Genomic DNA, 109218 nt, shown 5'->3' with positions numbered 1-109218 from the left:
TATGGCATTGAGAGGCCCCACCAGCGACTACTGCATGGTCCAGAATCCATTCACCAAATGGCAATACAGCAGCCCCAGTACTTTGCACCTGCTGATAGGACAGCCTCCTTAGTGGTTAATCCAAGGTTCGGGTCCCTGACTATTAAGCAGATAACGTCAGCCCAGACAAAACGTTTACCTCCAGCACCCTTACTAGTGACATGGCCACAAGGATAGACATAGAGACAGAAAAATTTCCGACATCTCAGACTACTGTTCACCAAGTACTACAGACCTTTAATGTTTACAATTATATTTTTTCTTAAAGATTTTTCTCTACAATGCTGAATAAGAAAGTTGTTTGTAAAAAGATAAGATAATCTTTTCTATAGTGGAGCATTGTCATCACTGCTATAGAAAATGGTGTAGTTCTCATAATGATAATTTATGTGACACTCAAAAAGATTTGAAGCAGAAGTTAATTTCATTTCATCTACAACACGTTCAATTCTCAACAGCATCTTAAGAAACTCAGGTCCAAATTTTGATAGAAAATCTTTTCTCAATAGTTAATTAACATTTTTATGAGTTTTAGTCTTTTCTGTTAAATCTTAGCAATTTTAAAATGTTTTTTACAAAAAGAAAGGAAGATATTCTCATTAGCTTACAAAAAAACTTTTCTTTATTTCTGACAATGTACATTTTCTGTTTGACAGGTGTATGAATGGTATTTGAGAGATACCAAATATTATCACTTGTACCATTAAGAGTTCTTTATTTGGTTCCTGGTTGTTGCTCATTTCCACTCCCATTACCATCAGATGTTTTTAATAAGCGAAATAAAGCAGCAGCCTCACGAATGCGACTGAAATTTATGCAGAATGCTTGAACTTCAATTAAAATATCCTGAAAATAAAAATAAATTCATAGAAATTTTAGAATCTGAAAAATAATTTTGCTTCATATTTTTGTTTAATTATGATTCACAGTCAATTTCAAAATGAAGATTATCATTATTTCTTACTCATTAGCATCAAAAAGTGATCCTTCATTGGCAAAAACAGGAGTTTGAGTGACAACAAGTCTCTTCTTTCATCATTCCAACTAACTTTGCATTTTTGGAACAACTGCTTACCATTGAATTCTCACTTATAATGGCCATTAGGTTTACCTGGAATTTGAGTGACAATAAGCCTCTTCAGAATTCCATTACTCTCTATGCCTTCCCAGTGAAGGTCTGAGTGGTGATCTTTTATTGTTTGAGACACTTCACAACCATTTTCTATGGCACAAAATTAATGCTGGTGTCACCATTTATTATTATTATTATTAGTAGTAGTAGTAGTAGTAGTAGTATCATTAGTAGTAGTAGTAGCAGCAGTAGTATAATCCAAAGACATTATAAATGTCTATTATGCATGAAATATCTGAATTTATTGTGTTTTTGGATTATTTTCACTAGTTTATCTGATCGTCTAATGTCTCTGAAAAAAAAGAGACATGTACAAAATATAGAAGATATGAAAACATAGTCTAATAATGAGATAAGATGGAAATCTTACAAAAAGTAAGCCTTTTACCTTCACATCAATGATTTTATTCCGTATCAGGGATTGTAAAAATACACAGACCAAACGTACTAAACGATTTTGCATGTATCGATCTGTTATATTCTCACAAGTTGTTATGCAATTTGAAATGTAAAGATGGATGAATTCAGATGGAAGTTCGACAGCCTGTGGTAAAAAACAAAAAAAGTCAATATTTGGGAAATAAAAATTTATCATGTTTACAAAAGTAATAAATTCATATTTTAAATATTTATTTTGATGAGTCTTCATTTCATTTGATACCAGATTAATCAAAAAAATATCAAGATTTAATGAGTAAAAGTTTGTTTTTTAAATGGTGGTTCAGCTGCTTTTTAATATTCAATTCTGGATTATTTGAACTGCTTAATGTCTTACTTCATAAGGAAATGTAAATCATTCCAATTATAGCTGCTCTGACAATAATTTATAATGTGATCTGCAAGGCTTTTTTTAATGGTTTTCTTATTGATAAAACTGTACAATACCTCAATACAATTTAATGTTACAGAAAAGTTTAGTGTTTTGATTATTTTTATTATAAAAATATAAATTAAATTAAACTGTTTATGTAGGTTCTTGTAATTGATAGAATTTGTATAGCTTGAAAAATGAATGAATGAAAGAATAATTTGTGTAGCTTAAAAAATTTAAAAAATTACACAATAATTTGTATAGCCTGAAAAATGAAAGAATCAAATAATACTTACAGTTGTTAATCTGTTAACAACTTCCATGCTATGTAATGACATTTCCATATTCACAAGAACAGAAAAATACCTAGAGTATAAAATAAATATTAGCTTATTTTTGAAAAAAGTACAATTACAAAGGTACATTGGAAATATAAGAAATATTTAATTAAAACGTTTGAGTTGTTTTGGTCATCAAATAACATTAGGAATCATATTTTTGTCATGTATACGATGAATGAACATATAGTATACAACCTCTCCTCCAAAAAAGGAGGTAGTACCTGGGAGGATTGTATCATTATGAATAAACATATACTACCTCCCTTCAAAGGAGGAGGTAATATCTGTGAAGATGGTCTCATGACAACAGAGCAGATGCTATACTATCCTTCACCAAAAATAAAGGAGGAGGATATGCCTGGGAAGATGGTATCATCACAACATAACATATAGTACACTCCTTTAAAAAAAGAAAGCAATCCCTGAGCGGAAGATATCATGATTACAAAAAATAGGAACATGATATAGCAGAACAAATACTACACTACACCTCGATTGGAATTAAGCATTAAAAGATAGTACATTAGTCTGAAATAGTATAATTGTGCATTATAGTATACTATGCTAGCAGGGAACGCCCGGTGTTGCACGATTGTAAAATATGCTTAAATATGATATTTTCATTTATGCAGATTTTGTATACATTATTAATGGAAGGGGGGGGAGGGGATAGAAAACTTATAGATGTGCAGCTTTAATGTTCTTGCTTCCATGCAACGCTTCTTCATGTTTTTCCTCTGATGTAGTTTGTCTGGCCTGCTCATGTGTATTAGTCTCCACATTAAAGGGTTTTCCTTAATATTTCAGCTGTTTTCATTATTGTTATTCGTTGTATTTTTCCAGTCATTCCTTTGATTCCAATTTCTCCCATTCTATTTCAAAGCTTTACGGAATTATTCCTAGTGTTCTTACTATTATAGGTACTATATTGATTTTCTTCATCATCCATATTCCTTTCAGCTCTCGGGTTAACTCTGTGTATTTGGTCCGTTTTTCCTTTTCTTTGATATTCACCCTGTGGTCAGCTAGAACAGCAAAGTCTACGATTTGACAGGACTTTTCTGTCTTGTTAATTATTACGACATCCAGTCTTCTTGCTGTTTGTATGTCCATGTCCAATAGGATTTTGTGATTCTTGTTTTCAAGTACTGTTGCCGGCTTATGTTTGTACTATTTGTCTGTGCATTCGAGATAAAGTTGTTTGCATAATTTCCAGTGTATTGCCCTCCCCACTTAGTCGTGCCTGTTTCTATATTCCTCTGGGTCAGTTTGTTGCATTCGCTTACTATATGGTTTATTGTTTTGTCTCTTTGTCCACAGAGTTTGCATTTGCTGTTTTTTTGTGTTTTGTTGATCTTTTCTTTGATGTGGTTGGTTTTTATTGAGTTATCTTGTGCTGCAGTTATTAGTGATTCAGTTTCTCGGTCGACATGTCTTTTTTGCATCCATGTCCAAGTGTTTTCGTTATTCTTATCTTTTGTAATTCTTATGAATCTTCGGTGTAGTTGTTTCTCTTCCCATTTTTTTTTTCTCATCTTCTCCTATGTCTCTGTTTTGTTGACTTTTTCAGTGTCTCTTGCTGGCATGATTATCCTTTCAGTGTTTTGCATTATGTATTTTTCTAATTCTTTTTTTTGTATCATTCATAGTCTTCTATACAAACCAGTCCTCTCCTGCCACCTTTCCTTTTCACGTAGAGTCAGTCAACATCATCCTTTGGATGTAGCGCATTGTGCATAGTCATGAGTTTCCCGATCTTCTAATTGAGCTGTTTCAGTTCTTCTTTAGTCCATCCTATAAACGGTCCAGAGTATCATACTAATGATACTGCCCATGTATTCATACCTTTTATTAGTTTTCTGCTATATAATTTAGTTTCCAGGGTTTTCTTGCTCTCCTGAGTTATTCCTTTTCAATTTTCTCTTTCTGTTACTTTGATGGTGTCTGCTTCCAGAACTCCCAAGTATTTGTAGGTGTCTTGCTCCCCTATCACTCTCATCATGCCTTCTGTCGTCTCCAGTTTTCCCTTTCTTATAATTAGTAGTGTGCACTTTTCCATACCAAACTCCATTTGGATATCCTGATTGAAGAGCTTGGTAGTGTTCAATAGTGTCTCAAGTTCTAATTTTTTTAGACTAAAAATGACTATAAATTAAACTACCCCACCTATAAGAAAATTATCTACAAGAAATTAAATAAATCTTACAAATATGTCCAAACTAATACATTAGATGAAATTAACATGGAAGCAAAAAAACTTACTTAAATTAATGACTCGATAATTTCACAGAAATTATAACACCAGGCACTCCAAAATTTTCCTTGGAATATCATAAACCTAACTTCCAAGACAACCCTTCTATTACACTAATTTATCCCTCCAGTTCAGATATAGGATCAGCAAAAAAAATTATCTTAGACAGAATCATTCCCTCTTGCTCTGACTCTGTTCTAAAATAGTTCCTATTGAAAGAACTCACTAGTGAATTAAAAAATACAGAGATGACGCATTATTCATTACAACTGCTAGATCTAGACAGTACAATAATACCATTAAGATACTACACAAATTTTTCCAAAATTATGGCCTATCCATTAAGTTGACCTAAAAAAGAAAACATCTAATTTCTTAGATTAGCATTACAAGCGTATGCTGTATTTTCATGGATATTGGCAATATTACATACTTAATGTGCTTCAACAAGTCATATCTTTTTATTTGTTGATCAATTTTTAAAAGAATTATAGTGATGAAAAGAGAATAAAATAAGCTTTCCAATGATGTTAATTTTTTTTTTTCTTTTATGCGTTCAATAGTTTTATGCTCCAAGTTAAAAATGAAAAAATGGTAAAAAAATAACAACAGCAAAAAGGGAAACTGTTTTTTCAATGTTTACATTTTGGATATACATGCACAGGGTTAAATTTGATTGGATATGGCTGAAATTTTACAGGCTATATAAACATAGAAGTCCATCTCTACTGAACTTTGATTTATATTTTTACGACCACAGGAAGCAAAGTTATGACCGAGCAAAGTTGACGAAGAATATTTCAAAATTGATAAGATAAATTGGTATATATCATCCATTTTCATATAGATAATGGTTTCAGAATTATTTTCATGTAAATATTTGATAATTAATAATTGTGTGGAAATTTCTTTAAAATGTTATCTTTTATAGAAATTCAAATTCTGGCCAGCGCTCAGCTGACTAAAGTCAGCGCATTAATGAGTTTCGTTTGTATTCTTAAAAATAAAAAAACTAAAAGCAGAAAAATCAGTTTTTTATTTTTATTCTGAGTTTGCCAATTTAAAAAAATTATTTTCAAGTTTTTCAAATTTGATTTCCAAACAATACTATTCTGTTATTTTTAATGCTTTTAATATAATGTACTAAAAGCGTTAAAAAACAACAAAATGTACTAAGTACATGCGTTTCTGTTATCATGCTATTTATAACTTCTTATTTGTACTTAAGGTAGAATTGTTTTTTAGTGGTCCAAAAAAAAAAAATATATATATATATATAACAAATAAAAGGTACTTGTGCACTTATGCTACCATGCTAAAATAATAATATTATTTAGAAACCCATTCTTAACATGGGGAAGGAAGGGTGTTTTGTTAACTATTCCGTACTTTCACCTAACAATTAAATGAAAAAGATATTGTGAAACTTGAATTTATTTTTAACTCATTGTCAAGATCGTTTTTTCAAATCTGTAAAACAAACACATTTTTTTTTAACTGAGGATATCTAAATAATAACAATAATAATAATAATAATAATAATTAGGCGGTGTGATAAAGAATTTTATTGTGATGCATTTTGTAAATTTTTATTTTGTTTCCATCTTAACATTTTTCTTTAAAATGACTACCTTTTAAGGTTGTGGGTATGCTGAAAATGAATATCACATTTAAACTTTAGGCAAATAAGTAGCTTTCTGGATATTAAGCAATGTCATTTCTTACATTATCGCTGGTGGCCATTTTGGTACGCACATTTGCACATAGTTTCTTGAGGTTGCGTTTGCGTGCTTGCACATACCAAAATGGCCACCAGCGATAACATAAGAAATGACATTGCTTAATATCCGGTAAATTACTTATTTGCAGAAAATTTAAATGCAATATTTGTTTTCAGCATACCCTAAAACCTTTAAAAGTAATAATTTTAAATGTTAAGGTGGAAACAAGGTAAAAAAATTACCGTTTTATTTCTTTGTTTACATAGTTGAATTTTCAGTAAAACAACAGAATAGAAATGACAAAAATTACCATTAACTAGTGATTATATAGTTGTTGCTTATCAGAATACCTGGTATCCTGATACTGTGAAAGTTACATTGAGGATTCATATAGAGTACGATTTATGGTTTCATCTCAGAAAATAGGGGTATATTTTGGGCCAGATAGAGAGGATTTACAATACTAAAAATTAGACTGGTCCCAAAATGCATAAGTTCTGGTCGACTATAGGAATTTCCATCTTTTACAGAAATCCAAAATCTCTATGAAAAATTTTCTTCGATTTATTTCTGAGATTAATTCATATCTACTCAATTTTTTTTCTTTGAGGGGAGTAGTAAATACCGGCCATGAATGCTCTTTAGGCATTCAATGGCTACACCCAAGATTAAACTCTCCTTTGGTGAGGAGGCAGGAAAATGCCTATTCTTAATAAAGCTATATTTAAATACCACTATAATAATTAGTTTTGTTCAAAAAACTGTATGATACTATGCACCACTTGAAATGTTGAGGTCCGTAATTTAACCCACTTTTTCTAAAGAAAAATGTCTACGGAAAAGCATAAACTTTGGCACTTATAATTCTCATAACTTTTGAACTACTGATGGTATTTGCATAATTCAAACGGTTATAAGCATCTTTTACATAGCTCTTTTCATATGAGTTGATAAAATAACAATTATCTAAAAAAAAAAAATCAACTTTTAATGCTACCTAGATATTTCCCTAAATTTAGCTTCCGAATCTTACTCCCCTTATCATAAACCCACTTTGAATTTATTTTATGTACATACACAATCAAATCACCCAAAGTCTATTTTTAATTCAATAGTATCATCTATCTCAAAAAGGATCTCAAATCTATCAACTGACAAAAATCGTTTGATCAATTTTCAACTTTTTATAACAACACCTTAAGAAATTCGGGATATGTGGATAATATACAAAAAAAAACCCTAAATCAGTAATTACTCATAATATGACTCAAAAGACTAATAATTTAATGCAATCTATTCCAAACCAAAATAAACCCCTTCCAAAACAGGGTAATACTAATATTAATCCCAACCACAAACAAAAAAAGAAAAATAGCCGATTAAGACAAAAGAGATCCATATGATTTAATCCACCATTTAGCTCAAATGTAAAAACTAATATACTTAAGGAGTTTTTCAAAATAGTCGAAAACTCCTTTAAATATCCACATAAGTACAGTACAATATTAAACAAAAACTCTATAAAGATATCATACTCAACTATGTTTAATTTAGCACAAACAATCACATCATCTAACAATAGGAAAATAAAAAAGCTCAAACCCTTCCCTCACATATGCTTCTTATAAATAACTGTTACTGCCAAATTAAAGAGATTGTCCTGTAAATAATGATTGCATACATAAGGATGTTGTATATCCTTTCATGCTGACACAACTCCTGATACATGCAACCTACTCAAACAATATAATAACCAATGATTCTAATCAAAATAATCCAACCTTAGAAAACTATACAGCAACCCACAAAACAATCCCAATAATAATGTTCCCAGAATTAACTCACAACCCACCGACCAGTATATATCTGACTTTATTCCTGAAAATTATTCACTTCAAAACCACCTCATCTTAAATACTAACCCTGATTTTAACCTAAATGGACATTTCAATAATAGAACTAAAATGAAATCTGAAAGTAAAACCCACATATATAGGCGCAACTTCAAATTCAATAAAACTGAGAATCTTCATACATTCTTTCAAAAATGAGAATGCACATAATAAAAAATTACTTTCCTAACTACTTTAATTAAAACTTAACCATTAAGAAGATTCCTTATTCAATTAAACAGGATATACTGAAAAAGTCCAAATATTACACACCAAGGTCTAAAATTTGTAATCTTTGCATTTCCGAGGCTGTTAAAATAATTACTTTCCCTAGAATTACAATCAATACTAAAAATGAAATGGTTTCACAATGCAAACATAAGAGAAAATTTGAATACAGCCAGTTTGAAATAACACAGATAACGTCACATAAGACCATAAAAATAAACTCCCCAATAATAAGATATATGCATATTATTGACATTCAACATACGCTTGACTTTCTTTTTTATATATAATCTATTATGTTCATTTAGAATCCTTTGATTTGTTGAATTGGTAATTTTTCTATAGTAAACAATGTTCCTCCTCATCTCACCAACTACATGTTTTCATACTATGTCAACCTTCAGCTCCCTAGTTTATTTTTAGAGTCTATAAATTATAATTAGTAGGTTTTGAATTTTCAGTAAAACAACAAAAGAGATCCATTTCTTTGGTTCTATGGGATGAAACTACATGAAAATTTGCAGGCTTTTTTACTATTCTATGGTTAAAATTTAATGACAATTGGTAAAAAAGAATCTATATTTTCAAATCATTAAAATATGCTCAAATTTGCCTACATTTGTATATATAGTGTCATGGCAAACAAGTTTCAGTTTTTCTGCTTTGGGACGATATATATATATATATATATTTCCAAAACCTCTGGCCTTGATGGAAGGGAGACTAAAACTTGCTTTTATTGTTTCAAATGATCCGAAATAACAGTAAAGGGAGACTTGATTCCAAATATTTCTCATATGTTATATCTCCCCTCTTTTGGAAATATGGTATGATTATGAATATCTCCAGTATCAAAAAATCATTATACACTGTGAAATTTACTTTATGTATGAAAACCAAAGAGGGAAGATATAACATATGAGAAATATTTGAAATTGAGTCTCATCTTGCTGTTATTTCAGATCATTTGAAACCCTAGCAGCAAGTTTTAGTCTCCCCTCCATCAAGACAAGAGGTTTTGGGGAAATATCAGATATTTTGTAATTCATATGCAAAACTAGGAAAATAAATGACTATGATCGAAACATTTTATGACTGTAAAAAAAGTGCCAACAATAGGCTCTAGATGATGGATAATCCTCTTAATATGCAACTACACAATTCAGGTCATTACCTTTCCAACAAGCCTTCATTTGTTAAATTCTGATTAATACTCGCTGAGATTTGGAACTTATAAAATTGCCAAATAAAGTGGTATATATATGGATACTCATAGCCAAATTGGATATTGAAATGCTCATTTCTTTGGTTCCATCAGATGAAACTACATGAAAATTTGCAGGCTTTTTGAAGATTATAATCAGGGTGGTGGAGTTGGATGGTAAAAGTCCGACTCTGACTCCTAGAATTCCTAGAATGCTGACTCCGACTCCTTTGATATTTTTGACTCCGACTCCAAACTCCTTGACCCCTATTTGGAAATCTATTCTGCATATCCATATACCAGCCTCCCACACCTATTCAGCATTTTATAATTACTTTTCATGTATATTATTTTTGACGTTTAACATTCACTTGTATGATAAATATACTTACACATATTGTAAAATGTTTTTGACTTCTGATGGGGGTATGAGACGAATGGATTCGCCAATCATTTTTATAACCAATGGCTGTGCTAAACAACCAATGAAAACGTCCCAAAATTATTATAAAAATCGTCAAATTTTGGATTCAATCAGTTCGCCGTTTGCTACGTCACGGACCACATTTAATTCTTCGCCGCCATCTTGGTTACTGATCTGAACTACGCCGCCATCTTTGTTTAACATAATGTCTAAAAACTTAACACATATACTCAACCAGCTTTATTTATTTATTTATTTTACTCACGTTAACCCCTAAGAAGGCATATCACCACTTGGACGTAAAAGGCTACCATTTGGGACCATGTCAAGGAAAGATTAACAAGATGTCGGTTTATGTTACATTTAAACTTCTGCATATCAGTACGACCAGGAAAGCAGGTAGCAGGAAGGGAATTCCAAAGTCTAGCTGTTTGAGCGAAGAGACTATCAGAATAGAAAGCTTTCTGACATCTAGGGACCTCAACAATGAAGGGGTGAGATTTTATTGCTAAGCGGGTTTGTCAGGGATGTGTACGGCAAGGGGGTACAAGTGCAACGAGTTCATCAGAACACATGCCATTAAAATATTTGTAAAACAGGCACAAAGATGCAACATTGCGGCGATGAGACAATAGGGCAGGTCGATTTTGGAACCCCGGTGAGGCAATGGTGATGATAGTTGGGGTTTGACATAGAAAAGACCTACACAAAATATTTTTCTCAAAATCGTTATCTTTGCTTGAGGAAATGACTTTAAAAGTTGAAAAATTGAAGTGATTAAAAGTTTTTCGGTGAATTGTCAAGAACGTCCCGTCATCAAAACAATCCGTACTGTTAAGAAAATAGAATCATTATTTAGAATATGTTTTAAATAACATTTTTAAATAAAATGAGTGATGATAATGAATTGATAAAATAAATATTAAGTGTAAAAGCAAAATTATGTTTTTTTAAATAATAACGAACAAAGTTTGCTTTTTCATTTCAGGAACTTTTTTTTGGTGGAAACATTTTAGATTTCACCGTCACAAAACACGCTCGTTATTGATATTGAAAATTAATGTTTGTTTATTATTTAATTTGAAAACATTACGATTTAGGATTAATTATCTTGAAAGGAAAAACGAAAAAGACTTGTTTAAAATATATATTATTATATTTCAAGTGTCTGCAATGAATTTAAACATATTTGTTTTATCTTTTTTAATTTGTTTTTCTATTAGGTTGATACAAAAACAATGTCATTTTTTGACGTTCAAATGAATGTCAAAAGCATTATTTTTGCACCAACCTAATATTTGTCTGTCCTTCCTTGAGGCTTGCATGTACAAATATCCGAGGTCTTAGAACTAATTTAGATGATGTAGAATCATCTCCCACTACCAAACTCGCCAGATATCTTAGCACTAAGTGAAACTAACTTACACTCCTCCATCCCATCTAACCATTTTAACATGTCTGATTCTCTTCCACTTTGTCGTAAGGACTCTGACAGGCACATGCACGGACTTGGAGTCTTTATTCGTAACACCCTCCTCATGTCTAGGGAATCTAAACTACAATCAGGTGACCAGCTTTAAACTAACTTTACAACATAGCGTTAGCTACCTGTATTTTCTTTATCGCTCTCCATCAACCCAGGACTGTACTATAATCAATCATGTCTCTGACAGCATAGATGTAGCACTCTCCCTTGACACTAGTGCCCAAATACATGTATTTGGTGACTTTAATGCCCACCACAGAAATTGGCTTGGCTTCTTTAACTACACTGACACAGCTGGTAGCATCATCCATAACTTTGCTATATCTCATTCCTTGACACAGACAGTAACATTCCTGACCCGTCTCACAGATTGTCAGGACCAGCAAGCCTCACTTCTGGATTTATTTCTGACAACAGTTCCTGGGGATTGTGTAACAAATGATCACTGCCCACTCGGGAATGCTGATCATGCTGTGATAATGATAGACATTACTCTAAACTCTCAACCCCAATTCTATAACAAGCCCTACTCTCCCCAATAGTTTACTTCTACTTGCGCAGCTGCCATTGCTCAGAGGCAACATACATACTGTAGATTTATCCAGCATAAGTCCTGTACAAACAAAGTATGTAGAAGCTAGAAGTAATTGTAAGAAAGAAGTAGCAACAGCTAAGAGTGAATGTACTGAAACCAGCAGGAAACGTATTGAAACGAAGAAATTAGGAACTCATGATTTCTGGAAAATCTACAATAAAGTAGTAAATAATGGGCAATCAAAATTCCCCCACTTTCCAACAATCATGAAGTTGTTTGCACAGCAACTGAGAAATCTAACATGCTTGCCTGTCATTTCCCCTCAAACTCTACCTTGGACCCAGCAAACCATTCCCTCCCTGATTTACCTCTGCGAACAGAAACCACACTAGATGATCTGAATGGATGGATGGGTTATTTAATCAGCATATCAACCTTTGTGGGTCATTTAATGCTGTTTTTTTTTTCTATCAACCCCTTCTGGGCCATTCAATGCTGAATCTAGTCATTTTGGGGATATTATTTGGTGTTGTATCCAGTTATTTTATAGGAGACTTTTATTCTTGAAGCTCTTTGTATTTTCAATCGTTAGTTTGTAGCTTTTGGTTTGGTTGTTTTATAGTGGATTTTATCATTTTTGTTCTCTGTCTTGCAGGATGCTTTTGCAGAATATAAGGGTTTTGCGGGTTATATTTTTTGGAAGAGTCCTATTTCTTTAATGTAAGATAAGATTTTTCTGGTGTTGTTCTCTTTGAAGATTATTTGAAGATCTATTACTTTATAGTGGTTTTTCCTAATTTGTGAAAGATCTGTGCATTCAGTTAGTAAATGTTTTACAGTAAGTGGTACTTGACAGGGAATGCATTGGGGTTGAGTTTCTCCTTTTAGGAGGTAGGAATGGGTTAAGTGTGTGTGACCTATTCTAAGTCTTGTTAAAATGACATTTTGTTTTCTGTTTGTTTTTTGATAATCCTGCCTCCTCTCTCCAAGTGTGGGTTTTATATTGTATAATTTGTTATTTGTATTTTTATTCCATTGACTTTGCCATTTCCCAAGTATATGGCTGTTGATCAGGGGTCTAATATCCGTGTATGGGATCCTGTACCCATCAAGGTTCAACTTCATTGCCTCCTTAGCCATAGCATCGGCTCTTTCATTGCCCCTGATTCCCATGTGGCTAGGGATCCAGGTGAATATTATTTTCTTTTGGTCGGTAATGAGATTTATTTTGTTTAGGAGTTTGATAATTGTGGGGTTCTCTTGTTTTCTATTTTTTATAGCTGTTAAAACGGATAAGGAGTCAGAGAATATAATGAATTTTTCTGAGTTTTCTTCAGCAATGATATCCAGTGCTAAATCTATGGCTCTGGTTTCAGCACTAAATATAGAAGCTTCATTCGGAAGTCGTTTGCTAATTTTTGTATTGTTGTAGGTAGCTGTACATCCAACTCTATCGTTATCCTTCAAGCCATCTGTGTATATGTATGTATAGTCAGAGTAGCATAGCTTGATATTTTTAAGTTCTTCTTGAAATATGGCAGGATTTGTTTTTGATTTTTTATTTTCATTTAAGCTCAGCATTACGTCTGGTTGTCTCATAGTCCATGGTGGGTTTTCGGATATTACAGAATGGTGGATATTTGTTATTGTAATTTGAGATTCTTCTATACTGGTTTCCATTCGACATCCAAAGGTTTTTATGGCTTTTTCTTTTCTGTTAAATAGGTTTCTGTATTTGGGGTCAAAGGTACATTGATAAGCGGGGTTTGTTGGGCAAGACTTTAGTTTCAGGTAGTATTGTAAGCCAAGTTTTTCCCGTCTGAGCTTTAGGGGTGCTTCGTGGGCTTCTGCATATAGGCTTTCTTTGGGGGATGTTCTATATGCTCCCAAGATTAGTCTTAGTCCTTCATGGTGAATGGATATTTATGTAGGAAGGCCTTGCTGACCCATAAATGAAAGAGCCATAGTCTAGTTTCGAACGAATTAGAGCCCTGTATAGTTTTAGGAGCGTTTGTTGGTCTGCTCCCCAGTCTGTGTTAGCGACAACTCTTAATAATTGTAGTGCTTTGTGGCATTTCTGCTTTAAATATCCCAGATGGGGAATAAAATTCAATTTTTTGTCAAAAATGATCCCTAGGTATTTATATTGATCAGTAATATCAATTTTTTTGCCATCGAGTTTGAGGGTTGGATCGTTGTGCATTTTTTTAATATTACAGAAGTGCATGCACTTTGTTTTAGACTTGGAAAATTTAAGACCATCTTCTGTGGCCCACCAGTTTATTTTGTTTAGGTTCAGCTGCAACTGTCGCTCTATTGTTTGGACATTTTTTGATCTATAACAGATCAAGAAGTCATCGACATATAGGGAGCAGTTGGTTCCAGGACTTAGGCATTTGGTAATATTGTTAATCTTTATATTAAATAAAGTGACTGATAGTATGCTTCCTTGTGGAACCCCTTCCTCCTGGTTTTCGAGGTCAGAAAGGGTGGATCCCACACGAACCCTAAAGTCCCTGTCAGATAAAAAATCTTTTATTAATTTGGGTAGTCTTCCCTTTAGACTTAGATTGTGCAGGTCTTTCATAATGCCATATCTCCATGTTGTCTCGTAGGCTTTTTCCAAATCAAAGAAGATGGTCGTTATGTGTTCTTTTTTTATGTATCCCTCTCTAATGAAAGTTTCCAGGCGTACCAGGTTGTCAATGGTGCTTCTTTTATTTCTAAATCCACTTTGGAGGTCTGTTATCAGGCCATTTGCTTCGAGGTACCAGGTTAATCTTTTGTTTAGCATTCTTTCGAATGTTTTGCATATGCAACTTGTCAATGCTATGGGTCGGTAGCTTGTGGGATCAGACTTAACTTTATCAGGTTTGGGGATGGGGATCACTGTTGCTTGTTTCCATATGTCAGGAAGTTTATCCCTGATCCAAATGTCATTGAAGATGTTTTGGAGGTAGATTAAGGATTTTTGAGGTAGTTGTTTCAAGAACTCGTAGTGGATTTTATCTGGCCCTGCTGCAGTGTTGTGTGAACTGTTTATGGCGTCGGTTAATTCAGATAGGGTGAAAGGTTTGTTGTAGTCTTCTACATTGTCTGAGTTGAAGTTTAGTTTGTTTCTTTCAGCATCTAGTTTGATTTTTTTGAATTGTGGTTTATAATTTTTGCTAGAGGAGTTTTTTGAGAAGGTTTTTGCGAGTACATTTGCTATATTTTTTTTGCCGGTTATTTTTGTATTATCTTTTGACAGGTGTTTTAGCGGTGTTGGTTGATTTTTACCAGCTATCTTTCTAACCATATTCCAGATTTGTTTTGTTTTGGTGTTAGAGTTCAGTTTGCTGATATAGACTCTCCATGACATTCTTTTAGCCTCCTTAATTGTTCTACGGGCTTTTGCTCGGTTTTGTTTGAACTGGTTTAGATTGTGGGTAGTGGGACAACTTTTAACTTTTCGCAGTGCAGCTTTACGTAATCTTACCGCCTTTTGGCAATCTTCATTAAACAAAGGTCTTTTATATTTTTTGGATTTGGAGTCTTTGGGTATACATTCCCCAGCTATTGACATCAACGTATCAGTGAAGTGTTCCATAGAGTTCTCCGGTTCATCTTTGTCTATTAGTTTTGCATTGCATTGGGATTTATATTCCTCCCAATTTGCTTTGTTTAGCTTCCATCTGGGGAGGTTATCTTCAATCTGGATTGAGTTTTCAAGTATGATGGGAAAGTGATCGCTACCACATGAGTCATCATACACTTGCCAGCTGTAGTCCATTAATGTAGCTGGGTCGCATAGCGACAAATCAATGGCTGAGTATGTACCTGAGGCAGGGTGGAGATATGTATTGGAGTTTTGGTTCATGAGGGACAGATTGTTATTGTTGATGATATTTTCTAGTTTTTTGCCTTTTATGTCTGTTTTATTGCTTCCCCATATGATGTTGTGGCTGTTGAAGTCTCCTAGTAGGATGTATGGTTTAGAAAGTTGTTCTATTATTTTGTTGACTTCGGCTTCATTTATGGGTCATGTGGTGGGATATACATGGAGCAAATGTTGATGGTTTTATGTAAAGTGGTTTTCACAGCAATTGCTTGTAATGTGGTGTCTAGAGTTATTTCGCTCTGAGGGATGTCGTTTCTAACTAGAATCGATACACCTCCGGAGGCCCTCTGTCCAGTATTGTGTATAAAGTTGTATTGGGTGTAGTTTTTTATAGTGATGTTATCGTGTGTCTTTAGGAATGTTTCCTGGAGGCAGATGATAGCAGGTCGTAGTTTAGATATTAACAGTAGCAAGTCGTTTATGTTTGCCTTAAGTCCTCGGCAGTTCCATTGAATGATAGTTTGAGTTTTTTTATTGTGGTCTGTCATTTTATTTGTCTAGGGATGTTTTGCCTTCTACTTCCATCTCCTCCAGTGTTCCTATTTTGTTTCCTCCTCTTCAGGTTGATTGGGATCTAGATCTTGGTTTGTTTGTTTTTTTCTTTAGTTTTCGTTGTATTGGGTGATGGTGTTGTTTAATTTGGTTGGTTTATAAGGGTTGTTTTCATTTGGTGAGTTTTTTCTTTTTCTTTGTATGATTTATTTTGAGTTTTTTGGTTTGTTGGTTCTGTTTTTTGTTGTACTCTCTTTTGTAGACTGATTATTTCCAGAGTTCAGGATTAGTGTTTTAATTTCTTTCATTAGGTCTTTCATCTCTTTTATCAATTGAGATATTTCTTCAGTTTTTATTTCTGGAGAATTTTTTGTATAACTTTGACAACTTTGATTTGTGTGTATTTTAGTATTCTTGGTTAATTTTGAGTATCTTGCGTTCATAATTTTCCTGGCTTCCGGGAAGGTTATATTTTTTGTATACTTTATTGTTATTTCTTTTTCTTTTAGCCATGTTTTGCATCCTTTGAAGTCAGCTGAATGGTTTTCACTACAGTTTGAGCATTTGGGGTCTTTTTTGCAGTCACTATGTTTTGAGTTTTCACCACATCTTATACATATTGGTGATTTGGTGCATTTGGATTGGTGATGTCCAAATTGTTGACAATTCTAGCACCTCAAAGGGTTTGGGATGTATTTTTCAACGTTCACTTTTAGGTATCCAATTTTAATCTCACTTGGGGGGTTTGTGGAGTCAAAGGAGAGTATATATGTATTTGTCAATATAGTTTCTGCATTTCGTTTTATTCTTATTCTTTTTACATCTGTAACACTTTGGGATGCTAGATTATATAAAATTTCCTTAGTCGAGCAATTTGATAGTTTACTGCATCTAATGACTCCTTTTGAGGAGTTTAGGTATGGGTGGAGATAAGTTTTAATTTTGATATTGTTAAAGGTTTGCCATTTGAGAATTTCTTTAGCTTGTGTTTTTTGTTTCAATTCGATAAGTATGGTGTTTTTTTGCAGTTGTTTTATCATTTTGGGTTTTATTTTTTGAGAGAAAATTTTGTCCATTGTAAAAGGTGAAATTTTATTTATTTCATTTTTTTAAGTGTTTCCATTACTAAAAATATTGTGTTTTCATTGATTAAGTAATTCTGTTCGTCCTCCGAACTTGAGATGTCGGAAACATTAGAGAAGTTTCTTTTTTTGGGGGTTTTGGGGGTAAAAAAAGCCATAATCAAAAAGGTTGTTTTTTTTCATCATCTTTGCTCCCCACCCACCTCGGAGCCCTATATGGGAAGTGCCTGGGGGGGGGTGACCCATTCGCCCAGGCTCAACAAGGATACAAAGGTGATATACTCGATTGATGTGATATCATTTATAAGCACCTGTTTTCCTTTGATATTACTTTGGGATACAAAGTAATTTAAAGGGTTTGCAGCCATGTCATAGATATTTCACTTCGTCGATTGACACTCAGCCACCGCTTTCCACCATATATTAGGGAGTAGATGTTATTTGTGGGGAAGGGATAGGCATATTGTGTTGATGATAGGTTTATGGGGTAGGCGATATATGGTGGGGCTTGACGTGACCAGCCGATTGGTCGGATCGGGCCCCTCCGACCGCCCGTCTAGCCCAGTAAGGGCCAAAGTGGTGTGTTGGGAAGTGGGGGTACTAAATCCTGACCTCCAAATCTCTCAACCACCAGGATCCTGTCCTAAGGGTATTACGGGTCGCTACCTACGGCCAACAGGTAGCCCCATTGAGGGAATTCTACTCTCTGCAGGGGGGTAGTCGGCATATTCTGATGCCCTGCTGACAGGGTCCAGTGGAATCTGATCAAATTTTGAAGAATAATTTTTTAATAGAATGTATTTATTATTATTTATTTATTTAATTTTTTTTTATTTTTAGTTTGTTTTTTATTTAACCCATAGTTGGGACCCTAACAGGTACTACCACTCCGGGTCAGAGTGGACCTGGGAGCAATGGCAATTAAAAGGTGGCTCCATGCTCCCCAAAGCCCGCAAACTGGGGCCTCACCATCAGATATTGTTTAAGGTCATATCTAGGACCGGGAAGTAGGGAAGGAAAAAGAAAGGAGAGGAGAAAGGAGAGGGGCTGTTGATTTTGTTTTTATTTTTGTAGAACATAATTAAGTTTTACAAAAGAGAATAGAAAACAAAAACAGAAATCGATGTAGGTGCATTTCGTCTCAGCCTGATCTGGTAGCACCAGCTAGATGATCTGAAAATCACCCCTTCTCAAGTACATGATATCATAAAAGCCTAGACACCTCAAAAGAATGTAGAGCTGATCTCATCCCAGCTGTGCTATTAAAAAAATGCTCCGCTGAGATTGCTCCAGTTCTCTCTAAACTCTTTAACAAATGTCTTAGCAAATCTTGCTGTCCTAACAGCTAGAAAACTGCTTCTGTGGTACTAGTTTACAAAATCTCTGGCAAAAAAACTGACCCATTCCTCCCACTTTTCGCCAAAATATTTGAGTCTTTAATTAACCAAGCTCTAGTCCACCAGCTGCTAAACTTCTGTTTTACCATCAATATAGATTTAGGCAAACCCATTCTACTGCAGATATTCTAACTGTAATCTCTGAACATATATACCAAGCAATGGATAAGGCAGAGGAGGGGAGGGCAGTAGCCCTATATAGCTAAGGCTTTAGACAGAGTATAGCACAATGGTCTTCTCATGAAAATAGAATCCTATGGTATTGCTGGATGAATACTAAACACAATTAAATCCTTCTTAAATGGGAGAAGAATCCAGGTTGTCCTCGATGGGTGTACGTCCAAACAATATGATATAAATGCGGGTGTACCTCAAGGACTGATCCTTGGTCCTTTATTATTTCTAATATTCATAAATGACTTATCTGATAAAATTGTCTCTGACATAGGTATATTTTCCGACGACACTACGCTCTGTAGCAAGCATGTGGAGAAAACTAATAAGCACATATCTATGGCAATGGCAGAAACCCTAGAAGACCTTCAGTCTGTAGAGGAATGGGGTCAAAAATGGATGGTAACGTTCAAAGCTGCCGAGACAAAGCTCATTTCCTTTAATAATTACATGAACCCTTATCAACCACCAATAGCTATGACTAAAGATACATTACCTGAAAGTACTTCATTCAAACTCCTTGGCTTAACGTTCACAGAGAACATGAGTTGGAATAGATACATCAAGATCATTGCCAAGGCTGCTGCAAAGAAAGTGGGCTCTCTTTACCGTGCTATAAAGTTACTTATGTCTGAAAGTATCCTGTACCTCCACAAAGCAACCATTCACCCATGTATGGAATATTACTGTCAAATTTAGACTGGTGCATCTGCTACTAGTCTCTCGCTCCTGGACAGGATTCAAAAGAGTCGCCAAACTGATAGGTCCTGAACTGTCATCTAAGCTTCAGTCCCTCGTCCCATTGATGAAATGTTGCATCCCTCTGCTTGTTTTACAAGTATTTTAATGGTGGATGACCTGACGAACTACAAGCTCTTGTACCCTTTCAATGAAAATACCCCTGACAAACTCGACAAGCAGCAAAGTCCCACCCCTACACAGTAGAGATCCCAAGATGTAAGAAAACCTTCTACTCTAATAGCTCCTGCCCCAGAACTGCTAGACTTTGGAATTCTCTTCCGGGTTCCTGCTTCTCCAACTGTACCGGCATGCAGAAGTTCAAGTGTAATGTGAACAGACATCTTGCTACTAAACTCCCTACATAGTACCCCTGCAACTTAGGTCTCTGATAGTAGCCCCCTACATCAAAGTGGCAATGTGTCTTGTTTAGGGTGAAAATGTAATTAAAAAAAACTGGTAAAACCAAACAGGAAAACCATGTAAAAAAAATAAATTTATTGGACTTTCGGAGTCGGATGAAAAATTCTGACTCCAACTCCTAATACTCTTAGAAATCCAACACCGACTCCAGTTTAAACCTCCGACTCCTTCCAACTCTGATTATAATACTATTCTATGATCATTAGTAAAAAAGAACCTATATTTTCAAACTAATAAAATATGCCCAAATTTGTCTACATTTGTATATATACTGTCCTGATAGGCCAGCTTTAGTTTTGCTGCTTTGAGATGAATTTTGTTTAGTTTTTTTTTTTTTTGCTTGGTTTTCTCTGCTGTGGCCTTGCCAGACCACTAATATATATGGCACAATCATGTTGACACACCGGTTTTCGCCAGATCACTGAAGTTAAGCAATGATGAGCCTGGCCAGTACCAGATGCATGACCACTTGGGAAGGCTAGGCACTGTATGTACCACGCCGAGTCATAGAAATTTCTAGGTTGATATCTGGAGGCGCATTAATTCACTGGGAGAGATACACCCTCAGTCTTCGTTAAGACTTGCATCTAGCAGAAAATAAATTCTGATGTAAAACCAGTGATCTACTGCATACTCTGTCTTATGGCAGTCATCTTTACCGACAAAGATTAGCAGTAATAACAAAAAGTGTGGTTGGTTCTACACAAAGCCTTCACCACTATAAACAAATCATCTGTGTGGATTTCTGAACAACTTAGTTGTTGTGGCAGAACTTCATAAGTCAAAATCGACGGGAGAGTCCTTTTTTATATATATATAGCAAGTATATTGTGGAACCAAAAAGACTGGGTTAATGTGTTATACTATTATTCAAATCTGAAACAAATCAAGGTTCATAGTGGATAAAAATAATGATGCTGGGAGAAAAATTTTGTTTTAATTAATTACTTTTAGATTTTAAAATATTGTTTAGATTACTGAAAAGGTATTTTTTATATAACAATTTAAGAAGGTTTCTTCCTTTTTTATTGAATAACTTATATCCCTATCTTTAAATCTTGTAAGATATAATTTTTCAGCAAGACATTAAGGGAAGAACATGTGCTATATATATATATATATATATATATATATATATATATATATATAGTAGAAATGGTAATTAATAAAAACCTGAAGAAAGTGCTCAATACTGTTGTAGAGCAAATATGCGTTTTATTTTTTATTACAGTATTTTTCTGTTAAGTTACATTATTGTTTCAGCTACAGGGCCGTTTTTTGGCCGTCATGTAGCTTCCTCAGACTTTTACAGAAATGTTCGTTTATGGTGGTATGAAATTTTTATTTGTTGTTAAGTGCTTGGAGAGAGTTAGCTTGCAGCCGTACGTGCGAGCACACACATATACTTAAAGAGACGTTCACATGTACACTTGCATCTTCGCCTTGGCATGTAAACACATGCACATATGCGTGCATGCATGCATATACACCCGCGTTGCTCCCGCTGACCCCAAATTTTCCTTAAGGTGTTAAATTGAGTACGTGCGCATAAGCACTTAACAACAAATAAAAATCAAATAGATAAACCGAATCATAGCCCCCCCCCGCCTCCCAACCTAAGTGAACACCCAACAGGTCAAGAGATACTTATCAAGAAATCATCCCACCAACGAGACGCCAACAAACTAAACATTAGACTCGAATTTTAAAGTAAACCCCCCCTCCTTCTACCCCCACATCCCCCCTCCTTGTATCCCTATGCCCTCAGCTACACCAGAGATGAACTTCCCAGACCCCCCCCCCACAACCACCTATTGTCCTTAAACTCCAAAACTAAAACATTAGCGACATACCAAGCACCCCCCTCCCACCTTTCCCCCTTGTTCCCTTCTTTTTTTTCTGCTTTCCTCGCACCCCTCCCTTGACATCATTCACTCTTTCATATCACCATAAACGAACATTTCTGTAAAAGTCTGAGGAAGCTACATGACGGCCAAAAAACGGCCGTGTAGCCGAAACAATAATGTAACTTAGCTGCCTCTTGGCCTTGAATAATGTGGTGAGGCTTGTGTAAAAAAATAAATAAATAATTTCTGTATTGGATACATTATTAAAATCTTATTTTAATCAACTAACTTACACTTGAATGCCTTTTTTTCTGATCTTTTTGTTTGGCATATTCTACTATTTATTTTTTTCAAATAAAATTAGCATTCTATATTATTTTCCCTAAAGCAGATATCACTAACTATTTAGAATATAAAAAATTACATTGAAAAATGTACATGAAACATATTTTTGATTTTAACTTTTTTTTTTTAATAGAAACATTTTAAAAGAATTCAAGTATTTGCTGCTCATTTTACCTAAAATAATACAATAAATTTATGTCATCAGAATAGATGGTGAAGATGTTTGTTTTAAGATACCACACAGAAGAAAAATCTCGATGAGTTGTGTATTAAAATGAAATATTTAGAGAAATATTTTTCACAAACATTTCAACAATTTCCAATATTAATTTTAAAACAACTGCTTAAGCGTTGTCTTAAGGAGAAGTGCTTCCCAACACCCTGGAAAATCTCATCGGTAAGCCCTATATGTAAGAATTCAGATGATCGATCATCTCCCTCTCAGTACAGACCTATAAGTCTCCTGTGTGTCATGAGTAAGTTAGTTGAATCTGTGTTAAATAGAGAAGTAGTCAACCACCTCAATAAAAATAACCTCCTTAGTGACATGCAATATGGTTTCCGCTCCACCAGATCTACAATGGATGTGCTTACGGTTATTTCTCATAGGATTAGCGAAACTCTTGTCAGAAGCTTCCTTTCTAGGGCAATTGCTCTTGACATATCTACTTCACAAGATCTCCAGCTATGGTATAGCTGGAAATGTCTTTTCAATTATTAAATCATTTCTCTCTGATAGGTTCAAAAGCTCATAGTATTAATGCTGGAGTCCCTCAGGGGTTCATCCTCTCTTCCTGATCTATATTAATGATCTTCCAAATCACATCCTTAGATCATTCGAAAAATGATGGAATCCTTCTATCGATCCAGTAGATATCTACCTGCTGATGCAATACTCTACCTATATAAGAGCCAGGTACGTCCAAGGATGGAGTATTGCCATCACATCTGGGTAGGAGCTGCTAGGAAGACATTATCCTGCCTTGACAGAGTTCAGAATAGACTTCGTAGCCTAGTGGGAGATGTCCTTTTCTCTTCCTTACAACCTCTTTCTCACAGAAGAGGCGTTGCAAGCCTGTCTTTGTTTTATCATTATTTTCATGGCAAGTGTTCATCTATGCCCCCCCCCCGCCAAACATTCACAAGAAACACTTGTTTGGTTGTAAACACTATCAATAATTTCCCCCACTCTTTATCAGTGTCTAAACCTAAACATAGATTCCATGAACAAAGCTTTTCTCTTAGAACTGCACATCTGTAGAACTCTCTTCTGTTTACCTGCTTTCCAGCTGACTACAATATGGCCGTCCTCAAGTCCAATGTAAACAAGTTCTTGATGAGTCGTTCCCCTTAAGTAATCCAATTTACCAAATTTACACTTCTAACGATTACTGATATTGTCCTTTTAACCACTGAAGACTCTTTAACCCTTATCCTCCAGTGGCCTCTGGGCCTTGATAAGTGGTGATTCCTTTGTAAAAAAACAAAAAAAAAAACTCACTCAGTTATTTGATTGGATTCCATTAATTTAAGGAGAACTTCAATAGCAACAATAGGATTGTTTTCCACCAGGTCTGGAAGCTAAAGTAGAAAATGAAAGAACATAATAACATTAAACTAAAATAATTACTATTTAGATGTATTTAACATTTCAATCCTCTATCTGAAAGCATTTTTATGTAAAAATTATAGAATATTATATGTACACCAAACTTTGTATATTTGCCACATTAATAAAGTATGTTATTTGAAATTTTATATTTACATTCAAGCCAAACTCAAATAGAATAATAAATAAAAGCAGAGGGGAGGATTTAAAAAATACACAAACCTTAGCAGGAGTCAACCCTATATGATAAACTAGTTTGGGATCTCTTTCCAATCCATCCATAAGTTGTTGTTGTTGTTGTAACGTCAATGAACCTTTAAGAGCTAAAGTCATAAGTCGCCTAACTTCAGTTCCTGCAGTACTACTAGAACACATTGTTGTATCCCAAGCTGGTATATAATCTGCTTCAAATGGATTCATCCACACCAACTAAAAAGCAATTGTAGATAAAAATCTTCTTTAAGTCACATTGATTCTGTAAATGAAAAGTTTACATTACTGAAACTATGAAAATGACACAGGGAATAACAATTCAAATGAATCTCTTTTTAAATATTATTTTGTAAAATAAAAACAATATCAAATTATTTGATGATTGAAAGGAGAAAGCTGCTTACTATGTCATAGTTCTGCTCTCTCTCTTTCCCTATTTATATATATATATCAAATGGAACTAAAGAATAAAGATTATTTATGTAGAGACTTATTAAGATATAACCTCTTCTTATATAATGGTAACTCCTTACCAGTCTTTTCGTTTCTCTCCTTACTTCATATACTTATCCATTTTCATTTAATGTTCTTATTCTTCCTTCTGTTTTTATTATTTTTACCCTTATTTTTATTTTTTCTATTTTTATATTTTTTTATGCTTATTGTCATATTTATTTTAATGTTTTATTTTACATTTCCTTCCTAATATACCCTAAGCTAGATGTCAGATTTTCCTATATCTGTAATCTAGCTCCCGTCTCCTCTTCTGATGAGAAGCATGAAACTTTGAAATGTTTAAGTATAAAAAGCATCTATAACCCTTCTCCACGTTGATGTCTTTTTTATTATTGAACTGACAAATAATTTATATACATCTATATTTATTTTAATTTGTCTAGAATTTTATTCACACACATAAATTTTTATTTATACAAACATTTTTGGGCTACATATGTGCATACATGTTTCAGCTTCAACTTTTTTTTCAAATTCAAGCTTTCTCAGTTCTCTAAGAGAGAAATTTCTGAAATAATGAATTGAGTTTTAGTTAGCAGGGATTTTTGGTAGGAAGGGAGAGGGTATAGAATATAAGGGAATAAAAAAGAAACTCAATCTCAACTTACATCTATACATATTATATATATCCACATACATAGTTGACATGAAAGCTGATAAAACTAGAAAATTTTATGAACTCAGAAAAAAGAAATACACAAACTTAATTAATCAGTACCTAACAAAGAACTACAAAGAACATATAACACAAACCTAACTGAAATAATAAACACAGACATTAAAAAGATTACAGAAAAACCTGCAAATCAAGAATAGTTACAAATTAAAATAATGGATTAATACCATGGATAAAATAAAATGGTTCACGACAATTACCAAGAAAGTTCAACATTTTGGAGTATTACTCTCTCCATCACAAAAGAACTATTTGAATGAATAAAGAAGTTGACACAAGCATTCTTATTAGCAACAGCAAGTCCCTCTTGGCCTAAAGGCCAAGATCAAATTCTGATTTTTTCCTTACCTGGCGAATGTGCTGCTCCTCTTCACCAAAGAAGATGAAAGCATCGCTCCCTGATGTCTGTGCTGCAATGACCATGAAATTAAAATGACCGAGCATGCTTTTTTCTATTGCAGCCAACTTCAGGGACGCATGGAGTATGTCAAAGGCTTGCATAAATGTCGAGTGTCCACTTTTCCTTGATGCAACATACGTTATAGACAACATAGATCTGCCAGGAAGAAAAGAGTGTTTTTTCTGGCCATCCTAGCAGTAGCGAGAATGGTGACTTGGATCACCCGTCTCAAAAAGGTCTATGAAGAGACATCTGTTCCAGACTGGGATCTAATTGTTTACTATAAACATTTGCTTAAAGTGAAAATCAGATGCGATTGGAGGAGGTTGCCTCAAGCAGACTTCAATAAGAGGTGGGTGTATAGAAATAGTTTATGCATCCGTTGAGGAACCAGGTTTGAATTCGTGCTCCCTCCGTAAAGTTCTTCGCAACCCATCCTGTTAGAATAGCTTAGCTCTTAAAAAGACTCTTGACTGGTAGTACAAATGTGATTCCGTTCCTGTTTTGTTTTGCTAGAGAACCTCTGAGTTTGCCCAACCCATGCATTCTTTTCTATTGCCCCCGGTCTTCTCCCACTCAGAGATCACCTTCCACCCCCTAATTTTTTCTCTCCACATCCTCTAGTAAATCATCCCACTCCCAACTAGAGATGGAAAACAGTTGGCGATCTAATAAATTAGGGTTGGGAGGAACCATACTAACACACCCCAATAGGTATTTTATTTGGTTCAAGTTTTTCTTTTTGGGTGTTTCTTAGCTCTTCCCCACTCTCCACCCCAAAATTTTTACAATATCTAACATATTACATGATCAAATTCAAAGACTTTTCCAATGATTTTTTTTTCTGTTTTTGTTTAAAAAAAAAAATTGTATATACACACACATGCATGTACATAATTTTTATAAAAAACGCTTAGGGAATTTATTAAGTAGGTTTAAGTCCACGGTGTGAATGTGGTATTATGGTGAATGGTGCTAGCCAAGAGTATTCGTCAAAGTTTTATAGACCCCTCCCCTCCCAAAAAAAATTTTTTTTATGGGCTTCATACCTAAGTTTCTTGTATGTTATTTTCATTTTTTGTTATAACCTAATTTGTAAATTTCATGCAATAAACTATATAAACAAGACCACAGTGTAATATCTGTTTTGATGCTACACTTCACCTTTTCTGTCTTCAGGTCAGTGGAGGAGAAATCCTTTATGACTGAGACAATTTTAATTTTTGTTCCTATCCAGAGTGACCCTTTTTGGGGAGCTGAATTTTCCCCAAATTAAAAATCGACCTTGTGTCTAATTCTGCCCTTGTGAGAAGGCAAGTAAATAGGAACAACAAGCAATGGACTAAGAATAGGCAACATGGAGCTTTTGATATTTCTATGGGATGGCTGAACTTTTCTAGGGCAAAACGTAAAGGATATAGAGACAATGGTATACTGATAAACTCCACTAATACTAAATGCGACTTAGCTAGAAATACAATAAATAAGGAAATAAAGAAAATAAGATTTAAAATGGAAATTACTAGTAAAAATATATTAACCTAAGCTATATCTGTAGCAGTAACTTGCAAAGAATTTTTTGAAAAAAATTACAACAAAATACTAACAAATAATGACAAACATTAATATAGGTAATAATAGGACCATAATTGCAATTGCCAAAGTCTAATCGAGTTTCAGCAGATTTATCACACATTGGAATGGTTTCAGACTAACAGGAAATATAGGATATGAGTAGCCCTGGCTGACTGGTCAAGGTCTAACTAGGTCAATGTTGATATGGTTAAGTCATGTGATGGAAGTACTGAAAATTCTGAAAGGTGCTTGTCTGTACACTTTAAATTTTTGGCAGAGTAAACAGGAACAGGTCCAGGCAGTGATTTCACATCTCTTATTCAACCAAAAGAATCTAGCTCAAATAAGTCTCATTGTGGCAGAAATTCTGAAGTGAACCAAATCATGCAAAGAAGAAAAAACAGGAATTGAGGGTGAGATGAAATGAAAGAAGTCTTGCACAAGATGTTTATCTGATGTATAGACAGAAATATACTGAAATTTGCAAGTTCAAATTTTGAATCTGATAGATTGAACCTATATTCAAAGAAGATTGATCAAAAGTTATTTGATAATATTTGATTACTCCGATGAAGAAATACCACTGATAAAACAACAGTACATATTATGTGTTGTATGTCACTGAAGAACTGAGAAATTAAATCCAAATGTCTAGTTTCCAGTCAAGAATATTTATTTGGCTAAGCACAAAACATGGCTGTCAGTGGATGATGGTCTGTATAAATAACCAATGTGTGTCGAAAATGCTTAAATATTAAGTAAATAGTCAAAAGTTCACATCCAAGACTACTATATTAAGTTTCTGTAGGTGTTAATTGATGAGAGAAGTAGGAAAATAGTTAAATTTGTTACTGGTTTCGTTGTAAAACTTTATCGACTACAGTACTAAATGCATCAATGATGAGAGAATTGAGCATTGGGTTAGGATTTGTGACGGTGAAGATAAATTTGCAAGCTTTTTCTTAACCTTGTGAAAAGCTTTCAGTTTGCAGTCAGTAAATGAAGTAGCTTCACCTTTCTATTTTTCAAAAGGTTGGTTAAAGAAGTAAGGATACCTATGTAGTGCAGAGGTTCCAGAAAATGTTGCACTTTAACTGGGTTTGACATGGTAATGCTGCAATTATTCAGAAAGAAGATGTATCAAATGTTCCTTCATCAAGGAGCTAGCTACTAAAATATTGCCAATAAAATTGTATATGAAATCTAAGTCATGTACTACTTCATTCATAAAACACTGAAAATCTGCATTATGCAAGTCGAACAGTGTGGATAAAATTTTAGATACTCTGAAAGGAGTCGTTACAGAAATCTTTGAGATATTAACTGGAATTTGATGGTAAACAATCAGAACAGTAATTGTGTTTAGATGATGGAAATCCCCGGAATGTTTTGGAACCATATGCAAAGGAGATGGCCAAGTATTAGATGAGGGAAAATAATCTCTAGTGGGAGAATGTGATTAAATTCAACTTTCAACACTTTAAACTCCTTGGGAAAGAGATGATATCGGCATGAAAAACAATAGCAGCAATGATTTTTCTCAAAATTCAAATTATGTTTTTATAATCAGAAATAATAATTAATTCAGTAATTAATGAGTAATAATTAATAAGGGTCTTTAGTAGAAGCTATAGAAAATACAGGATGAAAAAAGCTTTCTAAAAGTTTTCATGCCAGATAATGATAGTTAAGTATTTGAACCTATTAGATTGCAGCTGTGTATATTCACCAAAGTTAAAATGGTGAAGCAAATCACCTAAGGTAATGTATGGTCTATCTGCACAATGAAAATTATTCTTAGTTTCAAGTCTAATGACTGAGAAACTTACCAAAAATACAAAAAACAGAAAATTTTGTAAAATGTTCAAAAATAGAAGCTGTTGATTTAAAATGAGCAAGAGAAGAAACTGAAACACTCCTCAAGCAAATAAAAATGCACAGAAATCAATGAGAATTACCACAATTTCTGTTACTGTGACGTCACTTGCTATTTGAACAAAACCATGTGAAACTGAACAGATTAGATAAACTTCATAAAGAATTTGAGTTTTTTTTCTAAATTAGTTCACGCTTTAATTATTGAAAACAAGGAAGATAATGAGACTGAAATGAATGATGTTGATGTTCAATTATATTTATGACAAAAGTTGATTAAAGATTTCCTGAATTTGGCTTCATTACTCTTAAAATGAGATTACAAGATAACCTTGTCTATGTAAATGATATTCCAATGTCTTCTCTCGTAGATAAAAAAAAAGGAATCATAGACCACAACTCCAAGTGAAGCAGACTCATCAGAAAATGATACCGACTTTCCACCACAACTGCAAACAAGTAATAAACACTCAGTTTCAAATCCTCTAACTTGTACGTAATTGCTATGAATCTGAGAAGGACTATTAGACACATTATTAGAAGAAACATTAAATTTGTAAAAGACTGAGAATACTCCACTAATACTCAGTAAAAGACTGAGAATACTCCACATACTTTCTTGCATGGATAATTGGTGCAAATAAAAGCGTTAGATAAAAAAATAGATAGTAGACATATCTGCAACTGTCCACTGAAAGTTATTCTCCATGGATGTGCTGAAGAGTCTGGTGATCCCCTGGTGCAATCAAGTGGCTGCTGGCAAACCCTGAGTGTGGCAGCAGGACTTGGTGCCGGCCCGCAAATTCAGAGAGACCCAGGCTTGGCTTCAGAAGGAGTGCGATGACTTTGCACCCTTCTTTCACTGATCCTCCCCCGACTTAAAATTGATCATACGTCAAGAACATCACCAACATAACTTCCCACAACACCAAAGCCAGCCTGATTGCCACCATCCGCCGAGTATTCGCCGAGCTCCTGCCGGCGCTTGTGGAAAAGGCATGCTCCCAGTCCCAGACCTGTATCGAGGCGGTGATTGAGGCTGAAGGTGGCTACATTGAATAGATGTCAGCTCTATTACATAATCAAGTTAGCTGAATTGATTTTTCAATAAAAGTTTTAAAATTAAGCTGTAGTGTTGCTTTCTTAAGGGCAATAAATTTATCGTTCCACCCTGTATATGCAGTGAAATTACTGGAAACCATGTTGTAAAAGATAATGATAATGAGAATAATGGTTGGTTGGTTGTTTTTGCTTTACGGCATATCAACCCTTTTCAGGTTATTTAATGCCGAATCCAAAGATTTTGAAGAAAATTTTTTTTAATAGAATATATTTGTTGTTTTCACGTTGGTTTCTATTTAACCCATAGTTGAGACCCTAACAGGTACTACCACTCCGGGTCAGAGTGGACCTGGGAGCAATGGTAATTAAAGGGTGGCTCTACACTCCCCAAAACCCACAAGCTGAGGCCTCACCACTGGATATAGTTTAAGGTCATATCCAGGACCCCCATTAAGGGACTTTTACCCACTGTAGGGGGGCAGTCGGCGTATTCTAATGCCCCACCGACAGGGCCGAGAATAATGATTTAGTGTTATAACTAGTAATAAGTTTTAAATAAGACAATATATGATCTTGTTTATTTACTAAACTTTTTGATTTACAATAAACTGCCATAAATGATCATTTCATTTTGGTTATAACTTGTGTTCTTATTTATATATAGATTAAAGAATATAGAACTCAAAGAAATATGAACTGCATTTCTTTTGAATAAAAGTTGACAATTATTGTAAATTTGAGTGAAAGAATCAACTTGGAAATTACATAAAATTAAAAATATATTCCAGATTAAAATGATGTCTCTACACACCACAAATGGACCTTACTTCTTCATATTGTATGAAGTATTCCTAAAGTCAAGTTTTCAGAATGTTAACTCAAAATCTATTTATCTAACCAAGCTGAAATTTTGCATGGTGGTTGCTATTATTGAGCAACAGATCTATGCATTAAATTAGAAAAAATTGGAAGTTAAAAAAATTTTAAACCTTGATTGAACTTTTCAAAGTCATTTCAACTATATTGACTATATTGATTTCAATTTAGGCGAAATAGTTAGTCTCTACAATGAGTTTTAAGTTAGACCATGACTGATATTTTGATCAAGTTTATTGATGATTGATCAAGTGATGTGGACACTATGATCTTATTTACTAAAATTTTATCTAGGCTGTACACAAATAAACAAACATAGTTACAAACTTGACCGAAAATATAACCTCTTTGGCAGAGGTAAGAACATAACACTAATTTTGTGCAATTAATAATATTGGAAAAATATAACTGCTTCCATATGAGAAATATCAAAATTTATCAAAAAATCTCTTAAGTTATGCATATAAAATATTGAAGCAGTATGAAAGAAAATGTCTTGAAAAAAACTTTTTCTGTAAATATTCTTGACTCTGAAACATACAATAGACATTAACTTGAGTATCTATATATTAAATGATAAAACTTGTACTAAACTATGTGTGTATATTTATAAGTTTCATGCTCTATTTGAATAATTATTGGTCATCTTTAAATATAGCTGTTATTCTCACTAATACATTTACGCTTGTGAAAAAAATATCATGTTCAAGAGTCTATTAACATTCATCTACCAATATTTTTCTTTCACTCCCAACCAATGTCACAGAATCAAAAATTGAGAGTGATTTTGACCTTTGGGTCAATAAGCTAAAAAGTGAGTTTTGTTGCTTCATCTTGCCTAGCCCAAGTAGTGGTTATAGTGGCTAATGGCGAGACAGGCAACTTGACATTTAAAAATTGACTGTTGATAAAAAATAGGAAAAGGTTTGGTGAATGTGCCTCCTACACCAAAGTGTTTGGATCAGACAACATATCAAACACTCTGCAACTGAGAATGTGCTAGAAAATAGATTGTAATTATGTAACTGCTACTAACCTCTAAAAATCATGAATTTTGGAGACTAAACGAACTTACGGATTATTGTATAGTTATAAATAAGAAATTCTTTATAAGTAAATCATTTTACCTCATCTTCAGCAATATGAAGGGGTGGAGCTAATCTGATGAATTCTGGTCGTATACAGTTCTCAACGGGCGCATTTGGTCCAGTTAAGAGAGCTTCCATTGTTTGTCTTTGAACATCTTCATTGACGAGGCCAGCTTTTCCAAATTGTTCAAAGCTAAACAAAAAATCAGATTAGAATAAATAGAATTTAGTTATCTATAAATGACACATTTTAGAATAGCATTTATGAACATTGATGAATGTCATTGCTTCTTTAATATTTGAATCGATTTCAAAATAGAATTAGAAATTCAGATCAAAAAAACAATATTTGTTTTTAACACAACATTTTTAAAATCTACTATCTTCTTATTTTCAATATTTTAGCTAAATCAAATTTTTTCTCATTTTTAGTCTTGCATTATATTTACAAATAGAATTTTTAAAACATTTTATTACTAAAAAATAAATTCATCCAGATTAATAAAAAAAATTGAACAAATAGGCTTACATTTCAAAAGAAGAATGAAATGTTTCTATGCAATAAATAATGAAAATATTACATTGATACAAATAATTATCAAATTTTATCAGGAATTGAATACAAAATCATATCTAAGAAATTCCAACCAAGACCAAACAGCCAGTTTCTGCGAGTGTCATTGTCATTGCTCATTGAGTCATTTTGCATGCTTTGAATGATTCTCTTGATCAAGACAAAGAATAAAACAAAACTCAATCCCTTTGATTTCTGAAATTTTGACACATCAATCTGAGATCGATCCCATTCGTTAGAAAAGTCGTGTTGAGTAACTGATTGAGATTGTCGGGTTGAAAGTGAGCGAGAATCAATTTAGTCTGTTCAGAGTTACTGACAGTCATTTTGGATAGCAGTTAAGGCAAACAGAAGTAGATGCAGTGGAGATCAAATCTGTTGTTTATGCCAACAAATATAAAACCAGTCCCATCACTTCCTCCTCCACATAAAAGTGTTAAGGGAAATAACAAGTCATCAATATTTTTAATCCACTCTTTCTTTTGTTTCTATGCAAGTTGTGACTCCATGATATCTAACAGAACACAGTTGTAACAATGATGGCACAATTAGAGAGTTATAAATCACATGTAATTTCAATAATCATATGTGGAATGAATGTGAACTGGTTCAGTTGAACATACATGTTCAACTGAGTAAAAGAAAGCAATGCACTTACCTTGTTGGTTTATTATCCCGATCAGAAAATATAGAAGGCATTGAAGATTTGCTGATAGCTGGAAATTCAGATTGTTTCTCCATTAATGTTAATTCCAGTGGTTTCATATCAACAGTCTGAAATCATAAAAGTTATGAATAAAAACATTTAAATTGTATTTCTGATTATAAAAACATCAATCGAATGATGTAAAAGTTTGTTTTACCTGTGCATTGCTGACATCCATTTGGATAACTTGTAAAGGTGTTTTTTTGAACATCTGTAAAAGCAAAAAAAAAAAAAATATTTAAGTCATAAAAATAAAACTGTTGGTGAAATGAGATTCAAATTCTATCTTTTCATTTAATCAAATAATATGTACATAAATTAGTTTGTTTTAGTTTTTATGCTATTTAATGCTGACTTTGTTTATTTGGGTAAAATGATTTCATGTTTAAGGTTCTTAATATTTCCGAGCATTTATCAGATTCAATCATGTATATTTGCAGATTAAATTCTTTTATATGTGTATATTTTGTGAGTATACAGTTTGTAATTGATTTATTCCATTTAGTCCATAAAACAGTTTGATTTGGTCTATTGGACTTAGAAATATTAAATTTTGAAGTATAAAACAACCATTTTCAAAAAGACACTATACGTTCCATGCTGAGTCCTTCGTAATAACTTAATTGTGGTATCTTGGTTGCATGGGAGCAAAATCAACATGTTCTAACTAAAATGTCTCACCGTGTATAACAAATCACACACAATATTAGCTTTGTTTGCTCAAGTAGGCCCTGTCTGCAGGAGTCACAAATGCCCTCCCCCCGCCAAAAAAAAAAAAAAAACTGGGCTGCGGGTAGCGACCCTCATTTATACCCCCCCCCCCATACCAAATCATAAAAGTCACAGAGCAAGGCCAGAAATGTCTTCCCACCCACCAAAAAAACTGGGCAGTGGGTGGCAACCCATGATGATGTAGGATAGGATCCTGGTGGCTAGCTATTCAGCCATTTCAGGCCCTTACTTTGGCTAGATGAGAGATCAGAGAGGCCTGATCGATCAATCAGTTGGTCATGTCATGTTCTAGTATTTATAAGTTTATTCACAACTGTGTTTTATTCAATCTGATTCTTCAAAATGCAAGACCTTATTTTTTTCCCCTAAATAGATACTAGAAAGCGTTGACAACAAAGATTACCAATCAAAGAAGTAATGTTTTTTTCTGGAAGTAATGTCTTTCTTGGAATGGTGTTTTCAGAGAGCAATGCTTCCTTCTTTCAGTAACATTCCCTTCAAGAAGAAATGTTTCCACTTTCACTGTGAAATTTCTTTCTAAGAGTAATATATTCTATGAATATAAATAGTTACCTATGAAATTATTTGACAACTTTATTCCAAACAACACGAAACTTTAGGTTTATGGTTTGAGGGATTGTCAGAATCTTTTCTCAGCTTATATGTGAATGTTTTCAAGGAGTAATTTTTAAAAGAGTAATGTATTCTAAGAGCAATGTATTCTATGAATATAATTATCCTACCTCTCAAATTATATTTAACAACTTTATTTGGCATTAAAAAAACTTATAAATGGTTCATACAACGTAATACAAACCTGCTCAAGCAGGAATGAATGCGTGGCTTTTGTCAATATGGAATCAGGAGAGCACAGCCTGCTCCCTTCATGACTATTTTCATTCTCCTAAATCAGAAATTTGAATAGATGTTTAATAAAGACTAAAAAATGTGTATTCTTTTTACAAAAATAAAAATGATACTTAACCTCTTTAACAGGATTAGTAAAGAGCTGACATAAGAAATAGCGTTCAGATGTTGAAATTGGGTGAATTGCCCAATGAAGATCTTGTTGAACAGTTTCTTGATTTTCTGTAGGTGGTTTCTGAAAAGAAAAAACAAAAACATATCAGCATTGTTCACTCCAAAATGTCAACAGCATAAATGCATATATAAACATTAGTTCACTTATGCAATTCTATATAAAAAGAAAATTATATATATATATAGATAGATATATATATAATTTTCTTTTTATATAGAATTAGTTCACTTATGCAATTTTATATAAAATTATAGATTAATTCACTTATGCAATTCTATATAAAAATAAAATTATATATATATATATCTATATATATATATATATCGGGTTTTTTTTATATTCAAAAGTAATGGACTAATGAATTCAACGAGGTTGTTAAATAGTGCTCAATAAAAAGAGCTGATAATACTTGTTTATTGTTATATAAACATGCTCACATCCCACTGCTACAAATAGCCACTTGTTTCAATCAAACAACAGGTATCATCAGGCAGCGACTTGACTATTCAAAAGTTCAATGAATAATGGATTTTTATTTTAGGTAGGAACTCTTTAAAAGTTGGAGTAAAAAAACTTAAAACACAGAACTTTAATTATAAGATGTAAAGATGGAGGGGCAATTTAAATAAAGTTAAAAGATTATAATGGAGAGAGAGTGATTAAGAAGAGAAAAAAAAGAAATAGAGAAAGAAAATAAATAGAGAGAAAAAAATATTAATCGCATAGAATTGTCTTTATCTTGAGCATTGAGTATTTATAAGAAAGCCTCCTGAGCATTACTAAATCCAAGATCCCTCCTCTAGAAGAGAAATTCTTTTATTTTTTTCACTTTTGGATTACTAGTATTGAACACTTTTGAATATGTCTCCCGGGCAACACCAACAACCAACAGAGAAGTTCTTTATCCTGAGAAACAGTGTGTTTAAATACACATGCTTACTTCTTGCTAACAGTAAATGATCCAAGAATGAATCTTTTTCAAATTTGCACTAATTCAAAAATTGTAGCCTTCATATAATCCCCACTCTCCTTAATGGTTTACTTCTACTTGTATAGTTGCCATTCCTCAAAGGCAGCATACATACCGCAGATTTAACCAAAATAAGTCCAGTACAAACAAACAAAAGTTTATAGAGGCTGGAAGTAATTGTAAGAAAGAAATAGCTACAGCTAAGAGAGAATATACCGAAACCACCTGAAAAAGAATCGAAGCACAGAAATTAGGACCCTGTTTCTGGAAAATCTATAACAGTGTAATAAATAATGGGCAATCAACAATTCCCCCACTATCCAACAATCATGAGGTTGTTTGCATGGTAACCGAGAAGGCTAACAAACTCCACACTGGACCCAGCAAACCATTCCCTCCCTGACTTTCCTTTGCACACAGACACCACACTAGATGATCTGAAAATCACCCCTTCTCAGGTATCATAAAAACCTAGATACCTCAAAAGCATGTGGACGTAATCGCATCCCGTCTGTATTATTAAAAAATGCTCCGCTGAGGTTGCTTACGTCCTTTCTAAACTTTAAAACAAATGCCTAAATGAATCATGCTTTCCTGACTGCTGGAAAACTGCTTCTATTGTACCAGTTTACAAGAATTCTGGCAAACGAACTGACCCATTAAATAATTGCCCCATTAGCCTCCTCCCTCTTTTCACCAAGATATTTGAGTCCATAATTAATCAACCTTACAGTTGTTAAACTTCTGCTCGACCATCAATATTAAGGCAAGTCCGTTCTACTGCAGATATCCTAACTGTAATCTCTGAACATATATACCATGCACTGGATAAGGAAGGGGAGGGGAGGATAGTAGCCCTAGATATATCTAAGACTTTTGACAGGGTATGGCACGATGGTCTTCTCAGTAAAATCAGATCATACGGTATCACTTGATAAATACTTAACATAATTAAATCCTTCTTAAATAAGGGAAGAATCCAGGTTGTCATCGATGGTTGTACATCTAAAGGATATGATATAAATGCGGGTGTACCTCAGGGGTCTATCCTTGGACATTTATTATTCCTAATATTCATAAAGACCTCCCTGATAAAATTGTCTCCGAGATATTTGCTGATGACACCATGTTCTATAACAGGCAGGAGGGAAATGTAAATGAACACATATGGTGGATGCTCAGACTAACTACAAGCCCTAGTACACTCTCGACGTAAATACCCCAGACAAACTGAACAAGCAGCAAAATCTCACCCTCACACAGTAGAGATCCCTTGAGATAAGAAAGCCTCCTACTCTTATAGTTTCTAGCAGAACTGTTAGACTTTGGAACTCTCTTCTGGGTTCCTGCTTTCCCAACTGTACTGACATGCAGAAGTTCAAGTGTAATGAGAACAGACATCTTGCTGCTCAACTCCCTACATAATATATCTGCAACTTATGTCCCCAATAGTAACCCCCTACAACAAAGTAGCACAGTGCCTTGTTTGGGGTGAAAATGGAATTAAAAAAAAAAATTTTCAATAGATTATTTAAGCATGGCCGGTAAATTGTAACAGCTTTGTTTTTATTTGTTTAATATCAACTTAGCAAGTGTTTATTTCAATATAGTCCGTAAACTGCAAAAGTTATTTGTGTAACAATGACAACCGTTTTTATGTTTTCAAATTTGTTGCTGATTACTCTTGTAGTTTGAAGAATGAATAAAAAAAATATTAAAATGTAAAGGATGTTGAGAGCTGAGATTGAAACTTCAGTCGATTATCCAACCAACTGAGCTAAGCGCAACAATCACACTTAAAAACATTGGAAATTAATATATTTATTAGAAAAATGTTATGTAAAAAAATGTATTCATGCACAGACAAAACATATGATGAAGATAGGATTAAATTTGCCCCACCCCCAGCAGATTCTGCAGCATTTCTACCTCAAGGAATAAATCATTTTTTCTAAATTTTAAATATTATTCATCCAAAGCAATGGAGATGAACAAAATATAAACTTTATGGGTCTTTGGTTACTATTTTTTTTATTTTAAGCTGAACAACATATGCACATACAAACCGGCAGGAAAAAAGAAAAAAGTAAAAGAGTGAACCATTTACTCTTTATGGATTATCTCAAACTCTATGCAAAGACAGAAAAACAGCTTGTCTCCCTGATAGAAACTGTAAAACCTTTCACAGAGGATGTCTGCATGGTGTTTGGATTTGATAAATGTGCCAAATGCACAATAATAAAAGAAAAAAAGATGACATCTGAACATTTTTGGTTCAATGACAGCTTTATTGAAGATCTACAAGAGGATGCCACATATAAGTACATAGAGGTATAGAGGAAAACGTAACTGTGGAGCATGAAAAAATAAAACATAGAACAAGAATACACAACACGCCTTAAAAAGATACTCAAATCCGAATGAAGCTCCAAAAACAAAATAACTGCCATAAATCAGCTTGCAATCCCTGTCATGGTTTTGGTATTACTGACTGGCCTCAATACAATATCAATAGGCTAGATACAAAGAGCTGAACGGGAGAAGATAACAAAATATTAGGACCTAAAAATGATCTAAAAACAACATGGTCTCTGAAAGAAATAAACATTATACTGGGTGTGAAAGAAGCAACTTAACTAATAAAAAAAAGAATCTTCATAAATACTTAGAAGCAATTCCTGGAAGACCAAGATGTAACAAAATACAGATAGCAGCCATAAAAAGAACAGCATCTACTCTTACAAGAGCCCTCGAATATAAATTTAAATCATAATAGAATCAAGTCTTAACTCCAGGAAGAAGCACCTTGATCTCTTAAAACTTAAGAAAAATAAAAAAAGAAGGGAACTTTTGCCTCTTAGATGATGACATTTTATTAAAACCTTAATCTATTATCTAAACCCAAATGTAAATTTACCAAAAACTCTATGCAAAGACAGAAAAACAAGTTTATCTAAACCCAAATGTAAATTAACAAAAATTAAGCAGACTTCACAAACTGATAAAAGTTCATTATTGGATTTTAATTATAAGGTGAAGCTCGAATGATTCAAACTTGAGATAGATAACGCCAAAACATCCCCACATGAATATGGGAGGGGAGATTATCTTCAAACAGCGTCCTGAATTGATAATTGAGCACTGGACTTATACTAAGTAGATATTAATAAGTCCCTCGTACCTATTCCTCCCCCCTTTTTTTTAAAATGGAGAGTAGATAATGCAGTGGATGTGTTATCGGCAGCTCCAGTAACTCTCGCTTCTCCTTTTTTGTCCCTCAGTCCTCAGTACAATGAGTTATTTTTCTGACAAAGGGTGAAGAAAAAGCTGCTTCTCAGGTCAGTAGTACTTAGTGAACAGTAGTCTGAGATGTCGGAAATTTTTCTGTCTCTATGTCTATCCTTGTGGCCATGTCACTAGTAAGGGTGTTGGAAGTGAAGGTTTCGTCTGGGCTGACGTTATCCGGCTGATAGTCAGGGACCCGAACCTTAGATTAACCACTAAGGAGGCTGTCCTATCAGCAGGTGCAAAGTATTGGGGCTGCTGTATTGCCATTTGGTGAATGGATTCTGGACCATGCAGTAGTCTCTGGTAGGGCCTCTCAATGCCATACTAGTGGGTAATTGTTATGGCTTTACCTTATCATGTGCTACATAAAAAAAAAAAATTTTCCTGTCCTTTTCTCTCTTACTTTCCCTCTCTATCCTGCTCTAACCAAGTATGCCGACTTGTTCCACAAATCCCAAAACCTCAACATGAAATATCTCCAGAAAAAAACTCGAATAAACCTAGAACCCCATCTTCCAACATAGACCCCTACTACCATGTCTCCTTCTCCAACGTCAGGTGTCCACGTTCCAACCTTCCAAAGGTTGAAACCCAATTACAGGAGACGAAACAGGACATATTCTTTTTAAGCAAAACTGGAATAGGGCCAATCACTTCCCTAGATGAGTTCATAATTAACCGATACTCTAACTTAACATCTAAATCTGACCCCCAAGACCGCCATGGGTATGGAATATGTGCCTACATTAAAGATGGCTTCCCATGTAGCAGGGATATCTCTAGAGAAGATCCTAATTTACCTTATGTGTGCTTCCGGGTTGCACTTGCTTACACCACTGCATTTATATTTGCCCTCTATTGGCCTCATAACAGCGGAGTTACAATCTTTAAGAGTATATCTGAGAAAATAGACCACATTCTGTCTGCACATCCCTCGGCTAACATTCACATCTGTGGTGGCTTCAACATCCATGACGTGGAATGGCTGACTCACTCAAATAAAACAGATGATGAGGGGAGGTTCTGTCATGATTTTGCCATTGCTTATGACCTCACTCAGATTGTTCGCAAGCCCACCCATGTGTCCGATACTACAGGTCAGTATGCAAGCCTTCTAGACCTTTTTCTCTCAACTTCCCCTGAGCTATGTTCATGTTCCGTTCTTTCTCCTCTAGGATCCTCCGACCACTCCGTCGTATCAGTTAAGATAAAAATGAAATGTAATAAGTCCCCAGACATACCCCTCCACCGTACTATATACTCCATGGCTGACTGGGATAGCTTCCGTACATTCATATCTGATCTACCTCTGCATTCCATGTTTAAAAATGATGTGTCCTCTATAGTATCAGACCTGATCGAATAGCTAATTGTAGGCATAGACTGATTCATACGATCGAAAAAATTCCAACAAAAACCTAACAGCCAGCCATGGTTCTCCCCAGAATGTGCTGCTGTCATCATCCACAGAAATCACTTTTTCCATAACTACCAACGTAATAGATGCACTGAGACTAAAGCTGCTTTCAGGAACGCCAGAAACCACTGTAAAAGAGTAATAAAAAATGCAAGAGTGCTATATGCTCAGTCCATTAAATCCAAAGTAGCTGATCAGTGGCTTGGTTTCCAACAGTTCTGGCAAATAGCAAACAGGATCTTGAACAGAAGTGTGCGTTCTATCCCAACTATCATCAATGGACCTGAGGTCATCTCGTCAGCATCAGACAAACTATTTGCCAAGAACTTTGCAGCTAATTCTACCCTATGTGACGAAGGCCATCAACTCCCCATATTTCCTCCTATAACACAGAACATGTAGCATACAAATATCTGTGCATAAGGTCGCCAAGCTAATCAAGAACCTTGATTCCAGTAAAGCAACTGGCCCTGACGGCATCCCAATTATAGTGTTAAAAAAGCTTCAACCAGAACTTGCTCCCATACTTACAAAACTGTTTAAGCGTTGCCTTAAGGAGAAGTGCTTTCCAACACCCTGGAAAATCTTATCAGTATGCCCTGTATTTAAGAATTCAGGTGATAAGTCATCTCCCTCTCAGTACAGACCAATAAGTCTCCTGTGTGTCATGAGTAAGTTGCTGGAATTCATATTAAATAGAGAAGTAGTCAACCACCTCAGCAGAAATAACCTTCTTAGTTACACGCAATATGGTTTCCGTTCTGCAAGATCTACCGCAGATGTGCTAACAGCTATATCTCATAGGATTAGTGAATCTCTTGACAAAGGCTTCCTTTCTAGGGCAATTGCTCTTGACATATCAAAGGCCTTCAATAGGGTATGGCATAAAGGCCTACTTCACAAGATTTCCAGCTACGGTATAACTGGAAATGTTTTCTCTATCATTAAATCATTTCTCTCTGATAGGCTCATAAGAGTAGTGGTCGATGGACAAAAATCAGAAGCCTGCAGTATTAATGCTGGAGTTTCTCAGGGGTCCATCCTGGGCCCAACTCTTTTCCTGATCTACATCAATGATCTCCCTAATCACATACTTAAATCATTCGTTGACACCTATGCTGATGACATAACCATCTACGGTAACACATCAAAGGCTGTAAATGACAAAGTTCTCTCTGATTCTCTCTCCTCTGATCTCGAGCGCGTGGTTCAGTGGGGGAAGACGTGACTGGTTACCTTTAATGCATCTAAAACCAAGCTCCTATCTTTACATCATCAACGCTCTGATCCCCATCTGGCATCAATTGAAATGGATGGCTCGTGTAGGAGAAGCCCCATGTTTTGACAAGCTTCTGGGTTTGTCCTTTACTCCTGATCTGAAATGGAACATGTACATCAAGTCTGTTGCCAAGGTCGCTGGAAAGATGGTGGGATCCTTCTACTGCTCCAGAAGATATCCCACTAATGATGCAATTCTCTATCTATATAAAAGCCAAGTACGTCCAAGGATGGAGTACTGCTGCCACATCTTAACAGGAGCTGCTAAAAACAGCCAATCCTGCCTTGACAGAGTACAAAATGAACTTTGTGGCTTAGTGGGGATGCCCTTTTCTCTTCCCTGCAACCTCTCTCCCACAGAAGAGACATTGCGAGCCTATCTTTGTTTTATCGTTATTTCCATGGCAGGTGCTCGTCTGAGCTCCAATCTCTAGTCCCCCCCTCGCCAATCTTTTACGAAAAACATCTGTCTAGCTGAAACCACTGTCAAATATTTTCCCCACTCTTTATCTGTGCCTAAATCAAAACGTAGATTCCATGAACAAATCTTCTTTCTTAGAACTGCATGCCTGTGGAACTCTGTTCCGTCTGCCTGCTTCCCACCTGACTACAACCTGGATGTCTTCAAATCCAACGTAAACAAATTCCTGATAAACCGTCCCCTTAAGTAGACACTTATTAAATCCTCACACTAACGTACTGTACATGCAATAACCCATATCCCTGAGTGCCTTCAGGGCCTTGATAAGTGGTGATCACCTTGTAAAAAAAAGAAAAAAAAAAAATGACATGGTAAGTATTTTTTAATAGGATTTGCATTTAAAACTTCATTCTTATTCATATTTATTGTAGTTTATAACAAAAATATAGTTACTAAAATGTCTAGCAGCCCGGCTTTGCTCGGGCTCTATTTACTGTACATAACTTTATGTGCACATATATATATATATATATATATATATATATATATATATATATATATAAATAAAAATTACAATAAGTTTACCAAGGTAATCAAAATTGGTAAACTTAAAATATATTATAAATATTAAAGAGTTAATATTTACAAGTAAAGTAATCTCAACCAGATGTAAAAGCTCAATAAAACCGAAAAGGAAATAGAGCTTATAATATGAACAAATGATTAATAAAACATGTTAAAAGACATCTTGAAAAAGAGTTAAAAACATATTTAATTTTAAATAGGAAGCACAAGATAAGTGGATAGTCCTTAATCTGCGGAGTTTCGAAAAAATACTCTCCTTCTCATCAGAGGGCAGGAATTAGCAAAATGCGGGATCGGATTTTGCATGTAAAAGTATTTAGTGAAACTACAAGTAAGTCACAGATCTTACTTGGTTAAAAAAAGAGTGAGGAAGGGGAGTAGGAGGTAAAAGAAAAATGATAAAAAGATTTCACATGAATGGATAGTCCGGTGAAGGGTAAAAAATCCAAGAATGGTAAAATCCAAACACGGTAGAATTAAAAATTTCCAATCCAACAGGTAAGTTCCAAATGGTCCAAAATGCAGAATTCCTTGGAAAAAATCACAAATGGAATGAGTTCCAAATCATTAAAAGAAAAGTTCAAATGTGCACAGAAAAAGCACTGGAGAGAATATTTAAAACACGTCTGCCAAGGCTGGAGGAATCAAGTAAATTAAGGTTAAAAAAAAAAAACAAAAAAAAAACAGAAAGACGGTGAAAGTTTTAATTTGAAAAGCAAGGTCAAACTGACTCAGACAAAAAGCACGAAAGCTAGCTTTAATAATTAGGTCAACTTAAATATGCACGTGAAAGTCCCAGAGAAACAACTAAATGGCTAAGTTTATGAAATGGAGCGTCTATTATATATAAAAAAAAAAAAAAAAATGAAAATAAATAAATTAAAAATTAAAAATTAAAAAGTTAAAATTTTTTTTAAAAACCTATATATACATATATACACACACACACACACACACACACACACATATATATATATTTCTTGAAAAAGGATTTCGGCCTCAACAGAAAGATGTTCAACAAAATGTTTAACCATAAAATTTACCAAAAACTATTAATATTAAACTATAAAAAGAAAGATACTAGAATTTAAGCAAAAAATATTTTATTTCAACTCAATCAGATGTGCCTTATGCACTAATAAAAATGCAATTGGCATTTTGTTGAACTTTTTAAGATTTTAAATATTTATAAATTTTCTCATTATAAAAAACGATTATTATATTGATTATAATTTTTTGACAGAAGAAATAAAATGAATATAAAACATTAGAAGAACAATGCAAAATTATCCAATTATATCAATAAATATTAGTAAATTGTGTAAATAAATCTTGAAAAAAAAATGATTATTTAGTAAATTGATTTTAATTTATTGTTCATTTAAAAAAATATTCAAATATTTTAAATCACTTAATTGTCAGCACATTTTTTCATTATCAAAAAAGATTATTGGATTATTTTTAATTTGCAAAATAAAAACCGGCAATGAAAAAATCGTAAATCAGCAAAAATTAATAAATTGTTTCATTATAAAAAAATATTTATATACTACAGATATAATCTATGTTTAATTAATTTTAATCAAGTAAAACAAATATTTTCTTATCAATAGCATTGAAATAAAACAATCGTTTTTGTTATGATAGAATTTAATGAATTCGCTGATTCTGGATGTTTTAACTGTACTTCTATCTTTCCAAATTAAAATTAATCTAATAAATGTATTATTATGACAAACTTTATTGATAATCTAGTGACTTTAGATTTATCTTATGATTTAAAAATTTGTCTTCTAATGTTTTTTATGCAATTCATTTTATTTCTTCTGTCAAAAAATTATAATCAATATAATAATCGTTTTTTATAATGAGAAAATTTATAAATATTTAAAATCTTAAAAAGTTCAACAAAATGCCAATTGCATTTTTATTAGTGCATAAGGCACATCTGATTGAGTTGAAATAAAATATTTTTTGCTTAAATTCTAGTACCTTTCTTTTTATAGTTTAATATTAATAGTTTTTGGTAAATTTTATGGTTAAACATTTTGTTGAACATCTTTCTGTTGAGGCCGAAATCCTTTTTCAAGAAAATACCTAACTTTTTAAAATTCTATTCATCAACAACGTAAGCAACAATAAAAACAATAGAATTATATTTATTAATTAATAGAACATGCTAATGATCACAGGAAAAGTATTACATAAAAAATTTTTACAGAAATTTGTTTTAAATTCTGAATTTAAGTGATTCATAAAAGTGCTATCGTTCGCCTGCAGGGATACAGTTATAGCCCCATACCACGCTGATTGGGAGGTTAGCACTCAAGTTTTTGCTATTTCGATTGGATATATGGTCTGATTTTTCTCAATTATTTGTTTCTTTTATATTTTTCAAAAGAAATGCCAATATTGATGGACGACATTTTGGAATGAAAATTAAAATTATATGAAATATTGGTGTCACTGATAATATTTCACTTGTTATTATTCTAAATAATGCAAGTAAAATGCCCAAATCGACTTTCATAAAAGTGAAGAATATCTGGTTTTACAATGAAATTTCTGCAAAAAAAATTTATTGAAATATATAATTTCGGAATTAATTCATTGAGGATCGTAATTTTAAAATAAAAATCTATTTGTTTGAACACACACATATTCCATTGCAGTAGAAAAATTCTATTTCTAGTGGCTTTTTGCAAATGCTCAGTATTTTGTTGACAATATTTGCGAATTGAAGAGTCAGTTTTGAGATAAATTTTGAATTGCTTGAGTGTAAATAAAATTGTTGTTTTTTTTAACTCTAGTATCTTCCTTTTTAGAGTGTAATACTGATCAATAGTTTTCAGTAAAATAATTTTCCGGTTAAAATTTTATATTACATTTATCTCTTGAAGCAAAAATCGTGTCTCCAGTTTAGTTATGATTCATAACAGTGCTATTGTTCGCCTGCAGAGTAACAGTTACAGCCCCATGCCATGCCTAGGTGATGGTTGAATTTTAAAAGCGAAAACCACCACTATTTATTTCTATTGAATATATGACCTTGTTTTTATCAAATGTTTGCTTCCTTTATATTTTTTCAAAAAAAATGCCAACAATATTGGACATTTTGGAAGGAAAATTGACATTATTAGAAAAGTTAGTGTCACTGACAATATTCCACTTAATATTATTTCTAACAATGCAAGTATAATGCCCAAAATCGACTCTATTCAAAGTGTGCAGAATAGCTGTTTTTACTTTGAAATTTGTTCCAAAAATATTTTGTTTTTTTGTACTGAAATTCATAATTTCAGCATTAATTTGCCGAGGATTATAATTTTCAAACATAAATCTATTTATTTGAACACACAAATATTTCATTGCAGTAGGAAACGTTCTAGTGACATTTTCCAAGTGCTCAGTATTTTGCTGACATTTTATACAATGTTTGAGCACTGAAGCATCAGTTTTGAGCAAACTTTTAAATTGCTGTCGACCATCAGTAGGATGAAGTTGAATAACTAATCTCTGTGGTATTCCAGCAATCTGCAAGGTTTGGAACCCACAGCCAACTTTAAAGGTGCAATTACATTCACTATCTTGTAGTCTTTGGCAGTTTTGTTTGTGTATTCTAAGACATTTCATCACTTTACTTTCTTCAAAAGTGAATAATTGTTTGGCACTGTCAGGGCACTTGTTTATCAAAAATTCCCAAAATGCAATAGCACATTCTTGTTGGCCACTATTAAAAACGCCTCCGATTGATTCTCTAAGATCAGCAACACTGTGAGTGCCAGGGACAAGCAATCTTTTTAATTGCTGAATTGGCAAATCAATGTTTGGAATGCTTTTAATGATGTTAGACAACAAAGGAAGGTGGTAAATTGTCTGAACAATACTGTTAGCAAAACAAGCATTTCTTTCATTGATCAATTTGAGGTCCAAATTATTTTGAGAAATTGAATTGTCTATTTTCAGCCATTTTCTATTTGGACTATTATGTTTTTGCTTCAAATCATGATCTATAACGATTGTTTTTTTTCGTTTATAAGTCTGTTTGTACAATGACAAACTTTGAGGCATAACAGAACAAGTAGGAAGCGGTGGCAAATCAACCCTGTCTCTTTTGGCCCTCAATCTATTATATTCAGTCCATGCACTTTTGTTACACGTGGTCAATTTATGAGGGTCAAGTTCAATCTAATAGACATTGCACAGCTTTCTAGCACGTGACAAAGCTACATAGGCCATTCCATCTGAAAAGACATCAGATCCCAAGTCAACAATGATACCATCGACTGAAATACCTTGGGTTTTGTGGACAGTTAAAGCATAGCTGAGTGACAAAGGTATTTGAGATCTAGTCACAAAGAGTCCAGGAGAAAGTTCATAGTCAGCTTGCACAAATTCAACATTGACTGCATATGATCAAATTTTACAGTCACAGCAACAACTTTGCCATCTTTCATTTGTATTTCAGTGACTGTACCCATTGTACCATTGCAAAGTCCTTTTTCAATATCAATATTTCGACGCAACATGCATCTAGCACCAATTCCAATTTTAAGCACAGTTTCAAGTCCAGCTGTGTCAGAAATCTTTTTAAGTTTAGAAGTTTTTGGTGTCTGTTTTGATTTTTTTTTTTGTTACGGTTTTTTGTCTTAAGTTGGAATCAGTTGCTGAAATTTCAATGATATGAATATTATTTTTTTTCAACATTTTATAATTCACTTCCTCAGCAGATTCATTTGTGGGTACAATGCAAATAATATGCATTTTCTTTTGCAAATTTTGCAAAAGATCAGTAACTTGATCAATATTTGCTTTTTGTTTAGGATTGATTCGATGCCTTTTCAAGATCTCAATATCCTAATCAGTTGGTGACCCAAGTCTTATTCTGTTAAGAATATTAACAAAGTTTTCATTGTCATGTTTTTGTCGCACATTTATGGTCAATTCATCATAATCGAAATATGACCACAAATTTATACCAGCAATTCCCAAATTTGATTTTCTAGCATCTTGAATAGATATTTTGGAAAATACAGGTTTTTCATTAACAGGTGGAAGCTGAAATAAATCACCAAATGCAACAATTGACATGTTTGCAAATGGATACACTTGTTTCCTAATATCACCAAAAACATCTTGCAAACGTTGGTGAATAAATGCTAATTGCAAGTGACTAACCATGCTTATTTCATCAATAATGAATAATCTCGCATATCCAAGCATGGTTCTCAAACTTTTTATTTTATCCTTTGATAATGGTTCATATTTAGGTGTAGAACCATGCTGCACATTTAGTTGAAAGACTCTATGGCATGTAGATCCTTTCAAAATGTAAGCACTGACACCAGTAGGAGCACAAATAACTACACTGGGTCCATTGATGGCAGGATATGTGAGAGTAATTTTATCTGCCAGTGCATTGATCAGAAAAGATTTGCCCACATCCACAAAACCATTAATAAATTTGAGAATTTGTGGACAATCGTCACAATTGCACCTGTGAATAGGGTTTTCCTCATTCCAATGAAGATTTTGTTGCTCAAGTTTGGAAATAATTTCATTATAAATTTCTTTTTGAATGAAATTCAATTTTTGCTCATTTTCTAAAACTTGAACTTCAGTGACATGTCTGATTTGAGGCATATTCAAATCAGCTTCATTTTTATCTGCCTCTTTAGCCATATTAGGATCGCAATCAATTTGATCATCATCAGCGTTATTTTCATTTTCATAATTTTTAGATTTTTGCTCTATTTTTTTGCTTATTTCAATAGCATCTTTAATTTTTTTCTTAATACTTTCATAATTTGTCATTTCAGACAAATATGGAGCATTTTGATGTAATGATTGCTCATATGATTTACAGATTACAAATTGGCATATTTTGTTGTAACATAAACCTCAGTGTGAAATTCATTTTCATTTGAAAAGGATTCATTGTAAAGGTCAGAAATAGTAGCATCCCTGCTAACCTGGTAAATTAACTCACTATATATTGACCAGTCCCCTTCAAGTATTGCGATGTCATATTTGTTAAGCCATGTTCCAATCGACAATAATCAATATATTTTTCTGATCACTGTTCTCAGATGTTGCGAGTGTGGTGACAAGAGTTTCAGCAGGGCCAGCTTGTCCGTGCAATCACTTTGGCCACAGCAATAAATTCTATCAGAATGCATACCTTTGCAACTTTGGAAACTATCCAATTTCTTCCTCATTTGAGCAATTGTCAAATTCGGACTCAAATCAGACAAATTGTTATGCAATCTTTTAGCATATTCCAATTTCTGAGCCGAGTCTGGACAGCCATCTTCGATTCTACACAGACGAGTCATTGATATTCTGTAGTCACTGTTATTAATTTGATTTTCATTGTGTCGATGAAAATTAGCATCTTTGCTTGACATTTCGAATTTGCAAGTAAATTTAGATGCTTTTTTTCTATGTTTATTTTTATATTTGTTATAATATGCTTTTGTACAAATTTTTTCTCTATTTTTTTTTATAATACTGGGCCATTTTCGCATGCATTTTTTCTCTATTTTTATTGAAATATTTTTTATTTGACTCTTTTTGCTTTTTTTTATAAGTATCATTATTTACCGCTTTGAGTTTTTTTTTTTATAATTCTGAACTCTTTGTTTTATTTTATCTTTATTTTTTCAATAATATTCAGCTTTTCTAGCTTTTTCAGCAATTTTATCATATACTTTTTTATTGCCATCATTCATAATATATTCTTGACAGGCCACAAAATCACCGCAATACCACATTTACTCCAGGGGGGGGGGTACTACGTAAGTCCCAGGAGTCCTACGTAAGTCCCTTATAGTAAAAATGTTGGTGCTCATGCACTAATTGTAACACGCTATTATTTTCTTAATAATATAAAAGAAAGTAAGAATTTTATTGACACAGTATTTGTAAACAAACAACAACAAAAAAAATAGTACGCTTACGTGTTGAAAATAATGCAAGAAAATGTTACATGTAATATTTTACACAAATACTGAACAGTAGCCCTCCCCTCTCTGTCTGTCTGTCTGTCTCCCTCCCTCTCTCTCTGTGTTGCTGTTATTATGGTAGTACGAATAGTGGTTTGTTTACGTTGTAGTGGAAAATATATCTTGCATTATTTACAAAAAGTTGTAAATAATGCAAGAAAATGTTACAGCCAGTTACAAAATTAAAAATGATAATAATATATTCATAATATATTCTTGACAGGCCACAAAATCACCGCAATACCACATTCACTCCAGGGGGGGGGTCCTACGTAAGTCCCTTATAGTAAAAATGTTGGTGCGCATGCACTAATTGTAACACGCTATTATTTTCTTAATAATATAAAAGAAAGTAAGAATTTTATTGACACAGTATTTGTAAACAAACAACAACAAAAAAAATAGTACGCTTACGTGTTGAAAATAATGCAAGAAAATGTTACATGTAATATTTTACACAAATACTGAACAGTAGCCCTCACCTCTCTGTCTGTCTGTCTGTCTGTCTCTCTCCCTGTGTTGCTGTTATTATGGTAGTACGAATAGTGGTTTGTTTACGTTGTAGTGGAAAATATATCTTGCATTATTTACAAAAAGTTGTAAATAATGCAAGAAAATGTTACAGCCAGTTACAAAATTAAAAATGATAATAATATATTCATAATATATTCTTGACAGGCCACAAAATCACCAGTAGTAATGTAACGGATAATCAAAAATAGGGGAAAAATCAGTTATGTAATATTTTACACAAATACTGAACAGTAGCCCCCCTCTCTGTCTGTCTGTCTGTCTCTCTCTCTCTCTCCCTCCCTCTCTCTCTGTGTTGCTGTTATTATGGTAGTACGAATAGTGGTTTGTTTACGTTGTCGTGGAAAACTCTGATGAAACTAAAATCCGGCAATTTTTATTTTTTTAATAACGGTATTAGTATCAAAATATCTGAAAATGATATCTTAAACTAAACAGAAGAATGTCAAGGTAATTATTGTACTATTTCAGAAAATGTTCAATAAGTATGTCTCAAGTAAATTAATTTTTTATTTTTTCTACCGGTACCCTACGCTGGATTACACAATAGTAGTCTCTAAGTAACATTTTGTTTGTCTCGCAGTTACTTGCGAGACTAATATATAGAGAGAGAGAGAAAATAAAAAAGAAACAAACCGTATTATGTGTTCACCAAACTCGTGTTTCATTCTGGGACTTTCACGTGCATATTTAAGTTGACCTAATTATTAAAGCTAACTTTCGCACTTTTTGTCTGGGTCAGTTTGACCTTGCTTTTCAAATTTAAACTTTCACCGTCTTTCTGTTTTTTTTTTTTTTTGTTGTTTTTAAACCTTAATTTACTTGATTCCTCCAGCCTTGGCAGATGTGTTTTAAATATTCTCTCCAGTGCTTTTTCTGTGCACATTTGAACTTTTCTTTTAATGATTTGGAACTCATTCCATTTGTGATTTTTTCCAAGGAATTCTACCTTTTGGATCATTTTGGACCATTTGGGACTTACCTGTTGGATTGGAAATTTTTAATTCTACCGTGTTTGGATTTTACCATTCTTGGATTTTCTACCCTTCACCGGACTATCCATTCATGTGAAATCTTTTTATCATTTTTCTTTTACCTCCTACTCCCCTTACCTCACTCTTTTTTTTTAACCAAGTAAGATCTGTGACTTACTTGTAGTTTCACTAAATACTTTTACATGCAAAATCCGATCCCGCATTTTGCTAATTCCTGCCCTCTGATGAGAAGGAGAGTATTTCTTCGAAACTCTGCCGATTAAGGACTATCCACTTGCTTCCTTTTTAAAATTAAATATGTTTTTAACTCTTTTTAAAGACGTCTTTTAACATGCTTTATTAATCATTTGTTCATATATATATATATATATATATGAAATAAAATGGAGGTGGAAGGACCTGGATACTCAACGTTTCGCCCGATTTATGCGGGCTTCTTCAAGAGGGATGGTCATTGACAAGCCCGCATAAATCGGGCGAAACGTTGAGTATCCAGGTCCTTCCACCTCCATTTTATTTCATATCGTCGGATTTAATCCAGCTCAACAATCATATATATATATATATATATATACATATTAAAAAGTTTGACTCATGTCCAGGTAATCTACATCTAAAATTTCAAGTGTTTAGACCCAAAATTGGCAGAGAAGTTTGGTAGAATCTGCAAAGGTCAACTCTATCAGCTTTGACCTCTTGGCAGTCGAAGTTTCACCCCAAAACTGATTAAAAAGTTTGCTGCATGTCTGAATACCCTTTATGTAAAATTTCAAATATTTAGATCCAAAATTTGCTGAATAGTTTGCTAGAGACTGCAAAAATAAAATCTTTGGAACTTTGACTCCTTGGCAGTCAAATTTTCAGCTAAGAACCGATTAAAAAACTTGCCCTATGTCTGAATACACTTTATGTAAAATTTTAAATGTTTAGACCAAAAATTGACTGAGTGATTAGTAGAGACCGCAGAGGTCAATTTTTTCAAAACTTTGACCCCAATTTTGACGCCTTAACATTTATTGTTTTAGGCACAAATCAAATTAAAAAGTTTGATCCATGTTCAAGTAACCTACATCTAAAATTTCAAGTGTTTAGACCCAAAATTGGCAGACGAGTTTGGTAGAGTTTCCAAAGGTCAAATTGTTGAACTTTGACCCCTTCACAGCCAAATTTCTGGCCGCAAAAAACCATTAAAAAGATTTCTCCAAATCTCAATACCCCTTATGTCAAATCTCGAGTCTGTAGACTGAAAATTGACAGAGTAGTTTGGTAAGGAAATGTACATGCACACAGACAATTTCACTTTTATAGATATACTAGCAGTTCAGCCCGGCTTTGCTCGGGCCCTATGTACTGTTCATAACTTTATGTGCATATGTACGTACATATTAAAAATTTTGACTCATGTCCAGGTAAATTATATCTAAAATTTCAAGTGTTTAGACCCAAAATTGGCAGAGGAGTTTGGTAGAGTCTGCAAAGGTCAACTCTTTCAACTTTGACCTCTTGGCTGTCAGATTTTCGCCCAAAAACTGATTAAAAAGTTTGCTGCATGTTATACCCTTTATGTAAAATTTCAAATGCTTAGATCCAAAATTTGCTGAATAGTTTGCTAGAGACTGCAAAAGTAAAATCTTTGGAACTTTGACTCCTTGGCAGTCAAATTTTCAGCTAAAAACCGATTAAAAAACTTGCCCTATGTCTGAATACACTTTATGTAAAATTTTAAATGTTTAGACCAAAAATTGATTGAGTAATTAGTAGTGACCGCAGAGGTCAATTTTTTTTTTTTAACTTTGACCCCAATTTTGATCCCTTAACATTTATTGTTTTAGGCACAAATCAAATTAAAAAGCTTGATCCATGTTCAAGTAACCTACATCTAAAATTTCAAGTGTTTAGACCTAAAATTGGCAGAGGAGTTTGGTAGAGTTTTTAAAGGTCAAATCGTTGAACTTTGACCCTTTCACAGCCAAATTTTTGGCTGAAAACTGATTAAAAAGATTTTCTCAAATCTCAATATCCCTTATGTCAAATCTCAAGTCTGTAGACTGAAAATTGGTAGAGTAGTTTGGTAAAGAAATGTGCACACACAAACAGATAATTTCACTTTTAAAGATATATTGATAGTCGTAAGTAATTTATTTTAAAAATGTACTTAACAATTTTTTAATTTTAAATTCCTTTATTTATGTTAAGGCTTTTCACTCATGAAACATTACGTTTTAATTGTTTAGTTTCTTTCACGGCATTGTTTACATAAAAAAGTTTGTTTTAACTTTTTCTAAACTGTTTCATTTTTACGACATGCCTCAGTTTATTATAAACACCCTAACCTTCCCATGTTAAAAAAAAACACGTCCTTCCATAAACCTCAAAAGCCGTTCTTAATATAGGGAGGCTGGGGGTGTTCATTCCGAAAGCCGTTTTAATATGGGGAAGTTAATGTGTTTATAATATGCTGGGGCGAGTCGTAAAATTAACGAAGTTGCTATCTATTATTTATTGCAAAGATTGCTTGAAATTTATTTATTTGACAAAAAAAAATTACATTTTGGTACTCTTTGGGCGTTGAGTTCCATAGCGACCAGCAGAAAAAAAAATAATAGTCGCTCCCTTAGTCCCCCACCCCACCCCGCACGTAACATCTTTTATTTACTGACGTTGCCGTAACTAAACGATTATTTGTCACATTTACAAACATTTATTTATTTTGAAAAAAAGTTTTACTTTTTATGAATATTAAAAGAAAAATGGGTACTCATGCAGAGAGTGATCCATGCTGAAATAATAATGTTATTATTTAAAAAGCCATTCTTAACATGGGGAGGGGAGGGTGTTTTGTACCTATTCTGTACTTTAACCTTGCAATTGAATAAAAAAACATATCATAAAACTTTAATTAAACGTGGAAATACGATTTAAAAAATAGCGCGGATCACTCTCTGCATTAGCACCGAAAAATGTTACTAAACATTTATTAATAATTTCTCACTTTTATTTCATTTGATTTTAAATTTCTTTTTAAATGACGACTTTTATCGACTTTTTTTTTTTTAATAGTATTTGCAGATGGGTATGTTGACAACAAATATCAGTTACATTTTGTAAATATCCGCCCCCCCTCCCAAATGGTGTTTATTCCGAAATCCGTTGTTAACATGGAGAGGTTGAGGGTGTTTATTCTCCATTTGTAGAGGTGGACCTAATGTAAAAAAAAAAAATAAATAAATAAATTAAAAAAAAAAACTAAATCATTCACTGATAACTTCTCACTTTTACAAACATTGTTTAATTTACATGTGCGGATAAACAAATTGTTGAATAGTGCGAAAACAAAACATTTTTGTAATAAACTTCAGGATAATTTTTGGGGTAAATATTTACATTTAGGTCCACCTCCACAATTTTCTTTTTTAAATGACGACTTTTATTGATAAATAAATTTACTTCTTCGCAACTTTTATTGATAAATAAATCTACTTCTCTGCAACGGGCACTGAACCCCTTTTTTTTTTTTTTTTTTTAATAGTATTTTCGGGTGGGTATGCTGACAACAAATATCAGTTAAATTTTGCAAATAGCCCCCCCCCTCCAAAAGTGGTGTTTATTCCGGAAGCTGTTCTTAAGATGAGGAGGTTGGGGGTGATTATAAGGTGGGCCTAATCTAAAAATAAAACAAAAAAAAAAAAGTTTTTAAAATAATTTCTCACTTTTACAAACATTTTTACATGCGCACATAAGCAACTATTTTTTTATTAACTTTTTTAAAAATTTTTATTTAAAAATTAGTAAATTTCAATGATAGAATAATAAATCATATATCATTAATATGTGTTTTTGGTTTTGTGTTGAATGAACCTTTTTTTTTTTCATTACAACAATAATGAACCAATTTAAATCTTCCGGCATGCGTTTAAGGGTTACGAAATTATCAATAAATCGTTTAGTTACTAAACCAACGACAGTAAATAAAAAAATGTTACATGTGCATGCATTAGCCTTGACTAGGGGCTAAGGGAGCGACCATTAAATAATTATGCTGGTCGCCATGGAATTCAACGCCTAAAGAGTACCTAAAGTGACACATGCACTTATATTATATTTTTTAAAGTTATCCTCTTCTTTCGATTGTCTAGCCTTAATTTAAACATGAGTCACTTCAGGTTTGGCAGTGGTCGTAACCGCAAAGACATCAGGTTTTTTCCCCCTTCTTTTCCTCCTTCGTGGTACGGGTTCGAGCCTGCCTTCCTACTGCAACTTTTTTTTTTTTGCTCAACATACACATTCAAACACCCGGGCAATGCCGGGCTGAAATGCTAGTATATATATATATATATATATATATATATATATATATATATATATATATAACTTGAGTTCTTTTAGTCATAATCGAAACCAAAACTTGTGAAGAATTCTTGATAAAAAAAAGATAACTTGAGTACCATCAGCTAAAACCAAAACCAAAACTTATGAAGAATTCCTGGTAAAATTATTTATTACAAGAAATGGAAGATCATAACAATTGAATAACAGTTCATCCGAAAATAAAAGATGTAAGCGTGACACATAAAATAACACATACGCTATCGTATTAATATATAGATAATCATACCAAAACATATATTTAAATTTAATATAAAGTTCTTACAAGTATATATTTTCTATTCCGTATGCAATTTTATCAGATTAATAAAACAAAGTTGTTTTCCCTTCCTACTACAACTTACTTATATAATCATTGCTTCCTTTCATTTTGAATCTTAGTTGCCAGACATTGGCTGTCTAGAATATTTCACATTAACAGTTTATTTTTACTGAGCACTTGCAAATTCTATCATAGAAAAATAAATATGGCGTCTGCCCATAAACTTTTCCATAAACAGAACAGTATTAAAATATTGTTTCATCTTTAAAAATACTTTAATTAGTCTAACCAACTGATCAAGGTAGAATTGTATTAACTGACAATATACATAGTCTTTCTCTATTCAAATATTAACACGAAAAATCAGGATTGTATGGGAAAAGGTAATTCATACATAGGAAATAGCAAATCTTCTACTTATGATTCAAAAGTAAAGATTAAAAAATGTATACAATTTAAGAAGGGTGGGTGGGTCTGAACTACATAGTACATTTATTTTATCTTTGAATATAAAGATATAAATATACACTTTCCCATTTACTGTACTAACATTTACAGAATCTCAAGACCTTTGTTCTTTAATATTTATAATTAAAATGGTTTCTTACCAAAAGATGAACAAACGCTGGTGCAAATGGGTTATTGACAACTGGTTCATTTCTATACATTTCATATAATAAAAATAGAGCAACAAGTTTCTGGGTTGGACTTGGAAGAAGATCTCTATTCTGAAGTAACAAAACCTGCAAAATAAAATTAACATTTTTAATAACTAAATGGAAGAAAGCTCTAAAATAATGAACTATTTCAGTTTTTGAGCACTAAAAATACAATAAGACCATTATAAGTAGATAACCAAAACAAACACTTTATTTTCACTGCATTTAATGTTACCTTTAATGATCTTTGTAAAGCATAAACATGGAAATAACAAATTTATTTTGGTATTTCAATTAGTTACAAAATTATGAGCGTTCAAAGTTTCTATTGCTATATTGTGCCAGAAGCCAATTTTTACAGTATATAACTAAAACTGCAGGCTTGAAACAAGTGAAAAATCCTTACAAATATAATGTTATGCTGTATTTTTGTGGATAGCGGCAATATTACATACCTAATGTGCTTCAACAAGTCATATCTTTTTTATTTGTTGGTCAATTTTTACAAGAATTATAGTGATGAAAAGAGAATAAAATAAGCATTCCAATGATGTTAATTTAGTTTTTATGCGTTCAATATTTTTATGCTCCAAGTTAAAAATGAAAAAGACGGTAAAAAAATTATGATAGCAAAAAGGGAAACAATTTTTTCAATGTTTACATTTCATACGTTATGTTTGGATACATATGCATGGGTTTAAATTTGATTGGATATGACTGAAATTTTACAGGCTATATAAACAAAGAAGTCCATCTCTACTGGTGTTTGATTTTGATTTTTACGCCCACAGGAAGCAAAGTTACGACCGAGCAAATTGACGAAGACTATTTCAAAATTGGTAAGATAAATCGTATATATCATCCATTTGCATATAGATAATAGTTTCAGAATTATTTTCATGTATAATATGTAAATATTTGATACTTATTAATTGTGCGGAAATTTCTTTAAAATGTTATCTTTTATAGAAATTCAAAGGGAAACGATGGCAGCAATGACAGCTATGCGCTAACAATTGCTGTCAGGGTATTAACGAGTTTGTATTCTTTAAAAGAATAGAAAACTGTTTTTTCTGCTTTCAAAACGAAAGCAAAAAAGAAGTTTCATTTTTTATTCTGGGTTTGTCAATTTAAAAAAATATTATCAAGTTTTTCAAATTTGATTTCCAAACAATACTATTTTGTTGTTTTTAATCCTTGTAGTACACATGTACTAAAAGCGTTAAAAAAACAACAAAATGTACTAAGTACAGGCGTTTGTTTTTTTGTGGTAAAAAAAAACAAACAAACAAACAAAAAAATATATAACAAATAAAAGATACTTGTGCACTTATGCCAACATGCTGAAATAATAACATTATTATTTAGAAACCCATTCTTAACATGGGGAAGGAAAGGTGTTTTGTTACCTATCCTGTACTTCCACCTAAGACCATTTTTTCGAATCTGTAAAATAAATCCATATTTTTTTTTTAATTGAAGATATTTGAATAATAATAATAATAACAATTATTAATAACGAATTTTCCGCAACTAAGTAGCTTTCCGGATATTAAGCAATATCATTTCTTATGTTATCGCTGGTGGCCATCTTGGTATGTGTGTTTGTGCATAGTTTCTCGGGTTAGGTTTGCATGCTTGCGCGTACCAAGATGGCCACCAGCAATAACATAAGAAATGACATTGCCTAATATCCGGAAAACTACTTATTTGCAAAAAAAATTTAAACGCGATATTTGTTTTCAGTATACCTTAAAACCTATAAAAGTAGTCATTTTAAATGTTAAGGTGGAAACAAGGTAAAAAATTACTGCTTTATTTCTTTGTTTACATAGTTGAATTTTCAGTAAAACAACAGAATAGAAATGACAAAAATTACCATCAACTGGTGAATATATAGTTGTTGCTTATCAGGATTCCTGGTATCCTGATACTGTGAAAGCTACATCAAAGATTCATGTAGAGTACAATTTATGGTCGCATCCCAGAAAATAGGGGTATATTTTAGGCCAGATAGAGAGGATTTACAAAATTGAAAATTGGACTGGTCCCAAAATGCATAAGTTCTGGTTGACGATGGGAATTTCCATCTTTTATAGAAATCCAAAATCTATATGAAAAATTTTCTTTGATTTATTTCTGAGACTAATGCATATCTACTCAATTTTTTTTTCTTTGAGGGGAGTAGTAAATACCGGCCATGAATGCTCTTTAGGCATTCAATGGCTACACCCAGATTAAGCTCTCCTTTAGTGAGGAGGCAGGAAAATGCCTGCTCTCAATAAAGCTATATTTAAATACCACTATAATACTTAGTTTTGTTCAAAAAACTGTATGATACTATGCACCAGTTGAAAAAAAATTGAAACTTGTACATCTGAATTTATAATTCACTAGCAGGGGAGTACCCGGTGTTGCCCGGGTGTTTAGAGGTGTGTGTGCTCGGGAAGGAGGGGTTAATCAAAACATAGGAATAAGTGAAGTAAATATTTAAAAAAAAAAATAAAAACTCGAAAAAAAACACAAAAACGTAAGGCAAACGAACGGTGTTAAATCTAAAAATTGGAAAAACAAAAAAAGAAAACGCGAATGTGATGGAAAAAGAAAACAGAAAAACGAACGTTAAAACTTCTTTAAAAAATCTGAAAAATAAAATCAAAAGAAAACACTGGCTTTTTTTTTTTTTTTTACATAGGTGTTAGCACTTATAAAGGCCGATAGGCCACTCAAGGATAAGGGTTAAAGAGTGTACAGTAGTGAAAAGGACAATATAGTAATCGATAGTAACGGAAGTTCGGTAAATTTGTTAACTTAAGTGGAACGGCTCATCAGAAACTTGTTCACGTTGGACTTGGCGAGGGGGGAACATAGATTGAAGCTCAGTCGAACACTTTCCATGAAAATAACGATACATCAGAGACAAACTCGCAACATTTGTGAGATAGAGGTTGCAGGGAAGAGAAAAGGACATCTCCCACCAGGCCACGAAGTCTATTTTGAACTCTATCAAGGCAGGACAAGTCTTTTCTAGCAGCTCCTGCCCATATGTGGCAACAGTATTCCATCCTTGGACATACCTGGCTCTTATATAGATAGAGAATTGCATCAGGAGTGAGATATCTACTGGATCGATAGAAGGATCCGACAATTTTTCTGGCGGCCTTGGCAACAGATTTGATGTACGTATTCCATTTAAGATCAGGAGTAAAGGTCAAGCCTAGAAGCCTGTCAAAACTTGAGGCCTCCCCGACGAAAGCCATTCATTTTAATTGATGTCAGATGGAGATCAGAACGTTGATGATGTAAAGATAGAAGCTTTGTTTTAGATGCATTAAAAATAACCAGCCACTCCTTTCCCCATTGTACAACATGATCAAGATCAGAGGAGAGAGAATCAGAGAGAACTTGGTCGTTTACTGTCTTAGATGTGCTACCATAGATGGTAGTGTCGTCAGCATAAATGTCTACAAATGATGTAAGGATGTGATTTGGAAGATCATTAATGTAGATCAGGAAAAGAGTTGGGCCCAGGATGGACCCCTGAGGGACACCAGCATTAATACTGTGAGCTTCTGATTTTTGCCCATCAACTACTACTCTTATGAACCTATCAGAAAGAAATGATTTAATAATTGAGAAGACATTTCCAGCTATACCATAGCTGGAGATCTTGAGAAGTAGACCTTTATGCCATACCCTAACCCTGTTTCAATATTAAAATTTAAAAAATCGAAAAAAAAAGACACCTCACACCACGATTCGAACCCAAAACTTTTAGATAATGAGGTCACACTCTAAGCAACTGAGCTAAGATGACGTCAACAAAATTGGATCGTTTTTTTTAATTTAAACTAAATTATGTTCCGATGTCATTTGCGCATGCGTAGAAGCGAACTTGTCATGAGAGGACGGTTTTTGCTGACCCCTCCCAGTAGAAAACTGTTGATTTTAGGGTGAAGAAATTAATGTTTTCGGCCAATTTAATTTTTCGATATTTGTCGGGTGACGGTTGGAACTTTAAAATAATACCAATCTTGTGAAAATCCGTGAACCATGTTGAAAGTTTTTGCGAGACATATAAACACACATGCATACAAACAAACATACATACACACATTTTCACTTTTATATATATATAGAAGGCTTATGGTAAAGAGATACACCAGTTTGACTACATAATCAGAAAGAGCACACAATTTTACATAACAGTGCCAAGGTTCATGAGAATAGCTTGAAAAATAAATAAATCGTAGTGAAATTACCGAATTTCTTGAAATGTTAAGGGCCGTAATTTAGCCCACTTTTTCTAAATATAAAATGTCTACGGGAAAGCCTAAATTTTGGCACTTAAAATTCTCATAACTTTTGACTACTGATGGTATTTGCATAATTCAAATAGTTTTAAGCATCTTTTACATAGCTCTTTTCATGCGAGTTGATAAAATAACAATGATCTAAAATGAAAAAAAATCAACTTGTAATGCTATTGTTATCTTGTGATAAGTGAACATTAATTATAATTGAAGCAATAATAATTAGATGAAACTAAATATTCTAAACATGCAAAAATGACATAGAAACAACTATATTCATGAGTTTCAGCTAACACATTACATCTTTTTAATATGATTCATAACACATTGAAAATCCAGCTATATTTCTCTTTTAATAGTAAATACATAAAACACTCAGATTTGGACCATCTGTAGTATTGGGAATCTCAGTTTAATAAACGACCAGGGATTTGAGATGTTAGGCTTGCCTTGAATAAAAAAGATCGAAGCTTCAATTCCATTTTGTTGTTCACTGATGAATCTGTCTGCAGCATCCACTCCCCAGCAGGATGGAAGGCCAGAGACCAAGAAGATGTCATCCGCTGGCCAAAGCAAATCAGGTATGTTCGCATTATATTGTTGCACATACACATCTCGGAAACTTCTCAAGGCAAGAGAGAAACTGTAGAAGAATAGCAAACACACATATAACAGTGAACTGCACGTAAGGACACACGTTTATACGTAAGAACACACACACCCACACGTATATGTAAGAACATTGATAAGAACACACAGACCCGTAAAAGTAAACGTTAGTAATAAGTAATAAATAAATAATAAAGACACCATTCTAAAAGGTTACACATGTAAAAACAGATAGAAATAAAATAAAATAAGCATCAAGTGCGCTTGAAAGCCAAATCACAACGTAATATAAGGAAAATAAATATTTTACTTGTTTGAAATTTATCACAAATGTATTTCAAAGGTATACCCCATCTTCAGTGTGTTGTTTCGTTTCTTTTTTTGCTTTTCTTCTTCCTTGCTATGTTATAAATTTGGAAAAAGAAGTCTGTTTGTAAAGAGCCACACATTGTTTCTAGTGGTTGTATTTTGAAATGTTTGAACTGTGCATAGGCAACGCGAGAATAACGTCAAAGATGAGAGTTCAAACGCACTTGATGCATATTTTATTTAATTCAAATTAAAACAACGTTTCTATATGAACTCTCATCCTTGACGTTAAGATAGAAATATAATTTAATAACAGAACAAAATTCACTAAAGTTTTCAACTTTAAATTTTTTGTGAAAGACAACTTAAAAATAGATATTAACCCTACTATAAAGATGAGTGACTCTTTTTTCTTCAAGATGACAGAAACTTTATATACATAGAGACATAATATTCTGTTGACCAAATTTGAAAAACACTATTTTTTCATTTAGAAAATAAATTGCCTAAAACTGAAAATAGTAACACGAAGTAATCTGAAAAGACTAAATCACACAAAATATTCATAAAGTTAAATTTTGTTTACATCCAAATTTTATTAAAATAACTCCTAAAATAAACAAGATATTGCAAGTTTGAAAATGAAAGGAATTTCACTATATTTACTGATTTTTACATGTTAAACAGCCTAGTTTGTGATACCTACTATGAGTTAGTTTCGTTGAAATTATAAAACTTGTGTACAAAGATTCTTTAGTATATGAAAAGTTAGCAGCTTGCTCTCTTGATATCTTACATGAAATCTAACATCCATGGTGCTATAAAATCTTGAAAGACACTGAGAATTAGATATAATGCCATCATTACAATAATAAAAATGGTTTTAGGCCAATCAAAAACCCTAAAATATGAGAAAAAGATATTTTAGTAACATGTAGTGTCGTCTGATACGCATTGATTTGCATATCAATGAAGCTTCGTTCCCAAGAAAATGTTATAAAAAGACTAAAGTCAAGAGTGAAGAAGAGTCAAGTTCTTAGAATATAATTGGACAGGTCGAAAAGTAGAAAGTCGTATAAACGCTGACAACAATGCTTTTATAATTACAAACTATTTCAGCATGAAATATGAAGTCAATGCAACCGAGATAAAAGTAGGATTTTTGAAAATTGAAAGCATCGAGAAATGAAAATATTAAATGATTCATGTCGAACTTTGAAAATTAAAAGTGTCAAGAAATGGAAAGATTGAAATGTGATTTTTTAATCAACATCATATAATAGAGTATTTTGATTCAACTGAATTTTTTTTGTGTTTGAGAGGCTAGTAGTGTCTAGCAGTGTTTGAAGTGGATGTGAGTGCCCATCTGGGCACTGGGATATGAGATGATCTTTAAGGATCATGGGAGGATGTAATTTAACCTGCATATCGATGAAGCTTCATCCACAAGTAAACGTTATAAAAAACTAAAGTTGAGAGGGAAAAGGAGCTGAGTTCTTAGAACCGAACTGAACAGGTTGGAATGTAGAAAGTCTTACAAACGCTGACAAAAATGCTTTTTTAATTACAATTTCGTTTTCTATTAATCTTTAGAATAAAAAAGCTAAGTGTTCATAAAATATTCCCGTAAGATGAGCTCCACTTTACCCAAGAACAGCATCATCATCAGGAACAGCCAACTTCCAACTTGTTCTACATAATTTTTTCTTTTTCAGAAGACTTAAATTTACTTGAAAAAGCAACATGCTACTTTTCTGAAGTTCAAACTTGCTAATTTTTTTGAAGTTCTTACTTAATACTTTTTTGAAATTCTTACTTGCTACTTTTTTTGAAAGTAGCAAGTAAGAACTTAAAAAAAGTAGCAAGTAAGAATTTCAAAAAAATTGCCAGAACTTAAAAAAATGTAGCAAGTAGAAAGTACTACATTTTTGAAATTCTTATTTGCTACTTTATAAAGTTCTTACTGGCTGCATTTTTTGAAGTTACTACTTACTACTTTTTTGAAGTCCATACCAGCTACTTTTTTTTAAGTTCTTGCTACTGTTTTGAAGTTGTTACTTGCTACTTTTATAAAGTTCTTACCTGCTATTTTTATAAAGTTCTTACTTGCTCCTTTTATAAAGTTCTTACTTGCTCCTTTTATAAAGTTCTTACTTGCTACTTTTATAAAGTTCTTACTTGCTCCTTTTATAAAGTTCTTACTTGCTACTTTTATAAAGTTCTTACTTGCTACTTTTATAAAGTTCTTACTTACTATTTTTATAAAGTTCTTACTTGCACCTTTTATAAAGTTCTTACTTGCTACTTTTATAAAGTTCTTACTTGCTACTTTTATAAAGTTCTTACTTGCTATTTTTATAAAGTTCTTACTTGCTCCATTTATAAAGTTCTTACATGCTATTTTTATAAAGTTCTTACTTGCTCCTTTTACAAAGTTCTTACTTGCTCCTTTTATAAAGTTCTTACATGCTCCTTTTATAAAGTTCTTACTTGCTACTTTTATAAAGTTCTTACTTGGTATTTTTATAAAGTTCTTACTTGGTATTTTTATAAAGTTCTTACTTGCTCCTTTTATAAAGTTCTTACTTGCTACTTTTATAAAGTTCTTACTTGCTATTTTTATAAAGTTCTTACTTGCTCCTTTTATAAAGTTCTTACTTGCTACTTTTATAAAGTTCTTACTTGCTACTTTTATAAAGTTCTTACTTGCTACTTTTATAAAGTTCTTACTTGCTCCTTTTATAAAGTTCTTACTTGCTACTTTTATAAAGTTCTTACTTGCTCCTTTTATAAAGTTCTTACTTGCTACTTTTATAAAGTTCTTACTTGCTACTTTTATAAAGTCCTTACTTGCTATTTTTATAAAGTTCTTACTTGCTCCTTTTATAAAGTTCTTACTTTCTATTTTTATAAAGTTCTTACTTGCTCCTTTTATAAAGTTCTTACTTGCTACTTTTATAAAGTTCTTACTTGCAACTTTTATAAAGTTCTTACTTGGTATTTTTATAAAGTTCTTACTTGCTCCTTTTATAAAGTTTTTTGAAGTTCTTACTGGCTTTGTTTTTTGAAGTTCTTACTTGCTATGTTTTTTTAAGTTCTTACTTGCTACTTTGTTGAAGTTCTTACTTGCTATGTTTTTTGAAGATCTTACTTGCTACGTTTTGTGAAGTTCTTGCTACTTTGTTGAAGTTCTTACTTGCTATTTTTTTGAGTTCTTGCTACTTTGTTGAAGTTCTTACTTGCTACGTTTTTTGAAGTTCTTGCTACTTTGTTGAAGTTCTTACTTGCTACGTTTTTTGAAGTTCTTACTTGCTATGTTTTTTGAAGTTCTTAATTTCTACGTTTTTTGAAGTTCTTAATTGCTACTTTTTTGTAAGTTCTTACTTGCTACTTTTATAAAGTTCTTGCTACTTTTTTTTAAGTTCTTACTTGCTATGTTTTTTTAAGTTCTTACTTGCTTTGTTTTTTGAAGTTCTTACTTGCTACTTTTTTGAAGTTCTTACTTGCTACTTTTTTGTAGTTCTTACTTGCTACTTTTTTGAAGTTCTTACTTGCTACTTTTTTGTAAGTTTTTACTTGCTACTTTTTTGAAGTTCTTACTTGCTATGTTTTTTTAAGTTCTTACTTGCTTTGTTTTTTGAAGTTCTTACTTGCTACTTTTTTGAAGTTCTTACTTGCTACTTTTTTGTAGTTCTTACTTGCTACTTTTTTGAAGTTCTTACTTGCTACTTTTTTGAAGTTCTTACTTGCTACTTTTTTGAAGTTCTTACTTGCTATGTTTTTTGAAGTTCTTACTTGCTATGTTTTTTGAAGTTCTTACTTGCTACTTTTTTGAAGTTCTTACTTGCTACTTTTTTTAAGTTCTTACTTGCTATGTTGTTTGAAGTTCTTAATTTCTACGTTTTTTGAAGTTCTTAATTGCTACTTTTTTGTAAGTTCTTACTTGCTACTTTTATAAAGTTCTTGCTACTTTTTTGAAGTTCTTACTTGCTACTTTTTTGAAGTTCTTACTTGCTACTTTTTTGAACTTCTAAATTTCTACGTTTTTTGAAGTTCTTACTTGCTACTTTTTTGAAGTTCTTACTTGCTACTTTTTTGAAGTTCTTACTTGCTACTTTTTTGACGTTCTTACTTGCTACTTTTTTGAAGTTCTTACTTGCTATGTTTTTTGAAGTTCTTACTTGCTATGTTTTTTGAAGTTCTTACTTGCTACTTTTTTGAAGTTCTTACTTGCTACTTTTTTGACTTTCTTACTTGCTCCTTTTATAAAGTTCTTACTTGCTACTTTTTTGAACTTCTTACTTGCTATGTTTTTTGAAGTTCTTAATTTCTACGTTTTTTGAAGTTCTTACTTGCTACTTTTTTTAAGTTCTTACTTGCTACTTTTTTGAAGTTCTTACTTGCTATGTTTTTTGAAGATCTTACTTGCTACGTTTTGTGAAGTTCTTGCTACTTTGTTGAAGTTCTTACTTGCTATTTTTTTGAGTTCTTGCTACTTTGTTGAAGTTCTTACTTGCTACGTTTTTTGAAGTTCTTACTTGCTATGTTTTTTGAAGTTCTTAATTTCTACGTTTTTTGAAGTTCTTAATTGCTACTTTTTTGTAAGTTCTTACTTGCTACTTTTATAAAGTTCTTGCTACTTTTTTTTAAGTTCTTACTTGCTATGTTTTTTTAAGTTCTTACTTGCTTTGTTTTTTGAAGTTCTTACTTGCTACTTTTTTGAAGTTCTTACTTGCTACTTTTTTGTAGTTCTTACTTGCTACTTTTTTGAAGTTCTTACTTGCTACTTTTTTGAAGTTCTTACTTGCTACTTTTTTGAAGTTCTTACTTGCTATGTTTTTTTAAGTTCTTACTTGCTTTGTTTTTTGAAGTTCTTACTTGCTACTTTTTTGAAGTTCTTACTTGCTACTTTTTTGTAGTTCTTACTTGCTACTTTTTTGAAGTTCTTACTTGCTACTTTTTTGAAGTTCTTACTTGCTACTTTTTTGAAGTTCTTACTTGCTATGTTTTTTGAAGTTCTTACTTGCTATGTTTTTTGAAGTTCTTACTTGCTACTTTTTTGAAGTTCTTACTTGCTACTTTTTTTAAGTTCTTACTTGCTATGTTGTTTGAAGTTCTTAATTTCTACGTTTTTTGAAGTTCTTAATTGCTACTTTTTTGTAAGTTCTTACTTGCTACTTTTATAAAGTTCTTGCTACTTTTTTGAAGTTCTTACTTGCTACTTTTTTGAAGTTCTTACTTGCTACTTTTTTGAACTTCTAAATTTCTACGTTTTTTGAAGTTCTTACTTGCTACTTTTTTGAAGTTCTTACTTGCTACTTTTTTGAAGTTCTTACTTGCTACTTTTTTGACGTTCTTACTTGCTACTTTTTTGAAGTTCTTACTTGCTATGTTTTTTGAAGTTCTTACTTGCTATGTTTTTTGAAGTTCTTACTTGCTACTTTTTTGAAGTTCTTACTTGCTACTTTTTTGACTTTCTTACTTGCTCCTTTTATAAAGTTCTTACTTGCTACTTTTTTGAACTTCTTACTTGCTATGTTTTTTGAAGTTCTTAATTTCTACGTTTTTTGAAGTTCTTACTTGCTACTTTTTTTAAGTTCTTACTTGCTACTTTTTTGAAGTTCTTACTTGCTATGTTTTTTGAAGTTCTTACTTGCTATGTTTTTTGAAGTTCTTACTTGCTACTTTTTTGAAGTTCTTACTTGCTACTTTTTTGAAGTTCTTACTTGCTATGTTGTTTGAAGTTCTTAATTTCTACGTTTTTTGAAGTTCTTAATTGCTACTTTTTTGTAAGTTCTTACTTGCTACTTTTATAAAGTTCTTGCTACTTTTTTGAAGTTCTTACTTGCTACTTTTTTGAAGTTCTTACTTGCTACTTTTTTGAACTTCTAAATTTCTACGTTTTTTGAAGTTCTTACTTGCTACTTTTTTGAAGTTCTTACTTGCTACTTTTTTGAAGTTCTTACTTTCTACTTTTTTGACGTTCTTACTTGCTACTTTTTTGAAGTTCTTACTTGCTATGTTTTTTTAAGTTCTTACTTGCTATGTTTTTTGAAGTTCTTACTTGCTACTTTTTTGAAGTTCTTACTTGCTACTTTTTTGACTTTCTTACTTGCTCCTTTTATAAAGTTCTTACTTGCTACTTTTTTGAACTTCTTACTTGCTATGTTTTTTGAAGTTCTTTCTTGCTACTTTTTTGAAGTTCTTACTTGCTACTTTTTTGAAGTTCTTACTTGCTACTTTTTTGAAGTTCTTACTTGCTATGTTTTTTGAAGTTCTTACTTGCTATGTTTTTTGAAGTTCTTACTTGCTACTTTTTTAAATTCTTACTTGCTACTTTTTTGAAGTTCTTACTTGCTATGTTTTTTGAAGTTCATAATTTCTACGCTTTTTGAAGTTCTTACTTGCTACTTTTTTGAAGTTCTGGCTACTTTTTTGAAGTTCTTACTTGCTACCTTTTTGAAGTTCTGGCTACTTTTTTGAAGTTCTTACTTGCTACTTTTTTGAAGTTCTTGCTTGCTATGTTTTTTAAAGTTCATAATTTCTACGTTTTCTGAAGTTCTTACTTGCTACTTTTTTTAAGTTCTTACTCGCTACTTTTTTGAAGTTCTTACTTGCTACTTTTTTGAAGTTCTTACTTGCTATGTTTTTTGAAGTTCATAATTTCTACGTTTTTTGAAGTTCTTACTTGCTACTTTTTTGAAGTTCTTACTTGCTACTTTTTTGAAGTTCTTACTTGCTACTTTTATAAAGTTCTTACTTGCTACTTTTTTGAAGTTCTTACTTGCTACTTTTTTGAAGTTCTTACTTGCTATGTTTTTTGAAGTTCTTAATTTCTACGTTTTTTGAAGTTCTTACTTGCTACTTTTTTGAAGTTCTTACTTGCTACTTTTTTAAGTTCTTATATGCTATGTTTTTTGAAGTTCTTACTTGCTATGTTTTTTGAAGTTCTTACTTGCTACTTTTTTGAAGTTCTTACTTGCTACGTTTTTTGAAGTTCTTACTTGCTCCTTTTATAAAGTTCTTAATTGCTACGTTTTTTGAAGTTCTTACTTGCTACTTTTATAAAGTTCTTTTTTAACTCCTTACCAGCTAGTTTTTTGTATTTGCTATCTTTTTTGAAGTTCTTACTTGCTACGTTTTTGAAGTCTTTACTTTCTTTTTTTTTTAAGTTCTTACTTGCTACTCCTTTGAAGTTCTTACTAGCTACTTTTTTGAAGTTCTTTCTACTTTTTGGAACTTCTTACTTGCTACGTTTTGTGAAGTTCTTACTTACTACGTTTTGTGAAGTCCTTATTTGCTACTTTTTTGAAGTTCTTATTTATTAGTTTTTTGAACTTCTTACTTGCTACTTTGTTGAACTTCTTACTTGCTACTTTGTTGAAGTTCTTACTTGCTACTTTTTTGAAGTTCTTACTTGCTACTTTTTTGAAGTTCTTACTTGCTACGTTTTTTGAAGTTCTTACTTGCTACGTTTTTTTAAGTTCTTACTTGATACTTTTTTGAAGTTCTTACTTGCTACTTTTTTTAAGTTCTTACTTGCTACTTTTTTAAGTAAGAACTTCACAAAACGTAGCAAGTAAGAACTTCAAAAAACGTAGGAAGTAAGAACTTCAAAAAAGTAGCAAGTAAGAAGTTCAAAAAAAGTAGCAAGTAAGAACTTCAAAAAACGTAGCAAGTAAGAACTTCAAAAAACGTAGAAATTAAAAACTTCAAAAAACATAGCAAGTAAGAACTTCAAAAAAGTAGCAAGTAAGAACTTCAAAAAAGTAGCAAGTAAGAACTTCAAAAAAGTAGCAAGTAAGAACTTCAAAAAAGTAGCAAGTAAGAACTTCAAAAAAGTAGCAAGTAAGAACTTCAAAAAAGTAGCAAGTAAGAACTTCAAAAAACGTAGCAAGTAAGAACTTCAAAAAAGTAGCAAGTAAGAAGTTCAAAAAAGTATCAAGTAAGAACTTAAAAAAACGTAGCAAGTAAGAACGTCAAAAAACGAAGCAAGTAAGAACTTCAAAAAACGTAGCAAGTAAGAACTTCAAAAAAGTAGCAAGTAAGAAGTTAAAAAAGTAGCAAGTAAGAACTTCAAAAAACTAACAAATAAGAACTTCAAAAAACTAACAAATAAGGACTTCAAAAAACGTAGCAAGTAAGAACTCCACAAAACGTAGCAAGTAAGAACTTCACAAAACGTAGCAAGCAAGAACTTCACAAAAGTTAAAAAAGTAGAAAGAACTTCAAAAAAGTAGCTAGTAAGAACTTCAAAGGAGTAGCAAGTAAGAACTTCAAAAAAATAGAAAGTAAAGACTTCAAAAACGTAGCAAGTAAGAACTTCAAAAAACATAGCCAGTAAAGAAAAACTAGCTGGTAAGGAGTTAAAAAAGAACTTTATAAATGTAGCAAGTAAGAACTTCAAAATGGAGAAAGTACAAACTTTATTAAAGTAGCAAGTAAGAACTTTATAAAATTAGCAAGTAACATCTTAAAAAAGTAGAAAGTAAGAACTTCAAAAAAGTAGCAAGTAAGAAGTTCAAAAAAGTAGCAAGTAAGAACTTCAAAAACGTAGCAAGAACTTCAAAAAACATAGCAAGTAAGAACTTTAAAAAAGTAGCAACTAAGAACTTTATAAAAGGAGCAAGTAAGAACTTCAAAAAAGTAGCAAGTAAGAACTTTATAAAAGGAGCAAGTAAGAACTTCAAAAAAGTAGCAAGTAAGAACTTCAAAAAACGTAGAAATTAAGAACTTCAAAAAACATAGCAAGTAAGAACTTCAAAAAAGTAGCAAGTAAGAACTTAAAAAAAGTAGCAAGTAAGAACTTCAAAAAAGTAGCAAGTAAGAACTTCCAAAAACGTAGAAATTATGAACTTCAAAAAACATAGCAAGTAAGAACTTAAAAAAAGTAGCAAGTAAGAACTTCAAAAAACGTAGAAATTATGAACTTCAAAAAACATAGCAAGTAAGAACTTCAAAAAAGTAGCAAGTAAGAACTTCAAAAAAGTAGCAAGTAAGAACTTCAAAAAACGTAGAAATTAAGAACTTCAAAAAACATAGCAAGTAAGAACTTCAAAAAAGTAGCAAGTAAGAACTTCAAAAAAGTAACAAGTAAGAACGTCAAAAAACGTAGAAATTAAGACCTTCAAAAAACATAGCAAGTAAGAACTTCAAAAAAGTAGCAAGTAAGAACTTCAAAAAAGTAGCCAGTAAGAACTTCAAAAAAGTAGCAAGTAAGAACTTCAAAAACGTAGAAATTATGAACTTCAAAAAACATAGCAAGTAAGAACTTCAAAAAAGTAGCAAGTAAGAACTTCAAAAAAGTAGCAAGTAAGAACTTCAAAAAAGTAGCAAGTAAGAACTTCAGAAAACGTAGAAATTATGAATTTCAAAAAACATAGCAAGTAAGAACTTCAAAAAAGTAGCAAGTAAGAACTTCAAAAAAGTAGCAAGTAAGAACTTCAAAAAAGTAGCAAGTAAGAACTTCAAAAAAGTAGCAGGGAAGGACTTCAAAAAACGTAGCAATTATGAACTTCAAAAAACATAGCAAGTAAGAAGTTCAAAAAAGTAGCAAGTAAGAACTTCAAAAAACATAGCAAGAAAGAACTTCAAAAAACGTAGAAATTATGAACTTCAAAAAACATAGCAAGTAAGAACTTCAAAAAACATAGCAAGTAAGAACTTCAAAAAAGTAGCAAGTAAGAACTTCAAAAAAGTAGCAAGTAAGAACTTCAAAAAACGTAGAAATTAAGAACTTCAAAAAACATAGCAAGTAAGAACTTCAAAAAAGTAGCAAGTAAGAACTTCAAAAAAGTAGCAAGTAAGAACTTCAAAAAAGTAGCAAGTAAGAACTTTATAAAAGGAGCAAGTAAGAACTTCAAAAAAGTAGCAAGTAAGAACTTTGTAAAAGGAGCAAGTAAGAAGTTCAAAAAAGTAGCAAGTAAGAACTTCAAAAAAGTAGCAAGAACTTCAAAAAACATAGCAAGTAAGAACTTCAAAAAACATAGCTAGTAAGAACTTCAAAAAAGTAGCAAGTAAGAACTTCAAAAAAGTAGCAAGTAAGAACTTCAAAAAAGTAGCAAGAACTTTATAAAAGTAGCAAGTAAAAACTTACAAAAAAGTAGCAATTAAGAACTTCAAAAAACGTAGAAATTAAGAACTTCAAACAACATAGCAAGTAAGAACTTCAAAAAAGTAGCAAGTAAGAACTTCAAAAAAGTAGCAAGTAAGAACTTCAAAAAACATAGCAAGTAAGAACTTCAAAAAACATAGCAAGTAAGAACTTCAAAAAAGTAGCAAGTAAGAACTTCAAAAAAGTAGCAAGTAAGAACTTCAAAAAAGTAGCAAGTAAGAACTTCAAAAAAGTGGCAAGTAAGAACTTCAAAAAAGTAGCAAGTTAGAACTTCCAAAAACGTAGCAATTAAGAACTTCAAAAAACGTAGCAATTAAGAACTTCAAAAAACGTAGAAAGTAAGAACTTCAACAAAGTAGCAAGAACTCAAAAAAATAGCAAGTAAGAACTTCAACAAAGTAGCAAGAACTTCAAAAAACGTAGCAAGTGAGAACTTCAACAAAGTAGCAAGAACTTCAAAAAACGTAGCAAGTAAGAACTTTAACAAAGTAGCAAGAACTCAAAAAAATAGCAAGTAAGAACTTCAACAAAGTAGCAAGAACTTCACAAAACGTAGCAAGTAAGAACTTCAAAAAACATAGGAAGTAAGAACTTCAACAAAGTAGCAAGTAAGAACTTAAAAAAACATAGCAAGTAAGAACTTCAAAAAACAAAGCCAGTAAGAACTTCAAAAAACTTCATAAAAGGAGCAAGTAAGAACTTTATAAAAATACCAAGTAAGAACTTTATAAAAGTAGCAAGTAAGAACTTTATAAAAGTAGCAAGTAAGAACTTTATAAAAGGAGCAAGTAAGAACTTTATAAAAATAGAAAGTAAGAACTTTATAAAAGGAGCAAGTACGAACTGTATAAAAATAGCAAGTAAGGACTTTATAAAAGTAGCAAGTAAGAACTTTATAAAAGGAGCAAGTAAGAACTTTATAAAAGGAGCAAGTAAGAACTTTATAAAAGGAGCAAGTAAGAACTTTATAAAAGGAGCAAGTAAGAACTTTATAAAAGTAGCAAGTAAGAACTTTATAAAAGTAGCAAGTAAGAACTTTATAAAAGGAGCAAGTAAGAACTTTATAAAAGGAGCAAGTAAGAACTTTATAAAAGTAGCAAGTAAGAACTTTATAAAAGGAGCAAGTAAGAACTTTATAAAAATAGCAAGTAAGAACTTTATAAAAGTAGCAAGTAAGAACTTTATAAAAGGAGCATGTAAGAACTTTATAAAAGGAGCAAGTAAGAACTTTATAAAAGGAGCAAGTAAGAACTTTATAAAAATAGCATGCAAGAACTTTATAAATGGAGAAAGTAAGAACTTTATAAAAATAGCAAGTAAGACCTTTATAAAAGTAGCAAGTAAGAACTTTATAAAAGTAGCAAGTAAGAACTTTATAAAAGGAGCAAGTAAGAACTTCAAAAAAGTAGCAAGTAAGAACTTCAAAAAAGTAGCAAGTAAGAACTTCAAAAAACATAGCAAGTAAGAACTTCAAAAAACATAGCAAGTAAGAACTTCAAAAAGTAGCAAGTAAGAACTTCAAAAAAGTAGCAAGTAAGAACTTCAAAAAACGTAGAAATTAAGAACTTCAAAAAACATAGCAAGTAAGAACTTCAAAAAAGTAGCAAGTAAGAACTTCAAAAAAGTAGCAAGTAAGAACTTCAAAAAAGTAGCAAGAAAGAACTTCAAAAAATTAGCAAGTAAGAACTTCAAAAAACGTAGAAATTATGAACTTCAAAAAACATAGCAAGTAAGAATTTCAAAAAAGTAGCAAGTAAGAACTTCAAAAAAGTAGCAAGTAAGAACTTCAAAAAAGTAGCAAGTAAGAACTTCAGAAAACGTAGAAATTATGAACTTTAAAAAACATAGCAAGTAAGAACTTCAAAAAAGTAGCAAGTAAGAACTTCAAAAAAGTAGCAAGTAAGAACTTCAAAAAAATAGCAAGTAAGAACTTCAAAAAGCGTAGAAATTATGAACTTCAAAAAACATAGCAAGTAAGAACTTCAAATAAGTAGCAAGTAAGAATTTAAAAAAAGTAGCAAGTAAGAACTTCAAAAAACATAGCAAGTAAGAAGTTCAAAAAACATAGCAAGTAAGAACTTCAAAAAAGTAGCAAGTAAGAACTTCAAAAAAGTAGCAAGTAAGAACTTCAAAAAACGTAGAAATTAAGAACTTCAAAAAATATAGCAAGTAAAAACTTCAAAAAAGTAGCAAGTAAGAACTTCAAAAAAGTAGCAAGTAAGAACTTCAAAAAAGTAGCAAGAAAGAACTTCAAAAAACATAGCAAGTAAGAACTTCAAAAAACATAGCAAGTAAGAACTTCAAAAAAGTAGCAAGTAAGCTTCAAAAAAGTAGCAAGTAAGAACTTCAAAAAACATAGCAAATAAGAAGTTCAAAACAGTAGCAAGTAAGAACTTCATAAAAGGAGCAAGTAAGAAGTTCAAAAAAGTAGCAAGTAAGAACTTTATAAAAGGAGCCAGTAAGAAAGTCAAAAAAGTAGCAAGTAAGAACTTCAAAAAAGTAGCAAGTAAGAACTTCAAAAAACATAGCAAGTAAGAACTTCAAAAAACATAGCAGTTGCTACTTTTTTGAAGTTCTTACTTGCTACTTTTTTGAAGTTCTTACTTGCTACTGTTTTGAAGTTCTTACTTGCTACGTTTTTTGAAGTTCTTACCTGTTACTTTATTGAAATTCTTACTTTCTATGTTTTTTGAAGTTCTTACTTGCTACATTTTGTGAAATTCTTACTTGCTATGTTTTTTGAAGTTCTTACTTGCTATGTTTTTTGAAGTTCTTACTTGCTACGTTTTTTGAAGTTCTTACTTGCTACTTTTTTGAACTTCTTACTTGCTACTTTTTTGAAGTTCTTACTTGCTACTTTTTTGAAATTCTTACTTGCTATGTTTTTTGAAGTCCTTATTTGCTACTTTTTTGAACTTCTTACTTGCTACTTTTTTTAAGTTCTTACTTGCTACGTTTTTTGAAGTTCTTACTTGCTACTTTTTTGAAGTTCTTACTTGCTACTTTTTTGAACTTCTTACTTGCTACTTTTTTGAAGTTCTTACTTGCTACTTTTTTGAACTTCTTACTTGCTACGTTTTGTGAAGTTCTTACCTGATACTTTTTGGAACTTCTTACTTGCTACGTTTTTTGAAGTTCTTACTTGCTACTTTTTTGAAGTTCTTACTTGCTACTTTTTTGAAGTTCTTGCTATGTTTTTTAAGTTCTTACTTGCTACTTTTTTGAAGCTCTTACTTGCTAGTTTTTTGAAGCTCTTACTTGCTATGTTTTTTGAAGTCCTTACTTGCTACTTTTTTGAAGTTCTTACTTGCTACATTTTTGAAGTTCTTACTTGCTACTTTTTTGAAGTTCTTTCTACTTTTTTGAAGTTCTTACTTGCTACGTTTTGTGAAGTTCTTACTTGCTACGTTTTGTGAAGTTCTTACTCGCTACGTTTTTGAAGTTCTTGCTATTGTTTTTTTAAGTTCTTATCTGCTACTTTTTTGAAGTTCTTACTTGCTACTTTTTTGAACTTCTTACTTGCTATGTTTTTTGAACTTCTTACTTGCTATGTTTTTTGAAGTCCTTATTTGCTACTTTTTTGAAGTTCTTACTTGCTACTTTTTTGAAGTTCTTACTTGCTACTTTTTTGAAGTTCTTACTTGCTATGTTTTTTGAACTTCTTACTTGCTATGTTTTTTGAACTTCTTACTTGCTATGTTTTTTGAACTTCTTACTTGCTATGTTTTTTGAACTTCTTACTTGCTATGTTTTTTGAACTTCTTACTTGCTACGTTTTGTGAAGTTCTTGCTTGCTACTTTTTTGAAGTTCTTACTTGCTACTTTTTTGAAGTTCTTACTTGCTGTGTTTTGAAGTTCTTAATTGCTACTTTTTTGAAGTTCTTACTTGCTACTTTTTTGAACTTCTTACTTGCTACGTTTTTTGAAGTTCTTACTTGCTACGTTTTTTGAAGTTCTTACTTGCTACGTTTTTTGAAGTTCTTACTTGCTACTTTTTTGAACTTCTTACTTGCTACTTTTTTGAAGTTCTTACTTGCTACTTTTTTGAAGTTCTTACTTGCTACTTTTTTGAAGTTCTTACTTGCTACTTTTTTGAAGTTCTTACTTGCTACTTTTTTGAAGTTCTTACTTGCTACTCTTTTGAAGTTCTTACTTGCTACGTTTTTTGAACTTCTTACTTGCTACTTTTTTGAACTTCTTACTTGCTACTTTCTTGAAGTTCTTACTTGCTACTCTTTTGAAGTTCTTACTTGCTACTTTTTTTAATTTCTTACCTGCTACGTTTTTTGAAGTTCTTACTTGCTAAGTTTTTTAAGTTCTTACTTGCTATTTTTTTGTAGTTCTTCTTTGCCACCTTTATGAAGTTCCAATGTGCTGCGGTTTTGAAGTTCCCAAAGAAATATTTTGAACAAGCTAACTTTTCTTCTCAAAAACATTCTCTAACATTTATTTCTAAAGACTTCATTGCTTTTTTTTTCTACTTCCACTACTGATATTGTACATTGTAAATAAACAAATTCCTTTATTGTTTCAATCTTCACCCAAGTGATTAATTTTCTGGCCATCAAAACGCATATTTGCCTTCCACTATGATTTTTCAGGCCTGTGCCTTGGAAACTTTAAATATGAAAACTTTAAAACAAATCATTTCCAATATGGGAGAAGTTTGGAAATACAATAAAGAATTAACTATTTCTTTTCAAACTTACCAGAGCAGTTCCAACTTTATAATGATCTGCTTTTTGGAAATAATGATGAAATGTGGAAACCAAAACCTCAAATGTTTGTGTTTGGGTTGAATTTTCAGAAAGAACACTGCAATTGAAATAATTAAATTTTCAATGTAAAAACAAAAATAAAATTATAAGGATGTGAAAATTAAAAGTGAAAGTTTTACTGATGTGAGCCGTGTTTTTCTTTGTTTTACTACCATTATTATCTCCTCATGAAGTGCATATTAAAGCTGATATTAATGAAAATCTATTTTAGCATCATTATATCTAGTTTTTATTAAACTTTGTCTTCATTTGAATGTGTACATACTGTTGACAAAATATTGTTAAATATTTTTGTTGTTTTTGACAAAAGTTGTAAATATTTATGACTTTTATCAATAGATTTCTCTTTTTATTCTTAAGAAGTAGCAAAATTTTTATGTGACAGGATACCATATTAGAGTTGAGTGATACATGGTCAATAAGTTGATTAGATCTCTTTCTTGCTGAACTGCAAGAGAAAACGGTCAGATTTTGAAACAGCTGATCCCTCACTATGGAGAATAGTAAGGGAAGTATTATATATGTTTATACAAAAAGAAAGAAAACAGAAAACCCTAACAGATTTTGTGCTGTCATCATTCATAGCTGTTGCTATTAAAAAAAAAAAACATGCATATCATGTTTCAAAAAACGACAATGATACTAACTCAATTAATCCTAACCCACGCAGAGACGTAGAAATACCTGGCTTTGAAACTAGATGCAGGGAAAACCCTGCCGGTGCTGATAGACTCGTACATCTGGTCAGGTCATTCATCTAGAAGAGTTATTTCTTGACACCCATATCCATAGATTTGGCTATAGTTTGCACTGCAGATAGGCAACATAGGAACTAAAAAATCCTGAAAATTACACTTGAATCCAAGCAGTTTCTGATTTAGAGCATCTTTTGTTTTGGCATTAGTCGCATGATATGACGCCCGAGCGACAATTTTGTGATGTACTTTCTTTGAATATTTTCTGATTGAAAGATTGTATGTCGGGTATATTTTTGATGATAATGAAAAATATTCCCTCCCTCTATTGGATGTGATAACCAATTTAGACATGTGTTAAATTCACATGACACCTTAATTTTGGAATCAATTTTGGAGTAAGCCAGATGGTAAAAGTGTTGTATATTAGTTTATATTGGAGATGATATATTAAAACGTGTCATGTGTTATCTAGTGGATGTAAAATATTGTTCTTTTAACAGACAGATAATAAACGTATAAATCGTATGTATGTTGTTTAGCCAGGGGACATGATATTGACGTGTAAACCGAGTCATGTTGTATCAGACTTATTTCACGGGATATTTTTACAGTTCATATGTAAGAAGAATAATATATGCTTCATACCTTTTTCTTGAGTTCTTTTAACTTCCTGCTGCTCAGTGACGACCAGCACCATATAATTGAGACAACTGTTCTTATTTGTGAAACCATTAAAAACATTAAAGTTGTCTCAATTGGTTTTCACAGGATCTGCAGTTAGTCTACATTTTCTGTTCATACAGCCCGCTCCTTAGCTGTCGATCCACCCTTGTCTAGACGTCTGTCTGCTCTGGTGGTCAATTCTCAACTCTCTCAATCTCTCCAAAACTAACTACATCACGTGTTCTCTTACGTCACCTAATTCCATGTCTCATACCAATCTAATCCACCTAGTTATTTGTTTATTCAAAACCCCAAAATAATGTTTACATATTTTTTCTATTTTCGCATTCCTTTTGCGATTTACATGTCAATCATTTCTTCCTCAATTTAATTGTTTATTCTTCTAATCATAATAACTGATCCAGCGAACATCTGTCACTCAAATCAATTAATAAGAACACAATAACAATAATAATAATGTTTTGACCATTGCTCCCGCTTGCCACAGTTAACAGATACTATGCTATGATCACAGTCTAAAGGGTCATAACATTACAGAAGTAAACAGGCTCAATTCAATCAGATATTTTCAATAAAAGTAGTTCTCCCAAAGGCGTTCTCTATATATTTATCTCACACATTAAATTATGTCTCCACCAAAAATGGTTAATGCTTACTTCACTTACATTGTCTGTTGAAAGTAAAGACTTTGGAAAAAGTCCTGAGATCATTCAAAAACTATGTACACTCATTTTCTACCTTTTTGACTCCTCTCCTTGTTCCCTTTTTTTTTATACAAAACATGGCAATTTTGATAAGGGCTGCTTGTTTTAGCTAGGGCCCTCTTTACTATTTCATACACAAAAATGAACTTGAACTATTACCTGAGAAGTACCTTCATGGGAAGCAACCAGTTTCAATCTGTTCGGTGTTAAGTCAGGGGAGTGGCAAATCATGCCAAATTCCATTAATTTCATCTTCAAACAGGTGTCCATTAAAAAAAATTGAATATGTAAAAATAAAGATAAAACAGTTGCAGTGAAATGATATTCAGAAAATAGTGAAGCAAACTCAGTATTCAACATTTACATGCTGTTGTGTCCTTTATGCCACTGAAATGCAGAAGTGTTTTTTTGATACTCTTAGTTATTGTGTATGTCCTTCTGGTACATGTTGTTGGGGATACAACACAAAGAGTTTTCTTGATGGGAACAAACCATGTATCATCAATCTGCAGCCAACTGTATGTCTCGCTTGGTCCATGGAGATGCATGAACTTGACAGTTACATCACCTTCCTCTGCATTTATTTCATTCACGATACCAACCCATCAGAAAGGTTATATATTGGATTGGTCAGAGTTATAAAGAATTGACTGCAAGTCATGAATATCAATATATAGTTCATCCATACTGGACAACTTATGACCAATTTGTGATGTTGACAATGGTACAAAAATGTAGCTCTGGTTACTGGCACTGGAAAACCTTGCTTCAAGCAGCTTTCTCATCTTCTCGATTTCCTTACTGATCACAAAGAAACGGATGGCAGACAACTGGCAGATAGCAAGAATGGCTTTATAATCTAAGATTTGATTATTTAGAGGGCGTTGGAGTAACCGCTTAGCTACATGGCACTTTATTGAACCCCCAATTTCATCATAAGAGGATTTTCCATGACTGGTGGCAAAGAAAACTTAATCACCTTCAATACCAAAGTCCTCCTTATGCAAGCATAAATTGATGAAATTCTTGAAGGTTTTATATTGAGCACCACAGCAATCATTTGTTCACATGCGGTAATAAAGTCTAGATTAAGTGAACAGTCAGTGTCTGAGTTTGATACACAAATGCAGTGTCATGGGTTTTGTCATCGGAAATAAAACACAATGAAATGTGCTTTAGCTGCTGATCAGAATCTTGGTAGTAAATCACTACTGAGTGCAGGATACAATATTCCTTACTCCAATGATAACATTGAATTTTGTCTGTATTAAAAATTGAAAGTTTTTTGCAAAGTCTCCCAGAACAAGGATCTCATTGGAACAAAAATCCTCTTTCTTTTGATTCAAGTATCTGGCTTGACATTTTGTTAGATATGAGTGTCTAGCAAGATTATCAAAAGTTTCAATCAACAGATCTTTATATTCTGTATATGTTAATGTTGTATGGCCGGTTGTGTCCCATTGACTAAAATGAAATTCGTCATCAGGGTTCATATCATACAGCTCCTCATCCAAGAATTTTTGCAATGCTTCTCTCCCAGGGCAGTTTTCAGAGTGATGCATCATACACTCTTTGTTAGAAGAATCACAAACTAACTTTGATATCAAATCTTTGTAAGTGATGTTCTACTTAATGGCATCGACAAGAAGTTTTGCATTTTGATGTATGCCACGGAACAGAATGTGTACCTGTAGATCGAGCTAAAACATGCCACTTTGGATGCATCAAATTGAGTTGAACACCAATAGAGCAAGCCTCATAAGTCATCAAGTTTTCTGAAGAAAGGTAAAAAAGAAAATTAGAACCTAGTTGCACTACCTTTTGCTTACATGCTTTTTCATAAGAAACATGAGTTGGCCTCCTACCAAAAGAAGTTTCTTAACTTTTGATACATATGATAGAGAATGGATTGAGAAAGAGAGTGAGATGTGTAAATTATATTGTAGACACGTTGATCGGAAGTGAGGGTCAGCTGATCGGATTTTGTGTGAGTCACGTGATCAGGTTAGCTGAATCGACGAGATTGGGTTTTGACATAGAACACGACGGATGGCTTAACAGTCATTCCTCCTCTCCACTGAGGGGGGGGGCTGATGTGTGTGGAAATGAGACCAAGAAGAAACCACGCAAGCCAAAGATTCACTTTCCATCCTTCTGCGAGACATCTGGAAAGTGAATAAAAAAAACTATAAAACCAATTGATTGTCTTGGAGTGAATAAATCTTTGTCCCAAAACAGGTACCAGTCCCCCTCCAGGAGACGAGATGAATCCAGATAGAACAACATCCCCGACGCATGAAGGTATGTCCAAATAATACATGTACCACACACACACACATACAACGGTATATGAACGAATAGACTGGACCACTAGACGATCACACAACGTTCCCCCTTATTAGATAAATATACAACACATAGTTACAAAAGTTTCTTAATTAATGTGTTTTTTTCCATAGTGCAGTGGGCGTGAGGGGGGGGCAGCTTGACCATAATTTTAAAAATGTTTATAAACCCCACGAAACACAATTGAAACAATTTTATATCCTTTGCATTCCTTAACCTTCTTAGATCACACATCAACAAAAGTAGCAGTGCTTTGCATTTTGTTGGTGTGTAGTGACTCCGAGAAGTATGATCGAGAAAAGAAATCTTGTGATTTTAAGAAAAATGCTGATTTTTCAGGAAAACCGATTTTTTTTCCATCAAGTTTTGCTACTATAATCAACATTTTTATGTTTTCAGATAGATTCCACATAGTTTTAGGTTTTCATGAAAAGTAATAAAATTTTGTATTTTGATCAATTTAGGTCACTTTTATTATTTTGGAATTTCTGAAAAATTTGATCTCTGCGACATTTCTGGAAAAAAATTATTTTATAAATTTATGATGTTTTGACACTTTATGATAGGTTAGAAATATTCAGGAAGCTATATAGAAAATCAAAGCCAAAAAATTACGTTTTCAGGAAAATATAAACAAGTTTAAAAAGTTCAGTTAAAATAACCCCCCCCCCCAGTCTTTTGAGGGTCAAAAAGTTTCTTAATCAAAATTGTTGGCTTGAGATAGTACTACAAGTTTCTTAAGATTTTTACTATTCTATTACTGGCTTCTTATAAAACAGTTTCTTATAAAGAAGCATACTCATCAACTAATCTTGAAGATTGCCAGATCATTGAAATTTTTACCAGAACTTAACTGTATCTGGCTTACTCCAAAATTTATTCCAAAATTAAGGTGCGACGTGAGTTTAACACATCTAAATTGATTATCACATCCAATAGGAGGAGGAAATACTTTTTATCATCAACAATATACCAGAAACTATGAGTGAACGAAGCAAGAAAGTTTAACCATTTTTGGTCCAGAGACAATTTATTGTGTCTAAAAAAATATATATATATGAAAAAAAATAATGCGTTATCATGCCAGCCACACCCTTTTTTTATTCGATTTTGGGGCACACACTGATGCCATTTTTGGATTCCTTGAGTTAAAAACTTACCCGAGTGAATTTTCAGGCCCATACGATCTTTCAATCAGAAAATATTCAAAGAAATGATATCACAAAATTGTTGTCCAGGCGTCACATTATGTGACTAACGCCAAAACGAAAAATGCTCTAAATTGGAAACCGCTTGGAGTTATGTGCTCAAATTTTCAGGAGTTCCTATATTGTCTATCTGCAGTGCAAACTACAGCCAGATTTGTGGATATGGGTTTCAAAATCCCATATTTCTGGATGATTTGACACAGAATTACCCAGAAGGAAAACTCCAATGTTAAATATGTGCCACTAACCTCATACGTCTTGACACCTAACAGGGGAGGGAGGCCTCCTCAGTCCTGGTCAACAACCTTCCTAGAGCTGGTGACTCGATCAAATCACCGATTTGCAAACCTAAACTGCTTAAGGAATAGATAGGCTCTATCTACCACTTGGCTTCCATACTCCTTCTTTGTATATTAGCCAGGAGCAGAGAGACTCATTTGAGATGCCCAGTGCTTAGCCTTGTTTCCTAACTAGAGCAATGAATGCCGTCCTCCATATCCGCCTCATTCCCTTCCCCTGAAGCTGGGTATTTGGGGGTGATTGGTTGCCATGTATGTTAACATGATTGGACTCGCCCACTCTTGTCTGACAGATTTGAGGGTATAGGTTTGACAGGTGCTGGCTGCTGTTTCCGACTGACAGTACAAGAGCCCTAACTCTTTGGTAATGCTTAGAGTAGCAATACACACGGATGATAAAATGCTTTGGATAATTATGTATTTCAAGGGTGTTCTGCTAAAATTGTCATATTTTAAAAACCAAAGCACCTTAAGTAGTAATACACACGGACGAAAAAACGCTTTAGATAATCACAGATTTCAAGGTAGTTCTACTAAAATGGCCATATTTTTTAAACCAAAGCACTTCAAATCTTCAAATTACTACTGTTTTGTTCGGAAATGAATATACTTTCAAATGAATTAATAAATATGAATGTACATTATATATTTTAAGAGTTTTAAGCAAATAAAGTGATAAAAATGTGAACGTCATAAAATGGCGTTTTCGGTAAGGTTTTGTAATGACCCCCCCCCCTGTTTTCTAAAGGTCCGTACCGTGATTGTATGAAGAATTTCGTCATGAAATTTGGGAACCAATCAGAAGAGGTGTTAATCTTAATACTGTCAAGTGTCCGAAATATTTTTGACCATTTCTATTTTTGTTGTGTTAAAAATAAGACTTTAATATGACGAGTATCGAATATTTTGAAAAAAAAATTCTTCGGACACCCAGTAGTAAGTAAATCAATCTTTTTACTATCTTTATCAATTAAAAGTATTATTTTATGTTGAGTAGGACCGCAGTAATTGATAATTTAAAAGGACCTACCCGAAAAAAAAATTGTTTCTATTTCTCGAATTTGGTCAAATGAAGTTAGTATTACTAGAAGCAGCAGCAGCAGCAGCAGCAGCTCCAGCCTGTAGAATCAGCGATAGCACAGTGTAAACAACACGCGTTCTTTAATTTTTATTCAAGAACGAATTAAGAAAAACATGAAAATATGAATATAAATGTTCTTATGTTTAATTAGAGCTAGCTTGTTATCAGAATAACATTAGTTTAGAACTATTCGGTTTTCAGAATATATAATAACAACAATCCCAACCAATTCGGCATTATGAATCTGTTGCAATTTCTCACATTTCTCGTCAAATTTAAAAACATGGTTAAAAAAACAAAATAAACTTTTGTAGATATATAGCTTGCATGCACTTTTATTCTTTAAATTAGTTTTGAACAGCGAATTAAAACAATGTTTTACTGCGAACAGCCACAAATGTTTTTTTTCAAAATCAAAATAAGTATCAAAATCTCGTTTTCGAAAAAGTTGTCAAAAAACAAATATATAACAAATAAATGTTATCAAAGGCAAGATAAGTTACTTTTCTACCTAACTGGATAATTTTCTAGTGTTTTTATTTAATGTAACATGTTTATTCAGCTCGAAAAACGCACAGTGTTTGCCGATGTATTGGAAAATTAAAAATGGCGCACGGCCCGACTCTCTTTGACACGGTAAGTTTGAGAAAAGGAGTTAAAAGTAAAAAAAAAAATATATACAAAATACTGTTAAAACCTCACCGAATATATGTCAGCCTATGTCACGGTAACATATATTGAGCGAGTTTCTAGCAGTATTTTGTCTACTTTTTTATTTTTAACTCTTTTCCCCAAACTTACCGTTTCAAGAGAGTCGCGCGCCATTTTTAATTTTCCAAAACATCAGTAAACACTGTTTTCAAGCTGAATAAACATGTTACATTAAATAAAAACACTAAAAAATTATCCAGTTAGGTAGAAAAGTAACTTGCTTTTGATAACATTTGTTATATATTTGTTTTTTTGACAACTTTTTCAAATCTATGTGTATAGTAATACAAACCCTCAAAATCTATATCAATATTCTTGAAATTTTAAAAGCAGTTAGAAAACACATCAAACTACAATTAGGAAGCTTTTTATTTCGTTATTTTTTTTTTCTACTTATTAAGCGAAAGATATTTTTACAACCTGCTCCAGTGTAGTATAAACGGCCTATGGAATTAACACCTTCAACCTCGAAAATAGAAATCAACAAATTTATGGAATTTTCTTTGACTTCACCTCTAATCCAAATTATGTGTGGCAAGTCTCCTCCTAAAACACTCTTTAGCCCTAACAATAACACTAAGTTCGAGTGGCAAGCCCCCCCAACAAAATACCTCTGTAAGCGACATACAAGCATCTAAAACAAACAAACAAAAAATAGATCCTTCCTTAAAGAAAAATACACATAAAAATAAATTGGTTAACTGTCCTAAAATGCTAGAATGGCCAGAAAATGGTGAATTATTTTACATTAAATTTTTGTGAAACTAACCGCTCCCCCCTCTAATATTGTTTTTGTTAGCTTTGTCTCTGTCAAGTTTTCAGTATGTTCACACATAATTTTCCTTAGCCCTACAATTAATTCAAAGTCCAAATGGCAACCCTCCCCATATTCTCATTGCATAAAAACCCTCTTAAAACTACACATAATCATCTTAAAAAAAAAAAAAGCATGCATATTTTCCCATAGAAAAAAAAAAACAGTTAACTGCCCTAAATGCTAGAATGACCTGTAATAGGAAATTATTTTACATTCAATTCTAAAATAATTTGTTTATCTTTCATTAAAGTTTTTCATGGCATTTTATACATAATTTCCTAAAAAGGTAGAATCACATTTTGGAGGGGTGGTCAGGAGGAGTTGAGTGGGGTTAAACAGAAGGTGTTAATCTACAATAATACCAAAGAAATATTGCAATATATTCATTTTTAAATGGTCTTATGTTTAGATTTAAGTTTTTTGTACATAAAGCACATTACAATTCAACTTTGAGTTCTCCAACTTCTTTTCTGTTTATGGATACATGGCATTTTTAAGGAATTGCTGCATATTTATGCACATTTACTGCAGATTATTTGGAAACCATAAACTTTGGGAGATTTTCAGTTGCATATTCTGATTCCTTGTACAAAAATACACTTATATGGTAAATTTCATTTCTTAGTCTTGTGTTTTAACAAAGATATGACATTTTTACTGAAAAAGTAGTGTAAAAAATGTGACGAAACGCATATGGTCTTAAAGAGGGAAAAATATCCAAATGTGTGAGTCACAAAAATAGTCATAACTTCCTTAATTTTAATCAGATTTAAAAAATTTAAAAAGATTCTTTCTTAGCTCATCAAGCTCTTTCTATGCATACCAATATTGAAATATTTTAAGCTATTTCAATCTTTTCATGTGTATTGCTACCTTAAGTCCTCAAAATACCACCGTTTTGTTCGAAAATGAATATACTTTCAAATAAATTAATAAATAATAACGTACATTATATATTTTAAGAGTTTTAAGCAAATAAAGAGCTAAAAATGTTAACATCATAAAACGGTGTTTGTAATGACACCCCCCACCCCCACTGATTTGTAAATGGTCATACCGCAAAGAATTTTGTCATGAAATTTGGAAATTAACTAGAAGAGATATCACTTTTAATAGATTTGATTATCCGAAATTCTTTTGACAGCTCATTTTTTTATTGTGTTAAAAAAAAAAAAAGACTTCAACATAACGAGTTTGGAAAATTTGGAAAAAAAAATTTCTTTGGACACCCACTGTTAAATAAATCAATCTTTTTACTAAATTTATCCGTTAAAAATAACCGGCTTTCTCTTGTGGTACCGAGCAATTTAAAATCATGATACCTGGAAAAAATCGTTCGATTTTTAAAAAGTATCTAAAAACGATGTGTAGAAGCAGCAGCAGCTTTAATATCTTTACTGTAAACAAACTTTTTTTTGTTTTGTTTTTATTCCAGAACAAATTAAAAATTAAAAAGAATAAAAATCTGAATGTAAAAAAATGTTCACACATATTTAGTTGGAGCTCATATTATCAGAACATAATTAACTTAACTAGAGCTATTCGGTTATCAGAATATATAATTTTAAAGCAATCTGGCGTTATTTTTGGTCAATTTAAAAAAATATAGTTGAAAAACAAATATGTAACGTGTGCACTTCTATCCATTACATTAGTGTTTAACAGTAAAATATGTAAAATATGATTTTTTTGCTTCACGTGTGCGAGCAGTACCCCCCCCCCCAATCCCAATATATTTTTTTGTCATTTTTTACAATTTTTTTCAGCGGATTATAATCGAATGGACACTAATCTACCCAATTATATATTTAAAAAAAATACAAAATCAATATTTAAATATTTGTAGGAGGTGCTCAGTTTCTAGTTAAGTTCCTATTAACTTGCCTCCCTACGAGGACAGTTAGACACAACAAGGCCACCATTTGCCCATGTATAGAAGTCAGAAGTAACTGTAAGAAAGAAATAGAGACAGCTGAGAGAATTTACTAAAACCACCAAAAAACGCATTGAAGCACAGAAATTAGGAACCCGTGACTTCTGGAAAATCTACAACAGTGTAGTAAATAATTCCCCACTATCCAACAATCATGAACTTGTTTGCTCAGCATGGAATATGTGCCTATATTAAAGATAGCTTTCCATGTGGTAGGGACATCTCCAGGGAAGATCCTAACTTACCCTATATGTGCTTCCGGGTTGCTTTAGCTCACACTACTGCATTTATATTTACTCTCTATCGCCCCCACAACAGCGGAGTTACTATCTTTCAAAGCATATCTGAGAAAATTGACCAAGTCCTATCTGCTTATCCTTCAGCTAACATTCACGTATGTGGAGACTTCAATGTTCACAACGTCGAATGGTTGACCCACTCAAATAAGACCGATGATGAGGGGAGGTTCTGTCATGATTTCTCCATTGCCTATGACCTCACTCAGATTGTTCAGGAACCCACCTGTGTGCCCGACAATGACGGCCAGTATGCGAGCCTACTAGACCTTTTCCTCACAACTTGTCCTGAACTATGTTCAGTTTCTGTTCTGTCGCCTCTTGGATCTTCCGACCACTCTGTTGTATCAATTAAGATAAAAATGAAATGTAATAAGTCCCCAGACGTACCTCTCCATACGTATATCGATACACTAAGGCTGACTGGGATAGCTTCCGTACATTTATATCTGATCTACCTCTGCATTCAATGTTTAAAAAGGATGTGTCATCTATAGTATTAGACCTGACGGAATGGTTAATTGTAGGTATTGACCGTTTCATACCCTCTAAAAAGTTTCAGCAAAAACCTAACAGCCAGCCATGGTTCTATCCAGAATGTGCTGCTGCCATTGCGTACAGAAATCACTTTCTTCACTGCTTCAAACGTAATAGATGTATGGAAACTAAAGCCGCTTTCAGGACTGCCAGCAACCATTGTAAGAAAGTAATAAAGAACGCAAGAGAGTTGTATGCTCAATCTGTTAAGTCAAAAGTAGCTGAGCAGCGGCTTGGTTCCCACCAGTTTTGGCAAATAGCAAACAGAATCCTGAACAGAAGCGTGTGCTCCATCCCAACTATTATCAATGGACCTGAGGTAATCTCGTCAGCATCAGACAAAGCCAAACTCTTTGTCAAGAACTTTGCAGCTAATTCTACCCTTTGCGACCAAGGCCGCCAACCCCCAATATTTCCTCCTATATCAGAACTCAAAAAACTTCAACCTGAACTAGCGCCCATACTTACAAAACTGTTTAAACGTTGTCTTAAGGAGAATAGTTTCCCATCTCCCTGGAAAATTTCATCAGTATGCCCTGTATTTAAGAATTCAGTTGATCGCTCATCCCCCTCTCAGTACAGGCCAATAAGTCTCCTGTGTGTCATGAGTAAGTTGCTAGAATCTGTGTTAAATACAGAAGTAATCAACCATCTCAACAAAAATAACCTTCTTAGTGACACTCAATATGGTTTCCGTTCTGCTAGATCTACAGCAGATGTGCTTACAGTTATATCGCATAGGATTAGCAAATCTCTCGACGGTGGCAATCTTTCTAGGGCAATTGCTCTTGACATATCTAAGGCCTTTGATAGGGTATGGCATAAAGGTTTACTTCATAAGATCGCTAGCTATGGTATAGCTGGAAAAGTCGTCTCAATTATTAAATCATTTCTTTCTGATAGGTTCATAAGAGTAGTAGTTGAGGGGCAAAAATCAGAAGCTCACAGTATTAATGCTGGTGTCCCTCAGGGGTCCATCCTGGGCCCAACTCTTTTCTTGATCTACATTAATGATCTTCCAAATCACATCCTTACATCATTTGTAGACATTTATACTGACGACACTACCATCTATGGTAGCACATCCAAGACAGTAAACGACCAAGTTCTCTCCAATTCTCTCTCCTCTGATCTTGAGCACGTAGTACAATGGGGAAAGGAGTGGCTGGTTACTTTTAATGCATCTAAAACCAAGCTTCTCTCTTTACATCATCAACATTCTAATCCACATATGGCATCAATTAAAATGAATGGCTCTCATCTCCAGGAGGCCTCAAGTTTTTACAAGCTTCTGGGCTTGACCATTACTCCTGATCTTAAATAGAACACGTACATCAAATCTGTTGCCAAGGCCGCTGGAAAAATGGTGGGATCTTTCTATCGATCCGGTAAATATCTCACTGCTGATGCTATTCTCTATCTATATAAGAGCCAGGTACATCCAAGGATGGAATACTCTTGCCACATCTGGGCAGGAGCTGCTAGAAAGGACTTGTCCTGCCTTGATAGAGTTCAAAATAGACTTCGTAGCCTCGTAGGAGATGTCCTTTTCTCCTCCTTGCAACCTCTATCTCACAGAAGAGATGTTGCGAGTTTGTCTCTGATGTATCGTTATTTTCATGGAAAGTGTTCGACTGAGCTTCAATCTATGGTCCCCCCTCACCAAACTTTCACAAAAAACACTCGTCTAGCTGAAAACACTATCAATAATTCCCCCCACTCTTTATCTGTGCCTAAACCTAAACGTAGATTCCATGAAAAAAGCTTCTTTCTTAGAACTGCACGCCTGTGGAATTGTCTTCCGTTTTCCTGCTTTCTGGCTGACTACAATATGGTTGTGTTCAAGTCTAAAGTAAATAAGTTCTTGATGAGCCGCTCCATATAAGTTATCAAATTTACCAAATTTTCATTACTACTGATTACTCTATTGTCCAATTTCTACTGTACACTCTTTAACCCTTATCCTTGAGTGGCCTCTTGGCCTTGATAATGTGGTGATGCCTATGTAAAAAAAAAAAAAAAAAAAACTGAGAAGGCTAACATGCTTGCCAGTCGGTTTGCCTCCAACTCCACACTGGACCCTGCTAACTACCCCCTCCCAGACTTTCTTTTGTGGACAGACGCCACACTAAACGATCTGAAAATCACCTCTGCTCAGGTGCATACTATCATAAAAAATCTTGACACTTCAAAAGCATGTGGACCTGATCTCATCTTGGCTGTGCTATTAAAAAAGTGTTCCCCCGAAGTAGCTCCAGTTCTCTCCAAACTTTACAACAAATGTCTTAATGAATCTTGCTTTCCTGCTTGCTGGAAAACTGCTTCTGTGGTGCCAGTTTTCAAGAATTCTGGCGAATGAACTGACCCAGTAAATTATCGCCCCATTAGCCTTCTCCCACTTTTCGCCAAAATATTTGAGTCCATAATTAACAAAGCTCTAGTCCATCACCTTACAGATGCTAAACTTCTGATTGACCAACAATACGGATTTAGGCAAGCCCATTCCACAGCAGACATCCTAACTGTAATCTCTGAATGTATATACCATTCACTGGACAAAGCAGGGGAGGGTAGAGTGGTAGCTCTAGATATATCTAAGGCTTTTGACCGGGTATGGCATGAAGGTCTTCTTAGTAAAATCAGATCATACGGTATCATTGGAAGAATACTTAACATAATTAAATCCAAATTTACTTAAATTAAGAGAAAAATCCAAGTTGTCCTCAATGGTCGTACATCTAAACAATATGATATAAATGTGGGAGTGCCTCAAGGGTCTATCCTTGGACCTCTACTATTCCTAATATTCATAAATGACCTCCCTGACAAAATCGTCTGTGAGATGGGTATATATGCTGATGACACCACGCTCTATAACAGGTGACAGGAAAACAAATGAACACATATCTGAAGAAATGGCAGAAACACTAAAGGATGACCTTCAATCTGTAGTGGAACGGAGACAAAAATGGATGGTCACATTCAATGCTGCCAAGATTAAACTTGTTTCCTTCAATAATTACAACAAACCTTCTCTACCACCAATAGCAATGGCCAAAGACTCTTTATCTGAAAGTACATTTTTAAACTCCTCGGCCTAAAGTTCACAGGAAAAATGAGTTAGAACAATTACATTGAGAGCATTGCCAGGACCGCTGCGAAGAAGGTAGGTTTTCTCTAATGTGCTAGAAAACTACTAACGCCTGAAAGTATTCTGTACCTCTATAAGGCCACCATTCGCCCATGTATGGAGTATTGTTGTCATATTTGGGCTGGTGCATCTGCTACTATTCTTTTGTTCCTAGACAAGGTTCAAAAGAGAGTCGCCAACCTGATAGGTCCTGAACTGTCATTTAAGCTTCAGCCTCTGTCACATAGATGAAATGTAGCATCCCTCTGCCTGTTCTACAAGTACTTTAACGGTGAATGCTCCGACGAACTGCAAGCACTCATACCCCCTCGACGTAAATACCCTCGACAAACTCGACAAGCAGCTAAATCCCACCCCTTCACAGTAGAGATCCCTAGATGTAAGAGAGACTTCTACTCCAGTAGTTTCTTCCCCAGAACCGCAAGACTTTGGAATTCCCTTCCGGGTTCCTGCTTCCCCAACTGTAATGACATGCAGAAGTTCAAGTGTAACATGAACCAACATCTTGCTGCTCAACTCCCCACATAGTACCCCTGTAGATTATGTCATTGATAGTAGCCCCCTACATGAAAGTGGCAATGTGCGTTGTTTAGGGTGAAAATGTAATAAAAAGAATTTAAAAAATGTATGGAGTATTGTTGTCACATTTGGGCTCGCACATTTGCTATTAGTCTCTCATTCCTGGACAGGGTTCAAAAGAGTCACCAACCTGATAGGTCCTGAACTGTCATCTAAGCTTCAACCTGAGTCACATCGAAAGAATGTTGCATCCTTCTGCCTGTTTTACAAGTATTTTAATGGTGGATGCTCCGACAAACTACAAGCCCTTGTGTCCTCTCGACGTAAATACCCCCAACAAACCCGACAAGCAGCAAAGTCCCACCCCTACACAGTGGAGATCCCCAGATGTAAGAAAGCCTTCTAATCTAATAGTTTCTTCCCCAGAACTGCTAGACTTTGGAATTCCTTTCTGCTTCCCAACTTTACTGACATGCAAAAGTTCAAGTGTAATGCGAATAGACATCTTGCTGCCCAACTCCTTGCATAGTATAACCTCAACTTTAGTCCCTGATAGTATCCCCCTACATCAAAGTAGCACTTTGCCTTGTTTGGGGTGAAAAAATAATAATAAAAAAAAATGATTAGGCTTGAATGTAGGGTATCCGAATATAATATAACCTGCCCAATTTTCAAAGGCGTCCAAAGTATTAATGAGAATAAGTGATGGTAAAATGTCCAAATGCCGGGTTGGGCTTTGGAAAAACCAATGCAATATTTCTAATTTGTACAACAAAGGAGAATTAGAGATGCAAAAAAATTCAAAATGAGATGAATAGGAAGAGAGGGAGGGGGGGGGGTAATCGAGCAACTGGAAATGAAAGAAGGGTATTTAAGTACAAAGACTTGTGTTAGGTGAAGAGAACTGTAAATATAAACCTTTCTTTGCAATTATCCCTTTTGATGTAATTCCCTTATTGAATTGATGATTAAGCCCCATCTTACATGTTGAGCTTTTTATTAATGTCTCCATTTAAAGAATCTTCTAATTCTTTATGGATCCCCTAAGAGCAAATAGTTAATAAAGTATTAAAGCATGTTAAAAAAACACTTTGAAAAAGAGTTAAAAACATATTTAATCTGAAAAGGAAACACTAAATAAGTGGATAGTCCTTAATCCGCGGAGTTTCAAAGAAATACTTTCCTTCTCATCAGAGGGTAGGAATTAGCAAAATGCGGGATCGGATTTTGCATACAAAAGTATTTGATGAAACTGCAAGTAAGTCTAAGATCTTACTTGATAACAAAAAGTGAAGCAGAGGGAATATGGTGAAGAAAAAGGTGATTTCACGTGAATGGATAGTCTGGTGAAAGGTAAATAATCCAATGACGGTAAAATCCAAAAATATAAATCCAAGAATTCGCACAAGTAAAATCCAAGAAAATCACGCAATTGGAAGATGGTACAAAATAATCCAAAAGGCTGAAATCCGTGGAATAATTCATAAATATGTACAAGGAAAAGGGGAAAAATTCCAATAATATTAATAAAAGAAAAATATATATATATATACAAAAACAAATTAAAAATATAAAAGTATAAACTAGTGCATATAGATCAATTCAATAAGGGAAATACACGAATAGAGGTGAATAAAAATACTCTTTATAACAAGGTATTTTGAAGCCTAATGCTTCTTGTCAGAAGAGGACAGTAGGCAACAAATAAAAAAAAGAGGCGTCTAGATATAAATAAGAAATTCAGTTAAAACTCTATACATTAAGATTTACAGCAATTTATTATTTGACAAGGAATACAAATTGAAAACTTAAAATTTTCTTTATTCCATAGAGTTTCAAAGAATGGCTCTTATCCTCAGAGGAAAGTAGTGAGCAAAATAATATTCATAGGCAAGCTATAATTTTGCTGGTTAGCATATAAATTGAAAACCACAAATTATGAGAGAAGTCATATTTGCATAAAAAGTTAAGAAAAAATATATTCCAACTAGACTTCGGATTTTGAATATTCTAAATATTCTATCTTGGGAACTTTAGCTAGACACACATGCAAACAGATGAACGCTTTCTCTATATATTATTATCATAATACTAAAGTTGAATTAATCGACATTTGTTTCTCAGTAGAGTTTAACCACAAAATACATGCTAAAATATTTCTTAGTGTTCAGATAGAATTATGTTTGAAAAGAATTCCATTTTAATTGTTCTAATTGACTTCAATTTGCCATTAACTCACCAACGCACCTACCCATTACTTTCATCTTCTCTCATTGTGTGACAGAATGAGGGACTTAAATTATAGCTTCTTTCCTTGAACAGTTAGCCTGTGGAATTTCTTTCCTGCTCCCCATTTCCCTAACTATACTAACATGCAAAAATTAAATGCACTGTGAAAAAACGTTTTGCTGCACAATACTCCACTTATTTATTACTCATTAATGGGTCCAGGCAAAAGGGAAGATTATTTAATGATAAAAATGTTTCATTATTAACTATATACATATACATTTCATTTTTGTAGAGATAACCATTTTAAGCTAGCTGCACAATTCAAACCCTGGAACAAGAGTTATAGTCTCAATTGACATTTTAAAAGTATTTATGCTCTATTACAAGTAAATAAAAACTCAAGTTATTTCTCCTATAACACGAAATTACATACACACGCATAGAAAATGAAAAAAGAAAATTATTTATATATTCATCAACATTTCATCCTTATTTCAAGACTTTCTGAAGATGATTAATTTTGGAGAAATAGCATACAATATTTTAAAAATAACATATAATATTTGAAAATCTGTGGTGCATTTGCGATAAAAAAAATTTTTTTTCAAGCAAAATATAGTCATTAGAATTTTTTTTAAAATGTGGTGCAATTATGATGTGAAAAAGTTGTTTTTGTTTCTTTTTTCAACCATAGCCATTAAAATTCAAAATGTGTGGTGCATTTATGAAATAGAGATTTTTCTTTATTTATTTTTTATAATATTGATGTTACATACAAAAATTTGCTGGGAATGTGGTGTAAAATAGTAAGCCTGGATCTAAATCCAAATTCTGTTTGGTTAGTATTCATTTGCTGATTAAAGGAGATAAATTGTAGAAACCATTATGTTGTTTAATTGTGTTAGAGTTTATGATGAATGCTGATTTAAGAAGTTCTTACTGAGATTTATTTTGTGTTTGAGTTTTTTGTTTTGTTCTTCTTCCCCCTCTCTTTCTTCTAAAACGAACGATGTGCAGGAATCTGTCTGGCTCTGAAACAAATGCTGTTCACACAAGAAAATTCACTGTCTTTTATGCCCCTGAGGCACACACATATGTAAATGAGCATGAGGCCTCGCTTTGGATTCAATCATACATGTGCAGTGCCAGTGTTGCATCGGCTGCCATGGCATTCATCTCATCACACATTGTCTACATATTTAAAATGAATTTAATAAGTCTACTTTCTTTAAAGTTAAAAAAATGATTACATAAGAGAACGGTGCATTTAGAAATTGTTATTAATTATTCTGTACTTTCACCTAACAATTTAATAAACAAAAGATACCTTAAAAATTGAATTTTACTTGAAAATCCTATCTAAATATAGCATAGTCGATAAACTGCAGAAGTACCAGGTATTACTGGTGCAGATAGGTAAAAGAACATCTGTTTATAAGAGAAGTGATTAATGTATATCTTTTTTTTTTTTGTATTTAATATGAAATAGGGCATTGCAATGTTTGGAGAGAATTTGTGATGAATTTGAATTGTTCAGGAAATATCAAATTTTTTTGTATTTTAACGAGTTTCAATCGAAAAAAAGTAATAAATATTTTCAAACATTGTATTAATGTTATTTCTTCAAATCATCTTGAGAAAGTCTTGAAATAAAGATGTAATGTTGAGAAATTTGTTTTTCCCTTTATTTTCTATCATGTTGGAATATTATTTCTATAATTATCATCATAATGAAGAAAAGATTTTTTTCTCGGTCAGTGGTCAACCAGTATCTCAAAGTTGCCATTTGGACTTTAGGTTATGTTGTGGTTTATGAAGTTTATTTTTTTTTGGGGGGGGGTCTTTCTATGTTTTCAGAACATATTAGAAACATAAAACCATATTTCATGTTTTACTTGTGCTCCTCCTAATAAAGATTGTTTTGTCTTTCCCTCACAAATTAATGGGGATGTGGTACAGACAACCGAACGAAAAAGTGGTTAATGTATAATAGGGACTGCCAAAAGTCACCACAGAATTACCCCACCCTATATGTAACACGATGTAACTTTATTATAAATTAATATTATCAATATAACTTTTGTACCATTTAAAAGAAGGGCAAAATAAACCAGTAATAATTTTTTAACATTTTTTTCATCGAACGAAAATAATGAAATTGCGAGACGAAAATCGTGTTTACATAATTGGCACTTTAAAATAACGTTCCCATGTAGTAGACATTCCAAACGTGAAAACATACCCGTATGTTGCACAATAGTAAGCATTTTGTAGCCCCCACAGCTCACATTTTGTTTGTCTCTTTTTACCGAACAAAATATGGAAGCCCGTAGGTAACCAAAAGAACATTCAGTAAAACCGTATTTCATATTTAATATACAAATATTTATAATATTATTAATCATTAAACTGTGTAAATCTTAAAACCTAACAAAATTATAACAAAGATTAATTATTAATTGCAGTTTGAAGAAGAAAAACAAAGGTGTTAAAAAATCATTAAGCCACTTCTGCTTTTCCATAGTTCGTATAGTACGCACAAATCTGACGTCACGGAAACATGCAGTCCAATTTTCACAATTTTCTTTTTTTTTCTTTTTTTTTTTTTACACAGGCATCACCACATTATCAAGGTCAAAGTCAAGAGGCCACTCAAGGATAAGGGTTAAAGAGTGTACAGTAGAAATTGGACAATAATAGTAATCATTAGTAATGGAAATTCGGTAAATTTGTTAACTTATATAGAACGGCTCACCAAGAACTTATTTACGTTAGATTTGAAGACAACCATATTGTAGTCAGCTGGAAAGCAGGAAAACGGAAGACAATTCCACAGGCGTGCAGTTCTAAGAAAGAAGTTTTGTTCATGGAATCTAGGTTTAGGTTTAGGCACAGATAAAGAGTGGGGGGAATTATTGATAGTGTTTTCAGCTAGACGAGTGTTGTGAAAGTTTGGCGAGGGGGAACCATAGATTGAAGCTCAGTCGAACACTTTCCATGAAAATAACGATACATCAGAGACAAACTCGCAACATCTCTTCTGTGAGATAGAGGTTGCAGGGAAGCGAAAAGGACATCTCCTACAAGGCTACGAAGTCTATTTTGAACTATCAAGGAAGGACAAGTCCTTTCTAGCAGCTCCTGCCCAAATGTGTATTCCATCCTTGGACGTACCTGGCTCTTATATAGATAGAGAATTGCATCAGTAGTGAGATATCTACTAGATCTATAGAAAGATCCTACCATTTTTCCAGCGGCCTTGGCAACAGATTTGATGTACGTGTTCCATTTAAGATCAGGAGTAATGGTCAAGCCCAGAAGCTTGTAAAAACTTGAGGCCTCCTGAAGACGAGAGCCATTCATTTTAATTGATGCCATATGTGGATCAGAATGTTGATGATGTAAAGAGAGAAGCTTGGTTTTAGATACATTAAAAGTAACCAGCCACTCCTTTCCCCATTGTACTACGTGCTCAAGATCAGAGAAGAGAGAATCGGAGAGAACTTGGTCGTTTACTGTCTTAGATGTGCTACCATAAATGGTAGTGTCATCAGCATAAATGTCTACAAATGATGTAAGGATGTGATTTGGAAGATTAATGTAGATCAGGAAAAGAGTTGGACCAAGGATGGACCCCTGAGGGACTCCAGCATTAATACTGTGAGCTTCTGATTTTTGCCCCTCAACTACTACTCTTATGAACCTATCAGAAAGAAATGATTTAATAATTGAGAAGACATTTCCAGCTATAGCATAGCTAGAGATCTTGTGAAGTAAACCTTTTTGCCATACCCTATCAAAGACTTAGATATGTCAAGAGCAATTGCCCTAGAAAGGTTGTCTCCGTCAAGAGATTTGCTAATCCTATGAGATATAACTGTAAGCACATCTGCTGTAGATCTAGCAGAACGGAAACCATATTGAGTGTCACTAAGAAGGTTATTTTTGTTGAGATGGTTGATTATTTCTGTATTTAACACAGATTCCAGCAACTTACTCAGGAGACTTATTGGCCTGTACTGAGAGGGAGATAAGCGATCACCTGAATTCTTAAATACAGGGCATACTGATGAAATTTTCCAGGGTGATGGGAAGCAATTCTCCTTAAGACAACATTTAAACAGTTCTGTAGGTATGGGGGCAAGTTCTGGTTGAAGTTTTTTGAGTACTCGTGTGGCAATCCCTAATGTATAACAAATAAGGGTATTTTTTACAACCTGTCCCAATGTAGTATAAACACCCCCCAACATCCCCATGTTAAGAACGGCTTTCAGAGTAAACACTCCTAACCTCCCCATGTTAAGAACGCCTTTCGAGGTTGGGAGTGTTAATTCCGAAAGCGTTTTTAACATGGGGTCTTTATGCTACGTTAGGGCAGGTCGTAAAAACATACCCAAATAAGTATTATCAAAGACAAATTAAGTTACTCTTCTACCTAGCTGAATAAGTTTAAAGCATTCATTCGGTTTGAAAAACAAGAAACACCGAATTAACTACCACAAGATGGTGAAAATGAGGATGCCGTCTTCGGAGTTTCAATAATCATTCAAAATTCAAAAAATAAAACAAAATACTGATAAAAACCCACCTAATAAATGTCACCGTAAAACATCCTTGTTTCACTATATCTCTTTTAGTAGAAAAACAAAAATGATTATTAGTGCCCAGTCCACCAAACCAGCGAAACATGAATTACTCATTAATTCCTACGGTTAGGCTGAGTGGCTGTGGTTAGGAAGTGGGTGATTATTTTACATTGAATTTATATAGGAAAGTGATCCCTCCCGCTGAAATCTAGAGATCTTTTAATCACTTTTTGCAGATATTTTTACAGGCGGTTTATGGGTTTATTGAATCTCATTTTTATTTTCCGATTAAAACAAATTATTCATTTTCTGACTAGTTAGTGACTGATGATTTCAACTCCAAATGTTATACGTAAATAATGGTACTTATGCACCTATCATACCGTGTTGAAATAATAACGTTATTATTTAGAAAGCCATTCTTAAGGTGTTCTGAAGGGAAGGGAGTTTTGTAATTATTTTATACTTTCACCTAACAATTTAATTAAAAAGATGTCATAAAACTTGGAAATAATATTTTAAAAAGATAGGATACTCATGCAGTGCACTTATTGATCCGTGCTGAAATAATAACGTTATTATTTAAAAAGTCATTCTTAACATCGGGAAGGTGTTTTTGTACCTATTCTGTACTTTAATCTTACAATTGAATAATAAAAAAAACATATCATAAAACGGTGCTTGGGTTTGTATTACTGTACACATAGATTCGGAAAAGTTGTCAAAAAACAAATATATAACAAATAAATGTTATCAAAGGCAAGATAAGTTACTTTTCTACCTAACTGGATATTTTTTTTTTTTTGTGTTTTTATTCAATGTAACATGTTTATTCAGCTCGAAAAACATGCAGTATTGCAGTGTTTACCGATGTATTGGAAAATTCAAAATGGCACCCGACTGCCTCTTTAACACGGTAAGTTTGGGAAAAGATGTTATAAATAATAAACTAGACAAAATACTATTAAAAAACAACCGAATATATGTCAAGGTAACATATATTGAGCGAATTTCTAACAGTATTTTGTCTAGTTTATTATTTATAATACCTTTTCCCAAACTTACCCTCTCCGAGAGAGAGTCGGGTGCCATTTTGAATTTTCCAATACATCGGTAAAGTACTGCATACAAACCCCTTTTTTCCATAGTTCTTTCCGGAAGTTTAATGTTTTTGTTATTTATTTCATGCTTCGGCCATAGTTTAAAATAATGGTGTCTCCCTTACATTTGCACAGCAGGTGCGTGAAATAAAAATGGCGTCTCCAATTTCGGCAATAAAGTGTAGAAGCACCCATAAAACTTTAATTAAACTTGGAAATACGATTTAAAAAAATAGAGCGGTCAGTAAGTGCATTAGCACCAAATTATCCTCGAAGATATCTCTTCAACTACTATTCATCAACTTCTCCAAATATAAACAGATTGAATGCGGGACGGAACTTGAAACTAAAAAATGAGTGCATGCTATGAAAGAAACACATAGCTTTAATTTCATATCAATAAAATAGTCACATATCTATTTTATTTTTATCGTTTGAAAATCATTAAAAACGATGTGGTAAAATACCTTAGTAAAGACGCGAGATCATTCAATGTAAGGGCCATGATGACGCTCTACAACAACAAAGATGTCAGAAATGATACGAAAACCATGAATTAAAACAATTTTGCAATTATTATTTTTCATTACAAAGTTTTGTTTGAAAAAATATTTATTTATTTAATACCAAAGTTCAAAGTATAGATTTATCAGCTCATTTTTATAATTTGACTGCTTCAATAACGAATTACTTGAACGTTAGTTTCGTATCTGAGTAGACAAACCAATGACTAAATTTTGCTCGAGTTTTTCAATTATAAAATATAATCAAAAATTATAAAATGAATTCGTAATTTTCCAAGTGAAACTGAATTAAAGGAAACTTAGTTCATGTGCACTTTCCACGCTCCCTTACAATTTCTTTTCCTTTTCGTCTTTTTTTCAATTACTTCTGCGGATTGATTAGACACTAAGCTACCAGATTATAAAAAAAAAAAAAAAAAATCAATATCTAAAGATTTGAAAGGGGGGGGGTCAATTTCACATGCAACATTCTAGTAAATCGATCCCCCATTTCTTGAACTAATTTATGATAACCTCATTTCAACCTTCCAAATCTTTAAATATTGATTTTTTTTTTTCAACATTTTTTATAATCTGGTAGCTTAGTGTCCAATCGATAAAAATCCGCAAATATAGTTGAAAAAAAGATGAAAAGGAAAAAAAATATTGGAGGGGGGGGGGGGGCGAAAAGTTCACATGCATCGAAGATTTTAAATATTGCTCAACATATTTAATGCTTTTTAAAACAAAATTAAACGTCGGATAACATTTTTTATGTTTGCTTCTAACCAGCAATCACAATCAAGGATTTGTTATATTAGGGCAGGTCGATTTGCAACTTTTTTCAGAAAGTCAACATGGCACTGGTGATGATAGTTGGGATTTGATGTGATAAGAACAAATTAGATTCCCATTTTGAACAGAAAATTGAGCATTTAATTTTAAAAATCGTGTAGAAAAATGCTGAAAAATCCTTCATTTTCATAGCATTTTTCACAACACTGACTTTGAAATTTCACTATTTTTATAAAAAATCCAATTAAAATTGATATATTTATATGAAATACATTGAAAGAAAAATAAATACATGAATTATGATTTTAATTATGAATCACAACTAGCAAAATATCTCAACTTTTACTGAATTGATTAAAAAAAATTGTAAAAAAAGCTAATTAGCAACTAAGTCTTTTAAATTTCACAATTCAAAGAGATATGTGGAGATGTATCACACAATATAACAACTTGATACAAGTTACAGAACCATGTATTTTAATTTTTTATTAAAGGCAATAATATAAACTGTTATAATAGAACTAAATTGTTCTGTATAATTTGTAGCAGAAACAAATAAAACTCTTTTTCTTGTGCGTCAGTGCCTCCTCTGACTGTGTGATATGGCACATACTGACCAATCTGAGGCATAGAGCAGGGACCTTCCTTACCCCCTAAGAAACTCTAACTGCTTCCATTCCGGATGAGAAAAACTCCTTTTTTGCCAGCCAGATACCAAAGAGAGCAGACCTGTTTCCTCACTCTCCCTCTCTGCCTACACTGGTATTGATGATTCCCACTTGGGAATAACTACCGGGCAAAGGCAGACAAGTTTTATCCGAGTTATATCTTTTGGGCATCTTACCCTGACTCGCTTCAATAAACCTTTTCCTTAAGTTTTATGAAGTTGTTTGTTCATTTATTCAGTAGCTTGTGTTGAATTATTTATTTTATTAGGGAGTGCCCGAAAAGCCCTAACTCAACTCCCTAAAATGGTGACCCGACGTGATACACAAGTTTACTGAATGGCGAGCTTGACTTCTTCCCCGTTTAAGCAAGAAAAAGGCGGCGAACAGAAATTCCTGTGAAATACTTTTCTCAAGAAAAATAATACTATACAGACAAATTTCACACCTCTGAGAAGGATATATATTAAAAAAATGTAAAAAATTGTCACAGAAACATTTTTTTTCGTCACCGTATAAAAAAAAAAATGAAAAAAGAAGACATTATTTCCTGCACCAGACTCTTTTGACCCGCGTAGTGGATATCCTAGGAAAAAGAATGCGAGAGACACGGATAGCAGTTTGTCGTAAATGACTTGAAATCAGAAAAAAAAAAAAAGTGACTAAAAGTTTGTTTCTTTCCCCTCTTCTTGGGGAAAACGACGCCAGAACGCACACACATGTGAACAGGAGACAAGTAATTCAAGGGACAGTTAAGAGAAATTTTACTAAAAAGAAACAAAAAAAAAACTTGCTTTCACGTATCGGCCAAAACGTAAGTACCCGTTTAAAGAATTCATTTACCTCCAGGTTATAGATTACACACACAGGCACGCAAAAAAAAACAAAAAAAAAACACCCACACATACATATTGTCCATTTTTTTTTTTACCACTGCTCTTTTGAACCTTTTTTCTAGTTTATTTTCTTATAAAAATTTTTTTTCTCTTTTTACTCTGTTAAATATTTTTCTTATTTTTGCCTCTGTCTAAATATTTTCCCTTTTTCTCACGTGGTCCTTTGATAATGTCCTTCTAGTATCTGGATAGTTTATTTATTTATTTTGTTTTTGGTCTATTTGCCTGCCTTTGCCGGTGACGTTCAAGTTTGGTCTGCCCTACTCAAATCATATTTTGCTGCGAACAATGTTTCGGAGCAAACACAATTACATATTTTATTTAGTGCTTTCCCCACGTCTTTGACTCCTATTGTCAAAGACTTAATAACTGACACCCCTCTTAACGCTACATATGACAGCATAAAGTGGGAGGTACTGCTCCAGACGTCAGTCTCGGCAGAAAAACGTTTTGAAACATTGGTCCTTGACGAACATTTAGGGGGCCGCAGGCCAACAGAGTTACTCCGCAGAATGAGGGAGCTGGCAGAAGATGTCCCCCCTGACAGTACCCTAATTAAGCAGCTTTTCTTCTCAAGGCTGCCGGCGCAAGTAAAGGCAATACTAGCGCCTATGATAGAGAAGCATTCCGTCGATGTAGTAGCAGCATCAGTGGATAAAGTAATGGATTTTATGAAAGTGCCTACCACCACGATGATCCCTAAGGAACAGGCTGAAGTACCCGCGGGCCCTGCGGTGAATAGAAATTTAACAAGAAGCAACATCGATGGCTATACTTACAGCCATCGAACGCCTCACCAAAGAGGTGAGTAAGCTGAACATGGACAGGTCACATTCGCCCCGACGCCACTTCAAAAGCCGCTCACCTTCCCCACACCACCGTCGCCATTCAAAGATGCCAGGACTATGTTTTTACCATAGTCGTTATGGCACTGAAGCACGAAAATGCAAAATGCCCTGTTCTTTTCCTAACCAGGGAAACTAGATAGTGAGAAGACAAGCAAAGCAAGCTTTCCACAAAATTCTAATAACCGTACCTATTTCGTTATGGACTCTCGATCCCAAGCACGTTGTTTGGTTGATACGGGTGCAGCTCGCAGTATCTGGCCACTGAAACTCATTAAAGAGAAGCCACCAGTGTCGCTTATCACACTGCAAGCGGTAAATCATTCTCCCATTCCCACGTATGGTCAAATTTCATGTTCTCTGGACTTGGAATTACGGAGAGACTTTACATGCGTTTTTACCATAGCTTTCTGTCCCTGGCATAATGCGAAATGTCCCATCTATCAGCCCGGTATTTTTCATTGCCGCTTCAAATGATCCTTACCACGAGTTGCTACACGCCTACCCGGAATTAACAAACCCAAATTTTGTGGTGAGCAAACCCACGCACACCACAAAATACCACATCGAAACCACAGGTGCTCCTGTGTTTTCACGCCCTCGTCGCTTCCCTGCTGATAAACTTAAAGCAGCAAAGGTTGAATTCAATCATATGCTACAGTTGGGAATAATACGCCTCTCGTCCAGTCCATGGGCTTCCCCTTTGCATATGGTCCCAAAACGTGACAGAGATTGGCGTCCGACTAGGGACTACCGACAACTCAATGCCATGATGGTACCTGATCGTTACCCAATCCCACATATACAGGATTTTGCTTCCTCGTTGAATAGTTGTAAGACCTTTTCCAAACTAGATTTGGTCAAGGTTTACCATCAAATCCAAGTAAATCCGGCCGACATACCAAAGACGGCAGTAACAACTCCATTCGGAACGTTTGAATTTTTAACTATGCCTTTCGATTTACGTAATGCCGCAAGTACTTTTCAGCGCTTCATGAACGAAGTAGTGTGTGATTTGGAATTTGTCTATATATAACTATATAGACGACATTCTTGTGGCAAGTGCCTCACCTGAGGAACACGTCACTCATCTCTGCCTACTGTTCGAACGGTTTCAGCAATATCAGGTGAGGATTAACCCTGGTAAATGCGTTTTCGGTGCTTCGTCACTAGTTTTCCTGGCCCACATTATCAGCCCAGATGGTATATCTCCATTACCGGAAAAGATGAAGACTCTGCAAGACCTTCAACCACCTACTTCACTTCGCCAACTAAGCACTTCCTCGGTCTGTTGAACTACTACAGATAATTTATCCCACACTGTGCGGATCTTCTAGCTCCTCTTTCCGACCTGTTACATAACAGGAAAAAGAAAAATGAGCAAATCTCACTTAATGAGGTCCAACTCAAACCTTTCAATGAAGTGAAAACAAAACTGACGACAGCATCTCTACTTGCACATCCTGTACCCGATGCCCAGTTTTCACTGGTCGTTGACACATCAGGCACAGCTGTAGGTGCAATGTTGCAACAGATGCACCAATAACAGTTACAACCTCTCGCATATTTTTCGAGACAACTGAAACCGGCAGAACAACATTACAGCACATTTGGCCATGAACTGCTGGCAATGTACCTCGCAATGAAACACTACCAACATTCACTCGAGAGCCGTCAATTTGTGATCTACACTGATTACCGTCCGCTTACATATGCACTGCGTTCTAAGCCGGACAAATATTCTCCTATGAAACGCGCCACTTGGATTTGTTTCACAATTTACCAGCGATATCCAACATATCTCAGATGTGGCAGATGCTTTGTCCTGCCTTCCCATTAATTCTATGTCCTCACGATCGGATATCGACTTGCAGCAGATGGCCTTAGACCAGCCAAGTCTGGACACTTTGGATCCATCGTCACCTGAATTTGAAACTTGCAAATTCGCATACCTGCCCATACCTACCTCGGACACGCAAATCATTTGTGACACTTGAGCGGATTCACCTCGACCATTCGTTCCAATGACTCATCGTAGAGTTGTTTTTGACACCCTATACAATTTGGCACACCCCGGATGCAGAGCCACAGTGAAGCTGATTACAGCTAGATTTTTCTGGCCAAATATGAGGCATGATATCACTGCCTGGACACATTCCTGTGTATCCTGCCAAAAGTCAAAGGTGGACAAGCATATCCGTGTACACCTTGGAACATTCACCACCCCAGATGCTCAGTTTAGCCATGTGCACATCGACCTGATTGGACCTTGGTCGGTCAGTCAAGGATTTACTTATCTCCTGACCTGTATAGACCATTTTATATGGTGGCCTGAAGCCATTCCCCTCACAGACATTTCGGCTGAGTCTGTAGCGCGAGCCCTTATATCAGGCTGGATATCACATTACGGAGTTCCCACCAATATCACCACTGATTGTGGCGTACAGTTTGAATCCCACCTCTTCCAGGAACTCTCCAGGATTCTAGGGATTCAACATGTTCGCACTACAAGCTATCACCCGGCTTCTAACGGGATGATTGAACGCTTCCATCATCAATTGAAAGCAGCATTACATGCATACTCTGACCAACAGCGATGGAGCGAGTACTTACCGGTCGTACTTCTTGGCTGTCGTGCCTCAATCAAAGAGGACTTGAGATATTCTGCAGTCGAACTAGTCTATGGAACACCTCTATCATTGCCAGGTCAGATGCTGACCCCAATAGAGGATACAACAACTGACTCAGCTCTGTATGTCAACAGACTACGAGCCTATCTCAGTAAGCTACCACCAATACACCCTAGGGAACAGACCATAAAATCTTTGGTCCCGAAGGACATATCAACATCAACTCATGTGTTCCTTAGAAAGGACGCAGTAAAAGCTCCCCTGACTCCACCCTACACTGGCCCTTATTGCGTACTTTCATGCACTGATAAAACTTTTATTCTTGACATTAGTGGTAAAAAAGAGACAATTTTTTTTGTTTTTTTTTTTACATGGGGGTCACCACTTATCAAGGCCAAGAGTCCACGTGAGGATAAGGGTTAAGAGGTATATAATAGTCATTGTGATTTTAGTGTAGTAAACATTAGGGGGAATTTTGTAAATTGGATTACTTAGGGGGACGGTTCAATAAGAACTTGTTCACATTGGACTTGAAGGCAATCAGATTGTAGTCAGCTGGAAAGCAGGCAAACGGAATAGAGTTCCACAGTCGAGCAGTTCTAAGAAAGAAGCCCTGTTCATAGAATCTACGTTTAGGTGTAGGTATGGATAAAGAGTGTGGGTAATTGTTGATAGTGGTTCTAGCAAGACAAGTGTTTTTCGTGAAAGTCTGGCGAGGGGGGACCAGAGATCGAAGTTCAGATGAGCACCTGCCATGAAAATAACGATAAAGCAGGGACAGGCTCGCTACGTCTCTTCTGTGGGAAAGGGGTTGCAGAGAAGAGAAAAGGACATCCCCGCTAAGTTACGAAGTCTATTTTGAACTCTGTCAAGACAGGATAAGCTGCTTCTAGCGGCTCCTGTCCAGATGTGGCAACAGTACTCCATCGTTGGCTGAACCTGACTTTTATATAGGTAGAGAATTGCATCAGGAGTGAGATATCTACTGGAGCGGTAGAAGGATCCCACCATCTTTCCAGTAACTTTGGCAATTGATTTGATATACGTGTTCCATTTCAGATCAGGAGTAAAGGTCAAGCCCAGAAGCTTGTAAAAACATGAAGCCTCCCCAAGACGAGAGCCATTCATTTTGATTGATGGCAGCTGAGCAGCAGAGCGTTGATGATATAAAGGTAGAAGCTTGGTTTTAGATGCATTAAAAATAATCAGCCACTTCTTTCCCCATTGTACCACGTGCTCAAGATCAGAGGAGAGAGAATCGGAGAGAACTTGATCGTTTACGGTCTTCGAAGTGCTTCCATAGATGGTAGTGTCGTCAGCATAAATGTCTATGAATGATCTAAGGATGTGGTCTGGAAGATCATTGATGTAGATCAGGAAGAGAGTTGGACCCAGGATGGACCCCTGAGGGACTCCAGCATTAATACTGAAAGCCACTGATTTCTGCCCATCAACCACTACTCTTAAGAACCTATCAGAGAGAAATGATTTAATAGTTGAGAAGACATTTCCAGCTATACCATGACTGGAGATCTTGTGAAGTAGACCTTTATGCCAAAAATTATCAAAGACCTTTGATATATCAAGAGCAATTGCCCTAGAGAGGAAGCCTCCATCGAGGGATTCGCCAGTCCTATGAGATATAACTGTGAGCATGTCTGCTGTAGATCTAGCAAAATGGAAACCATATTGCATGTCACTAAGAAGGTTATTTTTGCTGAGATGGTTGACTACTTCTCTATTTAGCACAGATTCCAGCAGCTTACTCATGATGCATAGGAGACTTATTGGTCTGTATTGAGAGGGAGATGAGCGATCACCTGAGTTCTTAAATACAGGGCATACTGATGAGATTTTCCAAGGTGTTGGGATAGCATTTCTCCTTAAGACAACGCTTAAATAACTTTGTAAGGATGGGTGCTAGTTCCGGTTGAAGCCTTTTGAGTACTATGACTGGAATGCCATCAGGACCAGTTGCTTTCCTGGAATCAAGGTCTTTGATTAGCTTGGCAACATCAGATACAGATATTTGTATGTCACTTAGCATGTTTTCTGATATACAAGGGAATACTGGGGGGTGGCGGTCTTGATCGTAAAGGGTAGAATTAGTTGTAAAGTTCTTGGCAAAGAGTTTGGCTTTGTCTGATGCTGACGATATTAACTCAGGTCCATTGATGATAGTTGGGATAGAGCTCACACTTCTGTTGAGGATTCTGTTTGCTATTTGCCAGAACTGATGGGAACCAAGCCGCTGTTCAGCTACCTTGGACTTGACAGACTGAGCATACAACTCTCTTGCGTTCTTTATTACTTTTTTACAGTGGTTGCTGGCAGTCCTGAAGGCGGCTTTAGTCTCAGTACATCTATTACATTGGAAGCAATGGAAAAAGTGATTTCTGTGTACAATTGCAGCAGCACATTCTGGGGAGAACCACGGCTGGCTGTTAGGTTTTTGCTGAAACTTTTTTGAGGGTATGAAACTGTCTATGCCTACAGTTAATCATTCCATCAGGTCTGATACTATAGAGGACACATCCTTTTTAAACATGGCACGTAGATGTAGGTGTGATGTAAATGTACGGAAGTTATCCCAGTCAGCCATAGAATATCGATACACTGTACAATGGAAAGGTATGTCTGAGGACCTATTACATTTTGTTTTTATCTTGACTGA

At 33.5% G+C, this 109218-nt stretch overlaps 1 protein-coding gene across 4 annotated transcripts; it reads right to left on the bottom strand.

Annotated features, from left to right (window-relative positions):
* Positions 1-638: 638 nt before the first annotated feature.
* On the bottom strand, positions 639-100761 carry LOC145276885 (CCR4-NOT transcription complex subunit 11-like). Of its 4 annotated transcripts, XM_080128310.1 has the most exons (14): positions 100678-100721; positions 79554-79646; positions 77240-77345; positions 61948-62141; positions 57135-57269; positions 35333-35449; positions 33773-33826; positions 33568-33683; positions 32375-32528; positions 24277-24483; positions 23947-24026; positions 2279-2348; positions 1560-1715; positions 639-885 (listed from the first exon to the last, which is right to left on the bottom strand). In XM_080128310.1, exons 4-14 carry the CDS (start codon positions 62110-62112, stop codon positions 754-756), a joined length of 1386 nt encoding a protein of 461 aa, XP_079984436.1. In that variant the 5' UTR covers positions 62113-62141; positions 77240-77345; positions 79554-79646; positions 100678-100721; the 3' UTR covers positions 639-753. The 4 variants fall into 4 exon arrangements, with proteins under 4 accessions (XP_079984436.1, XP_079984440.1, XP_079984439.1 ...); XM_080128314.1 differs by lacking the exon at positions 61948-62141 and having other exon boundaries at positions 100678-100754; XM_080128313.1 differs by lacking the exon at positions 79554-79646 and having other exon boundaries at positions 100678-100748.
* Positions 100762-109218: the final 8457 nt, after the last annotated feature.

This window comes from Euprymna scolopes, chromosome 5 (assembly GCF_053919585.1).
Source record: "Euprymna scolopes isolate OS-2025 chromosome 5, ASM5391958v1, whole genome shotgun sequence".
Taxonomy (NCBI): domain Eukaryota; kingdom Metazoa; phylum Mollusca; class Cephalopoda; order Sepiida; family Sepiolidae; genus Euprymna; species Euprymna scolopes.
This window is presented reverse-complemented; position numbering and strand designations above follow the sequence as displayed.

Excerpts from the sequence above, each read along its gene's own strand:
- LOC145276885 (XM_080128313.1), bottom strand. The coding sequence starts at position 62,112 with ATGTGTATGTGCAACAATATAATGCGAACATACCTGATTTGCTTTGGC. Across the intron at positions 32,529-33,567 it reads CGGGATAATAAACCAACAAG|CTTTGAACAATTTGGAAAAG; the intron begins GTAAGTGCATTG and ends TTTTTTGTTTAG. Across the intron at positions 2,349-23,946 it reads GAATCCAATCAAATAACTGA|GTATTTTTCTGTTCTTGTGA; the intron begins GTGAGTTTTTTT and ends TTTATACTCTAG.